Genomic DNA, 144,179 nt, shown 5'->3' with positions numbered 1-144,179 from the left:
ATGGACAAGGAAGCCTGGAATACTGCAGTCCATGGGGTCGCAAAGAGTCAGACACGACTGAGTGACTGAACTGAACTGAGAGCATTCCCTCAGTAAATCACCACCAAACAAATCCTTGTCTCAGGCTCCGCATCTCAAGAACTGGTGCCGAGACTGAAAGGGGAATTATTTGTTACATCTGATGTGCCAGGCACCACTTTTGAGATATTATATCCATTTTGAAATTTAATTTAATCCTACCTTCACAACCAATTTTCAAGACTGTTATTATCATCCCTAAATTACTGATATAAGCTGAATAATTTACTTAATCATTCTATGTGGTCCAAGTAGGATTTGAAGCCTGACCTACCTAACTCCAGAATCTCTGTGCCTCATACTATACAACATTTTGGTTGGTTGGCACTAAGTCGTGTCTGACTCTTTGCAACCCCATGGACTGTGGCCCTCCAGACTCCTCTGTCCATGGGATTTCCCAGGCAAGAATACTGGAGTGGGTTGCCATTTCCTTCTCCAGGGATCTTCCCAACACAGGGATTGAACTGGTGTCTCCTGCATTGGCAGGCAGATTCTTTACCACTGAGGAATCCTAACGTTAGGCAGGAATTTATTAATATGCTTTGAGGACCTTTTCAATGACAAAAAGAGAACTACATGGGATTTTTGTGGCTGATCCTCAGTTAACCAGAATATACAGTTAATCACAACAGCCTTTAAATTCAAGGTAATCAAATAGTCTCTCTCAGACAGGCTATCCCTTCGCATTCTGATGAGAGTCTGACTTAGGAATTGACATATTAGGGAATCTTTCAGTACTCTTCACTGCATCAGATCTTTAAGTAAATTCTTGGCCCTATGGGAAAGTAGATATCTGTTGACCTATTCTGTTGACTGATGAAGACATTCAGACATTGAGTGATGTTCCCCAAGGCTTTATAACACATCTTCATCAGAACCAAACATTTCAAATTCCTTACCCATGCCTCAAACGTTCAAATTGTTAGCTTGCACAAACCCTCAGCTTTCACCATTACTGAGAGCGATGTGTCCTTGATAAAAATCTGTCTTGACTCAAGTCTGATTCTAGTTGTCAAGAATGGGGCAAAAATATTTACACTTGAAGAATTATCATCTTTCCAAGGCAGAGCCTCCATGGACCATATTAAATGGAATTGGGGGAGGATATTATGTAGAATTAAATGCTTCAAAATATTTAAAACTAAGAGAAATAGACAATTCAAACATTTCCTTTCTACTTGAGATCCTTGGGCTACTTTGTTTCCAGAGCCGACTCGTTTGGAAGTGTATTATATTTTTATAATGGAGATTTTGAACTTCTAAATACTTGAGAAATAAATTTTGCAGGTCTGAAAAAGAAGAGATAAATAATAGGCAGATGTATTATAGGCCAAATGTGGGCTAGAATGATAAAACACAAACACAATACCCATAGAATGGGAAATTGTATTGAAACTGTGGCTCATGGATATTTCTGATGCTTTCAGGGGAATTACTATAAAAGGGATATAAGTTATATTATGGAGTTCTGTGTTCTTCTATCAATGGTATTTTTTTGTTTGAGTAAAAGCAATGCTCTAGATTTTCAGACCCTATCTAGATTTGATTTGCATTTGGCAACAATGGATTTTGTATCAAAGAAGAAAATACAAAAAGGAGATTTCATATAGGTCTTTGGTTTAAAAAAAGAGAATTGCAATGTAATACCCAGTATAAAAAACAAAATTTGTAACTTCATTTTGTTAATGAGTGTGCTTTTTTACCTGTTTTTAGACAACTCCTTTCTCTAAAGCTGAATCTCCCCAAACAAAGATTGGCAAACATACATTTTCATTGTAATAATAAGCACTTGGATATCAACATTTCAAATAATGATTCTAATATGAAATTCAAAAATAGTGTCATTGACTGGAAGGCCTAATGTCCTGAGCCTGAGAGATCTGGATTCCAGCCCAACACAAACTAATTATGTGATATTGAGCATTCACTTGCTCTTTCTTGATTTCCTTTTCCTCATTTGCATATTGAGAAGATTGAACTAGACAATTTCTAAGATTCCTTCCAGCTCTATATGTGAATTCACATTTGTAAAATTAGTTTAAGTACTTTGGAGAAAGACCTCAAAACCACTGTAATCATTTTCCCATATTAAGTGAATTATATTTTTCAGAGTATTTCTTTCAAGGCTATGATGAAATGATGAAACATAGCTTTCTCCCCAGAAACATATGTCATGTTGACCTGCTCCTTTGAAATATATCAGTATTGTTACTGAAAGCATGTTGAGGTCAGATATGTGAACAAGGAAAATGTGATGGACATAGTGAAAGGAAATTACACAACAGCAAAGATCTAGGTAGCTACTCCAGAGAAATACTCAAGACTAAAATGGTTGGACAGACAACATAAATCTAGATAAGTCAGAAGTCAAATGCATTCAAATCAGCCAACACAAAAAGAACAGAGCAAATGTGGTAGGTCAGAGTCTGGGATCAGAGAGTGGATATTAATAGCATTGAAGAACAGAAAACATCAAAGAGAGATCAGATTTTAGGGCATAGCTTATTTCCTCTCTATGCTGTTTATATTTTGGGTAGCTGTGCCCTTGTGTGCTCACTGTAGTCAGAATAATGTGAAAAGTAATACTGTTGAAGTAAGATACTGGTTCAAGTAGGATGTTGACAAAGATTTAGAAGATTGCTTTTCATTAGAAAGTATCAGAAGATTCAGATGATTTAGGGATACTGGACACAGGAGAGGAGAGGAGATAAGAAAGGAGAAAACCGCATGTCTTTCTTAGACACTTGCTTTGTCCTGGCTCCGTGTGAGGAGAAAACAAGCCACTCCCTACTTCCCTTTCACTCTCATACCAAGCTAAACCAGTACAGCTAGCACCAGGGAACATGATCTGGGTAATGGAGGCAGGGACATAATCTCCACTCTTATGGAAGACTCCTCACAATAACTGGCATAACCCTCACGTCTTTCACAGCAACCCCTTTGGGTTATCCACAAGAGAACAATGTAGAAAGCCACACTGTGTAAAGACTCTCTCATATCCATTTCTATCTGGCTTTGTATGAAAACACTCTGACTCATGCCTCATTCAAATAGAAAGATTCAAGAGAGCAGTTGTTACAGAAATGCAGCACAGAAGGTTCTGTGGACCCCATAGAAGTTCCTTTTCCCAGAGAGAATTCTTCTTCTGTGTCCGTTAACTAGTTGAAAGGGGGTGTCCTGATTTAAAGAAATCTTCTAGCTGCTCTATGAAGAGTATACTACAGGGCAGCAAGAATGTAAGCAGAGAAACTAGCTAGGAGACATTTTAGGGGTCCAAACAAGAGATGGTAGTGACTTAGAATTCCAGCATTCATCTGTATATGGTTTTCTCACCATCCAGGCATGTGGAAGAATTATGTTTCCTTTTCTCCTTGCAGTTGAGTGGTACTCTGTGACTAGTTCTTGTCAATGGATTGGTCGGGGAGCAGAAATGGTATGTGTTGCTTCCAGGGTGGAGCACTTGATTTCTGGGTAAGAATTTCCTGTGCTCTCTTATCCCCTGCAACTGTGACTAGTAAAATTCCAGATTCTGGGGACATTTCAACGAGGGCCCTGGAATGAGGAAGAAGTCGAACAGAGCTCCCTGATGATATGCAATGGACTGAGTGAGAAATTGGTTTGTTGTTTAAACCACAGAGATTTGAGGGATTATTTGTTACTGCAGCAAACCTTAACCACAATTGATACTAATAGTAGAAACAGTGAACAGTAAGTAGATTTGGAATAAAGTCCAGAGGTTTTATTGACAAGACTTTCTGACAGATTGGAGACAAATGGCCAAACAAAGAAGAACCAGGGCTTCCCTGGTGGCTCAGTGGTAAAGAACCTACCTGCCAATGCAAGAGACTCGGATTTGATTCCTTGTCTGGGAAGATCCTACATACCACAAAGTGGCTTGGCCTGTGTTCCACAACTATTAAGCCTGGGTTCTAGCACCCAGGAATCACAACTACTGAGCCCATGTGCTGCAACTACTGAAGTTCTCTCACCTTACAGCCATGCTCTGCAACAAGAGAAGCCACCACAATGAAGGGCCTGCAGACCCAGTACAGCCAATAAATAAGTAAAATTATTTTTTAAAAAAGAAGAACCAAGGATGCCTGCAGCACTACAATGAGCCTATAGCTGGCATTGCTAATGGTTACAGCTCTTTTTGCAATGAGCTCAACTAGCTCATTGCAAAGCAATGAGGCTCAATTGCAAGCCTTATTAACACAAGCTCTAGAAAGGTACTAGAGTAAGATGGAAAAATGAATGGTATGACTTGCCATACCTGGGAGAATATGGTGTCTTGCATCGTCTACTTCTTGTAGTCTTTGACTCTATGAGGGACTTAGAGACAGATGGTTAGAACTTTTATCATTGGGTTGGGAAGAAGTAGACACTACCAAATTCATTTCAATCTTCCCCAACATTAATACTGAGGACATTTCTATACCATAACTAACTTCAGGAGAAGTCAGGAAATAACTGAAGCATTAGAAAGCACCTACCTCAAAAAACACCCTTGTGGCAGAAAGTGAAGAGGAACTAAAGAGCCTCTTGATGAAAGTGAAAGAGGAGAGTGAAAAAGTTGGCTTAAAACTCAACATTCAAAAAACTAAGATTATGGCATCCAGTCCCATCACTCCATGGCAAATAGATGGAGAAACAATGGAAACAGTGACAGATTTTATTTTCTTGGGCTCCAGAGTCACTGCAGATGGTGATTGCAGCCATGAAATTAAAAGATGCTTGTTCCTTGGAAGAAAAGCTATGACCAACCTAGACAGCATTTTAAAAAAGCAGAGACATTACTTTGCCAACAAAGGTCTGTCTTGTCAAAGCTGTGGTTTTTCCAGTAGTCATGTATGGATGTGAGAGTTGGGCTATAAAGAAAGCTGAGTGCTGAAGAATTGATGCTTTTGAACTGTGGTGTTGGAGGTGACTCTTGAGAGTCCCTTGGACTGCAAGGAGATCCAACCAGTCCATCCTAAAGGAAATCAGTCCTGAATATTTGTTGAAAGGGCTGATGCTGAAGCTCTAATACTTTGGCCACGTGATGTGAAGAATTGACTCACTGGAAAAAAACCCTGATGCTGGGAAAGATTGAAGGCAGGAGGAGAAGGGGACGACAGAGGATGAGATGGTTGGATGGCATCATGGACTTGATGGACATGAGTTTAGCAAGCTCCGGGAGTTGGTGATGGACAGGGAAGCCTGGCATGCTGCAGTCCATGGGGTTGCAGAATCGGACATGACTGAGTGACTGAACTGAACTGAACTTCAAAAAATATTTTATGAAAATCAGAAAGAAAGAAATAACTTCTTGAGTAATAGCTATTGGTATATTTAAGTGTTCAAAAAATGGACCCTAAAATACTTTACCCTAAAACTGTATTTGATTGGACTAGATTTAAAAGGGAATTTTATACCAAAAAAAAAGTGAATATAACCTAAAAGAAACAGACTCTCAGATATAGAGAACAAACTTGTGGTTACAGGTGGGGGGCAGCAGGGAGGGAAAATAGGAGTGGGAGAGTGGAAGGTACAAACTATTGGGTATAAGATAGACTGAAGGATGCATTGTACAATGTGGAGAATGTAGCCAGTATTTTGTAATGACTGTAAATGGAAAGTAAACTTTTTAAATTATGTAAAATTAAACAATGTTTTAAAAAGGGAACTTCAAACACTGTTGAAAAATCTTGTCTTCATATAGTGGCTGTTACACTAATTGTGTGATTCTGGACAAGTCACTCTAACCTCTCTGAATTTTATGTTAATCATTTATAAATTGGGAGTGACTGTGAAGGTTTTTTAAGAATTAAATAATGTGTATAAATCTAATTGTCAACTACATGGTACTATGTAGTTGATATGCAGGATAATAATATGCGGAATTATTATCATTTTTAAAGAATGAACTACAGGGGTTCTTTTTCCCTTATTTTCGAGGCCACATGTAACCCTGGTAGTTCTACAAAGGAGATATGAGAAGTTTAAGTCACCATACATTTGAATCATGACACAGTGGCATTTGCAATATATCACTTGCCCTCCTACATATCAACTCACATGGGAGAAATTAAGTCACTATTTACTGTTAGCATTATTAGAACTAATGAACTCAGTAGTGCATGCTCTCACTTAAATTAAGTATTTGTTAAGCAGCTTCTGGTAATAATCACATAGACTAATCTTAGCTGCATTCTCCCCACCCTCAACAAAAATCCTATTTCTAAGAGGCTGATAGAAGAAACATATGTGAACGTAGTTCCCAAATCAGTCCAACACCAAGTGGTCAATTCCTCAGATTTTAGCAATGGAATTAAAACATAACAGCTGAACACCAAAGATACAAAAATGTTGAAGGAAGAAGGGGAACCCACCAAGAAGAATCTTTGAGTGAACTTTTAGTTTGTTGGGTGTATGTGACAGTAACAATTTAGTCACAAGGTTAGAGGACACCCAGTAGCTCTGTTACAAGGCTGACATGAAAACTAGAATAAACTAGTCTTGGTAACAATCTAGAAATGTGATTAAATCCAGTCATGAGTGTGGTACAATGTAAGAGTTTCTCTAATTAGATTCTGAACAAATTCAACCACATCTTGAGTTCTTTCCCTTTGGGATATTCAATAACTTAGATAAGATGTGTAATGTCTATTCCCTAAGTCATTAGTTTTACTTAACAGCTAATTGAGTTGTAGTTTTTGATATCAAATTTCCTCTTTGCATCTATCTCTGGGTCTATACAGAATAAAGCAATTTAAAAGTGGAACAATTATATAGTAAATCTAGGAACGTTAACTATTAAGATACATCAAACTCTGGGTCTACCTCGAGTGTTTCATTCAAAATTACCTGAGGACTTTCTCTAGTAGGAAGTCACATAATACTTTCTGATTCTCCACCGTGACAATAGTTTTAAGAAATATCTATTGAAAACTTAGCCAGACACTTGTGTTAGGTGTACAAAATGATTCAAATGTGTTAGGTGTGCAAAAACTAGGAGTGCAAAAATGATTTAAACTTTCCTGCCTTCTAAGTAGGCTTTCCAGGTGGCTCAGTGGTAAAGAATCTGCCTTCCAATGCAGGAGATGTGGGTTGAGAAGATCCCCTAGAGTAGGAAATGGCAACCCACTCCAATATTCTTGCCTGGAAAATTCCACGGACAGAGGAGCCTGGCAGACTATAGTCCATGGGGTTGCAAAGAGTCAGACACGACAGGGCACACACCCACACACACACGCTCTCAAGGTACTTAGAGTCTAATAAGAAAGACACACAAACCACCCTGACATGTGATAAATGCTTAGGGAGATGCAGAACTTCCAGCACACCTTCGCTTCCTCAAAGAGATGATACCTGAGCTGAATATTAAAGACACACGAGAGTTATTCACACAGATGAATAAAGCAGGCAATTCAGACACAGGAAACAGCTTGATCAAAAGATATGTAGGAGCCAAATGTTTGGAGACAATGATCTGGAACTCAGCTTGTTGTGGGAGAATGAGGTAAACTAGCAGGCATCTTGATAGAGGAAAAAAAAAAAAAAAACAAAGCTGAGCAGAGAGGACTGGGAATGGAAATTTAGAAGTCATCAAATGGGGCAGGAGAGTAAAACAGGGAAACAGGGAGGGAAAAAGTTCATAACTCAGGCTTGATTCCTTGAAGTGTATGCCGGCTTAAGGCGTAGGAAAAAAAGGAAGAATCCATGAAGGTGCAGCAGAGAAATAATCAGAATGGTAGAAGTAGAACCAGAAAAGAAACATAGAATGTTGAAATTTCCGAGGAGGTGGCCAACAATGACAAATAAACACAAAATTGCAACTAATACCAGACTAAAATAATATGCATTCCATTTAGCCATGGGAAAAACATATGCAATCTCTTAAAAAGCCATTTCAATGATGTGGGGGTTGGAGGAATGTGAAGGGGAGCTAGAGTTTAGATTGTGCTTCTTGACTCAGAAGAGGAGTGAGTTGAAGGAAGGTTCAAGTAAAGTGAAAGTCACTCAGTCGTGTCCCACACTTTGTGACCACATGGACTATAATATACAGTCCATGGAATTCTCCAGGCCAGAATACTGGAGTAGGTAGCCTTTCCCTTCTGCAGGGGATCTTCCTCACCCAGGGATCAAGCCCAGGTCTCCCACATTACAGGTAGATTCTTTACCAGCTCAGCCACAAGGGAAGCCCAAGAACACTGGAGTAGGTAGTCTATCCCTTCTCCAGCGGATCTTCCCACCCAGAAATCGAACTGGGATTGCAATGCACTGCATTGCAGGTGGATTCTTTACCAACTGAGCTATGAGGGAAGCCTAAGTTAACGTAAGAGAGCATTGATAAGCTAAAGGGAAAGAATCATTAGTAAGAAACTGACTATGTAGGGAAGACAGAAGATAGTGGAAGGGGTAAGGATGCTGTGGAAATGTGAAGGGGATGGAGAATGGCTTTCAACAGGCTGACACTCTTAATATTTTTTACTTTTGCCCACAATAAGAAATATATTTCTCACAAAACCCAGTACATCCACAAAGATACACATACAATCAGAGATAGAAAGCAAAGTTTATAAGACAATATTTATCCTTACTACATTTTATGTACCCTGATATTTTCTTTTCATTTCATTTTATTCTATTTTCATTCCATTAACCCAATGCAGGTAAATTTCTGCTAGCTTGCATGCCTTCCTGATTGGATCAGGGCCCAGAGTTTTAAGAACACTAGAATGAAAGAGTCTTCAACCTGAAACATCAGTCTCTAAATCTCTAAACCTTCCAAACTTAGAAGAATATAATGTAGGATAGAGATGAGAATAAATATATAGTTATACAGAGGAATCTGAGGCACTTCGGTACTCGTGGCCTCACTTTTCTTGAAGTAAGAGCTGAGGGCAACAACTGAGTCCAGGGAGAATAGAGCATGGTGAAGGCTGTAATGAGAATGATGTTGAATAAAAGTGGTGAGAGTGGATATCCTTGTCTTGTTCCTGATCTTAGAGGAAATGCTTTCAGCTTTTCACCACTGAGTATGACGTTAGCTGTAGGTTTGTCATATATGGCCTTTGTTATGTTGAGGTATGTTCCTGCTATAGACATTTCTCCAAAGAAGACCTATAGATGGCCAAGAGATGTGTGAAAAGATGTTCAACATCACTAATTATTTAAAGAAATGCAAGTCAAAACTACAATGAGATTCCATTTCACACCAATCAGAATCAGTTCAGTTCAGTCGCTCAGTCGTGATGACTCTTTGCGACCCCATGGACTGCAGCACGCCAGGCTTCCCTGTCCATCACCAACTCCCAGAGCTTGCTCAAACTCAGGTCCATCAAGTCCGTGATGCCATCCAACCATCTCATCCTCTGTTGTCCCCTTCTCCTCCTAACTTCAATCTTTCCCAGCATCAGGGTTTTTTCCAATGAGTCACTTTTTCACATCAAGTGGTCAAAGTACTGGAGCTGCAGCTTCAGCATCAGTCCTTCCAAAGAACACCCAGGACTGAACTCCTTTAGGATGGGCTGGTTGGATCTCCTTGCAGTCCAAGGGACTCTCAAGAGTCTTCTCCAACATCACAGTTCAAAAGTATCAATTCTTCGGTGCTCAGCTTTCTTCACAGTCCAACTCTCACATCCATACATGATTACTGGAAAAACCATAGCATTCACCAGACAGACCTTTGTTGGCAAAGTAGTGTCTCTGCTTTTTCACATGCTGTCTAGGTTGGTCATTGCTTTTCTCCCAAAGAATAAGCGTCTTTTAATTTCATGGCCGCAATCGCCATCTGCAGTGATTTTGGAGCCCCCAAAAATAAAGTTTGTCACTGTTTCCATTGTTTCCCCATCTATTTGCCATGAAGTGACAGGACCGGATGCCATGATCTTAGTTTTTTGAATGTTGAGTTTTAAGCCAACTTTTTCACTCTCCTCTTTCACTTTCATTAAGAGGCTCTTAGTTCATCTTCACTTTCTGCCATAAGGGTGGTGTCATCTTCATATTTGAGGTTATCGATATTTCTCCCAGCAATCTTGATTCCGGCTTGTACTTCATCCAGCCTGGCATTTCGCAAGATGTACTCTGCATATAAGTTAAATAAGCAGGGTGACAATATACAGCCTTGACGTACTCCTTTCCCAATTTGGAACCAGTCTGTTTTTCCATGTGCCATTCTAACTGTTGCTTCTTAACCTGCATACAAGTTTCTCAAGAGACAGGTCAGGTGGTCCGGTGTTCCCATCTCTTTAAGAATTTTCCACAGTTTGTTTTGATCCACACAGTCAAAGGCCTTGGCATAGTCAATAAAGCAGAAGTAGATGTTTTCCTGGAACTGTCTTGCTTTTTCGATGATCCAGTGGATGTTGGCAATTTGATCTCTGATTCCTCTGCCATTTCTAAATCCAGCTTGAATATCTGGAAGTTCACTATGCATGTACTGTTGAAGCCTGGCTTGGAGAATTTTGAGAATTACTTTGCTAGCGTGTGAGATGAGTGCAATTATGCAGTAGTTTGAACATTCTTTGGCATTGCTTTTCTTTGGGGTTGGAATCAAAACTGACCTTTTCCAGTCCTATGGCCACTGCTAAGTTTTTCAAATTTGCTGGCATATTGAGTATAGCACTTTCACAGCATCATCTTTTAGGATTTGAAATAGCTCAACTGGAATTCCATTACCTCCACTGACTTTGTTCATAATGATGCTTCCTGCTGCTGCTGCTGCTAAGTCACTTCAGTCGTGTCCGACTCTGTGCGACCCCAGAGACGGCAGCCCACCAGGCTCCCCCGTCCCTGGGATTCTCCAGGCAAGAACACTGGAGTGGGTTGCCTTTTCCTTCTCCAATGCATGAAAGTGAAAAGTGAAAGTGAAGTTGCTCAGTCGTGTCTGACTCTTAGCAACCCCATGGACTGCAGCCTACCAGGCTCCTCCATCCATGGGATTCTCCAGGCAAGAGTACTGGAGTGGGTTGCCATTGCCTTCTCCGATGATGCTTCCTAAGGCCCACTTAATTTCAAATTCCAGGATGTCTGGCTCTAGGTGAGTGATCACACCATTATGGTTATCTGGGTCATAGAGATCTTTTTTGTATAGTTCTTCTGTGTATTCTTGCCACCTCTTCTTAATATCTTCTGCTTCAGTTAGGTCCATACCATTTCTATCCTTTATTGTGCCCATCTTTGCATGAAATGTTCCCTTGGTATCTTTAATTTTCTTGAAGAGATGTCTAGTCTTTCCCATTCTATTGTTTTCCCCTATTTCTTTGCACTGATCACTGAGGAAGGCTTTATCTCTCCTTGCTATTCTTTGAACTCTTTATTCAAATGGGTATACCTTTCCTTTTCTCCTTTGCTGTTAACTTCTTGTCTTCTCTCAGCTATTTGTAAGGCCTTCTCAGACAACCATTTTGCCTTTTTGCATTTCTTTTTCTTGGGAATGGTCTTGATTACTGCCTTCTGTACAATGTCGTGAACCCCTGTCCATAGTTCTTCAGGTACTCTGAATGAATGGCACTCCAGTCAGAATGACTATAATCAAAAATTCACAAACAGTGAGTGCTGAAGAGGGTGTGGAAAGAAGGGAACCCTCCTACACTGTTGATGGGATTGTATATTGGTACAGCCATTATGGAGAACACTATGGAAGTTCCTGTAAAAACTAAAAATAGAGCTACTGTATGACCCTTCAATCCCACTCCTGGGCATATATTCAGAGAAAAACATGATCTGAAAGGATATATGCACCCCAATGTTCATTGCAGCACTATTTACAACAGGCAAAACATGGAAGCAACCTAAATGTCCATCAACAGATAAATGAATAGAGAAGATGTAATAGATAGATAGATACAAAGAATTTAGTCATAAAAAAAGAATGAAATCTTGTTATTTGCATCAACACAGATAGACCTAGAGATTGTCACACTAAATGAAGTCAAGTCAGAGAAAGACATGTCTTATATGATATCATTTATATGTGGAATCTAAAAAAAATGAACTTATTTACAAAACAGAAACAGACCTACAGACATAGAAAACAAATATATGGTTACCAAAGGGGAAAGAGGTAGGATGGGATAAATTAGGAGCTTGGAATTAACAGATGCACACTGCTATATATAAAATAAATAATAAAGACCTACTGTATAGCCCAGGGAACTATACTCAGTATCTTGTAATAACCTATAACACAAAAGAGTCTGAAAAAGAATATATCTCTGAGTCACTTGGCTGTATATCAGAAACTATTAATAATACAATATTGTAAATCAATTACAATTTGATTTTTAAAATAATGAATAAATAAACATGTGGGGATAAAAAGTACTCTACCTAGATGAACTAATTTACTGCCTGAGTTGAGAGTGCAACACTGGTCATTTCAATTCCTGCCTGTCTCTTGTGCAGAAAAGATACAAGGCACTCTCCTTATATTCTCTGCCTCCTACCACACCCACCAAGGCTTCCCTGGAGAGCTTCTGCATTCAGAGAATTGTTGAACTGTCCAGTTGACAGCCCTGAGCATGGCACTTGGCACCCTGTAGGCGCAATTTGTTTCTTGGTTGGCATCGAGCTTGTGATATGTTGTAGAAGTATGCTATCTAGCTGAGGTTCCCTGGTGAATCAGTGGTAAAGAATCTGCCTGCAATGTAGGGGACCCGGGTTCAATCCCTGGGTTGGGAAGATCCCCTGGAGAAGGGAATGGCTACCCACTCCAGTATTCTTGCCTGGAGAATTCCATGGACAGAGGAGCCTGGCAGGCAATGGCCCATGATGTCACCGAGTCAAACACAAGTGAGTGACTTACACTTCACTTCATGCTGTATAGCCAGCTTTTTGTTTACACTGTTTGTGCAACAGGACAACTCTATGCAATGAAACTATGAAACAGGTCTCTATGTTTGAAGCAATCTAAATCCATTCATTCATTCAGCAAATATTTATTGAGCCTCAACTATGTGCCAGGCACTAGCTGAGGCATGGGGATTGAGCATGAACAGGAATGATAGGGTCCCTGCATTCAAGGGGATACCATACCATCCTCTTTGGAGGAAAAAGAGAGATGATTTTATTTGTTTGGTCTGATTTTTGAGTGATGTGGGATGGGCTGGGAATAGGCATTCAGGAAGACAGAGAAGACATGTACAAGCTGAAGACCCTGGATGACATGGAGCATGGTACTCACGTGTCACAGAAAGGGAGATGAAGCCAGTGTGACCACAGCCCAGTGAGGAAGAGGACAGGCCCAGACTGGGGGCCTTGTAGACAGGTTAAAGATATTCATCTCTCTCCCAAGAACAAAGGGAAGCCATTTTGGATAGGAGACTGATGAGCAGATTGCCAGTGCTGGATGTACCTCAGCGTCTGACTACTTATCCAATTGTTTATCCTGGTGAGGCATCTCTCAGCTGGCAGATTAGTCACAGATCTGGTTTTTGTTTTGCTCTTCTAAGTATTGTTGAGCAAGGCCTGCATTTTTACTTCCCTTCCGCCCTCACAATTCACTTTGGGAGAGTCTTCTACTTCTCCCCCTTCCAATTTTCAGACCAACTGGTGACAGTAGTCCTTAGAGGAAACTGACATTATTAAGAGCATGGGGTTTGCAGAGCTGGATTGCCTGGGCACTCAGGAAGTTTTAGAGGAGAGCTTAAATTTCAATATCACACCAGAAGACGGTACGAAAACATTTCTCTTTGTCAGTGTGGAGGGGTTTGCCTCTGCTCCATCCAAACGGGACTTCCTTCCAAAGGGGAAATCTGGGAATTGCTAACTCCAGATTGCCTGTTGTCCTGGATGCCATGAAATTCGGAAGAGCAGCTCCCTTCCCTGGACTCCAGTAGTGACTGCAGCTCTGGGCTGTTGTGCAGAAGTACCCCAGGGGAAGTACCCCAGGCTGGGTGTGGCCAGGGAAACTCAGCTCCCAGGTCATGTCTGGTGTATGCAAAACCCCAGGCCGAATGACTCATTGGAATGACAATGAAGCCCGGCTCAAGGTGAGTGCCCAAGCTTCAAACACAAGTGTACCTCAGGGAGGCCTGGCAGCCTTGCTCCTGTGGCCACAGACATGGGGCTGATGCTCTATGTGTATGTTATTCAAAACACCTGCTCCCTGACAAGGAGACCGTGACGCCAGTCTTAAGACACCAGCTTCTTTCACTGTGGGGGGAGGAAGCTATTGTCACCTTAGGAGAAAAAGCAGGAGCTGTTAGTTTTGTAATTTTCTCCACTCCATTTGCTGACCTGTGACTTCTGCCTCTTAGGCATTCTGAAACTCGCCCTCCCACCCCTACTAAATCAACCCAATTCTGGGAAGCTTCTCATTTTCCCTCAGCTCTTTGTACCCATCAAAGGAAATGTTCTTTACCTTAGAGAAAAGTGGTCTATAGTTGCCATGAAATGCAATGAACTCAACAAACAGACCTGCCTTTGAGGCTGAGCTGTGCTTTACCACTTTAGCAATTGAACCTCATAGAACTTTAGTGTCTCAGCTGTATAATACTGGTAATAATAAAAGTCACCTCATTGGGTTGTTGGGGAGATTAAATTCAAAGAGATGATGTTGTGTCTGGGACATAACACATGCTCAATAAAGCATACCCTACATCCTCCACTAATCCAGGCAGGAGGGAATCATCTGGGGGTTGATCTCATAGAGAGATCTTGGACATAAAGAAAATCTGAAGTTTGTCCTCTGTGTCCCGGTTCTGTGTCTTCTTTGGTGGTGCAGAATTAAGACAGAATTTCCAGCAGCTCTAACTGCCAAGGTGAAGTGGTACAGATGGGGCTGCACCACTTGCTAGACACAGATGTGCTTCAGGTCTGTGTTGTGCCCTGCCAAACAAATAGACTCATGTAATGGAAGTCCCATTATTCTTTATTTAGAATCTGAATACAAAGACAAGCTACTTCCAAGCCAATAAACCCAGGGTTCCAAAGTCTTAATTTCCTAGAATTTGGTGAAATCGTCCCAGAAACTGCTGGTGGGTGGGTTTGGAAACAACAGGCTAATCAATCCCATGCTTAATCCCTTGTCTGTAGCTAATTCCACAGCGTGGAACCTTCTCACTGGGCTTTGGGGATGCTCCCTTTCACAGCCCTCCATGGAGGTGACTCATAGCTTGTTTACTGAACCTTGGATGGGCTTCTGGGCTCTGTGGAAAGTGTTCCAGAAACAGCCCCTGTCCTTAAGTTCCCTTCCAGTCTTGTCTGTGAGCAAAATTGTACTTCTCCTTGTCCCCAAACATACCTGGTTCTTTCCTACCTCCAGACCTTGACTGGTGCTGTTTCACTTCTGGAAATATAGTCTCCATTCCCTCCCTAACCCTGGTATCTCGATTTGTCAACGTTCTTCCCACTTGATTTAAGTTCAATCCAAATACCACTCAACCTTCCTCCTCTAAATTCTCAGCTTAAAATCCTCATCTTATTCAAAGAGTTACTTGGAGTATCATTTCGCCATGTATACATTTCTTTCTCCTAGTTCAGTGTAATACACTGGGAGAGAAATCTTTGTTACTTATCTTTGTGTCTCTCATGACATTTATGGAACTTAACTGTGGACACTGAAGGTTGAATGATTGAGTGAATTCATTCATTCCACAAATACTTATTGACTGCCCACTATTGGCCAGGCACTATTCAAGGTGGGATACAGGGGTGATTAGATAGGCAAAGCCCTTATTCTTGGGAGCTCACGTTCTGCATGAGTAAATTCCAGAACTGTCTCACATTCTGCATGAATAAATTCCAGAACTGTCTAAAGGTAAAGGTAATGGGACTTTCCTGGTGGCCCAGTGGCTGAGACTCTGCACTCCCAATGCAGGCGGCCTGGATTCAATCCCTGATCAGGGAACTAGATCACACATGCTACAACTAAGACCTGGCACCATCAAATAAATAAATAGATTTTTTTTTTTAAGTAAAGGCAAGAGATCCTTTAAAAAATACCAACCTTGCTGTTATCACAAGATAAGAAAATATTGCAAAATTTAAAAAAGAAACTATTGCAAATATATACCCTCTTTGTTATTCCTGATTTTCCCATTGACTAATATTTGACTTAAATTACTACCATTTATGGTTTGGTATTAACTGGGAACTCTGCTAAGTGCTTCACAGAAAACATTTCATTTTATTCTCACTGCAAGGCTAAGAAACAGAATTTATTATTACATTTGAGGAAACCATAATTCATGAAGGCTAAATAGCCCACCTGAGCACAAGAGCATAAGGGAATGAAAACATGGAGGTTTGAACCCCACACTCCACACACACCACCTCTCAGCCATTGTGTTGTTCCATCATAAAGTCTAGCACATGAGTCTCGGTGCCATAAACCACATGACCCACAGTTTGCATTTGTTCGTCTTCTACTAGGCAAAGTTTGCCTGAAACCAGCCCTCATTGCCAAAACTTTACACACCCCCTTCTGACATACATGAACAACTGGAGACATTTTCTCCCTAAATATCAACCAGCTCGATTGCTACATTTAGAACATGATTCCAGCAGTTCCTTTCTCCAAAGATTGCATGTTGGGCCATTAGCCATCTTTAACCTGGAGTTCACCATGTCACATGCAGCAACAGTTTAACTCCTTGGGCAAGATTGCCACACCTCATACCCCTTACATGGCAAGCTACTCACAACATGTTTATTCTCCATATATGCAGTCAATGATTAACTTGTAAATCACCTAAGACTCTCACAATTTTCAACATAAGATGCCCTGCCTGAAATTTCTTGATCTTATCCAATACCATCCCTGTGGGAACCAGATCCAACAGAATCAGTTAAACTTACAGACTCATGTAGTCCTTAATGTAAAGCATTTTAGACCCAGCCCCTAGTAGAGAATGACTGTCTTTCAAATTTATCACCTCCCCTGTCCACTCTATGTCTAGAACACAGTCTTCATTCAACACTCCTCATAAATATTTGTTGAATAAATGAATCAGTAAATGATTTTTTAAATCTCTCTGAAAGTAATTTAAGATAAGGTGTATAGTGTGACCAAAAGAACATGGATCTTGCAGGTTTAAAAAAACAAACAAACAAAAAAAAAAGAGTTTAATTCCTGGCTCCACTACTTAAGACCTGTGTTGTGTGTAGCATCGTGCAAGTAAATAAGCAGCCTTACAGTTGCTATAAAGTGAGGATAATATTATTTGGCTCAATTGTTGAAAAGAATAAAATGGAATAACTTGGTATACCACATATCAGTGTTGGTACATTGTAGGTCCTCAATAATGCTTTTTTTCCAAAAAATAAATGAAAATTCACTTGTTTGGGTTTCACTTTTCTGTAAAACATAGATGGAAAAGAGTTAGATTAGATCTGGGGTGCACCCTTGTCTTCTCTTGAAATTTCTTGTTATTTGGAGGCAAGCCAGTATCTATAATTTTAAAAAGCCATTGATAGACCAGTGACAAATGCTGAGTTACTGTACTTGCTGGGAAATTAGCCATGGCACATTATCTCATGATGGCCAAGTTGTTGTGCTACTTGAAACAGCTGTGGGATTCCCAGGAACGCTGTAAGTTACTTGGCACTTCAGTTCTAAGAGTTTCATAATGGAGGGAATTTCAAGTAACCAGAAATTCCAATTATTCCACATAAGTGAATGTTACTTTCATTTCCCAGAGGTTTTCAGTACCTGATTTATCTCCAGACATCCCAGAGTCCAAATAAGAGGGACTAAAGTGAATACAATCTTGAGAAAATGCTCAAGAATGCTTGAAATGTGATAATGTAATATCAGCTCATTTGACTTTTTCACCCATTCCCATAGGCTTTGCCATAGAGTTGCTTCAAGAACTACAGGTATAGATCAGGGTGCAGGTCCCCAGTACAGAGCAGACTCTCAAGAAATGTTACTGCCTCTCCTTACTCCTCTCCTATAAGAGATTCTCATATCAGAGCCATGGTATTTGGGCAAAGCCTAAATGTTGGTCAAAGACAGAGAAGTAAGAGAGTACAAGGCAGTAGCTTTAGCAGCTACCAAACTGGGTGGCCTTGAGTATGGTTTTCACCTGTGTAACTGAGTGACAACCACTTGGAAGATAATTGACTCTTTCTACCTCTAATCGGTTCTTTTAGATAGGTATTGTTATCCTCCTGGTTACAGATAAGGATGATGGCTATTAGAAAGTTAGAAACTTCCCCAAGATCACATACCTTGTGTTTTAATCACAGCCTGATTAAAACTTGAGGTCTTTTTGCAGTTTATGGTTCCTAGCACCATACCTCCAGATCTTCAGCTCTAAAATGGAATCTTCAAATCTTTTCCTCCAAATATCTAGTGATTTATTATCTAATTCCTTCAAAAAAACTTGAGATTCTACTATGCTAGATACGGCTTCCCTAGTGGCTCAGACAGTAAAGAATCTGCCTGCAATGCATGAGACTGGGGTTCAATTCCTAGGTTGGGAAGATCCCCTCAAGCAACCCACTCCAGTACTCTTGCCAGCAGAATTCTATGGACAGAGGAGCCTGGAGGGCTACAGTCCATGGGGTCACAAAGAGTCCAACACCACTGAGAGACTAATACATTGTGCTAGGTAGAGTTGGGTGATGTCAGGAAGAATAAAATGTGGAATTTAAGATCTATGTGGACACACAGAATAATAACACAAGATAGAAGCAGGGACGGTCCACAAGGGGCTCTAGAAAAAGGCCTCAGGGATTTTAGAAGAGAAAAGAATTGGTCTTGCTAAGCAGGTGAAAAGAGACTTCCTGGTGAAGGAAGAGCCTGATCTAGACCTCAACTGTCTATTGAGTGTCCAAAGCAGGAGACTCTCCTTCTCAGGGGATGAAACTCCCAAGCTAATTCTGCTTCTCCATTCAGGTTGAGAGAACCCTTCTGTGAATTGAGAGACTTGCTATTATTTTGGACAATTTGATAACAAGAGAGCTCCAAGTGCCCATAATAAAGTATACTTCAAAATGCTTGCTTTAAAAGGCCATGACATTTAAGGTTCAGTTCATCTAAATTCAATTCATCATCTTTGTCATTTCTTCCATAAATCATGGACATATGGACATCCAAATAATACAGAAACCACACCATCAAGCTTCTCCTCTTGACTTGTGGAGGGCACAGGCTTTGGATTTCAAACCCTTGACATGAAACAGAGCTCTGCTTGGGTAGAAGTCATACTATGGCAACAACAAACACAAAGATACTCAGTATTTTCCAGGCATGGTGTTAAGTGCTTTACACATATTATTTTCATTTAATAAGCTCAATCACTCTATGAGGCAGATACTATTAATATTTCCATTTTGCAGATGAAACTCCAAGACATTAAATAATTTGCCAAAGGTCATCCAAGCTAGTAAGAGTCAGAGCCCAGGAATAAACTGACAAAGCCAGGTTTGGGCTCATCACCACTATTCCACATAGCCTCATTTTATGCTGACCCAGATTGATTTACCTTGTTTAAAACCAATGAAAGAAGAAAAACTTGCTTAATTCTAATATTTGGGGAAACTCAAAGTGTGTTTTTTGTCTGTTCATTTGTTTTACTGTAAACTTTTGGTTCAATGCATAGTCATAGTTTAGTGGCCTCAATTGTGTAGGCTTAGAAAAATTACTCTAAAAATATTTACATTGCTATTTTCCTGACTAAAAATGTAAATAAAGGTCTTGAAGTAATATTTTTAAACACAGAAGAGACAAAAAAAGAAAAATCACTTATGAAATAACCCCTGTTTACACTTTGGAGTATTTTGTGCTTAATTATTTTTTCTCATGTAACGCTCCAGCTTTGCCTTCTAGATATGCATGTTAAAGATAATGCTATACCCAGTTTAGAATCTTGATCTTTGTCCATGTTGTACCTTGTTACTACAAATTCTTCAGAAGCCTTATTTTGAGGACAGGAAAATATTCCACCAAATGTATATTATTTGATTCATTTAATCAAACTTCAGTTTTAAGCATTTAGACTGCTTCCATTTTCCTAATTAAAATAAATGCTTCAATAAACATCTACGAGCATTTTTACAACTGATAAAAATGTATGTATTGTGTATCAGTGGCTCAGTGGCAAAGACTCCACCTACAGTGTGGAGACATGGAGATGTGGGTTCAATCCCTGGGTCGGGAAGATCCCCTGGAGAAGGGAATGGTAACCCATTCCAGTATTCTTGCCTGGAGAATCCTATGGACAGAGGAGCCTGGTGGGCTACAGTCCATAGGGTCTCAAAAGAGTCGGACACGACTGAGAGACTAAACAACAACAACAAAACCTCTAGATACAATTTTATAGCTGATATTACTTTGTTAAGCTTCATTAAGATTATATCAGATTTGATTAACTAATTAATTAAGTCCACAAATACTAAAATATCTATAATGTGCCAGCTGCAGTTTAGGAGCTGAATATACTATGGTGTTACTGGGTCATAGGGGAGGACTATAGTTAAGAATCTTGATGCGTGGGCCCAGTGCTTCACTCAAAAGGTTGTTCTAGTCATTGATCCTACATGAGCTGTTTGAACAGCTTGCATTTCACTGAATCCTATATGGATTAAGAATCATATCCTCCAATTTGAAAGAGGATAATTATATTTCATTGTTGCCTCTGTATTTCTTTGATGTTGAATGAGGTTATAACTTCTGGCATATTTATTGTTCACAGATGTTTAATTTTTAAATTCTTGTTCAGGCCTAACCTAATTGAAGAAACTTCTCATTTCATATTTCTGTATAGCATGAGAAAATGCTAAAATGCTCCCTGAAAGCCTTAATGTTGCCTTTTAGTACTCATAATAGTCAAGGTCAGGCTTTTAATGCAACTAGCTCTCAGCAATCTGGATTATTGGACAACATCAAAAATGGGCCTCTTGTATGAAGTGAACACTTAGGATTGCCTGGACCAGGGACATTAAACAAATTTGGACAGAAGCATAAAATCTGTTGGTCTCATGGCTGAAGGAAGTTAACTGTCTTAATAGGTGATGTTCTTCTTTCTACAAAATATTTTTTAAATCTTGGTTTTGTCTCTAAGGTTAATCAATACACTAGCATAAAAATTAGAATAGTAACATCAGTTAATGGAACATGCATTTCACTGAATCTTACATCCATAAAGTATCTCAAAATATTTTAAAAGGAGTTTCACAGTCTCTTCTCAGAAATGAATGGCATCCCTTTTTCTTTGCCATATTCTACTAGCTAGAAGCAAGTAGGTCCAGCTCACACCCAAGTGATCACACAAGAACATGATTATTGAAAGGAGGAGACTGTTGGGGACTATCTCAGAGGCCGCCAATAACACTCTATCCTTTCTTTACAGCTTTTTAAAAATAATTTTATTTATTTGTTTATTTTTCGGCTATGCTGGGTCTTCGTTTCTACATGGCCTTGTCTCTAGTTGCAGAGAGCAGGGGCTACTCTCGAGAGGTGGTGCATGGCTTCTCATTGCAGTGGCCTCCCTTGCTGAGCAGAGGCTCTAGGGCATGTGGGCTTCAGTAGTTGCAGCCCATGGGTTCTGGAGCACAGTCTCAGTAGTTGTGGTGCATGGGCTTAGTTGCTCCATGGCTTGTGGGATCTTCCTAGATCAGGGATCAAACCTGTGTCTCCTGCATTGGCAGATGGATTGTCTACCACTGAGCCACCAGGGAAACCCTATACTTTACAGTTTCATTTTCTTCAATGCACTTATTGTCAGCTAGAATTATTTGCTTATGTTTTTTATTGTCTATCTCCTATCTCTAAACCGTAAGCTCCATAAAGTCAGGGAGTTTGCCAGAGTATCTTCAGAACCTCAACTGTAATGATATATGCTGCTGCTGCTGCTGCTGCTGTTAAGTTGCTTCAGTCGTGCCCGACTCTGTGCGACCCCATAGACGGCAGCCCACCAGGCTCCTCCGTCCCTGGGATTCTCCAGGCAAGAACACTGGAGTGGGTTGCCATTTCCTTCTCCAATGCATGAAAGTGAAAAACAAAAGTGCAGTCGCCCAGTCGTGTCCGACTCTTTGCAACCCCATGGACTGCAGCCTACCAGGTTCCTCCGTCCATGGGATTTTCTAGGCAAGAGTACTGGAGTTGGGTGCCATCACCTTCTCCGTTAATGATATATAGTAGGTTTTAAACAAATATTTTGGGCTAATTAATTAATCTGATAAACTACACTCGACTGAGAAAGCAGTCATTCAGTTGTCAAAAGCAAAGTCTGTTAAACCAAATGGTGGTGGTGATTTAGTCGCTAAGTCATGTCTGACTCTTTTGCGACCCCATACACTATAGCCTGCCTGGCTTCTCTGTCCATGGGATTTCCCAGACAAGAATACAGGAGTGGGTTGCCATTTCCTTCTCCAGGGGATCTTCCCAACCCAGGGATCGAACCGGGATCCCCTGCATTCCAGACAGATTCTTTACCAACTGAGCCACTAAGGAAGCCCCTAAATTCCTGTCTTTGCCACTCACTAACTGTAAACTTGTGTTCATTGCCTCAATGTCCATATCTGGAAAATGGGAATAATAATATCTACCCGACAGAGTTATCAGAATTTACTTTAATCATATATAGAGATATGTAAGATCATATATACCCACTTTATATCACATTGTATGTATTTTATTGTATTGTGTGCATATATATATGGCATATATATTTAATAGCACATATATTGTATACTATATATTTTATACAGTATGTATTTATATATTTTTTATGTTTATTTTGTATGTTGTATCTAAATATATATAAAGACAGAGAGAGAGTTCTTGGTACATAGTAAAAGTCCAGTATATGGTCATTATCACTACAGGTATTACAATTCAAAAGATGAATCTCCTGACCTCTGGGAAACTCAGCCCAGTATCTGATGCTCTGCCCTGAGCCTCTTTGTTATGAAGAATTGCCTGGAGGGGAGGGTGTGTGTCCTTCCCTTCACTCACTCAGGGTCTTGTTTGGCCAAACTTAGCCATAGAGAAGGAGAAAGGGGAGCCTCCCAAAGGAGAGACCCACATTGCATGGAGCTCATTTCTAGTTTTGCCCCAGTTCCTGGCCATCACCTTCAGGCTAGGCTACTGACCCTCATCGTGAATTTGTGCCAACCCCTCTGCCCTCCTTCACTCTGGGACTCTAGTGACCGAGGAGAGGCCCTGCCCTGCAGCTCCCCAGTGTTGCCCGGGGTGTGGGAGTTAGCTGTGTGTGACCCCAAGCAAGGGCACAAGCACACGTTTTGACCAACTGAACTAAACTGCCAAGATCACAATCTGATGAAACAAGGAAAATCAATCAAATTAGGGTTAACCTTTTCTACTTACTGCAAATGATTCAGAGTTTCACACTAAGCAAGGGAAATTCACCCACACATATATGGTAATAAGGTGTCCATTATGTATCTGTCCATTTACTTTACAACAATTTGTTTGGTACCATGTGTAAAGCAGATTCATAGATGGGAGAAAGGATATTATAAAATCTTGATAGAGCAACATGGTAGCTGGGAGGGAACTCCTAATTTAGATAGTTATACAGGGGGGAAAAAAAAACACATTGAAATGGGTCTTGAGGAATAACAGATTCCTTTCTTCAATTCATACTTATTAAGCTTTTACTCCATGCTAAGTAAAGTACAAGGTAATGGAGAGAAACGGTGAATAAGACACAGTTCCTGCCTTCAAATTGCTCATGGTCTTGTGGAGAATCAAAAGGTGGGTGGAAAGTCTCTGGGGAGCAGATGGGTGCAGGATTTTAGGAAAGGGAAGTCCATGGCTTGTTTAGTACTTTAGGCTGGTTAGAATATACGAAATGTGGGGTGTGTGGAACTTGGTGGGAGTTGATGGGAGAGGTTTGGTCTGGTCGTCAAGAACCTCATGCCAACCTAAGGACTTCTAACAGTATTCTCTAGGCAAAGTCAGGCTGTATAAAGCATGTATAGAGGAATGATGTTATTGGATCTGTGTCTACAAAGAACCCTCAGCCACTTGTATTAATGTATAGGTTGCAGGGGACAATAGTTTTCCAATTTTCCAAGCAAGCAGTGACGGCCTGATCTCAGACACAGGCACATGTAGAGAGAGATAGGGAAGGACTCAAGAACTAGATCAGGAGAAGAAAAGCTATCACCTGTTGGGGAAAACTACCTAGTCTCAAAGGACTTTAGAGTTCTTTTAAACCACGTGTGTGCATGCTAAGCCACTACATCATATCATACTCTTTGCAACCCCGTGGGCAATAGCCCACTGTTCATGGGCTATAGGCTCCTCTGTCCATGGGATTTCCCAGGCAAGAATACTGGAGTAGGTTGCCATTTCCTTCTCCAGGAGATCTTCCTGAACCAAAGATCGAACCCATGACTCTTGCATTGGTAGATGGATTCTTTACTACTGAGGCAGCAGGGAAGCCCTTTGAATCATCTACTCCATCTCTATTTCATGGATTAGAAAACCTTCTTCCATAAAGGTTGATAACTTGCCCAAGCACGCAGCTGCCAGTTTTATCCAGTCTAAAGTGACATCAGTAATTTTGGTTAATGCCATACACCTTAGTTTCTTAGGGCTGCTGCAACAAAGTACCTCAAGCTAGGTGCCTTAAAACAACAAATTTATCACCTCACATTTCTGGAAGCTAGAGTGTGACTGAAATCAAGGTGTCAGCAGAGCTGTACTCCCTCCAAAACTTGTAGAAGAATGCGATTCCTGGCAATCTTTAGTGTTTCTTGGCTTGTGGATGAAGCACTCCAATTCTCTGTCTTCGAATTGCATTTTCCCTGTACATGTCTGTCTTTACACTGTTGTCTTATAAGGACACCACATATATTTGATAAGGGACTAGCTTTGCTCCAGGATGACTTCACTTAATTTAACTAATTATGTCTGTTGCTGTTTAGTCGCTAAGTTGTGTCTGACTCTTTTGTGACCCTATGGATTATAGCCTGCTAGGCTCCCCTCCCCTCCATGGGATTCTCCAGGCAAGAATACTGGAGTGGGTTTCCATTTCCTTCTCTAGGGGCTCTTCCCAACCCAGGGATAGAACCCATGTCTCTTGTGTCTCCTGCATTGGCAGGAGGATTCTTTACCACTGAGCCACCTGGGAATCAAGTTACATCTGTAATTAACCTATTCCCAAATAAGATTGCATTCTGAAGTACTAGGGGTTAGGATTTCAACATATTTTCAACATATTTGGAGGGGAAAGACAGGATTCAACCTATAACCCCATATCAAATTGTTCTGACACAAACTGGCACTCAGAATAAACTGGCTTCCCCGCACTGAAATACAGGTAAAGATTTGCTTTCCCTGTGTGCATGTGTACAGAGGTTCAGTCAATCAAAAACAGGCAAGTCTGGACTCTTGGTTAAAGCATAGCTGCAATTTTACCCATTTCTAACTTCTCTTGCTTGGATTTGAAATGACTGTAATAGCAGAGAAAGGTCAGGAGAGCTCACATTTCTGTTTCACTGGTTCCCGATTCAGTATCTCCACTCTACTGTTCAGAGATGGACTGATCTTTCCCAAATCTCTGAGCTTCACCCACCAGCTATCAGTTTCCCTCTCTGTAAAGTGGGAAGAAGGTGTCTTCTCATTACCTTCTCTGTGGTGCAATAAACCTCAAGGGAACAGAAAATCTACAGCATTTTATCTTAGACAGCAAATGCATTTTTCAAGAGAAAGGCCCTGTGGAAATAATAGAATGTTACCATTTCTGTAGTCTTCTTGACTGCTGACTAAAGAGGAACCAAAGAGTCTAAAATAGCTGATTTAGTCTCACCCAGGAAATACATCCCCCACCCGGACTTCCTCCTGCCTTCTCCTCTAGGCATCACAGCTGCTCTGACCTCTAACCTGCCCTGGGGTTTTCATACCCCCTGAGACTCCCAGTCTGTCCCAGTCCGCAGAAATCTTTTCTAAACTCCTTTTGGCACCAGGAGCATGTACCCTTCAGGGATACCAGATGAAGAAGGGAATGAACAGGATGGGGTCAGTTACTTGACAGTGTTATCTTTCTTGCCAAGAGTGTCAGGCCTTACTAGAAGTATTAGAAAGCCCACTGAATTCATCTCAAGGCTTCCGAAAAGTGAAACTTAGATCACACTAAAGCTACCTTCATTTGGAGTTTGGGGTCATTCAAACAGAGCCTGGACTGAAATTTAATTTCACCCTAGCCATAAGGATTTGCTGAGCAAATTAATGCTAGAGTGTAAACAAGGCTTCCCAAGTAAGCCGGAGCCTGTAAAGAAGGACCTGCTTTCAAGGCTTGGAAACAATCCTTTTTCATGCTAATTACAAACCCTCGGGTATTTGTGAAAGCCAGTCCCTCTGGGATTTCTATTTGCCAACAAGTTGTTTATTTCCAGTGTAAAGGGGGCGGTGGGTCTATGAATTATTGAGTAGCTACAATGTGCTTGCCTGCGCTCAGTGCGAGATTGTTTCTCTTCACTGCCATCCTTGGAACTACGCCTTGCCCCAGTCTGCACCTGTGGAAGGGAGCTTTGGCCCTCGGGGGCAGAGCTGCTAAGTCTTGGAACTGGGATTCAACCTTGCGTGAGCCTGATCCCCAGAACCCATGTGCCTTCCTCCAGCAGCACCACCCTTTGGACATGTTAGGTCTGCCTTTCTCTAAAATATATTTCCCAAGTCAGTCTTCTCAATATTTCAGAATGGCTTGCCCCTAATTAGCCCTAATTAGCTAGCTTTTGTAAACTCTTTCTTCATCTCAGTAATGAGGGAAAAAAGAAGAGGCATTCATCCAAGAAGCAGCTGTGGAAGGCAAGAGGTTGCGGCAGGTCTGGGCTTATAAATCCTAGTCCATTCTCCTTCCTGAGACCGATGACTCTGAAAGGAGACAAGGTGGAAAATCACTCCTTCTTGGTTACATATATTTTGCTTTAGGGAAGATGTTTCCTCCACTCACAGGAGAGAGTCCTCTGGCCTTAGGACAGAGTTAGTGTAGACCGTCCTCGCACAGGGCATGCTGGGTAGGTGAGGAGCCTGCTTGGGAAGTGTAAGAAAGAGACTGTGATGCTGGGTGGGGAGGTTTAACCTTCTGAGCCCTTTTCCAGGACTGCTGTCACTGTCTACTAAGGTCAGAAAAACTAACAAAATGCCAGGAGATAACCGCATGTTCTCAGCAGTACCACAAAGCTCAACCCTCCCCAGGGTGAGTGCATTTCTGCAAATCACCTCATCACCTTCCCACTTATGCTTATTTTTAAAGCATACACAAAACACATTTCAGTGCAATTAGAGAACTGGAGCTTTTGACCCAGAAATGAAACAGCTGTTGACTTCCAGACTGCTTGTCATTGGAGAGGAGACTTGAAACCTAAGAAGCAAGCTCAAGCTCTGTAAGGTACAGTATTTACCTGTATATATAGCTCAAGGGCCAAGAGCCGCCCCGTAGCACATAATGCATGAAATGAAGCAGGTTTCAAACAATTATAAGGCATGCCATAGAAATCAAGCCTTTAAAATATTAATTCTGTATTTTTAATTGCCGAAAATACTCGCAGGAAAACATAGCTATGACTCTTATATGACCCAGAGGACTGGCCGTTTGGATGTGAATAATCTTAACGGCCTGCACCCCCACTGGTACCCTTTCAGCTGAGGGGCCATTCCGTCTCAGCTTCAAGTGCACAGGAAGTGCAAACAGCCTCTGCGCTTCAGACCTGAGGTTGCTTTGCTAGGAGACCGTTGAGCAGAGCCCCAGCGCGCTCTGATTCATGCAGCCTCCTGATTGGCAGGCCTCCGGCCGCTGACGTCATCCTGTTGCTGGGTGGAAAACTTCTGCCGCACCGCCCTCAACGCTGACTTGGAGGGGACGGTGTACCCAGCGTGAAATCAGATTACAGCTCAAACGGAATTAGAAGACCTCCTTTTTGTGCGATCGTTCCAGCTCCCTTAGGCCTCTTAGACGATAGCGTGCTTCCCCATGCCCCGCCATCTCGCTACCTCTTTTGTGTGGCGCTGTCTCCTCCAGGCCACCCAACCCCCAGCACCCTCTAGAAAACCGTTTTCCTTTGAGTGTAGGTGGAAGGTGTCTTAAACATCTCCCAGTTGAAGCTGGCTTTCTGACTGGTTTCCCTTTACCAATAGATTTGAAGTATGTCCTTACTCGCTATAATGATTGTGAAGTAGTGCTTTGGACTTTCTATAATAAACCCTTTCTAGTTTTCATTTTTTCTCCTAGTATTCTGTGAGGCACAGATAACCTTGGGAAATGAAGGCTCACTTGTCTCTTGCCCTTTACAGTTTGCAAAGCCCCTTTTATGTACATCGTCTACTTGTCCATCACGGCAACATGAATGATGTACTGTTGTGCCTGTATGCGTGCTCAATTGTGTCTGATTCTTTGCGACCCTTTGGATTGTAGCCCATCAGACTCCTCTGTCCAAGTAATTTTTTAGGCAAGAATACTGGAGTGGATTGCCATATCCTCCTCCAGGGGATCTTCCCCACCTAGAGATGGAATTAGTGTCTCCTGTACCTCCTGCATTGCAGGCGGCTTATTTACCCACTCAGCCATTGGGTTCTATTACTTCCTCTATTTGAAAGATTAGGAAACAAGCCTCCAAATATTAAATTCTTTGTCAGCTACATGGCCCATCTATGACAAGGTGGACACTCAAACCCAGACTTTCGGATCCTTGTTTCTAGTTCTTCCCACTCAGACATAGCCTCTTTTGGTGCTGGGAATTTAAGCAGTTTGCAAAAGCCAGTGCAGAGTAAGGGGCTAAAACCAGTGCCAGGACCCAGCAATCCCCTCTCTTCATACAAGGCCTTTTCTCCTAGACCTCTTGCTAGCTCTCAAGAGTTTTCCTTAAAGATGTTCTTAGATACACTTTATTTTAGAAATCTCTAAGCTTTCACAGGCTTTTACTTATTAAGTGCAGCTTTGAAGGGGAAAAAAATAGAAGACTAATAATTTAGATGCACATTTGCATACATTACATAAGGCTTCTATAAGGGGTAAGATTCTCTAGTTGCAGTCTTATTTTAACTTTTAATAGAATGACTTTGACAGAGCAGAAATAGCAGGCTTAGTACCCAGCTCAGGCACTTAGATGTCAGAGATGCTTTTGCCCTGACAAGTGGGGCTCTTCCTCATCTCTAAAGAGACACTGGACTTCTCTTGTCCCTCTCCAGCTGGGATAATTAATTGCCCTTTGCTTGGCTTTCAGTTTGCCTGGCACAGATTTCTCTTTCATCTCATTCATTGCTCCAAAACCTTCTTTCTTCAACTTTTCATACACGTTTGAAATAGTTCATCTTCCCCCAGTTACTTTTACATAAGCAGACCAGTAAAACATGGAGTCCTGCCATGGAGCCAAACCACATCTGATTTGCTCAGGTGAAAATTCTGCCTCACCCATCCTTATTTTTCAGTGAGAGTGAATCCTTCAACAAAAGACAGATGAAAATGTTGGAGGAGGGAATTGTAGGGGTGAGGGGCACAGATGACTCAGACATGAAAGTGTAGGTTTTTAATCTTCTCTCTTGATCTTTGTGGCTGCAGCCTCCAAATACATGGCATGAGGACTTATATTTCACAATTGACACAGCTGATTTCATGGACTTTGCGTGCTTCCATCATTTTCCCAAGAGTTGCCTTCTTTGCCTTTGGGGACATTGTGGGGCTGCGTGTCCTCCTCCATCTTCCTGTCTCTTGCTTGCTGTGTATGACTGATACACACACGTCACTCTCGATTTCAGCAAAATGCTCTCTCAGAAACTATTCGTTTCACACTGCTCACATGTTCACGCTTTCACTGACAGTGGAGGTACAAAACTATTGATTTTTGTCTTGGTGTGTTGTTTTAAGGTAACGAATAATTTTTCATATTGAAAAAATAGCATTTCACTCTTACGGACTCTCCAGAGTGAACCAAGACAGTTCTTAGATCCAGATCCCCCCTCTCTGTTCCATGAACACATCACTCCTTCACTACTGCTATCCTTTTGCCCCAAATGTATGTCTTTAAAAATGCACAGTTAAGACTCAGCAAATGTTGGGGCGGCGGGGGTGGGGAATGCTATGGCTACAAAGCTAGTTATATGGTAAAGCTAAAATGTGATTCCAACCTCACTTAATTATTCAACGAAAATTTTCTTGATGAAGTAATACATTGTTGTTGTTGTTCAGTAGCCCAGTCGTGTCTGACTCTTTGCAACGCCATGGACTGCAGCATACTAGGGTTCCCTGCTTCCTCACCATGTCCTGCAGTTTTCCCAAGTTCGTGTTCATTGCATTGGTGATGTCTTCCAGCCATCTCATCCTCTGACACCCTCTTCTTCTGCGCTCAATCTTTCCCAGCATCAGGGACTTTTCCAATGAGTCGGCTGTGCACATCAGGTGACCAGAATATTGGAGCTTCAGCTTCAGCATCAGTCCTTCCAGTGAATATTCAGGGTTGATCTCCCTCAAGATTGACTGCTTTGATCTCCTTGCTCTCCAAGGGACTTTCAGAAGTCTTCTCCAGCACCACAATTTAAGGCATCATTTCTTTGGCGTTCTGCCTTGTTTACAGTCCAGCTCTCACAGCCATACCTGACCGCTGGGAAGATCATAGCCTTGACTATACAGACCTTTGTCGGCAAAGTAATGTCTCTGCTTTTCAACAAACTGTCTAGGTTTGTCGTCACTTTACTGCCAAGAAGCAATCGTCTTCTGATTTCACGGCTGCAGTCACTGTGCGCAGTGATTTTGAAGCCCAAGAAGAGGAAATCTCTCACTACTTCTGCCTTTTCCCCCTCTATCTGCCGTGCAGTAATGGGGCCAGATGCCATGATCTTAGCTTTTTTAATATTTAGTCTTAAGCCAGCTCTTTCACTCTCCTCCTTCACTCTCGTCAGGAGGCTCTTAGTTCCTCTAAATACTATGGCCACATAGCTAGTTATATGGTGGTTAATGCTAAAATGTGATTCCAAACTCACTTAATTATTCAATGAATATTTTCTTGATGAAGTGTAATACATTAATGTAAGTTAAAGATTTATATTATATCCATTCAGTTCCAGAGCTTTGAACATGAAAGTCCTCTCTTGGGATCCTAGGAGTTAGAGTCATCCCCTCCCCCTTCTCCCACTCCTCCCATCCCCACTCAGCCATTCAGTCTCTGTTGGGAGAATCATTTTGCACAGAAAGTGACAGAATCAGGTCCACAAGTATAATGCTCCAAGCTAGACATTCTCAAAGGGCACTTCTGGCACAGTATTCTAAGCTCTCTGGACCCTTTGCAGAATTGTGTGTGCTAGGTTAAGAGTCTGGGCCCTGAATTAAGCCTCATTCAGACCTCAGCGCTCCACACACCAGGAGCCTGGGAGGAGGGACAGAAATCAATATAAATGAGTATAGGCAATTTCAGTTCAGTTCACTCAGTCGTGTCCAACTCTTTGCAACCTCATGAACTGCAGCAAGCCAGGCCTCCCTGTCCACCACCAATTCCCAGAGTCCACCCAAACCCATGTCCATTGAGTCAGTGATGCCATCCAACCATTTCATCCTCTGTGATCCCCTTCTCCTCTTGCCCTCAATCGTTCTCAGCATCAGGATTTTTTAGTCAGCTCTTCACATCAGGTGGCCAAAGTATTGGAGTTTCAGCTTCAACATCAGTCCTTCCAACGAACCCCAGGACTGATCTCTTTTAGGATGGACTGGTTGGATCTCCTTGCAGTCCAAGGGACTCTCAAGAGTCTCCTCCAACACCACAGTTCAAAAGCATCAATTCTTAGGCACTCAGCTTTCTTTATAATACAACTTGCACATCCATACATGACTACTGGAAAAACCATAGCCTTGACTAGATGGACCTTTGTTGACAAAGTGATATCTTTGCTTTTCAATATGCTGTCTAGGTTGGTCATAACTTTCCTTCCAAGGAGTAAGCGTCTTTTAATTTCATGGCTGCAATCACCATCTGCAGTGATTTTGGAGCCCCCCAAAATAAAGTCTGACACTGTTTCCACTGTTTCCCCATCTATTTGCCATGAAGTGATGGGACTGGATGCCATGATCTTAGTTTTCTGAATGTTGAGCTTTAAGCCAGCTTTTTCACTCTCCTCTTTCACTTTCATCAAGAGGCTCTTTAGGTCGTCTTCACTTTCTGCCATAAGGGTGGTACAGCTGCATATCTGAGGTTATTGATATTTCTCTCAGCAATCTTGATTCCAGCTTGTGTTTCTTCCAGCCCAGCATTTCTCATGATGTACTCTGCATATAAGTTAAATAAGCCGGGTGACAATATACAGCCTTGATGTACTCCTTTTCCTATTTGGAACCAGTCTGTTGTTCCATGTCTAGTTCTAACTGTTGCTTCCTGACCTGCATACAGGTTTCTCAAGAGGCAGGTCAGGTGGTCTGGTATTCCCATCTCTTTCAGAATTTTCCACAGTTTATTGTGATCCACACAGTCAAAGGCTTTGGCATAGTCAATGAAGCAGAAGTAGATGTTTTGCTGGAACTCTCTTGCTTTTTCAATGATCCAGCAGATGTTGGCAATTTGATCTCTGGTTCCTCTGCCTTTTCTAAAACCAGCTTGAACATTAGGAAGTTCACGGTTCACATATTGCTGAAGCCTGGCTTGGAGAATTTTGAGCATTACTTTACTAGCGTGTGAGATGAGTGCAATTATGCAGTAGTTTGAGCATTCTTTGGCATTGCCTTTCTTTGGGATTGGAATGAAAACTGACCTTTTCCAGCCCTGTGGCCACTGCTGAGTTTTCCAAATTTGCTAACATATTGTGTGCAGCACTTTCACAGCATCATCTTTTAGGATTTGAAATAGCTCAACTGGAATTCCATCACGTCCCCTAGCTTTGTTTGTAGTGATGCCTCCTAAGGCCCACTTGACTTCACAGTCCAGAATGGCTCTAGGTGAGTGATCACACCATTGTGATTATCTTGGTCGTGAAGATCTTTGTTGTACAGTTCTTCTGTGTATTCTTGCCACCTCTTCTTAATATCTTCTGCTTCTGTTAGGTCCCTACCATTTCTTGGAGTACAGAATGAAGCAGGGCAAAGGCTAATAGAGTTTTGCCAAGAGAACGCACTGGTCATAGCAAACACCCTCTTCCAGCAACACAAGAGAAGACCCTACACATGGACATCACAAGATGGTCAACTCCAAAATCAGATTGATTATATTCTTTGCAGCCAAAGATGGAGAAGCTCTATACAGTCAGCAAAAACAAGACTGGGAGGTGATTGTGGCTCAGATCATGAACTCCTTATTGCCAAATTCAGACTGAAATTGAAGACAGTGGGGAAAACCACTAAAACATTCAGGTATGACCTAAATCAAATCCCTTATGACTATACAGTGGAAGTGAGAAATAGATTTAAGGGACTAGATCTGATAGACAGAGTGCCTGATGAACTATGGATGGAGGTTTGTGACATTATACAGGAGACAGGAATCAAGACCGTCCGCAAGAAAAAGAAATGCAAAAAAGCAAAATGGCTGTCTGAGCAGGCCTTACTAATAGCTGTGAAAAGAAGAGATGCGAAAAACAAAGGAGAAAAGGAAAGATAAACCCATTTGGATGCAGAGTTCCAAAGAATAGCAAGGAGAGATAAGAAGGTCTTCCTCAGTGATCAATACAAAGAAATAGAGGAAAACAATAGAATGGGAAAGACTAGAGTTAGGCAATTTAATCTCCCCCATTTGCGTCATTTTTTTTAATAATAAATCAAGGATAGTCATATACATACCTCTTATAAATAAGGATTAAATATATTGCAGAAGTGGGGTGTGGAATATAGAAAATTCCCAATAAAAGTTACCAAGTATTTATTTTTAATTTTTATACCATTTTTAAAGATTATACCCTGTTTACAGTTATTACAAAATATTGCCTATATTCTCCATACATCTTTGTAGCTTATCTTAGACCTAATGGTTTGTACCCCCTTCTGCCCACTGGTAACCACTAGTTTGTTCTCTATATCTGTGAGTCTGCTTCTTTTTTGTGAGTGTGTTTTATTTTTCAGGTTCCATGTGTAAGTGATATCATACAGTATTTTGTCTTTTTCTGTCTGACTTATCTCACTTAGCATAATGCCCTCTAAGTCCATCCATGTTGCTGCAAATGGCAAAATTTCATTCTTTTTTATGTCTGAGTAATATTCCATTCAGTGTGTACATGTGTGTGTATATATATATATACACATATATATACATATCTCCATTCTTTATCCATTCATCTGTTGATTGACATTAGGTTACTTCCATATCTTGGCTATTGTAAACAGTGCTGTTATGAACACTGGTGTGCATGTATCTTATTAAATTAGTTTTTTGGATTTTATTTTGGGGTGGGGGGAGAGTATCTACCCAGGAGATGAACTGCTGGATCATATGGTAGTTCTATTTTTAGTTTTCTGAGAAAACTCCATACTTCTTTCCACAGTGGCTGTACCAATATACATTCCCAACAATAGGTTGCCAGGTATTTTTGTCAAACTGACAGAAATTCAGACACAAGAAGAAAACAATCAAGGTATTAATGAAAACAAATTTCAAAAATGAGTTATCTGTAGTACCCCATGGTTAAAAAACACAAATGGAAATTCCCTAGTGGTCCAGTGGTTAGGATTCAGTGTTCTTGCTGCCAGGCCCTGGGTTTGATCTGTAGTTGGGAAACTAAGATCTCTCAAGTTGTGCAGCATGGCCATGTAGGGATAATATGAAAAACTAGAAATATGTCGACATGATTAACATCAAAAAGAAGGATTTTTTTGATTGTTGTTATTAATGACTTTTGCCAAATTAAACCATGGCTGTTATTATATTTGGTATATCCATTAAGCAGAGTTCTATTGGCAAAATCCAGCCAATATATTGGGCACCATACGGTACTTTTTTCCTAGAGTCTTCCTGTCTTGTGGCTAGAGGTAAGTGTATTCTTTATAATAATGCCTAGTACTTGTGAATACTCATATCATGATATGTGTGACATTGCATTTTCATTTTGTTACCCATCTGACTCTCAGGATGGGACTGACATACCCTGGCCATGAAACTGGGAGATCAATTATGTGTAGAAGTGGTTACACATCTCTTCTCTCCAGATTTCACTGCATCACTTGCAGAATCTCTAGAATAAGCTGAAGACACTAAAAACTTTTATGAAATATCAAGAAATGTTACAGAAAGCAAAGGGTATGATACTGTGGTGCCAACTCTGGGGAATCAATGTGAGGCCTTGTTACTGACCCAAGTAGAGCTAAGCTGGCCACAGACCTGGGAAAGGTCTGGAGGGCTAAACTCTATATTTCAATCCTTGAAATGTATCAAATAGCCTAGCTGTTTCTGCAAATTCATAAAATATTTTATGCAGGCTAAGTCACTGAATAAAGTGTATATTGAGTGCCCTCCATATGCAATAATACACTGTGCTCAGTGTTGGGAATAGGGTGATGAGTAAAATAGCCCCATAGTGATGGTCAGAGAGGTAACAAAATTAAAATTCAATGTTACAAATACTGTAACACTGGTATTCACCAATGCTGTGGGTTCCCATAAAGAGTGCATTTATCTCTAGCTACAAGACAGAGAGACTCTTCCCAGGGGGAAAAAAAAATACTATATGGAGCCCAAGATGTACTGATCAACTAATCAATAATCACTCAGAAACGAAACTCTATTATGACCATGCTAAGAAGCTTAAGGGCCCTCTGACATCTGTCACCAATTTTTAGCATAGGATCTTAAGTTTGTTTGTTTTTTTAAGGATATGTTCATCAGATCTGCATGTGGCGTAAAGTTGGGAGAGAGAGCTGAAAAATTGATGACTGAAGCAGGATTTAAAAGGGTATCACAGTTTGGGAGGATGGCCTGAAATCAAGAAAAATGTAAAATTTTGTCTAAAAAGTACATAAGAACAGAGAGAGGGAAAGCTGTCTCAGAAGCAGCCGATGTGGAAAGACCTGGGGAATGATTAACCAGAAGTTCTTCTTGGTTTGACTTTAAGCTTCTTTAATAAAGCAGAATATCATTAGTTACTAAACTGTGGTATCCTTGAGGGCAGGAATCATATCTCAAATATTGAATAGCCCTCCCTTGCCTCACATAGGGCTAACATAGAGTGTGTGCTCCATAAAGCTTTCTTAAGTGGGGTCAAAACTGAAGAAGCCCAAAGTAATAGGCTTCGTTAACCAAGGGGCTTTGGTCAGACCATTAGGGTAAGCTATCAACTCTCCTCATACATACCACCTCTTGATACTGCTCTGGGCTTTCTCCTCCAGATTTCTTCTGGCAGTGAAAATCAGACTCATCTGCGTGATTGAGCAGCTAACCTGATCCCCCCTGACTTCCAGCCCCACCTCCTAGGACCCTCCTTCTTCCTCATGTGCTGCCCCAGCTCCTTCCTCCAAGGCCCTGGCATCCCTTCCAGCCTAAATACATGCTGGCCTCTGATGGGAGACTTCTCCCCAACCCCTCACACTAACCTACATTCCACTTGCTCCTCCTGGTTCGCCATGACTTGTCACTGAAACCTACACGGGGAAACCTTCCCTGAGCCCTGAGCCCAGGGTGTGTCTCAGTTCCTGATATGTCTCCTTGCTGGTACTTACCATCACCATGAAGTGTTAACCAGGGCAAGGATCTCAGCTGCTTTGTGTCTTCACCACTGAATCCCCAGTACCCGGACCAGTGTGTTTCAAGCTTGAGTGTGTCTGTGAGTGAATGTCCTGAGGGATCTTGCTAAGCTGCGAATCATTATCCAGTAGGTCTAGGGTGGGGCCTGAGAACCTGCTTTTCTTCCAAGGGATGCTGATGCTATGGGTCCTCTGACCTACTTTGAGTAGCCAAGTCCTGCCACACTGCTTGCCCGTGTGTCCTCCCTGCTTGTAGTACACCCCCTTCTTTCCATCCTCACAGCTGTTGCCTTATTGGAATCCTTTCTCATCTCTTATCCAGATGATCTGATCTCCCAGCTGCTCTTCCTGCCTCAGTTTCCTGGAGGTCCAACACCTGGGTCATATAGCTTCAAAGCGTCTTTCTATGCATGATTTATAAACCCAATCATGTTGTCTCTCTTCAGATTTCTTGTCACCTTGTAGGGAAAAAAAATCCAAGCTCCTAAGTATGGCTTACGAGGCTCTACCCTGCCTAGTTTTCTGGCCCTAACCCTTTTGCAGCATGCTCTCACACCCCACACTCCTGTCCTATCAAAGCCTTTGCAGTTCCTGGAGCTCACTAGGCTGTTTCACTCTTCCCTACCTTTGCTCAGGCTGCTGACTCTCCCTACAAGACCATCCCCCAACTCCATCTGCCTATCACATGTCTACATGCACACTCTGACTTACTTCCCCCAGGTGGGAAGTATTCCCAAGGAGTCCCCTCTCCAAGGAGGACTGGCAGCTCCCTCATTTTGTTACCAAGTCCAAGCTCATACTGCTCACCGCACAACAGGCCAACAAATCGAGAGACAAGTTGTTGGGACAAGAAATCAGGACTTCATTCAGAAAGTCGGCAGGCCAAGGAGATGGTGGACTAGCGTCCCAAAGAACCATCTTTCCTGAGTTAAATTCAGGATTCCTTAATACTAGAATGGATGGGGTAAAGTCCTGGGTCTGGATGTGTTCATTTCTTCCTTCCTGTGGCCATTTGCAGGTGGGCCTGGTCAGGAAGCTTCCTGTGGGCTAAACAAAGGTATTTTCGCTTAGTGCTCATGACACAGGAGGCAGGGGTCCTACATGTGGGTCATTATATATGCTTTAAACTATAGGCAACATCCCTTTACTGACTGTGTGCACGCAGGCTAGGTTGCTTCAGTTGTGTCTGACTCTGGGCGGCCCTGTGCACTGTAGCCCACCAGGCTCCTCTATCTGTAGGACTCTCCAGTCAAGAATACTGGAGTGTGTTTCCATGCCCCCTCCTCCAGGAGATCTTCCTGACCCAGGGATCGAACACAAGTCTCTTACGTCTCCTGTATTGGCAGGCGGGTTCTTTATCACTAGTACCACCTGGGAAGCCCTTCTTTAGTGAGTAACTTGGAGCAAAAGCAATAGAGTACAAAGGTTAAAATAATTTACTCTTCCCTATTACAATTTGGGTTTCACTTAGCTCCCTATCTTATTTACAAGGCAACCTCCTCTTTCTAGGGGCTTCCCAGGTGAAGTTAGTGGTAAAGAATCTGCCTGCCAATGAAGGAGACATAAGATACTTGGGTTTGATCCCTGGGTCAAGAGAATCCCAGACAGAGGAACCTGGTGGGCTACAGTCCCTAGGGTTGCAAAGAGTCAGACAATATTGAAGCGACTTAGCACGCATGCATGCACTCCTCTTTCTAGGCGGTGAGTCCTTTGAGCACACTACTGTCCCTCATTCACTGTTACCCTCACACCTGGCACACAGTTGACACTTAAGTCATGTGTAAAATATGTGAATGGGTGGTGTCATGCTTTGCTCCAGATGCTATATTTTAAGGGGGAGTCTTTGACACACTGGAGTCCTTCTAAGAAAGGGACTCCAGCGTTGGTCCAGAGTCCCTGTGACATGAGAAACAATTCAAAGGAAAATCTAAACATAAATCCTAAAGATGTGGCCGCACATAGTAGGTGCTCAACAACTATTTACTGCATGAGTGAACAAATGAGTCATAATAGCTCTCTTCATATGGAGCTTTCAGGTAGAAGAGAGTATACATGCATCTTGAGTCACCTGTAGGTCCAGAGGCTCCAACATTATATCTAAGGCAGAGGTTTCCATCCAAGAAAATAATGAATTTCCTAACAAGACCAAGATGTAGCAAGTTGCACTTCCTTTGTGAGCCATCTAAAGGATTATCTTTCTTTTACAAAGATAAAAACAAATAACAAAACAGAGTCTCTGGACCAAGTTAGAGTTATTTTTGTGGCAAATGACAGGAAAAAAGTTAAGTTGTGGATGTGTGTGTTAGTCATTCAGTCGTGTCCGACTCTGTGATCCCATGGACTGTGGCCTGCCAGGCTCCTCTGTCCATGGGATTGTGTAGGCAAGAACACTGGAGTGGGTTGCCATTCCTGTTTCCAGGGGATCTTCCCCACCCAGGGATTGAACCCAGGTCTCCCACATTGTGGGCAGATTCTTTACCATCTGAGCCACCAGGGAAGCTAAGTTGTGGGTAGTTTATTGTCTCCAGTAATGTCATCAGGACTCTCTATCCCCCGTGATCTCCCTTTCCCTTGCTCTCCCCACCCCGCCAGTTTCTCCTGTGTCGGCTTCAGTGTAGAGGACCTCAGAACTCCACTCACTTCTCACCAGAGCAAAGACAGGACACGCTCTGCTGACGGGACCAGCTGGGATCGTGAGTGAACAAAGCCCAGTGGCCCCGGGAAGGCGGCTCTCTGCTGCACAGAGGAGCACCTACCAGTGTAGGACCCCGCGTGCCTGAGGGGGAGAACAGGACAGGACTGAGCATGAAGGAGGGGCGATTTCCAAGGCTAACACCGGCTAAAAGTCACCTGAAGGCAAAATAAGAGCCGAAGGACAAAAATAGCACTTAGCCACCACAGCCTGAGCTTACTGTGCATTCTAGAACTTGTAACTGCATTCACTATTACATTCACCCCTAATGTAAACTCAGCTGACAACCACCGGTTGAGAATTTCAACCCATATTTTACTAACCTGAAAAGATGTCACTATTCACATAACATAGACTAGAAGATTTTCTTTATTCGTTTCTCAAAAAAAAAAAAAAAAAAAAGTTGTTGTTGTATTGAAGATAGGTTGAGGGGGAAAACCGTCCTCATAAAACCTGTAATCTCGCGGAGAAAGCAGCCAAGTAAAACAACAATCAAAAAGCAGGTGACAAGCACTTTAAGAAAACAACCCATCTCCATCTTGTTATATGGAGAGAGAAAAAGATACAGGGAAAGTTTCATCACACTCCTTCATGACCAAACATCAGTTTCCTTCGGTAACACAACCGGCTGCTTCTCTGGATTAGGATATAAATTGGCAGAAAGGTTATTTTGGCCAAAGTCATCTCAGTGTTTCCCTGGCATGGCAGCCGAAGAAAAGGAATCCAAGTGCTTGGAGCGCTCAGTTTCAAAGCTGGAAAAACTCAGGGATGTAACATCACAGACACTGGAAATCAGCACCTTCAGGGCACAGAAAACAACAGATCATTTCATGTGTAATAAGCCACTCCTATCAGTGGCTGGGTCTATAAAAAAATTTTTTTTTAAAGGAGAAAGTAAGGAGATAGCCAATGTCCTGATTCCCACACCATTTAATCCCTTGTGCCACCCATACTTCACACTTGGTTGTCAGTTTCACTTACCTTTCTCAGGCTGATGTTTTGAACTTCTATCATGATCCCACAAAGTATATGACCTCTCAGATGTCACCTTGGCTGTGGACATCCTTTTCGCTATCCGTAGTGACGTGGCATACAAATCGTCCTTCAGAATCTGCTGTAGCTGAAAGGTTTGGGCGGTAACTCTTTTCTCAGGCAAAGAATAACAACGCTTTCTTTTACTTGCTGCTGAGGCCTTGAGGACACATTTCAGGTAATTTAGGTCTTGAGGGATGACAGTGGTCACTGAATTACAAAGCTCATTAGAAGGCTGATCTCTGCTTCTCCCCTTGCTTTTAAAAATTTTCCTGTGGTTTATTAAAACCTTAGTTGCCATTGTTAAGTAGTGCACTCTACTTACACTGAGTTAAGGGATATCTTTAAAAAAAAAAAAAAAAACTGTTCTGAATTACTCTGTTATCCTTTTTTGCAGGAGGCACAGATGTGCTCCACTCAGGTGATCAAAGAGGCAAAGGGTTCCACTGTAATTACTGGCCTACAATGTGGGCCCAGCTGGGCTGACATTTTAATTTCTGTCTCTTTTGTGGCTTCCATTATCCTGGGGGCCAAGGTATGAACGTGTCTGGAATCACAATTTGTGGAAAGTTTGTAAAATTCTGAAACGGGGCCAGGACCATTCAGGGCTTGGGATGGATTTCTTGGAGTCTCTCCAAATGTATGGGTTGTCCATTAGTGCCACGTGGCCAGACTTGAGTCTAGAATAGATAGTTAAGGCAAAATTATGCTTACTGCCCTGGTTGTACAATGGAAGAAAACTGAGGTGAGAGGTCTGGAGAGGGTTGCTTCAGTGCTTTAGAAGGCTGGTTCCACAGAGAAATGCTTCCTGGGTGTAGAAAGGCTTTAGGGTGTTCAGAAAGCAGTTATTGTATAAATATAAAAGATGAATAACAGGGAAAATAATGGCTAAGAATGAAAAGGCTCTGGTTTCCAGAAGATGTTCTGTCTCCCAAAAAGAAAGTAGTTCTGTATAATGAATAAAAGCCTGGCACCCTGGTTCAGCCTGGTTAGGTGTCCCAGCTTCACCAGTTATCGGCTTAGAGAAAGTTATCAGTCTTTGAGAAAGTTAACTTCTCAGAAAAGCAGCAGGCTTGTGAAGTTAGGGTTAAATGAGAAAATACATATAAAATGTATAGCATAATGCCTGACATACAGAAAGGATTACTTCAAGCCTTAGAAGGAAACAATCTAAAATGTTAGAATCCAGTAGCTTACAAGGTTTTGGGGGGGTGGTCTCAAACTGCCTTGGGAATTGGATGAAAACTATGGATCCTTGTTCCTCAAGGGAAAAAATATATAAAATTTTTGTACACAGTTTAAGGAATTCAAATACACAAAAGACTACAACCATAGACTTCAGGTTATTGCAGGTTTTTTTTCTTCTAGGGCTAGACTTATTCCCCTGAGAGAGAATAAAGACATAAGTTTTACTTATTTTTTTATGATTTTTGATCATTTATAATTATAGTCTCTCAACTTTTTAGAACTGGAGGGAATTTTACCTAGTATAAACACCGCTCCCCCTCCTTTTTTAGGAAATAGCAATACTAAGGTCCTAGGAAAATTTGGTGTTTCAAATAAGTAGGGAAATCTATCAATTTCATATTTTTATAATTAAAAAGCTTACCTTTCTTTTTATCAACTCTTTCATGTTCAAGACGCTGCTTAAAATTTATTATATTTCTCCACCATTTTCAGTCGTGTCCTCTGAAAGATATTTACAGACCTCAGAAGTTCATGTTCATTCAAAGTCCATGATACATACAAAGATCTTTTTCTCCTTTGTGTATATTAGTTAGCATATTAAAATCTGCCCTGCCATACTCATTAGATATTGCATTATTTAATGCAGCAGAGCCTTGCTGCAAAGCCGTACTAGAGTACTACAGTAATAATTTCATCAGGCAGGAATTTAAATTAACAAAGACTTAGCGGGACAGGCTTAGGGACAGGCTCCATTCTGTGTGCCTGGAATGAGGAGAACCCAGACAGAAATGTGTGCTCTCAGGGTGCTTACAGTCTATGACAAATGCCCTTTGCTTTTGGGAGTATTTGGCTGGAGTTGAGATTCTGTTCTTGGACAGGACCAGAGACAACCTGAAAGATTACAGTTATGTGAATTCCAACCATGCCTCCAACACTGTTCCTCAAGGAAAAATAATAGCCGACTCAGCACAGGCAGCATGAAACACAGGATGGCCAAGATGTGCCTGGGCAAAATCCCACCGTACCTTCCCCCTGGCCAGAGCATGAACCACTTCAGTTGGCAAAGAGGCCATGCTTAGACAAGTCATCGCAAGGCTTCCCACTACAAAAATAGTATAAGCTCTTCTACTTTGCTTCCAGGATACCTTGGGTGACTTTTGAGGGGAATGTGAAAAGGAGGGCAAAAGCCCTGGGGTTGGCAGTTTGCTCTAGCAAAATGGGGCCAGGAAGCAGGGCTGATGATGGAGAAAAGAGCCAGATGAAATTAAAGGGATGGGACACAGGCACAGGAAAAGTCAGAAGTAAGTCAGATAAGTGACACGCCAAAGGCGTTGTTGTTAAAAGGCTCTGAAAAATGATAATTGTCTTGTTGCATGTGTTTCTGGAGAAGCAGAGGTGACTCGAGGTTGGTAAAGCTGACATGTCATTGGGATCCTTGGGCTCTGAGAAATCAACCTGATCTCACTCAGAAATAGGGTCGAATGATGTCAGTGAAGCCCTGAAGACAAAGACCAAATAGAACAATGCTGAGACTGTGCCGAGCTGGCTCAGGAACCCACAGGTGGGGCTGGAGCCGCTCTTCACACCAGGTCCTTGTCCAGCCTTGGGGGTCACATGGCTGGACTTCACGATGAAGCTCTTTAGGGCAGCCCCAGGGCTATAAGCCCCTGCACACACCCAAGCGTCTGCCTTCCCTTTTTTTCCATCTAGAAAAATCTTACTGTTCTTCGTAATCTTCCACATCTGGAACCTTATGTTTGCCTGGCTAAATATACTCCTCTGTCCTTTGAAAAAAAAAGGGAAGTAAACTCTTCTTGATGTTCTCAGGAGGATCCAGCTCAGACTCGGCTTCAGGCCCTTTCCACCTGAGATGTCCCTGTCCAAGCAACAAAGAGCTATAGTGAAAAAGCAAAAATTATGTTCATGATATCCGAGGAAGGTGAAATCAACCTAAATGAGCTACATCATCCAAGAGAACACGCTCATTTTGTCACGACATGGTACTGTGGTGACTTCTTTCATAGGTGCTCCTATTTTGCAAGCCACAATATTTTTGGCAGATGAATTGCTTATCTCTTCTCCCAGTGAATGCTTTGATAGACAACAGTATAAATATCCTGTAGTCTGGGTCCTTGGTTTTGTAAACAGCCAGGAAATAAATAAGGCATTTTGCCTGATGACCAAGGCAGACTCATAAATAGACTTCTATAAACAGAGGGCAATTGTAAAAGGCAAAGATGAAAGAATCCATGGCTTGGCCCATGCTTTATATATCCTCCCCATTTACACTTCCCAGAAGACCCTCTCAGCCCAGACCTATATTTAAAAAAAACCCAGACCTATTTAAAGTATGGTTAGCTTCTTACTAGAGTCATCCAAAATACATCAGGCATGTTATCTTTTGTGATATTGTCTATATTCCTAAAGGTAGTTAGTTGCCTCTTGTAGAGCAAAACTGAGATCATCAGCTATTGGCTAGCAGGCAAAAATCTTGATGGCAAGAGCCAGGGCACTCTATCTCAGGATTCCAGCTCTTAAATGGGAATAATACTTCCTTTTCATTAGCTGACAAGCTGCAGCTCTTCAGTCAAAAGCTTAAGGAATGATTATGACTCACTAGCTCTAGCTTTTTGCCTTTCCATACTCTAGGAAAAAGAATTTTTGGGGAATTACCCGGCAGGCCAGGAGTTGGAACTCCTCAGTTCCACTACAGAGGGCTTGGGTTCAATTCTTGGTTGGGGAAATGAGATCCCACAAGCTGCACAGCATGGCCAAAAAAGAAAAAAAAGAGAATTTGTTGAGTAGGACACATAAAGGCATATATTCACGTGTGTGGATGCACTGCTCTTGTTGTCTAATCACTCAGTCATGTCTGATTCTTTGCAACCACCATGGACTGTAGCCCACCAGGCTCCACTGTCCATGGGATTTCCCAGGCAAGAACACTGGAGTGGGTTGCCACTTCCTACTCCAGTGTGGATGCATATACCTCACGTATGAGCCCAAGTCCCAGAGAAGATGGTCCTTCTTCATCTAGAGAGAGGTTAGAATGTTGTCATTTAATTGTTGTCATTTCATTTCTCCTGACACTTAGATTCTTCATTTTTCAATAGGATCTCTGACACAGAATTCTCTTTCTTATAGTGGGACCGAACAGACTAAGAGAAGACCAGAATGTACTTTGCAAACACAATTGCAGTAAAGATGCTTGATGATCCACCTTGCATATTACCAAGTACTTGAGCCCTTTTAAATCAAATACAGTGGTAAATGACACCAGGGAGCCCAAAACATTAAAATTCAAATAAATTTCAATTGCAGTTGAACAAATATATTATTGCTGCATGAAAAGTTTTAAAAGTAATAATAATAGGTAATATTTATTGAGTGCTCATAACAGAAGGGACACTGTTCTATGCACTTTACATAAATTTTTTCATTTAATCCTCAAAAAACTCTACAAAGTAATTACTAAAAAAAATGAAATTTGAAGGGTTTTTCAACAGTGACTAGATTATATAATATTAAGATAGAAAAAAAAAAGTTTTCAATTTCTCCCTTACAGAGCTCTTAGGTAACACATTTCAGGTCATAGCTGAAGTTCCACTGGTATAATGTATTTCCATTTGTTTCCATTCCTACGCGTTCCAGTCCCCCCAGACATGTGAGTCTCTTGATGTTTGGGTCTTCTTGGAGAAAGAAAATGCAAAGTGACAGGTCTCGAATAGACAGAAAGAACAGTAGAGTTGTTGCATGAACAGCACGTCCAGCACAACCACAATCCTTCTGGGATGGCCCCTGGTGGTGGAACACCACTTCCTTTAATTCCCTATCCACAACATTTCCAAAGGTGTGGCAGAGAGCATCCTCACTGGTCGGGTGAAGCATCTCCTTTATTTTCCAAGATCTTAGCAAATCCTAAGAACTATTGTACCTGCAGGAGAGAGAATGGGTTCAAGGGTGGCTGAGTTTAGAATAAACCCAATATAAGTGAGAGAGAAAGAGAGAGGGAGAAGAGGAAAGAGAGAATGGAGGAAAAAGGGAAGGAGAGGAAGGAGGAGGGGGAAGGAGGAGGGGGAAGGAGGAGGGGGAAGGAGGGGAAGAAGTGGTGGAAAAGGGGAGGGAAGAAAAGAGGAGGGAGAAGGGAGAAGGAGGAGGAGGAAGGGAGTGGGAAGGGGGAGGAGGGAGAAGGATGTGGAGGGAGGAGGAAGAGAGGGAGAGAGAGACACTTAGAAAAGGAAGAAAAAGTAGTGGCTTCCGCAGACACAAAGCATGTGAGGAACAGTAATGGAAATCAAGACTATTCCAGATTTATCACGGCTACCTGAGTTAAGCTTGAGCTCCCGAAGCTAGCAATTGGCCCTACAGAAACAGATTGCTTGTTCAGACATATTTCTCATCTGGCAAGTTGAGTCAAATGAAAATATTTATACCTGTTCATAGTTACATACCTGGTCCTCTTCTTTATTTCATAAAGACCACCATAGTGATCTTTAACTTTGCAAATTGACCCAAAGCTGCCCTCATTTACTTTATCTTTTTCTTCACCACTTAATTCTTTGGAAATGTTCAGAGACATTTAACTTCCATTTCTGTTTGTTTTTACTTTTTTAAAAAAATCCTTTTTGATTCAAGAACTCTAAAAAAAATCATTAAACTGGGCCAGCAGGCATGAGGTCTGAATGAAGGATAAGAGTAAAAAGAGAGAAAGCCTTTATCTCTCAAAGTTTTCTTCATGGGCGGTTGCTCAAGTAGACACTTTGGAATCACACTGATGTTAAACTTGGAGAGAAGCAGTTTAGGTACTAGATTACTGATCTTCATTCTTCAACTGGAGGCACAAAAGGTCCTAAAAATTTGAGAGCAGACTTTCTTAATGAAACGTTACACTGGAAGATTTTTTTCTATGTGAAAAAAAAGCAAAATGGGGTTTTCTGGCTCAGTGTATTCTAGTTCTTTCTTTTGAATGTCAGACTTTCACATCCATTTGCTAATGAGAACTAAGAGTAATACTTCATATTTGTTAAGTGCTTGACATGCAAGGGAAGGAAGATGGTTTCAATCAATCTCTTTTGATTGAAAGAAACAGGCACACTCAAGTTACTTCACAAAATCAGTGGTGGAAGGAGATTTAGATGGGGGAAGGGGTGGAGTGGAGTGGGGGTGGATCATCGGATACAAGGATACATGGCAGGGACCAGAACTGGAAATAGCCAAGATTGAAGGCACCTCCAAGTGTCTTAGTGTCTTTGCTTTCTTTCTGTGCATTGCCTCCATCCTTCTTGTCCAACCTGCTTCCTCAACCTTTACTATCTGTTCTGCCCTTCATAGTTTTCGGTTCCTTTTGGTTCATGGCATCCTCTCACAATCTGACTTTGCTGCCAGCTGGCTTGGTGTTTTAGTTTCCAATTGCCGAATTTCCCAGAAAGGGAACTGATTGGCCCAGATCATCATTTTAAGCTAGTCCATCCAGATGGTTGGCCAGGTCACAGAATGGCTATTTTCCACCAAGTGCCTACTCCTTGGTCTACTCATGTAAGACAGGGAGCAAACACATAATACAGAGCATCACTGTTTAGAATGAGCCCACAGAAAGGAAGATTTCCTTAGAGGAGGATCTGGATGGGCCAGGCTGAGATAAAAACCTCTAGTTCACCAGCAGATTACATGGAAACCAGTTCATTCATCTTCTTTGTTAGATGAGCTAGTTTCAACCAATCACAAAGGGGCTGGACCATCCTTGACACAGCATATAAGAGGAACAAGGGTAACTTCTTTCGTCTCCCCTCTCCTTCAACTTCAGTATATACACCATTTTAACTCCCTTACTAACCACTTGCCTAGGGATCGTCAAAAATATCAAAAACATTTGGAATTTCAGCATTTGGAGTGTCAACAAAAGGATTTTTCGAATCCCAGGATCATTCAGTTGTTTTCTTTTAGAGTAATATGCCAATGGGCAATAAAATATTAGAAGAGAGAATAATACGTATTGCTTTTTCTACTCCCATAGCATTGATTTCAATAGTAATCCAGCTACCAGAAATGCCCGCACTGTATTTGGTGGACATTGGGAGACCTAAGTCAGCAGACCTCATAGTTTGATAACCTATCACAGAGAATTATTTCAAAGAATAATTACAATATTCTGACTGTACAATGCAAAGACAGGATTGCATAATACTATCTATAAATATGGGCTATAATACTGCCATTAAGAAAATCTGAGTTCAAATCTCAAATGTCTAGTAATAACTCTGACCAAACTTTTAATCCCTATAAATTGTTTGTAAAAATGAAGATAACAATAGCCATTCATGGGCATTTTGTAAATATTAGGTAAGATAATATATAAAGGATATTGTGAAATGGCTGGTACACAGTAAGCACCCAGTAAATGGTAGTGGTTGCTTCTATTACTATATCTATTATGATTATAGTATCATTACAATGGGTGTTGTGGGGATTAGAAAATACAGATTAGAGATAGGAGGATTGCTTTCAAATACTTCAGAGTCTTAAGAGAGATAAAATAGATGTACCTCTTAGAAATGGTGCCTACATTTAACTTGCACATACAGGGATGGAACTCAGCATGGGGGTGCGCTAAATGAGAAATATCAAGCGTGAAATGATGTTAAATGATATTCTTTAATTAGGAAAAAGAAGTTAAATAAGGATAGTCCCTCATAAAAGAGAAAGGAGGCTTGCTCTCAGTATTAAAGTTTATTTGAAAGTCAGTGTTAGTCGCTCAGTCATGTCCAACTCTTTGCGACCCCATGGACTATAGCCCACTAGGCTCCTCTGTCCATGGGATTCTCCAGGCAAGAATACTGGAGTGGGTTGCCATTCCCTTCTCCAGGGGATCTTCCTGACCCAGGGATCAAACCTGGGTCTCCTACCAGGTCTCAGCATGCAGGCAGATTCTTTACCATCTGAGCCACCAGGGAAGCCCAAGGTTTGTTTACTGTAATGTAAAAACTCAGGATTAATAGGAGTTTTATAATTGTAACGGGAACTATATTAAAAGAGGAACTGAAACATCAAGATGTGAGTTGCAGATGGAAAGGACCCACTGGCTGGCATACAGGGTAGTCACTGTCATAAACTGTGGACAGTCCACTACTTGGGTTTGCATTTTACTTCCTCAGGGAAGCCCAGATTATATTAGATTCCCATGCTGTATGTTTCCTTCCTGTGTTTCCCCTACTATAATAATCATTACAGGGACTTCCCAGGCGGTCCAGTGGTTAAGAACCCAAGCTTCCACTTCAGAGGGCACCTGATTGATCCCTGGTTGGGGAATTAAGGTCCAACATGCCACACAGTGTTGCCAAAAATAAAAATACTTATTACATATTGGTGTTACTTGTTTGAAGTCCCTCTTCTCTGGAAGATTATCTGTTATGTAAGACCCCGACTCTCATGTTCCCTAACTAGCCAGGAGCCTGGTACTTGTACTCCACAGACGCACGTTGAGCAAATGAACACATGAACACAGGAGTGAATTTCCATCGCTACCACTAAGAGGCGTACAGTTACTCAAAGGAGCTTTCTAAATTCTTTGCTAATAATTCTCTTACCCTCTGTTCTCCATTATCTATTTATCTTCTACATCAGTGCAGAGATTATACCTTAGTCTCTCTATTAAATTGTAAACTTATCTTTTGTTATTTGTTTAATCACCAGGACTTACTACTTGCTGAATATCCAATAAATAAATGAGTGAATAAAAGACTATCTGGACAACGTGTATTTCGAAGCATAGTCTTCCAAAATGCTTCTAGCTTTCCAAAATCTTATGAGACACTGTTGTGATTCCAAGCTGGCAGCTCATGTAGGAATGCCAACACTTTATCTTTGAAATTGCTGTTTGTTGTTACCATTTATATAATTATTGAAAGTTGCTTCTTGCTACCAAGGCAAATTTTACCTTTGCATGAAAATCATTTTACAATTTTAAGACAACTTGGGAACTTTTGTTGGTAAAAATGTATCTACTTTCTAGTTAACAAACTCTAATACATCCAATTATTTCCTCCAACAAGCTTTTTCAAGCACTTCCTCTTAGGTTCCAAGTACTTGACATATTCAGATGAATAAAGGCTCATCCTTGAAGACGCTCAAAATCTGTATGTAACTGTCACTTTCAGAAGAGATGAAAATTGAAGTGTAGGCTGTTCCCTTCTAAGGGTCCCTTCAACTATATGTTGATTTCCTGCAAATTCTTCACAATAGAATAAATACTGTTATATGTTATCTAAGACACTTGAGTCTAAAAATTATAACTCCTCTATACTCTGATTAACAGGATCCTATATCCAAACTCCCTTACTCTAATGTGGATTTTTGTTTTATTCACCCACTTTCCTTTTCAACACCCAACTAGCATATTCCACAATGATCTTTCTTTAAAATACATAAAATTATTTCTCTGTCTTAGTTTCCTCACATCTATAAGAAAGATATTAAGAACTAGGGTGAGTACAAATAGATTAATAAAAAAAAAAAGGAATAGACTCACAGGAAGAAATAAGGGAACAAAGGAAAACCCGGGCAACTTTGGGGATTTTTTGAGACTAGAGCTGCTTTTACTTTCTCCCTGCCTACTTGCAGATATTCTCCTGCTTCTCCCGTCTTAGTAATCCTGCTTGCACTAGATTCTCATGGAAATTGTAAGACAAAACAAATTCACAGAATTTTAGAGCTTGAATAGGTCTTTGTGATTCTCAGATATGAATTAACCACAAATTTAATGACATTTAAACCTTAGTGTCCATCACTAGCACTGGCCCCTTCCAAGGCCCTTTGGAGAGGCCAGAGAAATGTGTCCACATAGTCATTAATTAAATTTTAAAAACAAGCTATTAACCACTATTGGTAAGGACCTCACAAACTCTTTGTACTCAAGTTACCTCTTTCAAACTCTCGCTCATGCTAGAGAAATTGGGAAGCCATGGGTCTTTTTGTTATTCAAGGTAAGGGGAAGTTGAGATGGAGATACCTTTAGCTTGTGTTTAGTGGGTTATATATATATAGAAAGAGATAATAGTCATTTCATGTGTGGTTGTTGGTTTTGAGTTGTCCCAATGTAAGAATGGATTCTAGGAATATTTCTACTGCCACCAGGCCAATTCACATGCATCATGTCACAAAGATGTAGGTTGGAAAATGTTTATGATGCATAAGTGTCCTAGGGCACTAGACTAGAGAAAAAAATGAATCATCCTTCTATTTTCTCCATAGAAGATAATATTGCAAAAATCATTCTCATATGAAAAGGAAAAATCAAAATATACAGCCAAAAATATGGAGGGGAAAAAAGTAATATAGGGTTGTGTCAGGTAGTTGATTGATAAAGTTTTGTTATTTATTTGGATTTTATGATGTTTATAGTATTTTCAGCTTTTTAAAGTTTATTGATTCCATTTATTAATTTTAAATAAGTATTCACTTTCATAAATAATTTTGCATCCATAGTTTCATATTTTTTTCTTAAGGAAAATCTCCATATTTCATAAGTTTCAGTTTTCCTATAATCTGGATTGGCCCTGACCCCACTTAATGACCCTTCCACATTTAACAGATAAGGAAGCTGAGGCCCCAAATCACTTAGTTAACAGCACTACTAAACTAAACCTTAGGTCTTCTGACTTTCTGTCCATTGCTACTTCTACAACACCACGTTACCTTACTTTTGAGAAGTACCTTGAAAATCAAAGATCTTCACAGAAAAACAAAGAGGAGAATAAAAAAGATCTCCTGACCACAGTATACAATAAGAGTAAATATTCATATAGCTCTTCTTATATGCAAGACATTGTCCTACAGTGCTTTACATATAACTCACTTAATCCTCAAAACAGCTGTCTATAACTAAGCCAATATTAATATCTTCTTTTTAGGTGACAAAGATTGAGACATAGAAAAGTTAGGTAACTAGACCAATGTCAGAGCATAACATCCTTTATATTGTGGCAGCTAGCAGCAAACACTTTTTGAGGGCTTGCAAGGTTCTAGTCGCTTCCTGAACACTACAGTGCATTGTCTCATTCAATCTTCACAATCACCCTTTGAGAAAGTACCATTATTACTCAATCTCACAGATGAGGAAACTGAAGCCTAGAGACAGTAAGTGACTTGCCCAAGGTCATGTATCTAGTAAGGGGCTAAGTCAGCGCTCAAATCTGTATCTTACTCCAAAGCCCAGGCTCTTAGTCCCCACATGATAATGCTTATCAAAGAAAACACTCTCGTGGACCTCCTACTATTGCCATGTTCCCTTTGGTCCCTTTCTCCTAAAGCTACAATTTGAATGGGAATTTAGACAGAGTTAGAATAAGGAGTAAGGTTACCAGTGTAAAGGACATAATAGTCCCTTCTTAGACAATTGTCCTTCCCCTTGTGTATATACACACACACACACACACACATGTATGTGTCAGAGTACCAGAGTACTCTTTTTTAAATTTATTTTTAATTAATGTATAATTGATATACATATCATGATATCCTTTTTGTGAATTTGCATATTTGATATTATTTATTTTCACTAAAAGTATTCCCACAAATATCCAATTATAGAATTTTGACTGAACAGATTGTTATACATACAGATGTTAAAATATTATACAACCATTATTCTGTTTTTGTTTAAAATCCACTATATTGAGACATAACTTACACACAATTAACTGCATAATAAAACTGTACAGTTTATTGCATTTTGACAGTTATGTACACCCGTGAAAGTATTAGCACAATCAAGAGACATATCATTTCCACAACCAGCAAAAGATTTCTCAGGCCACTTTGCAATCCATCCCTTATTTACTATCACCCAGGCAACTGCATATCATGATATTCTTTACATTGGATCCTTTTCCTCAACTTCTGCTATAGCCAAGAGATGACATGCTTCTTTTTAACTCATATTCTATGATAAAGTTAAGAGGATCAGTCAGTAGATCAGTAATTTGAGTGCCGGAGAAAGTTCTGAGATGGCAAATCCTTACAAAGGTCAAGAAGATAATGTATATAAAGTGGCAAAATGGAACCCCAGAAGAGTGACAGAGACGTTGGTAAACCTGAAAATGCATGTCCAAATGCGGATAACAGGTGCTGGGTTCCAGCAGATGGTGGCCATATACCAGTGTACAGCCAGTGTAACCAGATCTAACTGTTTTCAACAGACACCAGAAATCTAGACTTGTTGGTGGGTGGCGGTGCGGGTGGCGGCAAAAATCTCCTACAACAAGTGTTTTTAAGTAATTCAATGTTAAAAAGAACTGTGCTGGCTAACATTTGCAGGCCAAACAATGATAAACCCAGATCTGTGGGCCTCTCCTTTGCAATCTGCTTTCTACAGGGTTTAATGCAGGAAACTCTGGAAGGGGAAGTTAGAAGAGAAAGCTGGCAGAAATCTGGATCTTGATGGAATATTTGTTCTTTGGAAAATGAGCTTCGATAAGAATAATTTTCCTGGTGGAGGTGGGTGATGGAGAGGGTGGAAGGGGAAGGGGCACTCAAGCAGAGCCACTTTTGGATCACATCTTCTTAATTCCTCCTTTGGAGTAGTACTGACTGGTTTTAGGCCCTAGGAAAAATTAGCAGGAATCTAATTAACAGCTCAAAGGGAGCAATCAATTTACAATTGTGTGAAGTGCAAATTCCTTTGTGCACAAAACAAATTACAGTATTTGCAAATTTGTAAATAATGCAGTACTTGCCCTGCAATCCAAGGCTTTGGGTACCCCCAGGGGAAAGACGAAGAAGTCTGAGAAGGCAAAATATTAGAAAATGACCTATTGTCTCCAGAACTGGAATTTTTAAAATATCTTCAGTAATTTATTTTTTCAATTGAATCCTTATTTAGGAACTATAAAGGGGCCCAGTTCTTAGGTCAGTAGAATGAGAATATCTAGAGAAGTAAACAATTTCAAGTCCAAAAGTCACAGCATGTTATTAACACAGTATCTTCTTTCAAAAGTGCTGAACATAAAAATGTGCCCAACCCTCTCTCCCTATACCCTTGGTTTGTGGTAAGAACTTTCATTTTATAAGAGAGATAGCAAGCCTCAGTTATGATCATGATGTTCAGTGTCAAGAAGGACTTGGTGACAGGTAAGGACATGAATCCAATCTCTGCTTTGCAGCAATAGTCATTCTGAACCATTCAATTCACAGATATGTGTTGGGATCTTTTTGTAAGATCCTGTAGCTATAATTAGAGATTAAAAAGAGATGCCCTAGACTTACAGTATATTGAGGAAAATCAGAGTGAAAACTCCATATTTTCTCCAAGATTTTTAAAGCATTTCTCTTAAAATGGGTTGAGCTAGGAGCTGGGAGTGAATAAGTGAATGCAGTCCATTCCCTGCCCTACAGGCATTCACAGTCTAATGAGAAAATAGAATCTGAACCAATCATATCAGTATTAAGTTTGATGCTAAGGAAAAAGTATAGGAAAGGATGCTTTGACAAATGCTTAATCTACCAAGAGATCTCTCCCCTCTGTGCTTATTTGTTGAGTGTGTGAGTGCGCACGTGCGCGCTCAAATTGTGTCCAACTCTTCAGGACCCATGGACTGTAGACCATCAGGCTCCTCTACCTATGGGATTTCCCAGGCAAGGATACTGGAGTGGGTTGCCATTTGCTGCTCCAGGGGATCTTCCTGACCCAGAGATTGAACCTGGGTCTCCCCCATTGGCAGGCAGGTTCTTTACCACTGAGCCACCTGGGAAGCCCTCTTATGGTGAGTTGAGTGCAAATTGGTTAAATCTTTTCACAAAACCTTTTAGTACATTATATCAAGAGTCTTAAAACATATTCACATCCTTCTGGTTAGAAATTTCATATCTAGGAGTCAAAGATGCTGCCAGAAACTTACATATAAGGAAGTTTATCAGATTATTATTTATAATCATGAGAAACCGGAAATAATCTACATGTTCCATGATGGAGTAATGGTTAAATAATTTATGGTACATCCAAGCCACGTGATTTTATGTACGACTAGGGGGAAAAAAGGTCACACTTGAAAAAATAGTTCAAAACAAGCAAAAATTATTTTTAAATGGTGTAAAATGTTTAACGAAGTATCATTCTCTATTTGTAATTAAAACCTTAAAAAAGGAATGCTCAATATTGGTTGTTAATTTTCACCGCTGTCTTACTTTCCTAAAGTTCTTTCTTGTTTTAGACAACCAGACAATGAAAGGGGTGGGGTTTTTCCTTGCTCTGAACAAAGTTCAAAGAATGGGCTTTTGTTTCCTTCTCTCTAACTAACAGGAGGTCCAGGATTTGCAAGTCACTTATTTTCTAAGTCACAGTCTCCTAGTATCCAGGCTGGCTGGGAAAGAAAAAGAGGCCAGGTGAGGGATGGAAAAGAAAGGAAGAGTCCAGAAGCTGAACATTACCAGGAGAGGGGAGAAGAAGGATGATGGAATTGAGGGTGTGAGAAACCGGAGGAAAGGACGGTCATTGTGTATTGAGAATGAGTTACTGGATTGGAAAGTTCAGAGGTGGGACACAAACACATATATTGTGGCTCAACAGAAGAAATATTACACATACATGGTGATTCAATAAGAGAAATGTTACATGGTTGACTGCCAAATAAATGACAGTGTAGACAATTAATTTTATAAAATTTTGGAGGAGAGGGGCATCATTTGGTCACATACATGTACATGACCATGGATCAATGAAGAGATTCTTCTAAAACCTCCTTTTAGCAACCTCTGTTAGAAGGTATAATTGTATGAGGCTGGCCTCTCTTTTCCTGCCTCTCTGGGTTATTGAAGAACTTAAGGGACTTCACTGTGAAAGAATTTTAGCTATTAAATGAAAGGATATAGAAAGTATATGATAGAAAATAATTTGAAGCTAAAATATTGTTTGAGAAAATTCAATCTCTGCACAAAAATTCATTTCATCCTTTAATTTCAACTTGCCTTTAAAATGTATTCACATAAAATCTGCTTTCCAAGCCAGGAATATAACTCAAGAAATGTACCACTAAATGGGGACACATATGTGTTTCAGTTCTTAGGACAACTGTGCCTTCCTAACTTTCTCCCTGGATTTCTTGGTTCTCTGCATTGAAGTGTATGTAAGTCATTTCTCCCTCTGCGGAATCTTCTTTTTTAGTTTCTTCTAACAGAATGTTATACACCTTCCCCACGCCATTGCTCTCCTAGGCTGTATAAATCCACACAACACCAAGAGAACTTTAGCTATCACTAAACTTTAGCTATCATTTAACTTTAGTTAAATGGATCAACACATTTACCCCACCACATCATTTAGACCCTTTGGGGATTTTCCAGTCTATTTTAATCTATTTAAACCTGACACTGACAGATTTCCATTTCCTTTGTTCCTTGTGTAGACTTGGTTTATGCTCTTTGGTCTCTAAAAGGGACAGAGAGGGGGCAGCTGTCGAAAAATGAGGAGAGTGGCAGTTTTAACCACATAATTTGGTCTGATAGCTTTGATATGCTAAACTTGCTAGCTCCTCCAAGTGTACCTTTCTGATTTTGCATCACAACACCACACTGAATCCCTAAGGCAATAGGGTAGTTTTTTAAATTAAAAAAGAAAGGAAAGAAAAGAAAGAAATGCAAACCAGTGAAATCATTCGTGTAAATCATCTCCACAGACACATTCTGCCAACTGCAGGCCTTCACAGATCCTCGTACGCTAGCGACCTTTAAGAAAAGCAGAAGCCGAGAATACTGATCGCGTTCTCCAGCCCGAAAACAGGTGATGTCATAACGCACAGTCTTGTGTGGTTTCAGCCAGGGCCGGGTGGGGAGCTGGGGTTCCACTGTGCACGGAACTCGGCTCCAGTGGGCACGGAACTCGGCTCCAGTGGGCAGAGCAAGAAATCTCCGGGGCCCGGAGGACGCCGGGGAGCGTCCGGCACCAACCAGGCTCTCGCTCGGCACCTGCCTTTGTTCTCACAGGGGAGCAGGTTTTGGGGTGTCTCACGTCGGAACCCGCCTTCGACCAGCATGAGCGCTGCTAGCCCCTCCGGAGACCTTACTCTCCCACTTGTCCGTCCCCCCCACACCCTGCCAGCCTGAGTTTACCCCAGTTACATCTGCTTTCTCTCCCCAGAACGTGAACACCAAAATCCTGAATTCATTTGTAGCTTTGCAAGAGGCAAGTCTAGCCCAACAGCTTTAAATGGCAATTTGTTCTCTGAAGCTTCTTTCCCAGGCAGGGCTCCGAGCTCTGCGTTTATCTAACCAGCCGCCCCACAAGGACTTTGGGGTGGAAGACAAACCTGTCTCTTTGGCCTTGTCGAGCTGGACAAATAAAAGAATTTTCGTTGCTGAGAGACTACGACGAGAAGGGGCTTTAGATGGAGGAGGAAACCGCTAACCCACAGGTTTTGAGTCTTTTGTTTCCCTCTAACCGACTAATGGTGTAAATGTTCTTAAACATCTATCCCCCACCCGCTGCCGAAGCTTTAGGTAACTGGTCTTTTGCAAAACAAGGATAAGCGATGCATAAAGTTCTTTGCGATCCTTGGCTGTCAACTGCTACAGGACTGCAGTCTTCTTTCCAGCTGAGATTCTGGGTAAGAATGAGAAAGCCTAACCACTGCCCTGGTGGATCGGTATGAACGTTTTAGCTCCCCCCACCCCCACCGTCTTTCTCAAGAAATCGGGAAACATTTAGTCGAGTCTTAGACCCTCTAGCGAACTCTAGCTCCCAGCTATTTATCTCATTCCCTCCCCATTTCTGCAGGGACCTAGCGCAGGGCTGTGTCTGGCCTTAGGGGAGGGGCTGGGTTTCACGGGGTTATTTGCATGTGACACACCCCCTTCCCCCTATTGGCGGAGCGGCACAAACTCGGTTCCCTCCCACCCGGCTACCGAACTAACCCGCCGTCTCCCTGCAGTTCAGAGCCTCGGAGACAAACTTAACTTGCCCGGAGATTCGAGGCGTCCTCGGCGCCTGTGATTGGCCGGCGCCGAGCCCAGCCGACTACAGCCGCTCATTGGCTGCGGGCTGGCGCCGGGGGGCGTCGCCGGGGCGGCCCGATTGGCGGGAGGGGGCGGTGCCGGGGCGCGGAGGTGGTGAAGGCGCTGAGGCGGCGGGGGCGGGGCCGCGCGGAGGCGCTGGGGCGCTGCGGCGGCGGCGGTGGCGGCGGCGGCGGCGGCGGCGGCGGCGGCGGCGGCGGCGGCGGCGGCTGGTCCTGGCCGGGCGGGGGAGGGGGTCTGCGGGATGGGGGCGGGCGGGACGACGCGCCGCTGAGGAGCCGCCGCCGCCGTCTCCGCCGTCGCTCCGGCAGCCGCCGCGGGGGTCGCTGCGGGCAGCCGCCCGCTCTCCGGCCGTCGCCCCCCCGTCCCATCCTCCCGCCCCGAGGAGGCTGAGGCTAGAAGCGCGGCCTGCGGGGCGTGTGAGGGGGACAGTCTGGGCCCCGCAGCGGCGCGGGCGGCCGCAGTGACAGCCCGGCCCCGGCCCGCCGCCCGCCCGCGGTGCCCGCGCGCCCGCAGCCGCGATGAACCGCGGCGGCAGCAGTCCGTCGGCCGCCGCCAGCTACCTGCTCTGTACCAACTGCCGGAAAGTGCTGCGGAAGGTACGGGCTCGGCCCGGGGCCAGCCCCGAGGGGCGCTTCCTGCCCGCGGCGGCCGAGGGACCCCGGGGCCTCTCCGCCGGACCCCTAGAAGGGGGCCTGAGCCGCGAACGGAGGCTCTAGCCTGCTGGGCTTTTGATTCCTGCCGGGGCAGCGCTTGGCCCCCGGGGCTGGGGGCTTGGGGGACGGCGGTTTGGGGGTGCTTACAGTCCGTCCCTCCGTTCACCTAGCTACCTTGCCTCCGCCCCCCCCCCCCGACCCCCATTCCAGCTCCTCGGGCGGAGGGTTGACGGACCTGTTCGGTCCTCCTCCCGGTGTTCTGGGTGCAAGTCGGTGTGAAATCAGAACTGGTCTGGTCCAGAGGAACCTGGCTCTCTCTCGGCTGCGCCTAACTCCTGCGGGTGTTGTTTTTATTTATTTCGGTTTTACTTCTGCACGCTCTACCCGAATACTCTTCTCTTTTTTTAACCTTCTTTTTGATGGTCGTCTTGTGGCTCCGGGTCGATCCCGAAAGAAACTGGTAAAGCAGTTTGAACTTTATGCCCATGGGAACCGCTGTTCGACGTTAAGGTTCCTCAAGCTGGGACTGGGGGAGGTGGAGACGAGGGTGGGCGTGAATTGTCCCTTTTTAGCGCTTACCCCCCCATCCCCCGTTCTCCCCCAACCTCCGCACCCCGGTGTTGCTCTAGAAAAATCAGACGCGCAGTTTATTGCTTCCCAGAGTGATTGAGAGAAAGTTTACTCCAGTTTTGTTTAGCTCACTTGGTTTAATCGCTCCGTTAAGGGTTGGGGCGGGGGCGGGGGCGGGGGGTGCAGTATGAAAAGATGTCGCTTTAGACCGAGAAAAGCTTTTAATCAGACTTTAACAGCCGCCATTGGGTTATATTATAATTAGCTTATTCTTCTCGAGACTATTTTTACATTTCATTAAGTGGAAACAGTAGTTGAGGTGCTTCTGTTTGTCCAGTACAAATGAATTAAAATTGCTGAGCTGTGCAAATGCGTCGGGACTGAAAGCCTAAGATGAATACGACACCGTTTTTAGTCAATTTCTTTAACTACAGTTCAATTGAGATTGTTCTTTCTATATTAAAAAAGAGAAAGAAACATGTAAGTAAGCAAGCTCAAATATTTGCGCTCTTTGTCCAAAAACTGTTTTTCTTCCTCTGTGGGTCAGGCCAAGTGCCAATCAAAGTTGTTTTTCAAGCCTCTTTTCCCTGCAGTAGAGCCGCTGCTTTTTTCCCCCCCAGTTTTATTTGAGAGCACGAAGAAAGCAAAGGGATTGCATATTTAAAGTTAATCAAACAGTTAAATGTGCCTTAAATTGTATTTATCGGGTATGTTTTTCTTGAAACAGATTTTTATTAAATGTGCATGTTGAGTATGTGCAGTTATTTTTTTCCATAAACTCCGGGATCAAATTACAGTTGATACTTGCTCAGCTCATTGTAGGGCAGCTTGTGAGAAATGTAAAGGATCAGAAGTGCAGAGCAGCTTAGTTGAATGTTAACTCTTTCATTTCTGGGCCAGATGTCATCTGAACTTAGCTTTTTTAAAAATGATGATGATTTTCCAGCTTTAAAAGTGATGTTATGTCTTTAATATGAAAAAGTGTTTTTTGAGACACATTTGATTAAAGCCTGGTTTTAAAAAAAAACAGCTTTTTCTTTTTTAACTGAATAAGGTGGGGGGGAAGGGAAGACCTGTATTAACTTGGATTTTTTTTTTTTTTAATGATTCTGGCAATTTGGTAGACTAATAAAATGTTTGGAGGTAGTATTAAGTTTCAAAATCTGTTTTTCTTTTGAGAGAAACAAGGCTATGATCCATGACATTTTGCTACCTTTCAAGACGTCTTTTTATCTTTCTCTTGTGAACATCGTTCAGTCGCGTCTGACTCTTTGCAACTCTTTGTGAACTATACAGTCTATTGAATTCTCTAGGCCAGAATATTGGAGTGGGTAGCCTTTTGCCTTCTCCAGGGGATCTTCCCAACCCAGGGATCGAACCGGGGTCTCTTGCATTGCAGAGGGATTCTTTAGCTTTTAAGAAATTATTTCTTTTTACCTAGAAGGAAAACATCCTTCTATTATTAAAAGAAAGAATATATGGAAAATGAATATTCACCATTTTCATATCTTATAATTGCTGTGCACATCTATGCCAATTTCCAGTTTTTAGTAACTCCAAGGTATTTAATATTGATTCATGCAGTAGCATGAAATAACTTTAAATGGGAATGGGATTGTTTGAGCCAGTTATGACATGACTTGGCAACATTTGTAGCTTTTTAAGAGTGCCTTAAGTGCTCTTAAAAGATATCAAGTGTTTAGCATTTTAAATTCTTTATCATTCTAAAAATAGCATGTAAGACTTTTCTAATAAAGAAATGGGCTTTTTTTTTTTTGATAGAAAGTATATAACTCTAAGAAAAATTCATCTGTAACTCTCAAAATGGGATTCTCTGGATTTATCTTGTGTTTTCCACTTAATATTAAGTGTCCAGTAATAACCATGTGAGTCACAGCATTTTGAATTTTAGTTCAGTGTAGTTCATGATGGAAGAATGAAACTCATGCATACCCAGTGTGAATTACTCTTTACTGTATAATCCTCACTAATGATGGGGAAAGAGTCACCTTTATTTATGTAGCATGAGGCCTTTTTGTCTAAGTGGCTTAATTTGTTGCCATGTATTGATTTTGAGGGGGAACTTACAAAAGAACTGGATTCTCCATCAAAGTAAATGATTTGGTTCAACCCACTATCTGAAAATTGAATTCTATGTTTTATGAAAATCACATTTATTCTTATAAGTACCTTTATAATTTTGATTCAGTATCTTCCAAAAAAAGAGAGACTTCTTCAAGTATTGAATATACCTAATTTGGTAACCTTAGGTCAGTGGGAAGAATGGAGAGGTAGGTATAGAAATGAAGAAACAAAATTCTCTTCAAATCTATAACTCCTAATTATTCTGACTTGCTCTGTTATCAATGAAATAATTCAATAAAGTTTTTGATAAAAAAGGAAATGCTTCTATTTACTTTGAAAAAGTTGACGAGTTCTGAAGTGTGTATGTTTTGCTTGAAGAAATTGCACTGACAAGTAGATACATTTCAAAGTGGAGTGCCAATCTACATTAAGAAAGGTAGGTAACTATCAACCCACACATCCTCCAGTAAATAAAAGGGGGTATATGACAATGTATTTTGAGTGTTGAGCAGTTAGTGCTACTCAAGTGAATAAAACTCTGCACATTATGTTAAAAGGGTTTAACATTTTAAAATGCTTAATATGTTTAGGTAGCTCCAGTGATTGTTGTTGTTGTTGGATATTGTACTTTTTCCACTTTGCTTATATATCCATTTATTTTTGACAATTTTTTGATAGTTTTATGAGTGAAGAGACTGGGAAAATAAAATGAGAAATATTAGTTTAAGCCATATGAACCTTATTTTTATAGTCAAAATTGTCAGTTAATGGCAGTTTTATATGGTTCAACCAAAAGAGTGGTATTGCTTTGACTGTGAAATAGTAATCATACTTATTAATCAGGTTTCTTATATACATTTTTTGGATTGTCAAAGTAGGTTTTAGTTTTATCTCAAAATGAGCCAAGTGGAGAGCAAGCAAGTGAATTTATGACAGCAAGTCATTATGCAGTGGTTTTCAGACTGCTTTTTATGGAGCCCTGTGATGCTTCAGTGGGAGAAGGCAATGACACCCCACTCCAGTACTCTTGCCTGGAAAGTCCCATGGACGGAGAAGCCTGGTGGGCTGCAGTCCATGGCGTTGCGAAGAGTCAGACAGGACTCAGCGACTTCCCTTTCACTTTTCACTTTCATGCATTGGAGAAGGAAATGGCAACCCACTCCAGTGTTCTTGCCTGGAGAATCCCAGGGACGGGGGAGCCTGGTGGGCTGCCGTCAATGGGCTCGCACAGAGTTGGACATGACTGAAGCGACTTAGCAGCAGCAGCAGCATGATGCTTCAGTATTCGAAAATGTTTGAGTTGGATTAAATTTTAAGTACAAAATTACAGCTACCCCAAAATCATTCATTACAAGACTATTCTTGTGCAGGCCTTGACAAATTTGTTCTGTTCACTTTGTACATGTATTTGAACACTTTTGCTAATAAGACATTGATGAGAAAGACTCTCATTGATTATGAAGGCACAGGCCTTTAGAAAAACCTTCCTTTACATATCTGCTCATGATCAATTTTCATTTGTGAGAACACAAACTTATTATCGGTAGTTGTTAGTTTATAATTAAACACCTATAAAAGCCCTTTAGTATATTTATGTGTCTCACAGTTCAGGTTCAATATAAGATTTCATTTATAAAAGGGATGGTACTGCTTCCACAGCCTCTCCACCACCAGATAAATTGTTATTTAGTCATTAAGTCGTGTCCTGCTCTTTGCAACCCTTTGTAGCCCACCAGGCTCCTCTGTCAATGGGATTTCCCAGGCAAGAATACTGGAGTGTGTTGATTGACATTTTCTTCTCCAGGGGATCTTCTCGACCCAGGGATCGAACCCAGGTCTTCTGCTTGGCAGGTGGACTCTTTACTACGGAGCCACCAGGGAAGCCCCCTGGTGGGGGCTTTTTTTGCTAAAATGTAACTGCAAATATAGTAACACTGGAAGTCACAAGATATGCTCATCCTTAGGTCTCTGACAGGTCTGTGAGTATTGGGCAACTTAGTTAACTTCTTGGAGTCTAGTTTTCTCTGGAAAATGTAGATCCTTTCTACTTGTCTTGCTGGTTGCTGCATAGCTAGAGAGAGGTAATGTGTGTTAAAGTACTTTGTAAACCATAAAGTACAACTACGAATATAAGAAGGACAAGCCTATGTGTTTTCCCTATTCCTAGAGTAGGACCTTTGTATGTTGTGGCAATATATATCAATACATACTGAGTAATTTGGTTAGTCTTCACTTTTCTGTCTTATCTAATTATTGTCTGCAAATGAGAGGTAATGACATTATGCTTTTAATTAGGGTGATCAACTACTAATTTTTATTTGCATATTTATATTTGTATTCTACCCCTCCCTTTCCTTAAATAATTAATGTGTTTCTGGCATTTCAAATTAAAAAATTGCCTTTTGGACACTTCAGCAGATGAGGGAAATTGGTATTTGATTTGAAAAGACTTAAGAGTTGAGGAAGATTGTGCTTACTAGAATTTGGGGCAAATCTAGGATAAAGCAAAGAATGGTTAACTTTTAATTTAGGAGAAGAGCTAGGGAAATAAAATGCATTAACCTTTTTCTCCCCATGTCTTATCCTCTTTTTCCCCTTTGAACGGACTGGATTATAACTTATGATTGTGTAGACCTTGGCTTCCCTAGTAGCTCAGTTGGAAAAGAATCCACCTGCAATGCAGGAGACCCCAGTTCAATTCCTGGGTCAGGAAGATCCCCTGGAGAAGGGATAAGCTACCCACTCCAGTATTCTTGCACTTCCCTTGTGGCTCAGCTGCTAAAGAATCTGCCTGCAATGCAGGAGACCTGGGTTCGATCCCTGGGCTGGAAAGATCCCCTGGAGAAGGGAAAGGCTACCCACTCCAGTATTCTGCCCTGGATAATTCCATGGACACGACTGAGAGACTTTCACTTTTCACAATTTTTACAGTGCTTTCACATTATCAGTTGGTTCTCACAAACTGAGAAAATTTAAGAGGAATGGACTCTGTCATGCAACTAGTATAAAGTCCATTTAATTTTTAATATGCCTCTAATAAAACTACGTTCGAATTGTCCCCTGCAGTATTGATGCTATCGGGGAACGTCCATCCCCGCTCTGCCAGCTTTAGCATCTGTGGGATGCTTAAAGTCCTGAAACTCTCCAGGTAATAATAGTCAGAAATTTGACTTTTAGCCACTCTTTGACGCATGACTGCAGATCAACTGGAAGGGAAGGAGAAGAGTTAGTTGGCTATTTTTATTATCTCTTTAACTGTTGTTTGGTTAATTCTTGAATGATATAAAGCAGCAAATCTCAAATACAGTCTTCAGACCTTGGGAGTATCCAAAACCATTTCAGAGGGTCTGAGAAGTCAAAACTATTTTTATGATCGTGTGTGTGTGTGTGTGTGCGCGCGCGCGTGCGTGTGCGTGCACACGTGCATGCATGTGTATGCTCAGTTGATCAGTCATTTCTGACTCTGTGGCCCCATGGACTGTAGCCCATCAGACTCCTCTGTCCATGGGATTTTCCAGGCAAGAATACTGGAGCAGGTTGCCATTTACTACTCCAGCAGATCTTCCCAACCCAGGGATTGAACATGTCTGTTGCATCTTTTGCATTGGCAGGTGGATTATTTACCACTAGTACCACCTGGGAGGCCCTTTTATGATCATACAAGACTTTATAGCTTTTTTCACTGTGTAAAAGCAATGGATGTAAAACTGTACTGGCCCCTTAGAATAAGTAAAGGTAGTGGCACCCAACAGTAATCACTGTTAAATTTTGTTAAATCCTGATCTTTGAGTGATGAGAAGTATACTAGGTGTTTTTACTGCACAGCAGTCTAGGATTTGTGTAGTTGTTTCAGTTGCAGGCTAAACTAGCCACTTTTAAAATGAACCCCATTTTTACTTAACACCTGTCAGGCTGACTTTAATTTTTCAAAATCGTGCATGAGTAAAAGATCCATTCAAAGTACAAGATAGACAAATGAATTTTAAGATAGGAAGTTAAGTTTACTGGTTAGGGTTAAGAGTCCACATTGCAGCTAACCTTTCAGAAATTCCGCTTGTCGAGTTTTGGTGTAGTATCAAAGCAGAACATTCACAATTATCTTTTGCATCATCCAACTACATATCCGTGTGAGACAAGATTTTCCTTTCATACCTTCAATCAAAACCTATCACAACAGATTGAATGCAGAAGAGATATGAAATCTAGCTGTCTTATTTTAAATAGACATTGAAGAGATTTGCAAAAATGTTTTTTAAGGTGTTTTTAAAGTGTGGAGGAGTTCCAAGACCAAAACTTTTGAGAACTGCTGAGTCAGTTCCTGGCAGCAACATATGATGCATATGCATGTAATTCTCTGGAGTGACTATGGGAGAAATAAAAGGCTAATACCACTGGCAGAAAGCATAGATAAACCCAGCCCAGCCATCTCTGTTCTATGTGGGACTCACTTCCAGATGCTGCCTAGCACTTGTCAGTGATACACTAGAAGCTTCTCTAGTACCACAGTACAGATGGTCCTTGATTGAGGACGGTTCAATACAGTTTTTGTGGTGCAAAGGTGATTGGAAAAAACTGGGAAAGATTGAATGCAGAAGGAGAATGGGTGGCAGAGGATGAGAAGGTTAGATAGCATACTGACTCAATGGACATGAATCTGAGCGAACTCCTTGTGATAGTGGAGGACAGAGGAGTCTGGAGTGCTGCAGTCCATGGGGTCACAAAGAGTTGGATAGGACTTAGCGACTGAACAGCAACAAAATGTGATAGACTTTCAGTAGAAACTGTATCTTTGAATTTTGAGCTTTGATCTTTTCTTGAGATAGCCATATGTTTTATGATGCACTGAGTGGAGTTCCAGGTCTGCCATGCGATCATAAATTAACCAACTCACTTACTGTGCAATGTTTTCAGACCCATACAGCCATTCTGTTTTTCACCTGCAGTACAGTGTCTGATAAATTATGTGAGATATTTAACACTTTATTATAAAACAGGCTTTGTGTTAGCTGATTTTGCCCAACTGTAGACTCAGATGATTGTTCTAAGCACATTGAAGATAGGCTGGGTATATTAAATGCATTTTTGACTTATAATATTTTTCAACTTGCAGTGAGTTTATTGGGATGTATCCCAATAAGTGGAGTAAAAGCTTAGACTAGCTAGAGATGATCTTTAAGTTTTGTGAGCATCCTTTTACCTGGTAGAAACCAAAGATGAACAAAAACAAAGTTCTTTGGCTCTAAAGGAATGTTCTCCTTAGTACTTACTATGCAACAAGCAAAGAATGGTCAGATCCAAAGATAATGGCCATTGTGCTCTAATTGGTTGGTTTTTGGCTGAAGAGGAAATAAAGGCCCTGAGTAGCAAGGTTAGCCTACTTTTCTTGAAAGCTGAGAAGTGTGGGAGAAGCATTACAGAAGAAGGGAAAAGAATCAGAAGAAAGAGGTGTATCAGTGTAGACAACTGATAACTAGATTGCTTCAATAAAGAAAAAGAAAACCACTACGGTAAATAGGAGATCGGACAGCTCTAAATGTGGAAGTCCCTAAATATTGCAGCCTGCTAAGGTATAGTGCATTTTCTGTTTAGGGTGTGGGTGTGGGGGTGTGGTTGGGGGGTTGGTTTACACTGCACACAAAGCTATGGTAGCTGTAATTCAGTGTGGTCTTGAAGGCATGGGCATAAGGATCTACCTGATTAGATCTGGTAAGACCTACAAATGATTACCAGTAGCTGACCTGTCCCTTTTAGGCATCACTGTGGTGGGAGTAGGGATAGAAGGAGGAGGTGGAATTCATAATATATAATACATGCATTGCCAAACCAAGACATTTAGTCCTGTGTTGCATAACAGTTACCTTAAATCTATAAGTAGCTGCATTATAAACTATTTGAAAATATCTGTCCTGTCCCATCTAAGGGCTTCCGAGGTGGCACAGTGGTAAAGAATCTGCCTGCCAGTGCAGGAGACATGAGTTCAATCCCTGGGTTGGGAAAATGCCCAGGAGTAGGAAATGGCAACCCACCCCAGTCTTCTTGCCTGGAGAATTCCATAGACAGAGGAGCCTGGTGGGCTATAGTCCATAGGTTACAAAGAATTGAACACAGCTGAGCAACTGGGCACACACACACACATACCATCTAAACCTACAATTAACATGTAGAATTTCTATTTGTTGCTCAAAAGTTTTCTTCAAAACTCTTGTGACATCTCCAAAAAGTCTTTCCTAATCTTCAAACTTTTTTTCTTCTGTGGTCTGGACTGCCATGCTGCTCAAGTATACTGCATTTGTTGTATTATATATATATATATATATATATATATATATAATCTTCCCTCTACTGGGTTGCCTCTTATTTGTGATATAGTTATTGGAAAGCTTGTTTTTAGCAAATATTGGCAGTACATTTATATTGGATACAGTATAATCCAAGAAAATGACAATTATTTTTCTCACTTTCCAGGATATGTCTATTCTTTATAGCCATACTTTGCCGTCTTTATGAATAAGGTTATCTGAACACTTTGAGAATTTTAATAACAGAAGTTGAGATTCTCTATTTGTTGCTCAAAAGTTTTCTTCAAAACTCTTGTGACATCTCCACTTTGAGAAGTTGTGACCATGGTCATTTTTGTGACCATGAGAATGTTTCTATTAAATATCATACCCCTTTTTGGAGGGAGTCAGGATGTTAATTCACTAAGAGTATCAGGACACAGCCCTTAGGGACTGGTCCTTCTCAGAAATGTGAAATGGAGATTGCTTTGATGGGGACACATCCTGCACCTCCTGGAGTCAGCTGGAGCTCTCTCAGAGAAGGCTATTTTAGAGGTATGATCTTAAAACCTCAAGCTTCACAGCAAGTCTCCTCCTGGGGTTTGTTTCACTGGATAATTCTGGCTAAGCCTTTCCCTCTCCTACCACCCTCCCCACCAGGAGTCTTTTACTTTGGGATATTCCAGAGTTGACTGTGATCTCTTCAGCCAGCAGGCACTCCCTTGGCAACTGTGAACCAGAGACTTGTTCTTGGCCTGGACTACCCTTTAGCTAGCCTTTGCTTTTTAGATCCTCCCAGAAGTCATTTGTTGGTCTATGGACCAAAATATTGACTGCCACTTAAGGAGCACATGAATATTACAGGTTATTCAACAGTGGGTTGAAACACCTTGAATTTTGCTGCTCAAAGTTAGTTAGGAATGACAGGCATTTTGCCTATGTTTCACAAAGAGTGTATCGAACATACCTGTGTATAACAAGTATGGCCATAAAACTGGCTGACTAGGGCCATATTATTTCTTGTAACAGGGATTTCTTAAAGTATAGCTTTGAACTACTTGTACTAGAGGTATATGTTTTCATTTCTAGATTTATATTTTATTTTTGCATCTTCCTATGTTGCAAAGATGGAACTTGTCACTTAAATGAAATATCTGTTTCTTTATATGCAGAATTTAAAAGGTCAAATTTACCTCACTGGGAACTAAAACCAGATTTTGTGGAAGATTATGATAATTACCTGAGACTGTAACTCTTAGTTTTGAAATATATTTTATAATATCAACAACAATAATAGCTTCTATTGAATATCACGTATGTGCAGTGGACTGTGCTACGTGTGTATTACAGTTAATTGTCACAACAAACCCATAAAGAATTATTACTCATACTTTATGGATGAAGAAACTGGAACTCAGAGAACCTTGGTTACTTGCTTAAGATCATAGTACCAATAAGTGGCAGGCTCAGGATTTGAAACCAGTCTGACTCCAAAACCTGTTTTATACACCTATAAACCCTGTATTCCCTTATCCTCCACATGTTTTCCTTATCTACAAGACTCAGAAAATGTAAAAATTAACTAAACTTAATAGGACTTGGTTACTAAGAGATTACTAGGAGTGAGTTCAAGTTCGGATATTTTCTGCTACTTTAATTTTACATGAAAAATGTAAATTTTTCTCTCTATAAGGTTAAATTGAGGTCAAACAGTTTTGACCTATCTAGTTTGCTATTTTATCTATGTAAATCTGTTGTTAATCGTGTGACCATTCTTTCCTAATCCCAGGATATATTTTTCCTAATTTCCTAGCGAACTTTGACCCACTCCTTTTGCCAACCAGCCATTCATTAGTTCACTAATACTGATTCATTCAATACTGCTATGATGTCTGTGACAAAAGATGCTGTCTAGGAACATTTTGAGCTTAAGTATTGTATCTCTTAAAGAGGACCTCTAAGAAACTGTCTCACTTTTTGGTAAACTTTTTGCAGTAAAGAGTTAATCTACAGAGATAAGAAGTAGCATGAACGTTTATTCCTGCTATTCATTTTGGCTTTTTGTGTTAAGGAAAAAATGATGATTATAAAAAAAGCAAAGAAACCCTAGGACTTTATCCTTCCCCTACCATTATCCCTACAATGCTGTGTCTCCAGAAGAATTTTTTAGTCTTACAAAGGGTTTATGTTAGGGAGAGGGGTATGTGGGAAGATGTGGTTTTGCTATTTCTTAGTTGAAACTCTGAGAATTTTCCATAGAAACACAGTAAGATATCTAATTTAGTTCCAGAGGACTATTAATATAACTAGGATATTCAATAGGCTTTTACTGTTTAGGCAAGAAACCTAACCACTAGAGGTAACATCGTTTCCAGGGGAAAAAATACATTGTGAAATCTAAGTAACTGCTTCACAGGAGCTATCTTTCCTAATTTGTGTGCTTAACACCAAGAAGGTTAATGATTTAGTATGTTGACTCTGAGGATATTTTTGGCTATTGGCTGTTGTGTCTCATAAGAAAGCTGTGTTAATGCAGTTTTATCCAACATTCAAGTAAGAGTTGATGGGAGGGATAAAAATTGGATGATAATCAGGGTGTTGAGATAACCAAGGGCCACCATCAAGCTAGCCCATCTTTGCTCACTTTGTACTCAGACTGGACCAGAATGGTTCATTACAAGCTGGGTGGCATATGCTGGCATATGGTATGGCGTATCACTACCTGCTGCTGCTGCTAAGTTGCTTCCGACCCTGTGCGACCCCATAGATGGCAGCCCACCAGACTCCCCCGTCCCTGGGATTCTCCAGGCAAGAACACTGGAGTGGGTTGCCATTTCCTTCTCCAATACGTGAAAGTGAAAAGTGAAAGTGAAGTCGCTCAGTCGTCCGACCCTCAGCGACCCCATGGACTGCAGCCTTCCAGGCTCCTCCGTCCATGGGATTTTCCAGGCAAGAGTACTGGAGTGGGGTGCCATTGCATTCTCCTATCACTACCTACTGATGTCTTTAAAGTAATATAAATGAAACAAATAATTTTAACTCCCAAGAAAGTTTCCTTTTTATTTGTGATTAGGAATTTAACATGTGTATCTTAATTCTTTTGGTGTAAACAAAGAAAACAAATTACGCCAGCAAATTTACTCCACTCAGAAAGAATTAAAAAATCAGTAAGGTATAGGTATCTTAGCACTAAACTCCAAGTAGTGTTCAAATTCTTTTATCAAAGCTTTTCTGTTTAATATATTACTTGAAATTAATGAATTCTCAGCTGAAGTGTGGAATCCTATTTATAGGATTGTTATAGTTTTTTTTTTAATATGACAATATAGTTAATAATCTTGTGATATATTATTTATTATATATTGTATAGCTATTAAAATGACTACAAGGTCCTGGTTCTAATATTCTTTATGCAAATATTGAGTACTCAAAGTTAACATGAACTTACAAACATTTTTTTGACTATGCAAGAGAACTATTTAGTATTCAGTGCCCTTAAAATGAGGGAAAATATTTATTTTGGCAAATAACAATGTAGAAACAATTGTCCTTTTTTGGTAAAAATGTATGGATTGCCATTTTACACTTATTCTAGGTCTCACTGATATTAGTCTTTAATGGCTTCCATATTCTTAAGCAGGCAAGATATGTAAAAGCTGTAAACATTTAGAAACCATTCACATACTTGGTGAATATCTTTCATGTATTTGTTCATTCAAAAGACATTAAGTTTGCTTACCTGTTAGACACAGAAAAAGCACAAAGGGTGGACATGAGGGTTCTTGCCTAAGCAGTGTGATCATTTGCGTCATACCTCTGGATCTCACAAAGACATCCTCAAGATTATGCCCCTTACTTGGCAGATAGTATAGATCAGGGTTTGGCAACTCTTTCTACAAAGAAGTGGGTAGTAAGCATTGGAGGCTTGCTGGTCTAGAGTAAGGCCTACATAGCTCTCTTTGTGACAGCTACTCAGATCTGCCTCTGCACTGTGAAACCAGCCATAGACCTGACTGAGAATGAATGGATGTGACTTTATTCCAATACAGCTTTATTTAGGGGTCTTGAAATTTTAATTTTATACAATTTCGACATTGTAAACATTCTTTTGACTTTTTTCCCAATTATTTACAAATATAAACCCCATGCTTAGCACTCAAGCAGTAGAGGGGGAGAGGGGGCTTCTCTGATAGCTCAGTTGGTAAAGAATCCCCCTGCAATGCAGGAGACCCCAGTTTGATTCCTGGGTCAGAAGATCCACTGGAGAAGGAATAGGCTACCCACTCCAGTATTCTTGGGCTTCCCTTTTGGCTCAGCTGATAGAGAATCCACCTGCAATGCAGGAGACCTGGGTTCAATCTCTGGGTTGGGAATAACCCCTGGAAAGTCTACCCACTCCAGTATTCTGGCCTGGAGAATTCCATGGACTGTACAATCCATGGGGTCACAAAGAGTCGGACATGACTAAGTGACTTTCACTTCACACGTAGTAGCAAAACAGATGGCAGACCAGATTTAGGCAGCAGTTAGGAGTTTGCTGACCTCTTGGTATAGAATTAGTACACGGAATTTTTGCATCACTTCAGTTAGGTGATCTTTCTGAATTGTGCTTTGCTTACTATTAAAATATCAATAGTAGTAGGACCTATTAAAGTATTTTCTATGTAATTCTATCTACTTTCACAGGTGTACAAAATTAATCAGAAGCCAACTATGTTATAAGCACTACCATTTGTAAAATCATGTAACTGGGATGACCTGCCTATTTAGTACCTAGAAAGATAGCGTGTAATTTGGATGGATCCACATCTGTAGATATTGAATATACTTGAAAGCATATTTGTCAGGTCAGTTGGCATCTGTTAGCAGTGCTGTGTACCGCTTTTAAAGTTGTCATGCCTTGTTTGAATTCAGTGCAAGTGTTATTATATATTACAGAGGCTTACATCTTAATTTTAGGTACATTTCAAGAGTTTTCCAAAATCTAATATGAGTGGTTTGCATTGATATGTCTTAATGCATAACTAATTAAGAATCTCTTTGTGCTGGTCAGAAAACCCGTGTTAGGATCTCAGAGCTCCGTTACTCTTACTATCTTTGAGGTCTCACGTGAAGAGCGTGTATGGTAACTCCATAGACGTTCCTTATGACTACAACTGGCAGTACGACTAGCACTGTCGTTTTTATAGTAAATAATTTTCAAGTGTTGACCTCATTATCTTATTCCATTAAAGTCCTAATTCCCTACCTACCTTCCACAAACATGCACAGAGTGACACTCGAGAAAAATAAACACATGGTCCATAGCTGACAAGGGTGGTATCTGAGTGCAGTGATACCTGAATGTTGGTGTTGGAGGCTGTGTGAGGGGAGGATGATACCGTCAGAACAGAACCCTTCTATGGTGAGTGGAAGTGATGACTGTCAATAATTTAAGCATGGAAAATCATTAGCTATTCAGAATACTTATTATGGAGATGAACTTAAACTTTTCACACTGAGCATTTGATCAGTGAATATACTATGACACCATTTATCCAAATCACACATTTTAGAAGCATCAGTATATGATGTTTTCCGTGGTTGAGATCTATTGATACCCACGGCAATGACCCAGCCAGTGTCGTGGGCAAGATTCAAACCCTGGTCAGTCAATCAGAGTTTTCATTGAAATGATGATTGGTAGCTATGCATTTTAGTAATGTGTCCTTCAAACTAGATCTGATAGAGAGTTCTCTTGACCAGCCCTTGTTACGATTGCTTGGTTATGATTATATACAGGAGAATTAAATTATATAACCCATGTATTGATATGAAATGATCATTCTTATTCTTTTATCTTATGAAGTAATCCTGAATCTTATGTACTTGATTAAAAAAAAACAAATTTCCATAATGTCTAAGCAGCCATTAATGGAAAAATATTTTACTTTTAATTGATGTTAAACTTCTAATGGTAAGTACATGACGTCTATATGTTTTTCTGTTTCTTCCTTTATTAATGGTCTGTACTAAAGATTCTGCAGGGAATGTTTTTGCCACAACGGCGAATGGAAAAAACTGAAAATTAATGACTACCTGGATGATAGCTTCATTTAACTTCAGATATTTATAGAAGCCGTTTCTTACTGAGAAACTGAGGATCCTGCCACCAGTGTGCTATAGGGTGTTGCGTCTTTTAGAGTGCCAGTAAAATTTGAATCTTATGTGGCAGTGTGCATTTAGTAACTTTAGCTTTTAACAAACCACTGTGTTACCTTTCCTGAAAGGTACTCTGATGTCATAAAAATGAAGTAATTTGTCCTCTAGAACTCCTGACTTGTCCATCACTTTTTTTGTTCAGTGACAGGTATGCTTTTCATGACCATAAAAAAAGGAGAGGAGCACATTGTTACTATAAAAAGGTCTTTTCTTTTTATTCTATATTTATAGTCATTTTAATGCATTTTAGTGTTTATGGGTAATTAACTGTCTGACAGAGCTGTAGAGCATGTGAAAACTAAAATATAAAGTGCTGTCCAAGGCATTATTAGAGATGGGTGAAGCGTGTGGTACATTGAAGGATAACCAAAGTAGCAACAAACGCAAACCTAGATTATCTCCTAAGTGCTGCTGCTGCTACTAAGTCCCTGCGGTTGTGTCTGACTCTGTGTCCGACATAGACTGTGTCTGTGTCTGTCGTCTGTGTCCGACCCCACAGACGGCAGCCCGCCAGGCTCCCCCATCCCTGGGATTCTCCAGGCAAGAACACTGGAGTGGGTTGCCAACTAGATAAACCCAAATGCCAACAGTAACAGTGTCACAGAAGGAACAAGTCCATTTTCATATTAATTGTGCCTGCCTCAGTGTCTCTGTCTATATCCATGATGTCTTTCATTACATTAAAATGAGACACAAAGAAGAAAAAAATATATATATATAATGTGTTGTCAGTTGTGGATCAATCAATCCAAGATCAAAGATTTCTAAAATGAAGATGTAAATCAATGGAAAAGCTACACTGGACTCACAGAATTACATTTTTCTGGAACCTAGGTAATTGGCATAATTGGCTTGCAGTTATATCTAAGAAAAATTTACATTAAAGTACTAAGTTCCTCTGCATGATTTAATAGTAGATACTTGTTTTTCAAGGATTCATAGGGAACACAAGCTATTTATTGCTGGTCAGGGGTTTATTTTCCTGAATGTCACTGTAACCTCACAGCAGTTATCCAGCCGCTAGATAGCAATTTTTAGGAATTAACATAGTCTTGATTGAATGAATAGCCTCTCCAAATTGCTGTGATTAACTGTTTTTCCCCAGGGACTAAAGATGTTGTTCTATTTAAAATAGTTCATTTGGGGAAAGATGGAAGTATTTTATTAATAAGGAATAACAGCTCTCTAGTCTGAGAAGTTTGTTTAAGGTCTCTGACAGTGGTTCTTAAAGGGTGATCTTGCAACCAGCAATATCAGCATCACCTGGGACTTTTGTTAGAAATACAGATTCTTGGACCCCATCCCAGACCTGCTGAATTAGAAATTCTGGAGGAGGGACCCATCAATCTGGATTTGAATAAGACCCTCAGGTGATCATGAAGCACTCTTGGACTGAAAATTGCTAATCTAGGATTAATAACTAAATACATCTGCAAATTAAAATTTATACATCCATTTTATGTTCAGTATGTGTTATCAATTATTTGAGAAATATCATAAAAGGAAGAAATTGTTTCCAATTAAGTCAATACTAAATCTCTACTCTTTAGAGATAATAATGATAAGTACCAGCTCGAGAATCAGTAAGATTTCTTTTGCCTTTTTAAAAAATATAGATTTCAGACTTTTAGGTACAATATGCTCTCACCTTGAGAAAAATATATCATTATATTGTTGCCAGATACTGAACGCTAAGAAAAAAAAAAGATGGATTTTGTAAACTTGTTTATGACTGAAATCAAGTGAAAATATCTCTTGGAATCCCTCCTCTACATAAAAACAAGTGTTTTAGTGCTAACATTGGTAGACTCTGATGGGTTTTACCATCTTCGGTTACTTTTATTTCAAGGAAGATTGATGTTTTATTTTCATGGAAAATAAAATTATCTTGAATGTCTTTTCTCAAATAGAAGGAGAAATGACTATATTTGTCTCCAAGACAGATTTAGAATAGGCATATTTTTTTTAATAGTTTTGAGTCTCTTAGACAAGATTAAATATGTATATGAATTACGACTATATATATATTTTTTTACTTGTAAACTGGTAGCTTACTCTTCAATTACAAATGGGATGTCTGGAAGCCTGAAAATTAAAGCAAACTTAAGGAATTATACATGGGCCCTAGCTAGATGAAAAGAATAAAAAAGATTACCCTTTGAAAAGGAAAGATCATTTCAGTTAGTTGCAGTTCTATCTAGGATAGTGAATATAAGAAATTTTATTTTGCTATCTGGTTGCATCTATTTTTGAGGAAATGGAGTTTTCCTCATACTTTCTCTGCTTTTAGTACTAAAATTTAACCTGTGTTGATCTTACTCAGGAAGAGTAATGGACCATATTAAATTGTCCCTTCCTACCCCACTCCCAAATTTCTCTATGCTGCCTGCCCAAGAAGCATTTTTACTGACTTAATTCTCAACCATGGAGAGTGATGCTTTTTTATTGACCACTTTTTTATCCTCCTCCTGTGAGGAAAGGACTAATATAGTACCTTAAATAGAACTGTCTCCATGGCAATGGCCAGTCAGCTTTTGACTCTGAGACTTATATAAAAGGAAATTTTAAAAGGCATTTTCATGGTCTAAAATAGCAATACAGCAAAAGTAAGGTATGAGAATATTTCCTGTCAGTTCTTGCATGACTGATTAAGCTGACATATCTTTTTTTCACATAGCACTTTTTGTCTGAATATTTCAAATGCTATAGAATGATTCCTTCACTTAATTAATGAATGATAATCATTATCTTCAGATTAATAGAAAATTTGAGGAGCTCAGGTCCAAGATTAGAATTGGGACCCTGAGAGAAAAAACTTGCCTAGGACTGGCTGTAATTTTATTCTCATAAGGAATAAAAATACTGACTAAATTATGAGCCGTTCTTGATTATATTTAAACCAAATTATCTCTGGAACACTGGAAGCAATGACAAGATTAAAAACAAAAGTTTAACAAATTATGTGATTTTTTTTAACCAGTTCCTACAATTTGGGGTTTTTGGGTTACTTCTCTTGTTAAAGACACCCTTGGCAACTTGCTGCCCTTGTTACCTCTTGTGTCCACACCCACTGAAGAGGAAAAACCCTATAGTTCTCACTGCTAGGCCACCTAGCCTTCAGGAAATGTCGGTCAGTGTGCTGTGTATTAGAGGCTAAGGAAAAAGACCACATTATCCTTTGTAATCTTTTGTCCTTTACTATATTCATTTCCTCCTTGACTAAGCCTTATCTAACTATGGGATTAATTTCCAGCTGAATCATCTCTCAAAAGTTCAGTTCAGTCGCTCAGTCATGTCAGACTCTGTGACCCCATGGACTGCAGCATGCCAGGCTTCCTGATCCATCACCAACTCCCAGAACGTGCTCAAACTCATGTCCATCGAGTCGCTGATGCCATCCAACCATCTCATCCTCTGTTGTCCCCTTCTCCTCCTGCCTTCAATCTTTCCAAGCATCAGAGTATCTTCCATTGAGTTGGTTCTTTGCATCAGGTGGCCAAAGTATTCGAACCTCAGCATCAGTCCTTCCAAAGAATATTCAGGACTGATTTTCTTTAGGATTGCCTGGTTTGATCTCCTTGCAGTCCAAGGGACTCTCAAGAGTCTCCTCCAACACCACAGTTCAAAAGTATCAATTCTTTGGCACTCACTCTTCTTTATGGTCCAACTCTCACATCCATATATAACTGCTGGAAAAACCATACCTTTGATTGTATGGATCTTTGTTGGCAAAGTAATGTTTCTGCTTTTTAATACATTGTTTAGGTTGGTTATAGCTTTTCTTCCAAGGAGCAAGCATCTTTTAATTTCAGTCACCATCTGCAGTGATTTTGGAGCCCAAGAAAATAAAGTCTGTCACATTTCCATGGTTTCCCCATTTCTTTGTCATGAAGTGATGGGACTGGATGCCATGACCTTTGTTTTTTGAATGTTGAGTTTTAAGCCAGCTTTTTCACTCTCCTCTTTGACTTTCATCAAGAAGCTCTTTATTTCCTCTTCACTTTCTGCCATAAGGGTGGTATCATCTGCATATCTGAGCTTGTTGACATTTCTCCCAGCAATCTTGATTCCAGCTTGTGCTTCATCCAGTCTGGCATTTGACATGGTGTACTCTGCACATAAGTTAAATAAGCAGGGTGACAATATACAGCCTTGACTACTCCTTTCCCAATTTGGAATCAGTCTGTTGTTACATGTCCAGTTCTAACTGTTGCTACTTGACCTGCATACAGATGTCTCAGGAGGCAAGTCAGGTGGTCTGGTATTCCCATTTCAATGAAGCAGAAGTAGGTTTTTTTTGGAACTCTTGCTTTTTCAATGGTCCAGTGGTTGTTGGCAGTTGCTCTCTGATTCCTCTGCCTTTTCTAAATCCAGCTTGAAATCTGGAAGTTCTCTGTTCTCATATTGTTGAAGCCTGGCTTGGAGAATTTTGAGCATTGCTTTGCTAGCATGTGAGATGAGTGCAGTTGTGTGGTAGTTGGAACATTCTTTGGCTTTGCCTTTCTTTGGGATTGAAATGAAAACTGACCTTTTCCAGTCCTGTGACCACAGCTGTGTTTTCTAAATTTTCTGGCATATTGAGTGCAGAACTTTCACAGCATCATCATTTTGGAGTTGAAATAGCTTAGCTGGAATTCCATCACCTCTACTAGCTTGTTCGTAGTGATGCATCCTAAGGCCTACTTGACTTTGCACTCCCGGATGTCTGACTTTAGGTGAGTGATCACACCATTGTGGTTATCTGGTCATAAGATCTTTTTTTGCATACAGGTTTCTTTTTTGTAGAATATCATCAGTAAATACTTAATACTCTGATGTTATTATTAAGAAGGGAGTTGATTAAAATCGGTGGCATAAGTACCATGGAATACTGGACAACTCTTAGGATGTGTTGACATGAACTGATGTCCATAATAGATTACTGAGTGGAAAAGACCTTTTTAAATGATATTAAGTTGTTGTTTTTTTAATTTTTTAAAAATGTAAAAAGATAATACAGAAGGATTGACTCCAAAATAAATAGAATTTATTTCTGGGTAGTGAGGTTACTGAAGCTTATTTTACCATATCTTTCTCTTCATTACCTTTTGTTCCCTTTAACAATATGTATTTCATAAAAATATTAAGAGCTCTTAGCATTTTGAAATAATAGACTAGAACAAATTAAGGGAAGGATAGTACAGAGAGCAAGTTCAAGTGAGATGGAAAATTGAAGATGCTTTGAGTGAAAACAGAAGTTCATGGATTTAAGAGAGATCCACAGAAGCTAACCAAACTGATCACATGGACCACAACCTTGTCTAACTCAATGAAACTATGAGCCATGCCATGTAGGGCCACCCAAGATGGACGAGTCATGGTGGAGAGTTCTGACAAAATGTGGTCCACTGGAGAAGGAAATGGCAAACCACTTCAGTATTCTTGCCTTGAGAACTCCATGAACAGTATAAAGAGGCAAAAAGATAGGACACTGAAAGATGAACTCCCCAGGTGGGTAGGTGCCCAATATGCTATTGGAGATCAGTGGAGAAATAACTCCAGAAAGAATGAAGAGATGGAGCCAAAGTAAAAACAACACCCAGTTGTGGATGTGACTGGTGATGGAAGTAAAGTCCAGTGCTATAAAGAGCAATATTGCATAGGAACCTGAAATGTTAGGTCCATGAATCAAGGCAAGTTGGACGTGATCAAGCAGGAGATGGCAAGAGTGAACGTCGACATTTTAGGAATCAGTGAACTAAAATGGAGTTGGAATCAGTGAACTAAAATGAACTAAAATGGACTGGGATGGGTGAATTTAACTCAGATGACCATTATATCTACTACTGTGGGCAAGAATCCCTTAGAAGAAATGGAGTAGCCATCATAGTAAACAAGAGTCCAAAATACAGTACTTGATGCAATCTCAGAAATGACAGAATGATCTCTGTTCATTTCTAAGGCAAACCATTCAGTATCAAAAGTAATCCAAGTCTATGTCCCAACCAGTAATGCTGAAGAAGCTGAAATTGAATGGTTCTATGAAGACCTACAAGACCTTCTAGAACTAACACCCAAAAAAAGATGTCCTTTTCATTATAGGGGACTGGAATGCAAAGTAGGAAGTCAAGAGATACCTGGAGTAACAGGCAAATTAGGCCTTGGAGTACAAAACTAAGCAGGTTGAAGGCCAGAGATCACACTCTTCATAACAAACACCCTTTTCGAACAACCTCAGTGAAGTCTCTACACATGGACATCACCAGATGGTCAATACTGAAATCAGATTGATCATATTCTTTGCAGCCAAAGATGGAGAAGCTCTATATAGTCAGCAAAAACAAGGCTGGGAGCTGACTGTAGCTCAGATCATGAACTCCTTATTGCCAAATTTAGACTTAAATCATAGAAAGTAGGGAAAACCACTAGACCATTCAGGAATGACCTAAATCAAATACCTTGGAGAAGGCAATGGCACCCCACTCCAGTACTCTTGCCTGGAAAATCCCATGGTTGGAGGAGCCTGGTAGGCTGCAGTCCATGGGGTCACTAAGAGTCGGACACAACTGAGCAACTTCACTTTCTCTTTTCACTTTCATGCATTGGAGAAGGAAATGGCAACCCACTCCAGTGTTTTTGCTTGGAGAATCCCAGGGAGGGGGCAGCCTGGTGGGCTGCCGTCTACGGGGTCGCACAAAGTCGGACACAACTGAAAAGACTTGGCAGCAGCAGCAGCAAATACCTTACGATTATACAGTGAAAGTGACAAATAGAGTCAAGGGATTAGATCTGATAGACAGTGCCTGAAAAACTATGGACGGAGGTTAATGACATTGTACAAGAGGCAGTGATCAAGACCATCCCCAAGAAAAAGAAATGCAAAAAGGCAAAATGGTTGTCTGAGGAGGCCTTACAAATAGCTGAAAAAAGAAGAGAAGCTGAAGGCAAGGAAAAGGAAAGATATACGCATTTGAATGCAGAGTTCCAAAGAATAGCAAGAAAAGGTAAGACAGCCTTCCTCAGCGATCAATGCAAAGATATAGAGGAATATAATAGAATGGGAAAGACTAGGGATCTCTTCAAGAAAATTAGAGATACTAAGGGAACTTTTCATGCAAAGATGGGCACAATAAAGGACAGAAATGGTATGGACCTAACAGAAGCAAAAGATATTAAGAAGAGGTGGCAAGAACACACAGAAGAACTATACAAAAAAGATCTCCATGACCCAGATAACCATGATGGTGTGATCACTCACCTAGAGCCGGACATCCTGGAATGCAAATTCAAGTGGGCTTTAGGAAGCATCACTATTAACAAAGCTAGTGGAGGTGATGGAATTCCAGGTGAGCTATTTCAAATCCTAGAAGATGATGCTGTGAAAGTGCTGCCCTCAATATGCCAGCAAATTTGGAAAAATTTGTGGCCACAGGACTGGCAAAGGTCAGTTTTCATTTCAATCCCAAAGAAAGGCAATGCCAAAGAATGTGCAAACTACTGCACAATTGCACTCATCTCACAAACTAGCACAGTGATGCTCAAAATTCTCCAAGCCAGGCTTCAACAGTACGTGAACCGTGAACTTCCAGATGTTCAAGCTGGTTTTAGAAAAGGCAGAGGAACCAGAGATCAAATTGCCAACATCCGTTGGATCATCGGAAAAGCAAGAGAGTTCCAGAAAAACATCTTCTGCTTTATTGACTACCCCACAGACTTGGACTGTTTGGATCCAACAAACTGTGAAATATTCTTAAAGAGAGGGGAAGACCAGACCACCGGACGTGCCTTCTGAGAAATCTGTATGTAGGTCAAGAAGCAACAGTTAGAGTTATTCCAGTTATTCCATTCCAAATGGAATAACAGACTGGCTCCAAATCAGGAAAGGAGTACGTCAAGGCTGTATATTGTCATCTTGCTTATTTAACTTATGTGCAGAGTACATCATGTGAAATGCCAGACCGGATGAAGCACAAGCTGGAATCAAGATTGCTGGGAGAAATATCAATAACGTCAGATATGCAGATGACACCACCCTTAATGGCAGAAAGTGGAGAAGAACTAAAGAGCCTTTTGATGAAAGTGAAAGAGGAGAGTGAATAAGTTGGCTTAAAACTCAACATTCAGAAAACTAAGATCATGACATCCAGTCCCATCACTTCATGGAAAACAGATGGGGAAACAATGGAAACCATGAGAGACTTTCTTTTTCTTAGGCTCCAAAGTCACTGCAGATGATGATTGAAATTAAAAGATGCTTGATCCTTGGAAGAAAAGCTATGACCAATGTAGACAGCATATTAAAAAGCAGAGATATTACTTTGCCAACAAAAGTCCATCTAGCTAAGGCTATGGTTTTTCCAGTAGTCATGTATGGATGTGCAAGTTGGACTATAAAGAAAGCTGAGCACCAAAGAATTGATGCTTTTGAACTGTGGTGTTGGAGGAGACTCTTGAGAGCCCCTTGGACTGCAGGGAGATCCAATGAGTCAATCCTAAAGGAAATCAGTCCTGAATGTTCATTGGAAGGTTCTTCATTGAAGTTGAAACTCCAGTGCTTTGGCCACCTGATGCAAAGAACTGACTCATTTGAAAAGACCCTGACGCTGGAAAATATTGAAGGTGGGAGGAGAAGCGGACAACAGAGGATGAGATGGTTGGATGGCATCACTGACTCAATGAACATGAATTTGTGTACACTCTAGGAGTTGCTGATGGACAGGGAAGCCTGGTGTGCTGCAGTCCATGGCATCCCAGAGTCAGACACAAATGAGTTACTGAACTAATAGAAGCTATGGATAGATTGCTGAGGGAAAAATAACGTGTGTAGGTGGCTCATGTTGACTAAAAGAGATGTACCACTTGAGAGTTGTGAGTTAAGTTTTTTTTGCTGCAAAATGAGGACTGCAGCCTGGGAGGCAGAGTCTCAGATAGCTCTGAGAGACTGCTCCAAAGTGGCAGTGGGGAAAGTCTGTATATAAGGTTTTGGTGAAAGGGGAGTTCAATACCATGAAGCACTTATTTTACAAAAGGTTTTTTGTTAGGCATGAGGATCTGATGTCACCATGAAGAGTTTTAGTGCTTCTCTAGATCTGAGGAGATGCAAGGATTGAGATCATAAAATGTGTTCCTAAAAACATCCAACTATCTAAAGACCTGTCCCACCAGATTCCCTGGGACACAGAATGCCTCACTCCACCCTGATCTCCCTCAGGGGTTGTTGAAGGTCAACAGCTATAGCAGCATGGGGTTCAATCTCCATGGCAGATGGCAAATGCCTTTACAGTTCAGTCATTGGCAACACTCTTGGTAAGTGCCAATTTGAAGTTGACACTAACGAGTGCTCAGATAAGTAGACACAGATATATACAATCTGGAAATGAATGACAGTATTGTAGCTATTTCTATACAGTATTCCTTTATGTTATAGTAGTCATTTCAGAATTTTCTTTTTTATGTAGTTACTAATATTTAATCAGAAAACTACTTGTTCTCTTTAATTTAGAATTCAAAAGATAGCTACAACTGTATTCTGCTTTTGTATACTGTATGATAGATGAGACTTGTATAATTTTCAGAAATGTGTGAAATCTGTAATTTGAACATTATATATTCATCTAGAGGTGTTTTCAGTTAGGACCTGAAGATAAGAAAAGTTAATTAATTTGTGAAGTAATTTAATTTATAGCTTAATGAGTATTTATATATTAATTTAATAGTATTTAATTAGTATTTATGTTTTAGGGCATTTGAAGAATACAAAAGTATACAGAATATGAACTAGATTTTGGAGAACTTACTGTGTGGTTGGAAAGAAGACCTTTACTAAATTATTATGAAGGCAGGTAAAATAGAAAATGTGTATGCTTTTGGTTTTTTATAAATTTTCATAGGTTATTATTTATCTTATTATTTATGAAGGCATGAATAAAACTTCAGTTACCCAAATATGCTAGTGTATGGCCAAGAAGGTTAGTCAAGTATTAAATATCAAATACTTGTTCTTACTTTTAAGGTGGAGTGATGTGATCTTGATGACTTTCTACATTTTTAATTAATTCTTGAAAGTGATCATCTTATTATAGAGTATAATCAATTATTTTGTAAATGAGTATTTCTCATTTAAGTAGCTTTATTTTATTTTCCATTTTTAATTTGGTTATTTGTTGAGCAAAATACTGAACTAAGGGACTACTGTGAGTCAATTGATAGCTTTCTAAATCCAGTCTATTCTATAAATCTTTTCTTTAACTTAATGTTTAAACTCTGGCTAGTTACACTGAACTTTGTGAACTCAGTGTTGCATAATTATAATAGCAAGCACATATATAATAGATAATATGACTCTGTTTTAAGAGCTCGACAGGTATTAGCTCATATTGTATTTTTACTACCTGTTTCAATAGCCTCCTATTCATCCCATTAGTGAGGAAGGGATTCTTAGCTTTAGGTCATGGGGATCGCCAAAGAAACAACACTCAAAACTAGACAGATGAGATCAACAGCTTATTAGTTACATATACCACAGCCCAGGGAAAGAAAACATTGCATGTCTTACAGGCCATATGGAGGTTGTATTCAGGAGTGAGCAATCAGGGGCCGTGGGAGGGAGAGTTTGTAGTACCAAGAGAGTGAGGTACCTCTTGGTTCCTGTGGGAATCTGTGCATGTCTTGCTTGAGTAATTCCATGGGCTGGTAGGGAACTGAAACCTGCTACTCTGGGATCAGCAGGAATTGCACCTGATCCATTTGATAAGAAGGGTTATTTGGCTAAGAGACCTTATCTTCATGAGCAAAGTGAGGAGAAGAACTTGCAAATTGGGCCATTTAAGGTCTTCCTGAAGACTCTTGAGTGTCCCTTCGACTACAAGGAGATCCAACCGGTCCATCCTAAAGGAAATCAGTCCTGAATATTCATTGGAAGCTCTGATGCTGAAGCTGAAACTCCAGTACTTTGGCCACCTGATGCAAAGAACTGACTCATTGGAAAAGACCCTAGTGCTGGGGAAGATTGATGGCAGGAGGAGAAGGGGATGACAGAGGATGAGATGGTTGGATGGCATCACCAACTTGATGGACAGGAGTTTGAGTAAGCTCTGGAAGTTGGTGATGGACAGGGAAGCCTAGCATGCTGCAGTCCATGAGGTCTCAAAGAGTTGGACATGAATGAGTGACAGAACTGAACTGATTTCATCGTATGCCTAAGGAGCACATAATATTGAGCCTTAATTTTAGGCTTTACACCATACGACCCTATGAGATAGGTAGAATTATTTACCCCATTTCATAGATGATAATAGCAGGTACACAAGTTAACCTGCTTAACACTATGATGACCACACTTCCAACTATTCCTTATATATTCGCTTTCCCTCAATGTAGGTAGAAATTCTCAATATCCAGAAATAAAAGGAAGGCATATAGAAATTCAGTGGGTCACCCCCATGTCTAGCTCGTAAACAGAAACGAACTGCTTTCACATTTGTTTGTTTACTAGTTGTCAAGGAGTTTTCATCTCTGTGTCAAGATTTTTGTTTTTCTTTATAAATGTATAAAGTCTGAAATTAAGTAAATATGTTTTCATTTCTTGACTGAGAGTTGCTGGACACAGTCATTATCAAGAGAGGTAATAGATTTGATTTTCTATTTCTAGGGCCTTTAAAGGAGAAGGCAATGGCACCCCACTCCAGTACTCTTGCCTGGAAAATCCCATGGACGGAGGAGCCTGGTGGGCTGCAGTCCATGGGGTCACTAAGAGGCGGACACGACTGAGCGACTTCATTTTCACTTTTCACTTTCATGCCCTGGAGAAGGAAATGGCAACCCACTCCAGTGGTCTAGCCTGGAGAATCCCAGGGACGGTGGAGCCTGGTGGGCTGCCGTCTATAGGGTCGCACAGATTCAGAAAGGACTGAAGTGACTTAGCAGCAGCAGCAGGGTCTTTAAAAGCAGAAGAAATACTGAGATTATTTGGATTTTTTTCTGTCTAGCATGAGAGGGAACAGTCACTGATCTAGTGTTTGTATGAGTAACCTAGCTATACTTCTTAAAAATAACTTTTGATCAATAGAAATTTTACTGGGTTACAACTTTGGAATTTGAAAATCCTATTTGTCATTTTTTTTTAACTTTTTATTTTATATTGGAGTATAGCTGATTAACCACCCCACTCCAGTACTCTTGCTTGGAAAATCCCATGGACAGAGGAGCCTGGAAGGCTGTAGTCCATGGGGTCACTGAGGGTGGGATATGCCTGAGCGACTTCACTTTCACTTTTCACTTTCATGCACTGGAGAAGGAAATGGCAACCCACTCTAGTGTTCTTGCCTGGAGAATCCCAGGGACGGGGGAGCCTGGTGGGCCGCCGTCTATGGGGTCGCACAGAGTCGGACACAACTGAAGCGACTTAGCAGCAGCAGCAGCAGCATAGCCAATTAACAATGTTGTGACAGTTTCAGGTAGACAGCAGAGGGACTCAGCCATACACGTACATGTATCCATTCTCCCCCAAACACGATTTGTCATTATTTTTTAACAAACATACTTTAACTATGCAACGGGATGTAGTTGATGGTTATCTGAATTTATATCCTATTTTATCACTCTAATATCAGAATATTTCATTTTTCTGGATAAAATTGGATATATTTTTCTAGATTTGGTCTTCAAGTAATGCAAATCAAATTATAAACTGCCTGAATTGAATCTAGTTTTGTTTTTACTTTTTTTTGGTACGACCAAATCTTTGATATAAGGAAGATGCTGCTGCTGCTGCTAAGTCACTTCAGTCATGTCCAACTCTGTGCGACCCCATAGATGGCAGCCCCCCAGGCTCCCCCATCCCTGGGATTCTCCAGGCAAGAACATTGGAGTGGGTTGCCATTTCCTTCTCCAAGGCATGAAAGTGAAAGTGAAGTCACTCAGTCATGTCTGACTCTTAGCAACCCCATGGACTGCAGCCCACCAGGGTCCTCCGTCCATGGGATTTTCCAGGCAAGAGTACTGGAGTGGGGTGCCATTGCCTTCTCCAATAAGGAAGATAAGTATATATTTATAGAGTATTATTTATCGGGAACTGTCTGACAATCAAAAACAGAATTTGCACATTTCAGTTTTTTCATTGCCTTCCCCTTGTCTGTGAACATTGTCAAATGGAGGAGGGTTCAGGATGGGGAACACATGTATACCTGTGGCGGATTCATTTTGATATTTGGCAAATCTAATACAGTTATGTAAAGTTTAAAAATAAAATAAAATTAAAAAAAAAAAATAAAAAACAAAAACAATTTCACATCTACTTATTAAATAGTATTGAGTCATCTGGTCCATAGGGATAATAAACTTTTTTAGTCTTCCTTTCTGTCTTAATGAGAGCTGTGCCTCATTGGTGTAGTGTCAGAGTGCAACGTGCTGTTAGTTCTACTGTAACACATCAATTTGTTCCAATTGATGTATCAGGGAATAATTTGAGCATGATAGTGAATTTTGCATTTGCTTATTGGCAATTCCATCAGAAATGTTCAGTGAATTCAGAAAACCACACTCAGCTGACCTGAGCTGCCTGGGAATACCCTAAGCACATGTTGCTCAAACCTTCACCCTCCAGGTCTGGTGTCACAGCTTTCCATCCAATTTCAGATCTTCCTCCTCCTTACTGCTTGTAATTCCCAACCACTTCCACAAACAACCTTCAGATCTTTTTCAAGGTAATGTGCCATAATTATTTTAATCCTTATGTCATTTTTAGCAATTTAACATGTATGAAACTTTTTATACCATTTTTTATTAGGTTCCTTTTTTAAAATGTAAAACTGATGCAGTTTTTAAAGTATTGTGCCCTTAACTTCATTTTCCCTGTAAGCCGATAGTTTTATTGCATGATTTTGCACTGCTGCTGCTAAGTCGCTTCAGTCGTGTCCGACTCTGTGTGACCCCATAGACGGCAGCCCACTAGTCTCCTCTGTCCCTGGGATTCTCCAGGCAAGAACACTGGAGTGGGTTGCCATTTCCTTCTCCAGTGCATGAAAGTGAAAAGTGAAAGTAAAGTCGCTCAGTCGTGCCCGACTCTTAGTGACCCCATGGACTGGAGCCTACCAGGCTCCTCCGTCCATGGGATTTTCCAGGCAAGAGTACTGGAGTGGGTTGCCATTGCCTTCTCCAATGATTTTGCACAGTTCAGTGAAATTTTTAGGGGCACATATATTGTGATGCAGCAGAATGACTATAATTGAAAAGGTTATCCTCCTTTTTTTTTTTTTTCTTTCCAAATTACCCTTGGCTTTTCATTAATTCATTGTGATAGTGTGATTAATTTAGTAAATTTACTAATTATAGATGTGATAAATTGCATATAGGAATTCAGTAGACTTTTTAAAATAATTGGACCATTGGAGATCACAGATGCCTTTAAAATATGTCACCTGTGAGGGGCCCAGAGAGAACTGTCATGAACCCATCAACCAAATTAAAGGCTAAAAGCATACTTTATTATTATAACATTATGAAAATATATGTTTGGGGTAAAAAGAAAATTAAAAATTATAAAAAATCATGATCTCTAGCACATTTGTTTTTGTCCATCTGCATATATAATAAGCCTAGAAAACCATATTGGAAGGATAGAAATCACTATGTTAGCAGAAGTAGTAGTTTTGGTATGATAAAATTATGAGGAACTTTTGTTTGCTCTCTGTATTTTTTTTCCCATCATGAGTAAAAGTGTTAATAAAAAGTTAAAGAAAGAAAAACTACAGAGGTGGGGAGAGCACACAAATATGGGGGGGTATTGTACTAACAATAGTGTAATGTGTTTCTTCATGAGGCTCTTAAGGAGGACACGGTCCATAATGGGGGAAATTAGTAACCCTTGCCAGGAATTCTATCCAAAACTTAAATATAGGGCTACTTTTCATTTTGTGCCCACTATATTCTTGACACATTACTAGATTTTTTCCTTTGTACCTTATCTCATTTAATCCTCATAACATATCTTATAAAGTTGAGATTCCATCCCCACTTGACCAAAGAATAAATCAAGGCTTAAAGAGATTATTTACCTGCTGCCTTGGGTGCTGCACTATTACCATTATAATGCATTACTTTTTCCTCTGAGGACAAGTGTATTTTTGAAACACTTGTTTGAAACTCATTGCCTTAAAATGTTGTAAAACATTGCCACTCAAGACTCATGAATCCATATTTCATGTTTTGCCACAATAAGAATAAATACCGCCTCAGTGTTTATCTGTGAAATTGAACTGGGGCCTCTGTTCCATATAGCATTCTTATTTGATATTTTCATATTTTTCTCTGAGAAATCAAGTAATAACATTAACAAAATATAAAAGAAATTGTTGGCTATCGGAAATGCAGCGGTCCTTTGGTACCTTGAAATTGTTTAAAAATATTTGCCAACTACATTCTACTGATTAGATAATCATGTTTGTCTATTCAAATGTTATTGAAAATAATTGTATTTGCATGGGTAAATGTCTTAGCTTTGCTAAGTTCACTTCCACTCAAGCATAACATAAAATCACCATTTGATTCTTCTTTAAATCCTCTAAAAGCTATCTTTGTGACTAGTTTATTGATTTAGACGTATACTTTGTCATATGGACTTAATCCTTAGATCTTGTAATCACTTATATAATTGTCCTGAAGAAACTTAAGTGTTGTTCCCACTTCTTGTACACTCCTCTTAGACAAAAGATAGTTTGAAGCATGACTAGGAAAACTAAAATTCTTTGCTTTACAAAGTAAAATTACACTTCAAAGGGCTAACACTAAAAACTCATGAGGAAGACCTGCAGCTTCAACCTTTACATTCATAGGCTTCTTTTTGGAACCTTGCTGCCATACTTGGAGGAAGCAAATGCTGCCCAAGTGGAGAGGAAGCAAGACACCCATTAGACAACCAGCACAGATGCCAGCATTTGAGTGAGACATCTACCTGTCAGCCAACGTGCTGATAGTTGTATACATGTTTGGCATAGCAATGGTTGTATGACTCTTCCTATAGAAGAGAGAGGGGCTTTCCAGGTGGCTCAGTGGTAAAGAATCTGCCTGCCAAGCAGGAGACGTGGGTTTGACCCCTGGGTCAGGAAGATCCCCTGGAGAAGGAAATGGCAACCCACTCTAGTATTCTTGCCTGGGAAATCCCATGGACAGAGGAAACGGATGGGCTACAGTCCATGGGGTTGCAAAGAGTTGGACATGACTTAGCAAATAAACAGCAGCAAAAACATAGAAGAGAAAAATCCTGTATCTTTTGGTGACTGTGTTCTAGGGAAGAAACAGCTGAAGACCTCTTAAGATTGTGTAAATTCCCTAAAAATACATTAGGGAAAATTAAAATTCATGAATATACACAGGCCTGTGCTGTGCTGTGCTGAATCACTCGGTCGTGTCTGACTCTCTGCAACCCCATAGACTGTAGTCCACCATGTTTCTCTGTCCATGGGGATTCTCCAGGCAAGAAGACTGGAGTGGGTTGTCATGTGCTTCGCCAGAGGATCTTTCCAACCCAGGGATCAAACCCAGGTCTCCCGCATTGCAGGCTGATTCTTTACTGTCTGAGCCACCAGGGAAGCCCAAGAATACTGGAGTGGGTAGCTTATCCCTTATCCCTTCTTCCAGGGGACCCTTAATCCCCCATGCCCAGAATCAAACCAGGGTCTCCTGCATTGCAGGTGGATTCTTTACCAGCTCAGCTACCAGGGATGCCCCATAGACAGGCCTAGTGACTCTTAATGCCAAAGCCAAAACTCTGTAATACGTTGATAAGTAGAATTATATGAGAACAACAAGTCAACAAATCCATGTATTATTTTGTGATGAATTTGAAAAATTATTTATGATATATAAAAGAGTATAAATCTTATGAGGACTACTTACAAGACTACTTTCATCATTCACACAAAGGAGTTTATCATGATCCCTTGATTTATTTGGCCAGAAAAAAAAAAAAAATGAGAGAAAGAAGAAAACCTTTAAGCAACATGGATCCTGACAAGAAATGGATCTTTTTCTCTTTAGCTTTTTTAGAGTATGGTATGTTTTCTTAACTGGATCATTGAAAAGAATCTTAGATATACTTAAAGTCATTCTGTTATAAAGATGTATACATTATATAGTATATATTTATAGGTTATCTTGGCTTATAACATTTTACCAAAAACTATTTCTCAGTTGATTAATAGACTATAAGAAAAATGGTTACTTTTAAAACAGTATTTGTTTTAAACTAGTGAAAGCAATGAGAAAGCAATTTTAAAGCAAATTGGTTGTTTTTCTTCTGAAAACTTTCTACCAGCTTTTAGAACCTGTCACCACATTGTGATTAACCAGAAAATGTTAATGCAAAAAGGCCCTTGGAGATCATCTTTCTCATTTTTTGTTTTTCAAATGAGAAAATTGATGCCCCAGAAACTGGTCAAGGTCTCTCAGTGCTTGAGAAGGGAAAAGAACTCAGGGTTTTTGTACTGTTTTCATTGTATCACCTAGCCTATACCATTCACTTACGTATCTGTTTATTATTGTTAGAAGTATATATGCCTAATTTCACCAGCTAGTTTGTAAGTTTCTTTGGGGCAGCTTTTATACTTTGTATATTCCTAAAAGAGCTATTGCATAAACTGTTTAACAATGAACAGTTCAGTTAGTGCATATTGATTGGGTGGGTGGTTGATTTGAATATCTGTTTTTAACTTAGAATGCTTAGTGCAGTGTTCTGGTTCCCATTAAATATCATTTCAGTGCTTAAAAATTGGTAATACTTAAATTATATGAATGATTGTTATTTATTTTGAGGTAACTAGAAGACTGAACCCAGTCTGCTAATACTGACACCTTAAGTACAGGCCATCCTTAGTTAAAATAAGTGAAGTTAGTTCAGATAGAATAAGAAAGGACAAAAAGTTGCATGGATAACATCAGTATATAAGCCAGCTTGTAAAATGGGAGGAGCTAACAGGAGAATGACAAATTAAGGAAAGTCTTTTGATTATTAGAAAATGATTATTTTCACAGGTCTCAACTGTAGCATAATTATAGCTCTTTGAAATGGCAGCCCACTCCAGTATTCTTGTCTGGAAAATCCCATGGAGGGAGGAGCCTGGTAGGCTACAGTCAGTCCATGGGGTTGCAAAGAGTTGGACACAACTAAGTGACTTCACTTTCTTTTCCATCAGAAACTACGTTATGAGAATTTTGTTGCCAAAACAAATTCAAAACCTTGGATGTTGTAAAATAATCCTATTCGTTTATAATATGTCTGTGTGTGTGGTGTGTTTTTTAGGACAAGAATGAGTCCAGCATGCCAAGAAACAGTTTTTAAGGAGGTGGTTGTCCAAAAATTATTGCTTGGTATAATTAAATGTGTAATAGACTCAGTAATATAGAAAAATTGTGATCAACCAACATTTATTGAGCACCTGATTTGAATTAATTATTCAAGTTAATTAAGATGAAACACTTCTTTCATAATCAAATTGGTGACAAAGATAAAGATATGTAAGGATATGACGAGGTATCTGTATAAGTGAGAACCTGAAGAGAGACAATTTACAGGATTTGAATGACTCAGTATGGTGAATGTCGGAATTCATTTGGGCCTTATGAGATGAATGAGCTGTAACATTGTAATAAATATGAAGAAGGGATGTGGTAATTCCACTTGGGGGTTCCAAGGATGAAGGAGCAGAAGTCCAGGAGTTGTGGGGAGTCAGCAGATCAGTGTAGGTGAAGTGAAGTGCTCATGTCAGAAATACTTGGAAAACAAATGTGGGAAAGCTCAGTATGAGCCAGAATGTTGAAAACCTTCCTTTCTTGCTTTTACTGTACTTATGCCCTCCCATCCCCCATCATAGCTGGGGATAAATCATAGCCCAGAATGGACTAGTGATGATGGAAATGGAAAGCATATTAGAGTCGTGGAGAGAAACTTTATGAACAGGAAGTAAAGAACCTGATGTGAAGTTGTTGTTCAATATTAGGATGTTATTCATGATAGGAAATTTGGGACTTTAGATGCAGATTAAAAGAATGAAACTCTTGACTCTTGGCAGCTGTTTCATCTCCCTGAACCCCATATCCTTCCATACATCTACCTCATAAACATATATCCCTGGATTATTAGAATCAACCTAAATCCAAGCTGCCTCAGTCTCTTGATTTCTTTAATACCAGCTGGTGTCACCATTGTGCATCATCCATTCATCCAGTGCCGAATTCTGTGATGCATCTTAGATGTCTCTCACTACCCTCATGGTCAGTCAATTCCATTTATTCTATCTCCTAAGTAACTCTCAACCTAATTCCTTTTTTTAAATTTATACTGCTTAGCTACGTCGAATCTTTTTCCTAGAACATATAGTAGCCTTCTAAGAGACTTGATTTCCTTCAGCCTCCCCCATCCCAGTCCATTTTCTAACTGATGTCAGAAATGCGTTCTCAAAAGATAAATATCCTTTTGATGTTGTCTATCATTTCTGTGAAGTCAAAACTCTTTAGTATGACATTCATGATATGACTCTTGCCTATGTATCAATCTTAGTCCCTAAAACAGTTTCAGGGATTATGTAGAACCAGCATATAGTTCCCCAAATGTGTCATGTCTTTGTATTTTCTATTCCTTTTGCCTGGGATGTTGTACTCTTCCAGACCTAGCCATTTTCTAAGTAACCTGGCAGATTTTTTTTTCTTCCTAAAGAATTATACTATCTGGAGGGCAATTTTGCTTCATCCCCTTGCAGACTTAGGCTTTCCTATCCTGTTCAACTCCATTAAAGGTCCTCACAGGTTTTTTAACTGCGCATCCAAATTTATTTACCTCATGTTTTCTTGAGGTCAGTGCCTATGCTTTATTTATCTTTACGCTTCCAATTTTTAGCCCAAGAACTTCCAGATAACAAATTTTTTAAAAAGGAAAAAAAAATCTGTTGAATGCATTAATAGTTCTTCTTTATAAAAGTTGCAATGTTTAATCTTAGTAAGGTTTAAAATATACTAACACATTTTTTTCTTCAAACTCATAAAGTACTAAAATTTTATTGTAATAGATGCCATTTATTAAATGCCTATTTCATATCAGGGACTTTGCTATGCACCTTTAAAAAAAACTATAGTGAAAAATGTCCAACTACACAAAATCAAAAAGAACAGTGTAATGAGCCTCCAAAACCCATCATCAAATTCAGTATTGACAAGATCTTGCCACTCTTTATCAATCTTGTGAATCGAATATGGCTGAAGTGACCGAGCACGCACGTTGTTGTCATTGTTGCTGAAGTAATTTAAAATTCTTTTCCTCTACCCCTACATATGTCAGTATGCATCTCTAAAATATACAGACACATTCTTGTATAGCTACAATGCCAGTGTCACACCTAACAAACTTAGCGATTATTGCTTGAAATCATCTAATTCCTCATCTTATTCAATTTCCTCCCAACTGTTTAGTGTCTTTTTAGAGGTAACTTTTTCTGAATTCAGTTCACCATTCCATTTGGTAGTTAGGTCTTTTAAGTCTCTCTTAGGAGTTGGTCCTCCAGTTGCTTTTTGCTTTTCAGGCCCTTAACTGGTTGTTGTCAGCTGTCCTCTAGAATATTTCATAACCTGGATCATTTTCTATGCTTGTTGTCCTCATGTTGTCATTTAATTTGCTCCTCTAACCTTCTGTTTTCTATCAATTTGAAGTTGGGGCTAAATGCTTGATTAAATGGGCTTCCCTTGTGGCCCAGCTGGTAAAGAATCCACCTGCAATGCAGGAGACCTGGGTTTGATCCCTGGGTTGAGAAGATCCCCTGGACAAGGGAAAGGCTACCCACTCCTGTATTCTGACCTGGACACTTCCATGGACTGTATAGTCCATGGGGTTGCAAAGAGTCTGACAGGACTGATCATGTTCAAATTATTTTTGTATATAGACATTTTCTTCATCCTATTTTATGGTTGTATTGATGGATTAGAGCCCTAGTAGTGCGACTGAGTGACTTCACTTTCACTTTTCACTTTCATGCATTGGAGAGTCAGACATGACTGAAGCGACTTAGCAGCAGCAGTAGCAGTGAGACTTATGGGTCAAAGGGCAGATGTGTATGTGATTTTTCTAGACATTGTCAAATCCCTATCCAGGAGGGTTGTTTAATTTTGCATTCCCACAGGTTTTGAGAGTACCTGTTTCCTTGTAGTATTGTCAAAAAATATGTTGCCTACCTTGGATTTTTGCCAATTTGGTGTGTGAAACATAACATTTGCTTTTCTTTTTATGAGTTGTTTCTTCTGTTAATTGCCCACTCCTTGTTCATTTTTTGATTTGGTTGTTGGTTTTTCCCTTTTAATTTTCAGGAGCTCCTAATATATTAGCCATTGTGTGTTAAATTGCAACATTTGCATTCTGATTTTTATCATATTTTTGTACCATACAGAAAATTTTTTTAAAGTGTGTGTATGTATATGTGTAGTTGAATTATCAATTGTTTGTTGTTTCCGGATTTTGAGTCGTAATTAGGGAAGTTCCACTTGTTGTCTATTTATGTGCTAATCCCATGGACAGAGGAGCCTGGTGGGCTGCAGTCCATGGGGTCGCTAGAGTCGGACACGACTGAGCGACTTCACTTTCACTTTTCACTTTCATGCATTGGAGAAGGAAATGGCAACCCACTCCAGTGTTCTTGCCTGGAGAATCCCAGGGACGGGGGAGCCTGGTGGGCTGCTGTCTCTGGGGTCGCACAGAGTCAGACACAACTGAAGCGATTTAGCAGCAGCAGCAGCAACAGCTCCTTTAAATACAGAACTATTATGTTTTACTATATGGTAAGGCTAGCACCCCTCCTACGTTGCTTTTACAGGGTCTTCTTGATCATTCATGCTTAATTGTTTTATAATTAAGTTTATTTTACAAATAAAGAAATGAACACTTCCATAGACGTTCTATGGCCATGGCAGTATGGAGAAAAGTAAAAAAAATAATAATTGTTCATAATGATTCCTTCATACCTTGTCTTCATATGAAAGTTAATTGTAGCAATCTTTTTGCAACTGAAACTGTTTCAGAAGGTTACATAATTAGAAGGAAGAGAGGCAGAGTATATTGGAAACATTCATTTCAATCAGTGCTTCCCAAAGTGGGGCTGTGGAACTCAGGCTAAATGTTTAGCACAAAACAAAGCAGTGGCCTTCTACTGACATAGTAATCATTATTTTCCTCACTGCTCTGTATTCACAGTAAAAAAAAAACAAGTTGGTTTCACTGAAGAATATCCTTGTTAAAACAGTAAAAATTAGGCATTTTATTAAATCTAGACCATGAAATGCTTAATCATTTTCAAAATGGGGAGTATATACATAAAGCTCTTCTCTATGCCAAAGTATGGTGGTTGTCTTGAGAAACGCAGCTGTGTGACTGAGTTGTGAGCCAAACTAGTCTCTTTTTATTGAACACTATTTTATATGAAAAAATGACTGACTGATAGTTATGGTTATTCAGATGGGTATTTGGCAGACATTTCCACAAAAATAAACAAAGTGAATCCATCACTTCCAGGAAAACAACCAATAGGATTTACTGCCAAAATAAAATTTGGACTTTGAGGAGAAAACAATTTTGGAAAACTGATATCCTCTACCATGAGCTTGTCCATTTCTCAAAGCTTAAAGATTTTTCTGATATGAACAGTGGTGACATTAACATATTTAATATTTGGAAAGCCTGCCAAACTCAGTGATCCAATCTTTTCTTTTTTTTTTGATATAAATTTATTTAATTGGAGGCTAATTACTTTATTGTAGTGGTTTTTCCATACATTGACATGAATCCGCCACGGTGTACATGTGTTCCCCATCCTGAACCCCCCTCCCACATCCCTGATCCAATATTTTCTAAATGGCTAATAATATAAAATCACATATGAGTAATCAATCTCTTCAAAGTATAAGATAAACCAATGGATTTTAATGTAACAAAGTAAGATGATTATTGATGTGGTTTCAGATTCCACATTCCAACAAACTTAAAAGCTACTATTTGTCAAGTCTTAATGTAGTATCATAGAATATCCAAAATTATCTTAAAAGGTTATTAAAATACTTTTGTGAAGCTGAGTCTTCTTCATGCTATAAAACATATAGAAACAGATTGAATATAGAATTAGATGTAAGAATCCAGTTGTCTTTAATTAAGCCAGATATTTGCACAAATGTTTAATTATGTTACTCAGTAAAATTTTTGTTTTGATTTGGAAATTATAGTTTCAAAAAATTCATTTCTGTTAATATATAATGGATTTATTCTATTTTTATTCTTAAATGAATTATTTACATTTTTCTTTGATTTAATTTCTAGTATAATAATTACTGATAGATATCACTCACATTGGGCTTCCCTGGTGGCTCAGTGGTAAAGAATATACCTGCCAATGCAGGAAACACAGGTTTGATCCCTGGGTCAGGAAGATCCCCTGGAGAAAGAAGTGGCAACCCACCTCCAGTACTCTTGCCTGGGAAATCCCATGGACAGAGGAGCCTGGCAGGCTACAATTGATGGGGTTGCAAAAACAGTCAGACGAAAGTTAGCAACTAAAACAAAACAAGAAAAAAAATCACATTAATAAAAGCTTTGGGGATCAATAATTTTTGGAATATAAAGAGTTTCTAATATCAAAAATTTTGTGAACCATCTATTTACATGAGCATAATAAGTCATGTTTTAATTTTGATTACAATGGGTTTTAAGTTTACCTGTATACATTAAAGCACAGCTTTAATGTTTTTTTACAATTTCTCTAAGCTGAACAAGTGACCTTTATTTTGTTAATCATTGTGTTTTGAAAAAACTGGAGACTATCATGTCTTTCTGGTTCATTAGAATAACTTAGAAGACCTTTTGATTTTGTTACAACTTGGGTAGTAGATGCTAAGTACAAAGGTTTGACTTAAAGCCCTACTTTTCTTTCATACACCAGGTAGCTACATCCACAGCATATTTTTTTATTTCTCTAAAAGGCTATCAGCCATATACTGAGTAATACTAGAATGTTCTGTAACTGTTGTTCAGTCGTATTGGACTCTTTCCACGGCCCCAGGGACTGCAGCATGCCAGGCTTCCCTGTCCTTCTCCATCTCACAGAGTTTGCTCAAATTCATGTCCATTGAGTCAGTGATGGCATCCAACCATCTCATTCTCTGTTGCCCCCTTCTCCTCTTGCCCTCAATCTTTCCCAGCATCAGGGTCTTTTCTAATGAGTTGGCTCTTTGCATCAAGTAGTCAAAGTATTGGAGCTTCAGCATCAGTCCTTCCAATGAACATTCAGGGTTGATTTCCTTTAGGATGGACTGGTTTGATCTCTTTACTGTCCAAGGGACTCTGTAACTGTAATTGTTTCTAATAGGAGTCTTAATTTCAAAAGTTCCCATTTTTTATTTCTTTTAATCTAATTGGGACATAATTTTAATAGGTAAAACTTTCTAAAATTAAAGCCAAGTTTTTACTACCACACAATAAACCTCAGTGAAATCGCTCAGTTGTGTCCGACTCTTTGCGGCCCCATGAACTGTAGCCTACCAGGCTCCTCCATCCATGGGATTTTCCAGGCAAGAGTACTGGAGTGGGTTGCCATTTCCTTCTCCAGGGGATCTTCGCAACCCAGGGATCAAACCCTGGTCTCCCGCATCACAGGCAGACGCTTCAACCTCTGAGCTACCAGGAAAACCTACACAATAGACAACATTAAAAACTGTATAAAAGTAAAGCAGTTCTTAATACTTCATGGGGAGCTGGGGAGCAATTTTATAATCAGTGGTAGAAAAGTATATTATCTATATGTTATTAGGGAAGCATTGAGTTAAGTAGTTATTATGGACTTTGTCTCAGGTGCAGAGTTTTCTGTACCTGAGAGAAATCTCATTTTCGGGGTACTTAGCCCAAAATTTTAATATATTCAACAAGTATATTTTGTCATTCTGCATCTCTAAAGAAAGTGTTTAACACTTAAAAGGTTGTATAGGAGCCTTTGTCGCTCAAGATCAGTGTCAAGGCATGAAGTATCATTATTGATTTTTAAGAAGGTAGCACAAAGTACAGGAAATTGCATGTACTGCTTGTTTTAATAACACTAGAAAATAAACAAATAGAGAAAAGGGAATATTTGTCACATAGGGAACCCAGATGATACAAGGAAGGTCGTAGATTGATACACAGTCTAGGACTGTGGTTATTAATTTAATTTATTGGTATGTCTCAATAAGAGTACAGAGAACTGCCTTAAGTCCACAGGATACTCTTGCCCATTGAAGGAAGGAAAAGGGATGGAAGAGCCTGTACCAGACTTCTGTCTCCTCAGTTCAACTCATCATATGCATGGGATCTACTATTTTCATGTTGCTGTGCTATAAAGGTACAGATACTGTGTTAGAAATTGATCCTGCTGTTTAAGGTATTTATGGTCTGAAGAGAGTGATAAGATAATATTCTTCAATAGCTCTAACAGAGAGAAAAACTAAATAGAATTGTGAACCTTAAGAAGAATCATTTTAATTTCCTAGAAGAACTTGGGAGTTGGTGTGAGTGGAGGAAGACCAAAGGAGTTGGTGTCTGAGCTGGGTCTTAAAGGAAGAATAGGTAGTATTTCAGTAGACATCAAAAAGGGAGGACAGAGCCTCAGGAAATACTGGTTCAAATGTCTAAATTCTGCACAACACAGAAAAGATCTGCCACATTAGAACTCCCAAGTTTTCATTGACAAGTGAATCTAGCTTGATTTATGCTACTCTGTGGTGTATTACATGGAAAGTGGGAAAGTAGGTGTGCTCTTTGCTGCTTACCTCTGGATGGCACTGGACTTGATTTTAGATTTACTGTTTAAAGGAGTAGCTAATGTGGCCTTATGTAAATCTTTAAAAAATGGAACTGAAGTTTACCTGACACCATACTCCATACTAAAGTTGATGTACTCCAAAATGAACAAGGTACTGTCCCAGTCCACTCGCACCTGACAGTTTACTAGGGGGAAGAAGGAGGTAGAGAAGCTGACAAGTGCACTCCTTTTAGTGGGAATGTTTTGAGATTGGAAGTTAGAAATCTTAATTAGTATGTGTTGTTGAAGAAAGCTGAAATTCATGCTCTTAGTTATAAGATCTTTTTTGCAGTGTTCCTCAAATGATCGTACCCAGCGGTAGAGCTCTTGCAGAAGGGGCTTGGTTGCTTTGGTTTTAAGAGCTCAGTTAAAAAGGGGAACCGAAGTCTCAGACCTTTAGAAGGCAACAGGATTCCCCACTTATGAAGGGGAATTTTCAGTGCTCTTTGTATCCTCAACGAATATTTGCCACACCCTGTGTTTGGGGCTGGGCTCCTGATGTTCCTGGGGTCCCTATTACACTCAGGCTCCAAGGACTAGAAGAGATGTTGTGTAATTTGCAAGATTCTTGCCTCTGATGGTATTACAATTTTCTGCTTCCCAATCTTTTATCACTAAATGACCTTAGGTCTCAGTTACTTATTACAATACATATTTTAATTGTATTGATGGTCAATTCATATTTTAATCTAGAGTAAGAGAAGTAATAATTTTATAATCTTTTAGGCCATTTTGGAATAATGGGAAATAATGTATATTCAGGTAATGGCAGACATTTAAATATGAGTTTACTATAAAATTACACATCTATAACAATCTAACTTAAAACCCATGCTTTTCTCATTTAGGGATAGAGAGTTTTTAGAACATCTCTGTGTTCCTTTCCATTTGTCCGTTCCTTCTGAAATGTGTAATGTCATCAATTTCTATAAACCCAGTCTTTATTTCTGTAAGTGTCTGCCAAGAAATAAGATGACATCAGTATTATTTCAAAGCGTTGAGCCACCTTCCCATCTCTGTCCTTTTTGCAATGGTTTCTGCCAAAATGGAACATCTAAAAAGGAGAGGAGAGTCAACAACTGTAATTTACTGTTTGTATTGATAATTTCAGTTACTTTTCTTACAGTCACACTTAAAATGTTTGTTTGAGCATGCTTTTTATACTTAAGATATTTTGTCATTGCAGTGTGTTAAATTTTTTTTGAAGCTATTAAACTATCTTCTAAGGATGCCCTTAAAAATCTTCAAAAATTGAGGGATTAGTATGTTCGGTGGAATCAAAAATTTCTGCTTTGCCAGAATTGTTTATATGTTAAACACATTTTTTTAACCTCTTCAACTGTCTATATGTAAAGTTAATTACACACATTATTCTCAGTATTATTCTCTCCTATAGATATAAATTCAAGAATAGATAGAATTTGTATGTTTTTCTTTTACATTTTAATGGATAGAATTTGTGGTTTGGTTTTCTTTCTTTTTTTTTTTTTTTTTTTTGCTTTTCCATTTTTTAATGAAATACACTCAAGAAGAAAAATGTAAAAATTAAATTGAATAATTTATTTTAAAGATACTTAGTAGCTTAAAATGCAGCAATTAGTTCTCTTTAACAGTTAGCCTCTTAGGGGCAAGTAATTTGCTGATTACCTCTGCTGCTGCTGCTACTGCTGCTAAGTCGCTTCAGTTGTGTCCGACTCTGTGCAACCCCATAGACAGCAGCCACCAGGCTCCCCCATCCCTGGAATTTTCCAGGCATGAACACTGGAGTGGGTAGCCATTTCCTTCTCCAATGCATGAAAGTGAAAAGTGAAAGTGAAGTCACTCAGTCATGTCCGACTCTTAGCGACCCCATGGACTGCAGCCTACCAGGCTCCTCCATTCATGGGATTTTCCAGGCAAGAGTACTGGAGTGGGGTGCCATTGCCTTCTCTGGTTGATTACTTCTAAAGACTCATAATTTTAAGAATTTGTAACTTTCACATATCTTAATTTTCTAGTGGGATTAATTTACATAAAGTGATCTAGTAAATTACCTAACAGAAAAGTTCAGAATAAGCATTTTTTTAAATATAATTCATCTTTATGCTTTTGGTCTTTTGTTTTCCAGTAGATAATTACTTAATAGGCATAATTTCAGCTGATGAATTTCAAGCATAACTTCTTTCAGTTATAACATATCTGAAAAAAGATAAAGTTTTGTACCACTCTTGAGATCATAACCTTTGTAAAATAATCTCTTAGGACACATGACACTGATATATAAAAAGTATGAGTTCTTATTTTTTTAACTAGTTTTTCTCTTGATTGAAATTGTAGGATTTTATGGAAAAAATTTTAAGCAAATTCTGTGAATGTTGTCTTAAGATATTTGAAGGAAAATCAATTAAATTTACTACTGTCTAAAGTTTCTTACATATTTCATACCTCCTTTTATTTTAATAAGTCAACATACTGGAGAATTTCCTTTCTTCTTTTTAAATTAGTGATTTGAAAATTGTCATCAAATTGAGACTCTGAAGAATGGTATCTGCAAACTTTTCTGCCATTGTGATTAATTTGTTGGTGTTTTGGTTTTCCAGTCTTACTATCCAAATCAAATTTTTATTTCTATGAAGTTACCTTGCTGCTACTGCTAAGTCACTTCAGTCATGTCCGACTCTGTGTGACCCCATGGATGGCAGCCCACCAGGCTCCCCCATCCCTGGGATTCTCCAGGCAAGAACACTGGAGTGGGTTGCCATTTCCTTCTCCAATGCATGAAAGTGAAAAGTGAAAGTGAAGTCGCTCAGTCATGTCTGACTCTTAGCGACCCCATGGACTGCAGCCTACCAGACTCCTCCATCCATGGGATTTTCCAGGCAGGAGTACTGGAGTGGGGTGCCATTGCCTTCTCCAATGAAGTTACCTTAATACTCGTTTATTCTGCTTGTGTTCATTCCTGAATTTTTAACCATTTTGTATCTTTATATTATCTGAGTAGCTGAAGCCAAGACTAATCAATGCTATGGAGCCATGCTGTGCCATAGAACCTTTGGCAATGATAGAAGAATTCAGCTTGGTACCCACATGTGGCTGTTATATACTTTACATGTGGCTAGTGCAATCAAGACACTTTGTTTTTATCTCCTATTTAATGTTAATCAAGTTAAATTTGGGTTTCTCTGGTGGTTCAGATGGTAAACAATCTGCCTGCAATGCAGGAGACCAGAGTTCAGTCCGTGGGTTGGGAAGATCTCCTGGAGAAGAGAATGGCAACCTACTCCAATGTTCTTGCCTGGAGAACTCCATGGACAGAAGAGCCTGGTGGGCTATAGTCCATGGGGTCACAAAGAGTCGGGCACAACTGAGCAATTAACACAACAACAAACTTAAATAGCCACATGTGGCTAAGGGATACTATAATAGACAGTACAGTTAACAAACAAACCCGGACTTGATTTTTGGTTTTATTTTTACACAGTTATTAAACAAGATTTATGACTTAAAGGTCATTGTGTAAGATTCACTACTATGATCAAAGTCATTTATTCCCTAGGACAGGATATTAGCTTTATATTTAAGAAAGGAAAACTTGGCAATATTATTACTCAAAATTAGTGCAACTGCAAGTTATTTTCACTTCTAATATAGACCAACCCTGGAATTCTTCTGTTAGAGTAGTGTATGTTGAGAAAGTATATCACAGCTGTTCTAGTTTGGGGTGTTTTATTTTGTTTTAGGGAAAATTGATAGAGTAAAAGTGGAATCTTCTTTTGTATCGCACTTTGTGTTTTTGGTTTTTGGGTGTTTTTTTTTTTAAGTGTTATCTCCTCAAAAGCTAGGGCCTAGAATTGACATGACTCTCAGTTGTGAGGGGGAAATAATTCTTAGCATGAGAGACACTCTTACAATTGAGACGGAGCTGGGGAAAGGAGAGCTGAAAGATACTGTTGGGAAAAGGCAATTATCAGATTTAGCAACTAACTAAATGCAGATTCCTAAGATAAAGGGTCGAGGATAACTCTGTAAATCAGAGCCAGGGTTACTGGTATTGTGTGGTGATTTTATAACTTAAAGAGGAAAGTAAGGACCAGCTGGTTTATGGTAGGAGACTGGTTTTAAACACGTTAATTTTAGGGTTCCAGCATGTCACAGGCAGTTCAAAATGGCCCAGGTCCGATGGAAGGGCAGAGCAGTGCTAACTCGAGCTCTTTAGCAAAGGTGCAGGAGTCTGTTACAGGGCCTGCTTGCTCTTCATATCACATACCCTTCTCTCTCCTTTACCCACTCCACCCTTCTCTCACCAGTATGGTGAGGCTCACACAGTCCAGCAGAGTTTTGTTTGTATCAGGAAAATGGAAGCCATGGGTCAGAACACTCACTTGAGAGAATGAATGCTGATGAAGGAGATGCAGGGAATGTCTAGGAAGAGGGTACAGGTGGTGAAAGAAATTGGAGGATTTCCTGGCTTCAGAGCCAGGAAAGCCAAACTAGGGGAGAGTTGCCTAGCAAAAGGCAGATCTGAGTTTTGCACAGAGGCAAGAAGGCTGGAGATCACAGAGGTAGCATCTCAGCTGGGATCTGAAGAGTGTGAAGAGCTGCCCTTCAGTGGGTGTGCAGTTTCAGTTATGCTAGATGGCAAAGTCCTAGACATCTGTTACACAACGTTGTGCTTATAGTTAACAGTAATGTACTGTACAGTAATTACTAAAATTTGTTAGGTGGGTAGAGCTCATGTTATATATTTTTTACCGTAAGTTTTAAAAGGGGAAAAGACAAAGTCCTTGATACTTTTTTTGCAGACTATGTGCAGACATTGAGACAAAAGATTCTTAGAACTGGCTGATTTTTTTTTTTTTCTTTTCCCAAATTGCTTCTGTCTGAATTCACTCTCAATATGGTTGAGAGCATTTCTGCAATTAGATTAAAATGCTTGGTTATGGGATTGAGTAGGTGTGACCATCAAACCAGTAACTCTGCAGAGGAGTCATTTAACATTTCAAAAGGCATTAAGATGCCTGAAGATGTGATTTCACAAAAATTAGATGTAGTCTTGAGTAGCATGTCTGTGATGGTGGAGCCTTGTCCAATGGCGATTATTTCCACAGACTGTGCAGTCAGAGTCAGAGCCACAGGTGTTTGTTGGGCACTTGAAATGTGACCAGTGTGATTGAGCAACTGGACTTTGAATTATATTTAATTTTAAGAATTTAAATATAGTCACATGTGGCTGATGGCTACTGTATAAGGCAACCCAGGTCTAGAGACTTCAGGAAAGTTAATCAGAGCATAAGTAAAGTAGGAACCCAGTTCTTGGGTATTTTGGATTTGAAATGAAAGATGAGGAAAGGTTTTACAAAGTATTACTGGAGACGAGAACTCCAGCTTATGTAAATGGAATCTTTTGGATATGGTATTGAGAAAATGGAGTATTTCCTGCCATATCAGTAAAAAAGGATGTCAGGGTCATCAGTGATTTCATCTCTCCAAATGTGAATTTCTGAGCCCTGAGGGCACCCAGGAAGCTGAAGTGATCTGGCAGCCATGGCTGCAGCCACTCCCTGTGGTGAGCACAGAAGCTCAGGATGTAAAAAAATGCAGCATACTGGCCCAGAGAGCTGAGATGCATATGAAAGGAATGATGTCAGTGAGCCCAGGCTCTTGCATCTTCCCATACGTAGAAAAACGCTAAATTCCTTGACTTGAGGTATCTGGTTTTCTTTAATTCACAAAAATACTTTCGATGTTCAGACCTGCCCTTTGTTGCAAACTTCTATATAACCTGACTCCTCCCCCTGCCTCCTTGGAGAAGTTCTCAGGGTTACTTGAGATGCTGCCTCCTGGGCTTAAGTCCTAAAAATTTCCATCAAATAAAACATAACTCTCAACTTTTTACCAACTGAGCTACAAAGTGAAATCACTCAGTAGCGTCCGACTCTTTGGACCCCTTGGACTGTAGGCCACCAGGCTCCTCCATCCATGGGATTTTCCAGGCAACAATACTGGAGTGGATTGCCATACCCTCCTCCAAGGGATCTTCCCCACCCAGGGATTGAACCCAGGTCAGGAAGATCCTCTGAAGAAGGAAATGGCAACCCACTCCAGTACTCTTGCCTGGAAAATCCCATGGACAGAGGAGCATGGTAGGCTCCTACAGTCCATGGGGTCACAAAGAGTCGGACATGACTGAGAGACTTCACTCACTCACTCAACTTTTAGGTTGTGACTGTTTTTTAAGTCAACAGTACTATCCTACTTCTTTTGTGTTTATTTTATCAACTTTAAAAACATATAGAGATAGAAAGTAGGTGGGGAATAAATGTTCAGTAAAAGAATTTTAAGGAGAATTTATAAACTGCCTTGATGATTGAAAGAACTTTTCCAACTTCGTATAAATATACAAAGCAGTTAACTGAGAGGATAGTAGTATCCTCACCAGAAAAGATGCTTCTTTTACAGAAGCAGGAAGTAGGCTGATTCTTTCAATTGTGACACCATTTTAAAACTATAACTGAAGAAGTCTACACGTTGGTATAATTTTAAAATGTTAGTTTTCCCTTCTCTTCAGTGGGCTTCCCTGGTGATTCAAGACAATTAAGGATCTTCCTGCAATGCGGGTGACCTGGGTTCAATCCCTGAGTTGGGACCATCCCCTGGAGAAGGGAACAGCTACCCACTCCAGTATTCTGGCCTGGAGAATTCCATGGACTGTAGTCCACAGGGTCACAAAGAGTCAGACACAACTGAGCAACTCTCACTTTTCAGTGTATAAATAGCTCTCTTAGGTGAGGCCACATCATCTCTCCCCTTGGCTATTGCAGTAGCTTCCTAGCTGGGGGTTTGTTTGTTTGTTTCTTTGGGGGTATTTTTGTTTGTTTGGGTTTGTTTTTCCCCCCCCTCTGGAGTGACTGTATCACACCAAGAATTGTATTATTAAAAACAGAGATCTGACCCACAACTCTGCTTAGGGAATTTTTATCTGAACTATGTATACAGTTGCTTCCCTGGTGGCTCAGTGGTAAAGAATCCACCTGCCAATGCAGGAGACGAGGGTTCATCCCTGGATTGGGAAGATCCCCTAGAGGAGGGCATGGCAACTCACGCCAGTATTCTTGCCTGTGGAATCCCATAGGGAGAGGGGCCTGGCGGGCCACAGTCCATGGGTTGCAAGAGTCAGACATAGCTTAGTGACTAAGTCACCACCAGTACCGTGTATACAATTAAAAGTTTCAAAAACATTTTTTAAAGGCTGTTTTTCACTTTTGAAGTTAGTGAGTTAAGAACATTTTCTCAACTTATGGAAATAAAATTGGTAAAACATATTGGTAGTATGCAACAAGAACTTTATAGCATATTGGTAGTATGCAACAAGAACTTTATAGCATATTGGTAGTATGCAACAAGAACTTTATAAAGATTTATAACCTAAACCCCAGTAAATCCACATCTGGGAATCTTTCTAAAGAAACCATCTTAAATACCACAAAATATGCCCCCAAGTCTCTTTATACAAAGATATTCACCATAGCACTATTTACAATAATGAAACCGTACATACACCGATATAAACTATACACCAACATAAGCCATGGTGGTTTGGTGGCTAAGTTGTGTCTAACTCTTGTGACCCCATGGACTAGAACCCACCAGGTTCCTCTGTTCATGGGATTTTCCAGGCAAGAATACTAGAATGGGTTGCCATTCCCTTCTCCAGGGGATCTTCCTGACCCAGGTATTGAACCCACATTTCCTGTGTCTCCAGCATCACAGGCAGATTCTTTATTTGCTGAGCCATTGGGGAAGCAAATGACTAAGTAAATGATAATTCATAAAATGATGTGCTCCCATACCGCTTTTTATATGCATATACAAACTATGATATAGTTAATGCATTTCTGCCAGTCTACTACTTTTTCATGTCCCCACTGTACTTCAGTTCAGTCACTCAGTTGTGTCCAACTCTTTGTGACCCCATGGACTGCAGCACTCCAGGCTTCCCTGTCCATCACCAACTCCCAGAGCTTACTCAAACTCATGTCCATCAAATCGGTAATGCCATCCAACCATCTCATCCTCTGTCATCCCCTTCTCCTCCCACCTTCAGTCTTTCCCAGCATCAGGATCTTTTCCAGTGAGTCAGTTCTTTGCATCAGGTTGCCAAAGTATTGGAGTTTCAGCTTCAGCATCAGTCCTTCCAATGAATATTCAGGACTGATTTCCTTTAGGATGGACTGGTTGTATCTCCTTGCAGTCCAAGGGAATCTCAAGAGTCTTCTCCAACGCCCCAGTTCAAAAGCATCAGTTCTTTGGCTGTACTTAGCACATTGTGAATGCTCAGTAATATCTGCTGGATAAATGAACAAATGAGCATTGACACAAATGAAATCATTATCAGTTGCTTCTTATCAACTGGTTAAAATTAACATGTTATATTCTTTTAAGTATAGTAGTATGCAGTTCCACTTGTGATGAAAATGTATCTCACATTTAAACCTTGGCCAATCCAGAAAATATTTTTGTAGGCAAAATAACTATTTCAGACCTTTAAAGATAAATCAGTTGATAAATATATCAAATAATGATTTATAAAAATAAATCATATTAGTAATAAATCATTCTCTATCTCCAAAGTCCCTTTGTACACTTTTAGTTTATTTTTCTCTCCCCATATTTTCTTTGAATTTGATGTATTTTTTGAAATAAATATATATAAAAGACTCCACTTATCTCCCTATTGACGTTTTTCCCCTCAAACCTGTGATCTGTCTTCACAATCAGTTCCTCTAACTGCTTTGTTTATTTGAAGTGATCAGTTGTCAAGGAAATTGCCTTTCACATACTGGTGCCTTAGGCTGTGTTATATAGAGAGTATTCAAATTTTCATTTCCTATAATTTACTAAGACTAGCAAGGAGAAGAAGTCTGTCATTTTCTTCTAAATTATTTTTCTAGGTAAACCCAGATGATGGTTGATGCAGGCAAGAAATACTAATATTAGAAATTCTAAACTGTTTCTTTTGACATGGAATCTTCTAATGTACTTCACCAGCAGATTGAGATCTCTTTGTCATCCCTTCACAAATATAACCTAGATGATTAGTTCTTCCTAAAGCACTAGCAGTTTAAGATGATCATTATTTAATATATTTATCTCAGTAGCACCCTGAAAATTGTTGGAGATTGTGTGCCAAACTTCTGAGGGGCAGGGCCCATGTCCATCTTGCTCACCCTGTATCTTGAGGCTACCACAGTATCTGGTTCGGTTCTCAAAAGATTGTTAAATACTTGACTGCTTCCTAATGAAGTAAGGGATTCAAATACTTTTTTGTGTTTGGTAGGCTCTTGGATTGTAAGGAACAAAAAAGATTCAGGCTACCTTGCAGAGAAAGAAATAGGGAAAAAGGGAGTGGAGAGAAGGGCAAGCTCAATGTTAACACTCCTTTCCAGGAGACGTCTGTTCCCCTGTTCTTCAGTTTCTCACTCAGTCTTTATAATATTCATAAACCAAAGCAGAGTTGCTGTTTTTATGTTACGACTTTGGAGGGCTTCTATTTCATAAACTTATTACTTTTATTATAGAAAGTCAAGTGGCTGTTCCTCCTGTCTCTTCTCCTGGTAAGAAGCATTTCAAAACCAGAGAGCCTGCCTCTGACTCTTCTTGCTCTTCCTTATGCCTACAGAGGAGGAAGTTTGTTCCTGATGGGAATTTTTCTGACTTATAGATGAATGTACTTAAATGGGGACACAAAAACAATATTTTTAAAAAGTTGAAATGAACACAGACATGCCATTGGTGATCTGGCAGTTATTACTACTAAGTAGAATAGTGATAGAACAATAAACATTATTATAGTCTCCATTTCTCAGGTGAAATTAACCTCTACTTCTCCATGTTTTACATTTTTCTTACCCAAAGCTTCAGAGGTTTATATTAGATATGCTTATTCCTATTTTATTCAGAAAGAAAAACAGAAATCAGACCATTGCTTTAGGAGGTTGTGTGTAATACTCTTAGAATCCAACTTTTCCTTTAGCTTCAAATTGAGGTTCAACAGTGTGCTAGTATACTGTTAGATATGATTTTATTACGGAAGCTGATGGTTTCCAGTCATGTCACATATGGGCTAAAAAAATCTCTGGTGCTATAGAGTACGACTGAGGGAAATAACATTTGAGGAGCCTGCCTGTGTGCCCAGCACCATGGTAGGAGCTTGTCTGTCGCGTTATCTTGTTCATGCAATGACCCCATAGGTTGTTTGCTGTTGTTGTTGTTATTGTTGTTGTTTGTTATGGAGCTGGAGGGGGCGGAATCCAAGACCTAACACTTTGAGTTTACATAATTCTATTTACTTATTCCATTTATTTTATACTTTAGCAATTTATACCAATTTAACTTTTCATAGAAAGTCATCATTAATACATAAAACTTTTCTTTTAAAAACAGGATAAAAGAATCAGAGTATCTCAACCCTTGACAAGAGGACCAAGTGCCTTTATTCCAGAGAAGGAAGTAAGTCAATCTGTCTTAATATATATAAAGTGATTTTTAAAATAACTCAATTGTGTCAAAGAATATCTGCATTTTTTAATATGGAAGTAAACATGTGTTTTGCTCTTATTCTTATTTGTCAGAAAACCACAGAAGTATTTTCTTTTCAACTTCACTTGAAAGATTGTATGTGTAATAATCATCTTATTTGGAGTTAGACAGTACTGCAAGTTTAGAAAAATATAAATTTTACCGTATTTGATTTCAAATATAGCATTTCTGAACAAAGCTGCTAACAGTAATAAAACTTAATATTATCATATAGGTTTAAGGTTTTAAAATGGCCAGTGTTTCATGGTGATTATAGGTTACATAAATGTTAAGAAAAGAGATTTTAAAGTGAAAAAGTAAGTTTCCCAACTAAATCTATTGAAGAAAACATGATATTCAGTTCAGTTCAGTCGCTCAGTCGTGTCCGAATCTTTGCTTCCCCATGAACCACAGCACACCAGGCCTCCCTGTCGACACATCACCAACTCCCGGAATTTACTCAAACTCATATCCATCGAGTTGGTGATGCCATCCAGCCATCTCATCCTCTGTCGTCCCCTTCTCCTCCTGCCCCCAGTCCCTCCCAGCATCAGGGTCTTTTCCAGTGAGTCAACTTCACATGAGGTGGCCAAAATATTGGAATTTCAGCTTTAGCATCAGTCCTTCCAATGAACATCTAGGACTGATCTCCTTTAGGATGGACTGGTTGGACCTCCTTGCAGTCCAAGGGTCTCTCAAGAGTCTTCTCCAACACCACAGTTCAAAAGCATCAATTCTTCAGCATTCAGCTTTCTTTATATTGCAACTCTCACATCCATACATGACCACTGGAAAAACCAGAGCCTTGACTAGACAGACCTTTGTTGGCAAAGTAATAATCACTAGTAATTAGTCTTTTCATTTGGTTCTAAGTCTCTGATGAGACAGAATGTCAGAGAATCTCCACTACAAGCTGCACTTTTGATGAAGCTGGGGGAGTCAAGATGGTAAATGCAGAAAGAATGTTTGTGAAATGACACAAAAAATATTATAAGAAAATTTGCATGCCTGTTTAGTGGGTATACATCTCTATGAAAGATCACAGCAATGTTTAGGACCTGGAGATTCCTAGCTGCCTTTAACTTATACTTGGGCTAAGAAAAATTTAAGGCCCACTAATTGAATTTTTCTCTGCTTAAAGGAGTTATTAACTCATATTAACCATGGTTATATATATTGGTTTACTATTGATTGCAAAAAGGTATCATTTATCTTAAAGCACTAGCATTATTCCTATATTGTTCAGAAATTAGTCAAGATATATTTGAATACCTATGATGTTTCAGGTATCCCTTAAAGAATGAGTAGAATTTGAATAATAATACATGTCAGGTCGCACTAGAGTCAGCAGTTCCATCATGTTCATTTTGACCTTTTAGTGACCTTGCCATTTCCATGAAACTCCAAAGTTACCTGTAATGTTTCAGGAGCTCAGGGACTGTAGGTGATCATGCATTAGAGAAACTGCTGGGCTTGTCCTGTTTCCCTCATAGAGCACACGGCTGCTCTTAGCAGAGTGATTGCCTAATACATATATAAAGGCTTCCTGAAATGCTGCCATTTACACAGAATGTATTTGGAGACAATCTGGTTTGCAGAAGCAACGGCTGTTTTCAGGCTCTGTTGCATCATAAGAACCTATTAATGTCTTTTAGGCATCAGTTAAGCAGAAGAATCTTCTGCTGGAAAACAAAACAAAACAACAAATATTCTGTCCCTAATTATATAGAGTTTATCATGATCCATTCCATTTTTAACTGTCATCTTGGTTCCCTGTAGTTGACAAAATGGGAGGACATGAACAAATGGAAATACATTTGGTTTTATAGTGAGCCAAAGTGGAATTGCCTTTTTTTTACACCATTGTAATTAACATTTCCTCACAATTAACACTTTTCAAACATTACATTTCCTTTGGGATTAAATTTTCCTCCATCAATAGTGCCTTTGTATAATTTGTACTTATCTTCAGAAGAGATTGTGAGGCCAGCCCTGAAAAGTAAACAGAGCTTCTTAAGAGCAGTGTGGATCTTTAGAAAGACCACGAGTCTAGATTTGAGGAGACCTAGATTCTAGACCCAGAGAAGGCAATGGCACCCCACTGCAGTACTCTTGCCTGGAAAATCCCACGGCCGGAGGAGCCTGGTGGGCTGCAGTCCATGGGGTCACAAAGAGTCTGACACGATTGAGCGACTTCACTTTCACTTTTCACTTTCATGCATTGGAGAAGGAAATGGCAACCCACTCCAGTGTTCTTGCCTGGAGAATCCCAGGGACGGGGGAGCCTGGTGGGCTGCAGTCCATGGGTTCACAAAGAGTCAGACACGATTGAGCGACTTCACTTTCACTTTTCACTTTCATGCATTGGAGAAGGAAATGGCAACCCACCCCAGTGTTCTTGCCTGGAGAATCCCAGGGACGGGGGAGCCTGGTGGGCTGCCGTCTGTGGGGTCGCACAGAGTTGGACACGACTGAAGTGACTTAGCAGCAGCAGATTCTAAACCAGGCTCTGCTATTAAATAGCTGTATGAGCTGAAATTTAATCTTGAGTCTGTTACCTTATCTAAAATAAGGGACAAATTCTTCTTAAGTCTAGAACTCTAATTCTAAAATGCCAATAAATAAGGAACCAAGCCGAGAAACACACATCTGATGTTCATTGATTCCCACTGAAACAAGTCCTTCCATGGGGTGCTAATAAGCTCTTAACACCTTCAGAAGCCAATTGTTGGTATGATGCCCAAGCTGTCATTGTTTATAAACCTGTATGTGAATAATCTATTTTTGAAAAAGTCCTTTTGATTTTCTCAGATGCTGCACGTCCATTTTAATAACTTACATTGTTTCTAGTAATTAATATGATAGGCTCAAAATGGGAATCTAGTATCCTATTAATTTTTCAATTAGCACTTTACTACAAATTATCCTATTTTTCTTTGTCACCAAAAAAGACTGCAGAAAGCTTTTTTAATGTTGAATAACGAAAACAAGCAAGGGATCAGACTGAAAAATGTCTGTCCTAAGATATAGTCATTAAGTGTGTTCATAGGCTATTTTTGAGAGAAAATTCTAAATGCTTTCCCTCCCCACGAATCAGTGTGACAATAGCCAGGCAAGCAGGCCCTGAAAATTTTTGCCTTATGTGCCTGGCAAAGCAGATGGAAGCTTCTTTTCTCCAACTTCATAGCTGTGTGTATAATGTTTGATAATTTGACATTTGTTGTTTAATAAATTGTGGTCCCAGAGCCAAAAATGAATGGTGCTTTCATTTTCATTTCTGTTTCTAGTATGAAAAACTGCGTTATTTCAGTGTCTGTTAATGTCAAAAGGACCTTCATCGGCTTCAGTCATGGAATAATGCATGTAAACCACTGGTGTGTTTACTTCTCAGCCTTGATTTTGTTTTGTGTTTCTTGGTTGAAAGGTTGTCCAGGCAAACACAGTGGATGAACGTACTAACTTTCTTGTGGAAGAATACTCTACATCCGGTCGCTTGGATAACATCACCCAGGTCATGAGCCTGCACACGCAGTACCTGGAGTCCTTCCTGAGGAGCCAGTTCTACATGCTGCGCATGGATGGCCCCCTTCCTCTACCGCACCGGCACTACATCGCCATCATGGTATGCTCACTTACAGTTCCTGTGTTCACGTGACTTGGTCCCCATTTAGTCCCTCTCCCTGCTGGTATTACTTGTGGTGCAGAGCTAAGTATAATCGCACGGAAACAACAACTCAAGAAGCTTGTGACCTTTTGGATTTCAAATCCACTGGTTACATTTTGAATGTTGTAACTCACATAATATACTGAATGTTTCTGATTTAATTATTAGTAAAGTTTTCCATGTTTAATCTCATGATTAAAGATGTTTATAGGGTCGAAAGTACTGTTCCTGCTGCTGCTGCTAAGTCGCTTCAGTCGTGTCCGACTCTGTGCAACCCCATAGACGGCAGCCCATCAGGCTCCCTCGTCCCTAGGATTCTCCAGGCAAGAACACTGGAGTGGGTTGCCATTTCCTTCTCCAATGCATGAAAGTGAAAAGTGAAAGTGAAGTCGCTCAGTCGTATCCGACTCCCAGCGACCCCATAGACTGCAGCCCACCAGGCTCCTCCGTCCATGGGATTTTCCAGGCAAGAGTACTGGAGTGGGGTGCCATTGCCTTCTCCGAAGTAATGTTCCTAGTGTCCCTCAAATTTTCCTTTTACTCCTGATAGTTTTCTTTCAGTATTAATATAAAACAGGTTGGTTGTGACTTTTTTATTTAGTCATTCTGTACATGAAGAATATCACTAATTTGGCTAAATAAGAGCAAAGTATTAGCCCTAGGCGACTCTGTCAGAGAAGAATTCCTAAATAAGTTATACTACTACTAAGTTTAGTACTTGGTGCAAGCTAGTTAACTAGTTAATTAGAAATTGGGATGATGGACAGCAGGAGTAAGAAGGTAGAAACAGTGCTACAGTTGGACTGTTGCTGGAGAAAAGAACAAGATGCAAGTGCAATATATTTGGAGAAGTTAGGGGAACATCTGGGCTGGCAGAGTGATCAAAGCCAGCCAGGAGTTAGTTTTTATCAAGTTTAATTTGTTTATGCTCTCACTGAAGTTTTAAACAACAAAAAAAGGGCTGCATCCTGTGTTTTATTAAATGATGAACTTGACTAAGATTACTCAGCTTAAGGTTTTGACGACACTAAGTCTGAAAGCCAACTTAGAATGGTCACCAACAAAGAAATAGGATGTGGAAAACAGAGTAAAACAGTACTATTTAACTGAGAAGCAGCCCTGAGGAAACGAGCGGTGAAAAGTCTGTTTTTCTTGGATTTACCAGTTTATCAAGGCTGATTCTGGCTTGCCTAGGAAAGAAAGGGTCAGTGAGCTTCAGTTTCATCTCAATAGGAGGATGGGCACAGATAAGGCTGATTCACAGTTATCTCAAAGGGAATAAGAAAAATACTCAAACTAGTATATATTCTGAATTGGTACAAGTTAATCAGATTTTATTGTGTTTTAAATAGAATATAGTTGATCTTACTTACCATAATGAAATGAACATATACTTCCTTCACATAAATAGAAAATGGGTTCTAGATTGACCCCTACCACTTCTGGATGAGGAAGTAATTGGCTTCATGTGACATTTACTTATATGTCAGCTTTATGTATCAATTCAAGAATCTATGACAACATTGTGATGAAAGTTTTAGGAAGAGCATTCTCTAAGAAAAGAATTATTAGCTATAAAAATGAACTTTTTTTGTTTGTTTGTTTTTAATTTTTTTATTTTATTTTATTTTTAAACTTTACAATATTGAATTAGTTTTGCCAAATATCGAAATGAATCCGACACAGGTATACCTGTGTTCCCCATCCTGAACCCTCCTCTCTCCTCCCTCCCCATACCCTCCCTCTGGGTCATCCCAGTGCACCAGCCCCAAGCATCCAGTGTCGTGCCTCGAACCTGGACTGGCGACTCGTTTCATACATGATATTATACATGTTTCAATGCCATTCTCCCAAATTTCCCCATTCTCTCCCTCTCCTACGGAGTCCATAATGACTGTCCTAGTAATTGTAGAATAAAACCGTACCATGACTGTTTTATCCACCAAATCTTTTCTTTGTGTTGTAGGCTGCAGCTAGACATCAGTGTTCTTACTTAATAAACATGCATGTGGATGAATTTTTAAAGACAGGAGGTATTGCTGAATGGTTGAATGGTTTGCAATATGTACCACAAAGACTGAAAAATCTTAATGAAATAAACAAGCTGTTAGCACACCGACCCTGGCTGATCACAAAAGAGCACATTCAGGTACTGAGTATTTCTTTAGGGGAGAAAGAAATTTTACTAATGATTCTTAGAGTTATTTTCAGTTAAGTATTTTGCCTAAGACTTACTTTGAAATACTTGCATGTTAGGAATTTGAAAAAAAAAAAAAATAGTGTATTGAAATGTGTAGAAAATGTAAGTCATTGGGTTTAAGTTAAATATAAGTGAATACTTCTCTGTAAGTGAAAGTCACTCAGTCATGTCCAACTCTTTGTGACCCCATGGACTATACAGTCTGTGGGATTCTCTGGGCCAGAATCCTGGAGTGGGTAGCCTATCCCTTCTCCAGTGTATCTTCCCCACCCAGGAATTGAACAGGGGTCTCCTGCACTGCAGGTGGATTCTTAACCAGTTGAACTACCAGGAAAGCCCACTTCTCTTTAAGTAATCAGTAATTAGCAAATAGCTATAAGAAAAGTTGATTTCTATTTTCAAGCAGTAGGCAGAACAAAGAAAATGCATTAGGAGGATAACATACATAGGTTCTAGTCTTTAACTCTTAACTACAAAGTATGTGACCTTTAGTAAGTTAACTTTTGTGGGCCTTGGTAGTTCACCCTTCTATAAATGAGATGCCTAATGAGTTCTAAACTCTTTGCAGTTCTAACATTTCATAATTTTAAGATTTTGAAAAAATGATTTTTCAGATAAAAGTGATTTGCCAACTGATGTGTATATACTTACATGCTTCTAGACACTAGAACTTAGATAAGAAAGAGAACTGTGATTGGCTGGAGCACTTGCCCTTCAAAAGCAGCATCTGTTAAAAGCCTCCAGGATGAGGTTGTTGAATTAATGCTTCGCACCATGCTTGGCACTATTCAGTTAGTAGGAGTCATCAGCTAAATGATTATCAGCAGAAGCCTTAGGTACTTAAAATCCCTTCTTCCAATGCATTAGAAATGTTCTTGGTTTAGTTTTTCCCCTCATTTTGTTAGTTATTTGCCCAGTTAAACCAAACTTAGCTTTTGTCAGTCTGTGTACTCTCAGATTTGTATTATCTATTAGGGTCTGTTTATAAAATATGAACAAAGCTATAGCAAAAATGTGCTATTTATAATAGCAAATAAGAAATTTAGAAGCAATTTACATGTGTAAGGAAATGTAACTGTAGTTCTGGGCTACAATATGCCCATGCTTAATAATTAATTGAAGACAGTGGAGCCTCATGAAAATCAAATTTTTCAAAAAGTTTGAAAAGCAGAGAAAAATGGATGTATACTCTGATTATTTAATTATACTTTGAAAAAAGAAGATATGTAAAAGTTACATAAAAGTGGTAGAATATGATTGATTTTTCCTTTTTTTCCCCCTGAGCTTTTGGTAATGTATTAAATTTGTATGTAGTTAAATAATGGAGAGTAAAGCAAAAGCAGTTTTTTGATTTTAGTTTTTAGATGTGAAGTGAGCCAAGTGAAAGTTTTAGATTTGAGAACAGATCCCCATACACACACTGAAAGATTAATTAGATAAAGATTGATGGGGAAAACCTTGAATGGATTAATAGCTGGAATTGTAATGATTACTGTGTTTAATGGCTTCACTTATGATTCCAACATTCATCTGGAAAAAGTGAAAGTGAAAGTCATTCAGTCATGGCCAACTTTGTGACCCCATGGACTATACAGTCTGTGGAATTCTCCAGGCCAGAATACTGGAGTGGGTAGCCTTCCCCTTCTCCAGCGGATCTTCCCAACCCAGGAATCCAACCTGGGGCCTCCTGCATTGCAGATGGATTCTTTTCAGATGAGCTATCAGGGAAGCCCATTCATCTGGAGGATCCAGTAAAATAGCATGTAAAAAAAGTGCTCTGATATTTTTATTTTTTTTTAACTTTTTATTTTGTATTGGATTATAGCCAGTTAACATTGTTGTAATAGTTTCAGGTGGATAGCAAAGGGACTCAGCCATACATATACACATATGCGTTCTCCTTTAAACTCCCCTAGCATCCAGGCTGCTGCATAACATTGAGCAGAGTTACCTGTGCTGTACAGTAGGACCTTGTTGGTTATCCATTTTAAATAGAGCAGATTTTTTTTAAATGTCCCTTCAAATGTGAGGTAGTTTTCTACAGTGTCTATCATCTGCTGTAGGTTCTTCCTCTGTCAGAGACGATATCCAAGACAATTAAAAGTTGACCTACTGAATTAAATATTTATGTTATTTTTAAGGTAGAGTCTGTACCTTTAAAACCTTCAAATAAGTGGTCTTGCTAGAGAAACTTTAAAGTCCCTTCTAGCATCAGTGTTCTTGGATTCTCTAAAATACCTTATTAAAATAGCATAATATAGAAAAATGCTTTGGAAACAGAAACTCCAGTATATGTATAAGGAATTTCAGAGAAGCTACAATGTAATTCTATTGTTAGTTTTGATAAGTTTAATGTAATATTGTTTGACCAAAGCTGTATCTTTAATATATGAAACAGTTTAAATGGAATTTTTAGTATTATTACTATAAATGGAAATATGCAATTTTATACATTTTTCCATACTTTTTGAAATTGCTTTGTAATATTCTATGATTTTCACTTTTATTCTTGATTGGCTTTCTCATTTCAGAAACTTGTCAAAACTGGAGAAAATAATTGGTCTCTGCCTGAACTGGTACATGCTGTGGTCCTACTGGCTCATTATCACGCTTTGGCAAGCTTTGTTTTTGGTAGTGGCATCAATCCAGAAAGAGATCCAGAAATCTCCAATGGATTCAGGCTAATACCAGTCAACAACTTCTGTGTGTGTGATCTCGCTAATGACAACAACATAGAGAATGCATCCCTTACAGGCAGCAACTTCGGGGTTCGTTTTCTTAACTGTTTGTCTTTACTACTTTGCCTTTAAACTTGCTACATTAACAACATCTAGAGAAATTATCTGCTTAAACGGGATATTATGTGCTTGAAATATTTTGTATAATCTTTTATTACCCTAAAAATTTAACCTGTTGCTGAAGTTCTGAATTGTCTTAAGGAGGCTTTTAAAGCAATTACAAATCATAAGACTTGTAAGGCTGCCCCAGTTTTAGAAACAAGTAATAATATAATCTAATATATATCAAATTTTGTTGTATTGGGTTGGCCAAAAAGTTTGTTTGCATTTTTCTGAAAGCTGTTATGGGAAAACCTGAATGAACTTTTTGGCCAACCCAGTAGAATTCTAGATGAAATAAATCCATTCATATAAACTTTCTGTGTTTATAGCTGAAGCAGAAACACTGTACCTCTGAAAATGTTCGATTTTGCCATATGATTTTCTTTGGAGTTAATGGAAAGCCCACTTAGGAAATTAATGGCTATGCTAGTGCCGCTGTACATAAGGTGATATTGGGAGATGGAGACATTTACCCTAACAACTTTTAATGTTAATAACACCCAATATTATCTTCTCTGGCTCCAGATTGTCGATTCTCTAAGTGAGCTAGAGGCCTTAATGGAAAGAATGAAAAGGCTTCAAGAAGAAAGGGAAGATGAAGAGGCGTCTCAGGAAGAAATGACCACTCGCTTTGAGAAGGAGAAGAAAGAAAGTCTTTTTGTGGTCTCTGGAGATACTTTTCATTCATTTCCTCATTCAGGTGCTTTTTCTATTTCACTATCTTTGCCTTTTCTCTTTGCCTTTGACTTCCCTGGTAGCTCAGACGATAAAGAATCTGCCTGCAATGCAGAAGACCCAGTTCCATCCCTGGGTTGGGAAGGTCCCTATTGTTCTTAGAACCCTGACTGACCACCTCAGACCACCTTCAGTATTTTCCATATGGATAATGGAATGATTCCACTATCGTGTTCCTTTCATTTAGTTCTCTTCTACCTGATGCTGATGCTATTGCTTCCCCTCTTGTGTTGCTGCATCTTTGAATATATTTCAAATCCAATTGAGAGGTACTTCAGCTGTGTATGTAGTTCATGCTCTTATCCTGGATAAAATGTTATTCAGAGCAGACCAACTGCTTATAAAGTTAGATAAGAGTATTTAATCCATCCTACTTGTGTGATTTTTCTTTAATGATAAGTAAAATCCTGTTTCAATAGATGTAATTTGTAAGAAATATCTCTTCCTTTTTCGTGGGTGTGGAGTATGTGGGAGGATTGTTCTCACAATGCTGCTTTTTTCCAGATTATTTCTAAAGTTACACCAAAGTTACATTGCACTTGTATTTGCATTTCTTTGCAGAAACCTTTGGAATTATATAAAAATGTATTATTTAGGTCATTTTCTTAGGTTGAATTTGGAGGAATTCATCCTGTATTAAAAAAATGTATTAAAAAAATTCATCCTGTATAAAAAAAGCCTTTTGATTAGGCTTTTCCGTATCAAAAGGCTTCTTTGCTTTAGTCTTTAAAATATATTTCTTTTCCTAATACTCTGAGAGACTTTTAAATAGGAGGGAAACTTTTCAATTACAACTTAAAAAGATACTAAATACCACATAGTACATGTTATTAAAATAGCATGGAGTCAGTAGACTTTGAAAGCTTAAACCCTTCCAACTCATCAATCTACATAACATTTATTTTTAAAGTAGAGCTCTGTAGGTTTAAAAGAGGGCTTCAAAATGACTAGTCGTAAGGTTAGTCAGTCTCATAAATCCTGAGAGTAATTGATTTGGCCGTGACTGGTTTGTTAATATTAAATATGACATTGACCAATAGCTTTCAGAAATTTTACCAGGAAGAGCAAGATCCCTCTTTTATCATTTCCCCAGCGATTTCTTTTATGAAAGATTTTATCTACCAAATTGAGTATATTTAATAATGATTTCTCAGAACTTCTGACCAGCAGGAAATCCCAAATATAAAGAAGCGTTTCAGTTATTGGTTTGCTATTCAGACATTTATTGTACTCTACGTAGTCTCAGCAGGGTGGTAGGCAGTAATGCTTCCAAGCTAAGTGAGACGTGATTGCTGCCCTCTGCAGGCTCTCATTGCTAGTGGGAGAGAAAGAAATGCAATATGAAGCAGAATGTGAGGAGTAAATGGAGCAGTGTTGGAGAGTTAGGAATGTGCACAGAAGGGGTCCTAGGGAGAGACCTCCTCTAGCCGCTTGGCTCTGAGCTAAACCTTAGAGACTTGAGTGCAAGGGAGTCAGGCAGTGGCTGGGGGGGAGAGGGGGGAGTTGGTAAATAGCACACCTGCCTGAGCCAGCACACAGTGGTGAGGAAACAGGATGGTGGGTGCAGGAGCAATTGGTTCTGCATTGTTAGGATGTGACACATGAGGTTGGTATTGTGAACAGGAAGCTGATTAGGTAGATAGAGACCTTATCATGATGACCTTTCCAGCCTTAAAGATCATGTAACCAGCCATATTTGCGACATGTTGACTTGTGATGTCTACAAAACCACCAGTCTGGAAACAGCTACAGGTGCCTCTCAGACTTTAATATGCATGTGAATCACTGAGGAATCTTGTTGAAATGCAGATTTTTGTGTTCAGTCTGTCTGTGCCAGGACCTGAGGAGCTACGTTTCAATCATGGCTTCATGTAATGCCCATGCTCCTGGTCTGCACACTTGGAAAGCCAGGGTTGAACAGGAGAGGGTTTTAAGCCCGAAATAAAGTTTTGGAAGTTATCAGTATATATTTGGGTGTTAAAATCAAAAGAGTTGTTTATAAAAAATCATCTAGAGAAAACAAGTGGGACAAAGGAAAGTAATGAGCGTAGGGTAAACCTTCCAGGGAAGCCAATATTTTAAAATGCAAACATTGTATTAAAGTTAGTATAGTATGCATTTACTTTTAGACATTAATTTTTGTAAGTGTGAAAAACTTGAGTTTGCCTGGTGGCTCAGTGGTAAAGAACCCACCTGCAATGCAAGAGATGGAGGTTCTTTTCCTGGATTAGGAAGATCCCCTGGAGAAGGAAATGGCAACCCACTCCAATATTCTTGCCTGGGAAATCCCATGGACAGAGGAGCCTGGCAGCTACAGTCCATGGGGTCACATGGGGTGAAAAATTCTAATATACATCTCTTTATAACTATAAGTGGACACAAAATCCAGAAAAAGAGAGTAAACTTATTTAGCATACTTTACCTGACATAAATAAAACACTATATCCCAAACTGCAACCTGTACCATTATTTTCAAGTGCACATAGAAAATTTACCAATATCAACCATATATTGTTAATGAAGCAAATATCAGCAAATTTTAAGAGATTTAAACTTTACAGGGTATAACTTTTGACTATAACAGAAGTAAGCTAGAAATCAGTAAGGAATAACTAGAAGTTTCTCAGATGTTTAGAAATGAAACAGTATACTTCTAAATAGTTCATAGGGAAATAAAAAGTTGCAGTGGAAATTAGAAAATATTTGGAGCTGAATGGCAGTGAAAGATGGCACAGACAGTATTTATTTATTTATCTTTTTTTGGCCATGCTGGGCAGCTTGTAAGCCCTTAGTTCCCTGACCAGGGATTGAACTCAGGTGCCCTGCAGTGGAAGCTCAGAGTCCTAACCAATGGACCACCAGGAAATTCCCTAGACATTGATTTTTTAAAGCTTGTCTAAGACAACTAGAGAGAAGGCAATGGCACCCCACTCCAGTACTCTTGCCTGGAAAATCCCATGGACAGAGGAGCCTGGTGGGCTGCAATCCATGGGGTCGCTAAGAGTCGGACATGACTGAGCGACTTCCCTTTCACTTTTCACTTCCATGCATTGGAGAAGGAAATGGCAACCCACTCCAGTATTTTTGCCTGAAGAATCCCAGGATGGGGGAGCCTGGTGGGCTGCCATCTATGGGGTCGCACAGAGTCGGACACGACTGAAGCAACTTAGCAGCAGCAGCAGCAGCAAGACAACTAGAGCTTGAAGGACATAAATGTTTTATTTCTTTTAATTTTTTGTTTATTTATTTTTGACTGTACTGGGTCTTCATTGCTACACAGGCTTTTTCTCTAGTTGTGGTGAGTGGGGGCTACTCTCTTTTTAAAATGTTTTAAAGATTCATCCATCTTACTATCACTGTCTCAAATTTGTTCCTTTATGGCTGAGTAATATTCCATTGTATATATGTACTACAACTTCTTTGCCTAAGCGTCTGTTGATGGACATCTAAGTTGCTTCCATGTCCTGGCTATTGTAATAGTGCTACTCTCTAGTTGCCGTGTTCAGACTTTTCATTTCTGTGGCTTTTCTTGTTGTAGAACATGGGCTCTAGGCACACGGGCGTTAGTAATTGCAGCACTGTCTTTAGAGCACAGGCTCAGTAGTTGAGATACACAGGCTCAGTTGCTCCGTGTCATGTGGGATCCCCTTAGACTGGGGATCGAACCTGTACCTCCTTCATTGGCAGGCAGATTCTTCACCACTGAGCCACTGGGGAAGCCCTTTTCTTATTATTGAAAGTATATTTTAGAATGTCAGTCTTTCTCTTCTTGGATGCTTGAGCAAGAACTTTTGCCTTCTAAAGTGAATTTTGAATTTACTAAGCAAGTCTTAGACCTTGGTGGAAAGTTATATTCTGATTTTAACAAGAGGCTACATCATTTATAAATTAGGAAATAAATTGTTTCATTCTTTACTCTTCACCATTCCCAGTACTGAATTTGCTGGTCACACGAAGATAAGAGAAAAATGACTCAGTATGTGGCTGAGTTATTTTTGTAGACTTACCGTGTTTTAAAATGGAAATAGAAACTTATTTTTCCCTATAACAAGTATCTTGGTTTGATCAGTATGATAAAGCATTTCAGATTCCATTTAGAGATTCTAAGAATAGTTTTTCAAGTCTTTTGAAGAAAATGTTTGAAGTTTTCTACAAGGGTACTATTCTATAGCTTGGTAACAGAGTTGACTAACATTTATTAGTTTTTTGCTTTTCAAATTAGAATGATGTTCCATTACTGTAACATAGTATTTTCTGTATTTTATTTGTATCCATCTCCTAGGAGCAGAAGAATGTGGATAATATGCAAAGTACCATTTCCTTTGAGTCCAGAGTTTGAAATATTTGTTTAAATAGAATTAAAATTAAAGTTTTAGATTTGTCAGAATATTAATTTTAACTCCTTTTTAAAAAAATTTTAACTTCTTAAGGTAAATTTAGGAAAAAAATGTTTGTATTGGGTAGGCCAAAAAGTTCATTTACATTTTTCTGTAACATCTTACAGAAAATTCCAAGTGAACTTTTTGACTAAACTAATATTTAGATATTTTAATTTAGTCAATTTTTTGCCTGAATAGCTACAGCTAAATGTTACAGTTGCCAGCATTTAGTAATGAAATTGTATTCAAAACTTGAGCAAAAGGTATTTTATGTGAATGTAAGGCATGTAGTCAATATTGTCACTATGGAAATCCTTGGAAAAGCTATAGTAAAAAATTGGAAGAAAGTACAATTAATTAATTGTTCTAACTCTGTACAGTTTCCTTAACACCAAATTGTTCATTATTGTCCTTAGATTTTGAGGATGACATGATTATAACATCTGATGTCTCCCGATATATTGAAGACCCTGGTTTTGGATATGAAGACTTTGCCAGACGAGGGGAGGAACATTTGCCAACATTCCGAGCTCAGGTATGAGACGCCTTTAATTCAGAGAAATTGGAGAAGAGATACTGTTACTTTAACTGTGAAATTTTGAATAAGTTGACTCCCATAGAAACTAATAGATCATTTTGATAGAATCTATAAATATCTTTATTTAACCTACTTTTCAGCCTTGTCTAATTTGATGTCCCAGTTGATGGATTAGTATTTCAGCATCCCCTCTACCTCCAACCCCAAGAAGGCAAAGGCAACTGCTTTATGTGGTTACTTGCATTATTGCATGGTAGTAGTATCATGTTCATGTTTTGGAGAGAAGCAGGGAGGAAACTGAGTGACATGTTCACATTTATAATAACACATTTTTATAGAAAGGCCATATGTCTATAATTATGGGCTGAAGGGCCACCTGTTCCCCATCCCTAGATAAGAGCCACCGTAGTGATGTGGTTCATAAAGACAATGCAGGCGAGATCAAAGACAGACTCCTCTGTGCTTGTTTCAGATGATCTGCTAGCCACCCGTGTCACTGAGTAGGTTTAGTCATGTAGGACTATTCCAGGGCCTTCTAGGGTTCTTCCAGATGAGAGTGTAGTTTGCATAGTACATGACCGCGGGAAGTAGCCAGAGTTTATCACCAATGTCCCTCATCCTGGACCCAGTGAGGAAATAGCACGGCCCTCCCGTCTACAAACTGATGTGTTGGTGAAGCAATCTTGGTAAAGTGACAAACTTAGAATCCGTGAAAGGATTACAGACTTTGAAATATCTCCACTTGCTTCAGTGGTTATACTTCACAAAAACATAGACTTTAAATGGAGAGTGACCATTTTTGATACATTTTATTCTTTTAGGACTATACCTGGGAAAATCACGGGTTCTCCCTGGTGAACAGACTTTACTCTGATATTGGACATCTTCTTGACGAGAAGTTCCGCATGGTCTACAATCTCACCTATAACACTATGGCCACCCATGAGGATGTTGACACAACCATGCTGCGCAGAGCTTTATTTAACTACGTTCACTGTATGTTTGGAATCAGGTATGGTCGTCATAGAGACAGTTGTGTGTGTGTGCTAAGTTGTTTCAGTCGTGTCCAACTCTTTGAGACCCCAAGGACTGTAGCCCTCCAGGTTCTTCTGTCCATGGGATTCTTCTGGCAAGAATACTGGAGTGGGTTACCATTCCCTTTTCCTGGGGATCTTCCCAACCCAGGGATAAAACCCGTGTCTCTAATGTCTCCTGCATTGGCAGGCAGGTTCTTCACTACTAGCGCCACCTGGAAAGCCATATAGAGACAGTTGTACATGTTTCTAAATGAAAATTCTGACAGGAGTCTTACCTTTTTCCTGTTAAAGAGTATATACTTCTGGGGAGAAAATTACATGCAGACTCCTGACTATAAAAAATTAACTCTATTTTCTAGAAGAGCATTTGTCTTTGTTTAAAAGTCTTAATATGCACATATAATACAGTAGTAAAATCTTACTAAGGAGGGAAAAAACATCAGAAATCATTGGGGACAGTAGTAAAACTCTCCATTTGAGAATCCCTCCTGGAAGAACTGAACCTTTCAGAAGTATAGATGATATGCCATTGTGCAGGCGTACTCAGTCGCTCCAGTCGTTTTCTGACTCCGTGCGACCGCATGGACTACAGGCTGCCAGGCTCCTCTGTCCCTGGGATTCTCCAGGCAAGAATACTGGAGTGGGATGCCATGCCCTCGTCCAGGGAATCTTCCTGACCCAGGGATCAAACCCGTTTCTCCTGTATCTCCTGCATTGCAGGCAGATTCTTTACTGCTGAGCCACAGGAGAAGCCCATGATACCCTCTTAGATAACTATAGCAAGTGCTGGTTGGTTGGTTGGTTTTTGAAGGTATGGTATAATTTGGGTATAAATGAAACTAAGATAAGAGTCTGCCTTCATAAAACTTACATAAGCTCATGTAAGAATACTGAAATGAAACTGTAAGTCAGAATAAATTAGTGGCACCTAAATTTAGAAAGTTTGAATTGAGAGGACTGAGAGTGAAGCAGTGAATAAGACTGAATGGTGTAATCAGGAAAGCTCTTCTTGGAGAACATCCTTTTTGAGCTGGGTTTTGAAGACATCTATGGAGATAGATCTGCCAAAAGAGAAAATCCCCAGTTATGAATACATTCAATTGACTCTGTACTGTATCCTTTCTGATATAGTATCACAAAGCCCTTATGGAACGGAATTAGAATTCTATTTGTTAAGCAAAGTGGTTTCTGTAACTTTGACTTAAAAAAAAATCCCAAATTTCCTGGAAAAGTCAACTAATATGAAATATTCTACCTAAAAGATACTATTATGATGGTAAATAGTAGCTCCGCTATTGCCCATTTACTATTCTAGAAAGAATCATCACATTTTAAAATTTAATATACCAACCTAATTAAGAAAAATAAACAGTAATAGATTTTAATTCAATACATGTTATAAATTAATATTATATTCAAAATAATATTATATTTAAGGCAATGAATTGGTGATATTTCTCTGCTGGGTGCTACTAAATAAAGCTTATGTAAAATCCCAGAGTTTGTTTTTTTTTAACTAAGTATTATGTTTGGATTAAAAATAAACCAAAAATACAGAAGAAAAAGCCCACAAGCTCCCACCACTACATTTACTCTCATAGCTATTTCTGTGCCCGTTTACACTGTTATTCTCTCATCTTATGAATGAACTATCTACACTCCTATGCACTAGGGCACAGAATCCCATCTCCTCTCATCTAAAGATCCCTCTTCTGGCAATTCTCCCTTCTCTCTCCTGCATAATTAGCTTTACTCTCTTAATTGAATCTTTCCCATCAATATGTAAACATGCCTTTATTTCTCTCATCATCTCAAAAAAAAAATCCTTTCTTCATCCTTCATTTCCCTCTGACTGTTGCCTCACACTTCTGCTCCCATGCACAGCAGATCCCTTTGAAAACATTTTGTATATCTACTGTCACCATTTTCTTATCCCCTGTTCTCTTGTGAACTGACTGCAGTGTCAGGCTTTTACTCCTGCACAGCAGCAGAACTACAAAACTACTCTTTCTAAGGTTGCCCTTCACCTCTCCATAGCTCCTTGCCTCGACCAGTTCTCCGTGGTATCTTCTTTGCCTACTCAGTAACATCAGACATAATTGATTATTCCCTCTTCCTTGAGACACTAGGGGCTTCCCGGTGTCTCAGACAGTAAAGAATCTGCCTACCAAGCAGGAGACCTGGGTTTGATCCCTGGGTCGGGAAGATCCCCTGGAGAAAGGGAATGGCTACACACTCCAATATTCTTGCCTTGAGAATTCCAGGGACAGAGGAGCCTGGCAGGCTACAGTTCATGGGGCCACAAAGAGGTGGACATGACTGGGCGACTTTCACTTTCACTAAGACCCTAGACTCCTACCTTAGGGTTTCACACTTGCTCCTCCTCCTCCCAGTATTAGCTTAGATGTCAGTCTCAGAGAAGCCTTCCTGCCCACTCTACCTAAAATCACAACTCTCCTCCCAGCCCAGCTGTATTTTATCTCCATAGCAGTTGTCACCATCTGATACATTATATGGTGTTCTTTTTCATTTTTCTTTTTTCTCCAATAGAATTCAAATTCCATGAGACTAGGGCTTTGTGTCTATTTTGTTCATTTGTGCTTCATCAGTGCCTGAAGGAGTACATGGAAACTACATGGCTTATAGTAGGCACTCAAACATTTATTATTTAAAGGAGTTAATGAATGAGCTTTTGGTATTTAATTACTAGATAATTGTTGTGTCTTGGTATAACTTTAGAAATCAGAAATGTTGATTCTGCCATCCTAAAGCTTGTCATCATATTGCTTCTAGGTATGATGACTATGATTATGGAGAAGTTAATCAATTACTTGAACGAAGCCTGAAGGTTTACATTAAGACAGTGACCTGCTATCCTGAGAGGACTACCAAGCGCATGTATGATAGTTACTGGCGTCAGTTCAAACACTCAGAAAAGGTGTGTTTCATGACTTAACATAGACATATATTCCACATAAGGAGTAATGATTATGAAAAATTAAATGTGAAAATAGTAATAAATCAGCACCATCAGAGAAGTTGGAAGTAGCATCATTTGGCCATCAGTTTGTTTTTTTTTTTTTACAATGTTTTAAAATTCAAATTTATTGAATGGTGACTAAATTTTGGTTATGTGTTTTGCCCAGTGTGGTGTATAAAGTAAAAGCTTAGCATTGGCCTTTGAAAGACTGGATCTGAAAATTGGATCTTGGCTCAGAAGACATATCCATTTAGAGAATTTTTTCATTCTAGCCATTTTACAGTTAACCTATCAGAACAATAGTTCTCATTCCAATTTGGTAATTTAGTGATTTGACAATATAATGCAGACCTTTGAGCCAAGTATATTATTATATGAGGAATTTTTTGGATTGAAATATCAATATATAGGAAACATTATTTAAGACCTAATAAATGACCATTATAATGGTATAGTATAAGTATGGCCTTAAATCATGAGTCTATTGACCTTTAAATCCAAGAATCTTCCATTTATACCACAGTTCCTAAGCTTGAGAGTTAGAAAACCTTTTTAGAGTCCTAATATTCACTAATTAACTATATGACTTTGATAGAGAATGTTATGACCTCGATCCCTAGCAGTCTTTCTTGAAGTCTTAGAGCCAATCACACATCAGATAAACATCCATTTACCTCCAGCATCTCTCCTTGATAGATCTGTATGCTCTACTTACAAGTTTGTATTACAGTTTCTCCCTTTGCTCAGTGGTATCTAGAAATTCTCCTTACTCATCAAGAGAATAGATCCAATGATATATCTAACCTGTAGAAAGATATCAAAATAATTTAAATATATCATACTTCTTTGTAAAAGCTTTTGAAGATATGTGGGTGCTTATTTTTTTGGGGGGGTGCTTATTTTAACCTGTCAGGTGAGGTGAATCCCCCTCAAAAATTCCCCCAGGTGCTTGTTCACAGCTGTATATGAAAGACTGTAGGCAAGCTAAGCATATCTAAGTTGTTCAATCCCTTAATCGTGTCTGACTCTTTTTGACCCCATGGACTGCGGCACTCCAGGCTTCCCTGTCCTTCACTATTTCCTGGAGTTTGCTCACATTCATGTCCTTTGAGTCAGTGATACCATCTGACCATCTCATATTCTGGCGCCCCCTTCTCTTGCCCTCAATCTCCCGGCATCAGGGTCAGATCCAGTGCTTCAAAGCCCAATGCTAAACTTTTACTTTATACTCCACATTGGACAAAACACAGAACCAAAATTTAGCCACCACTCAGTAAATTACCAGATACTAATTTCAGATTGCTTTAAGCTTCAGATTTTCACCTTGGTTTCTCCCATGTACAGGCATACCTCAAAGATATTCTGGGTTTGGTTCTAGACCACTGCAGCAAAGTTAATATCACAATAAAGCAAGACACATGAACTTTTGGTTTCCCAGTGCATGTAAAAGTTGAGTTTATAATACATTGTAGCCTATTAAGTGTATAAAGCATCATGTCTTTAAAAACAAAACAGTATGTGTACCTTAATTAAAAAATAGTTTATTGATAAAAAAATGCTAACCACCATTTGATCCTTCAGTGTCATAATCTTTTTTGTGGTGGAGGGTTTGAAATGTTGTGAGGATTACCAGATGTGACAAAGGAGTGAGCAAATGCTGTTGGGAAAACGACGCCAATAGACTTGCTCAATGCAGGGTTGCCACAAACCTTCGTCAGTTTGTGAAAAAAGAAAGAAAAGCAGTGTCTATGTGGTGCGTTAAAGCAAAAGCTCAATAAAATGAGGTATGCCTGTAAATAGTAAAAAATGTTTTTAAGAACTTTCTAAGGAATAAGTACAGGCTGATTTTCAGCCATATAAAATTTTACATCTGGAAGAAAGTATTTTTTGTAGGAGAACTGTAATTTGCAAAAATTATTTTTGTTTTATAACCCAAAGGATTGTCTGGCTTTACAGCTCTCCTAAGAAAATTACTGGACTTTTTAAGATTCTAGGGGTCATTTTTACTGCTCACATTTTTTTAATGAACAGTTTTCTTATGAGTCTTACATCATGTGCACACATAAACACGCACAGGCATGTGTGTTTGTATGTGTGTCTATAAAACTGGTGAAAGTATAATATCTAATGTTAGAATACATTTGTGAATGTCTGATTATATGAAATAAATTAAAGTTTTTTCAGTTGTTTATAATGGGCACTAAATCGGTAACACTTTGATTTCTAGGTTCATGTCAATTTACTTCTAATGGAAGCACGGATGCAAGCTGAGCTTCTCTATGCTCTTCGTGCCATAACTCGGCATTTGACCTGAAGCATCACCCAGGGAAGATATCATATATGTGTAAAGACCTTTTCACATAGGATATACATCAGAAGCTGTTTGTGATGTAGCATCAAACATTATTCAATTCTCTAGTGTCAAAGTTTTAGCCGTTTTTTGGGGGCGGCTGTAATGTGCAATGATGTGTTTTCTTTTCCTTGATGCTTAACATGACTAACAATTGCAAAAATAATACTGAGGAGCACTACTTGGCATTGTTTGTAGTTGGGTTTTCGGATACTGATCATAAATCATGAACCTGGTTTGTTAATGCTTAACTTCAGTGCTTTGGGGTTTGTATGTGTATTTTTGTTCTTTCCTTTTTTTTTCTTTTAATAAGGAAAAGCGCTTACAATCTGCTCGAGCAATTGTTTTTCAGATATCGGAATTCAGCAATGAATGACCTCCTCTGGCCATTCTAGAACTTTAAGGTTGTGTCCTACACCTGGTGGAGGAAAAGCATGCGCTGTTGGACTAAGCTGCTCACAGGACACGCATCTGTGTCTCCAGGAGTTTATTTGTCAGGCACTGTTTATTTTTTTTTATTTGTTTGTTTTTTTACTGCTATTGGCGATAACATGAAATGTGATACAGCCATCGTCCATAATTTAATGTGAAATTGATCATGATGAATTCTATAGCATGCTACTGAAATGCCAAATTCAGCTAGTTTCTTTCTCTTCTGAAACAGAAGCTTCCATTTTCCATATCAGATGTATATATTCAAAGTGGAATTATGCACACTCCTTTCTATCACTGACAGTAATCCTCAGTCATCAGAGTAATCAGTGCTCACAGGACTGCTTACAGTTCATTTAGTTGGCACATATAAACATGTACCCACACAAGACTGACCAAAAATTTTCTTTGCACATTTTTATTTTCTCATAGTGTTTTCTATATTACAGTAAGCAGAGGAAGGTTAATATGCCTATATTTCTTTCCTGTTAGGCTTCTAGAACTTACTTTCCATGGTTTTTCTTATGATAGGTTAAACAGTTGATTATTCAAAGGTAAAAATTGTGTTTCTATGCATTAATGTGATTGAACAACAACAACCCAAGAGTGCAATATGTAAAAAAAAGAGAGAGAGAGAAAAAGACTCAACAAACTTTCCCCCTATTATGTATGTCACTGCAGAAGTGTCCTTTTACCACAGAGCTATAAAGAAATTTAGTTCAGATTTCTTTATCGCACCAGGCTTTTGCCTTCCTGGGGTTGAACAATGTTCCTTTTACAATGCCAAAGCATCCCCATTCCCAGAACAATCTCTTTGGACAACTGGTTTAAAAAAGATCTCAAGTCTTACGGGAGGAAAAAGCATCCCCAAAGTCACATTTTTGCATTGGTTTATGTTGCTTGATTAGACTATCTTCACAGAGCACAATGCTGTACATTTATAGCTTTAATTTGTATTATGTTAATGAACCAGTGAAGTGCCTAAAGAGATGCTCACAGCTATCCGGTAGGACACGACTGCACTGCTTAAACACTTTTTGGTTAACTAAGAGTGACTTGAATTTTACACAAACATGCTAATTTTTAAAAAAAAAAATCCATTTTTTTCACAGTAAAGAAGATAAATTTTTCCGTTAGCATTCCCACAAAGATCGCATTTTAGACTTGTAATCTAGGACTTAACTTTTTCTTTCCTCTCATGAAAGAATTGTGGGCTAGTGTTCTCATCAGTCATTTTCCCCTTCCATTTATCATTCTTTTCTGGTACAATCCATTAGGTTGCTTTCTGTTAGGCTTTGTTCTAGGTAAGAAAATAGAAAGATGACTGTACACCTATGAATATAAGGTAGTTCTGCATTTTTAGATTCCAGGATCTTGTTTGAAATCTTCCATGTGAGGAAAAAAACTGCTAATATTTTTAAAGACAGGGTGGTTTATTTAAAAAGATTATTCAAAGAACTCATGCCAGATCGAGTCTGTTTTGTTTATTGCATATACCATATGTTGATGTTATTCCATATCACATTATATAGATAGGTACTAACTACAAAGAAAGTATTTAGGGGAATGGCAAAATACGAATGACAACATGCATGTCCATTTGACTTCCCTAATTTTAAAACTTTCAAGTTGAGGATACCCTTTACTCTTGACATTTTGTTTTTTTTAACTAGAATTCTTTCAGCTAATATCCCTTTGTTTTTGTGCAGGTGACCTGTATTAGAGGTTGAAAAATAATTTATATATTGAAAAGGAGGAAAAATTCTCATAGAACATCATAAGAGCTTTAAACCAAAAGAGGAAACAAGGTTTAAGTAACTAAAATGGCCACTTAGTTTTTGTTTTTGCATTTCCCACCCCAGAAATGTAAGTAGTTGAAGTTTGGGTTATGGGAATATTATTAGTGCCTTTACTAGATCTCTTTCCTAGCAAAGTTTCTTTTTAGCTTAGCATAGATGTATCTTATCACTAATCAGGAAAATCAGTTGACTTGGAACTATAAACAAAAATAAGATATTTATGAACCTCACTGAATCAGCCTAGAAAAATTGACTTTGGAGGTGCCAAAGCACCTGCCAAGATGCAGCCTGCACAGCCTTCTAGGTTGTGAATACCGTTTGTACAGCGAGTTTGCTGTGAACTTCAGCTGCTGCAAACTTGAAATTCTGATGCGGTTTTCCAGGGTGGTATTTTTTCAGAGTATTGAATTTACTATGTAGTAATTTATAGTATAGCTTTTTATATTAAAATGTGATATTTTTTAAAAGAGCTCTCTGGTTCAATTGGTGTCATGATGTGACTATACGATCTGCTAACCTACCCCTTGGGCTCACATTGTGCCAAACTGAGATGTGCACATGTACGTGAAAAAAAACAAAAAGCACATGTGAAGTCTCTAACTCCGTTGCTTATTATTTTCAAATTAGTCTGATAATCCATTGATGTATATGCTTGAAATGGTTCTCTGTTTACTTTCGAATTTCGAGTTTTCCCACTAGAGTTAGAATGCTCAGTTTTCTCGGATCACCTTAAGAAAATCCAAATACTCTTCTCTCTGAAAGTAAATGGTGAACCCAGTCCCTTGACTATGGGAGTGGCTAGACAGGTACCTCCTTAAATCCTTCGGATTCGGCTTCCTCAGATGGACTCGTGATAATTAGAGGAAAGCAGGCTTTTGAGATGGGACAACTTGTAACTTTCTTCACCTTTTTGAGCTAAGGATATTGTCTCAGTCTCAGGAAGAACCTTTGTCCCATTTGGGGTACCTTTTAACTAAAAAATGGCTAATGTGGAACCTGGGGCATGGTCTTGGCTTGTAATTATAGCTTTAAACCCAAATAATAACAACACAAGACTGTCTTAGAATAGAACTCTCAATGTCAGCTCTATATCAAAATCATATTTGAACCAGAGCCCCTATTTTAATTGTGCTATAAAGTCCCTTAAAGATTTCAAATGCTTCTAAAACCTAGTTAACATTATTCCTAAGCAACTTTTTTCCCACCTTACAGAGTTTTTAAATCCAAAATATTAAATTTTTATGCTACAGCAAAATGAAATTATCAACCAGCAGTTAAAAATGTGTACTTAAAAATAGTTCACCATTTTTGTGCAGAGTACATGCCTATATGGTGGTAAGATTCTTTTAAACTCTAAGGGCAGTTCATCAGGGAAAAAAATAAATTTCAGTGCATGTTATGAAAATTATTTGCACTGTGCTAGTAAAATGAGGTTTTCATTTTTGTTTTATGTTGTATTTTAAAGACAATTCTAAATCATTCCTCTGGAAAGCAAGACCTTAAACTCTTTATCTAGGGGGACTTTTTCTTCTTTTATGCAAATAGATGGTCTTGCATGGAGTGAAAATTATGCAACTATAATGTTATATAAATAGTATATGAAATTTGCTAATAGTATAATTTAACAGGAAACTGAAAGATATGTGGCTCCTCTATTCAGACTGAGTTTTAAATTACCTAATTTCATAGTCAGAACCTATTCTAGGTGGCCATCATCATAAACTCTGTTTCCCGATTATATCCATCTGAAGACTGAGAATCAAATTAGTCTTTCCTTAAAACAGTACTGTAACATGAATGTATTCATCTCAGTCAACAGAACTTCAGTGCCCCCTCCATGTGGAACTTACTTCCATGCTAATTTGGCTTCATCAGTAGTGTCTGCTCAGGTGAGACCTAGAACAAAAACAGCTGGAATGAAATGGATCGCAGGGGTAGAGGTACCTGTCGAGGCAGAGCCCTGTGAGGAAGGAAGAGTTTTTCAAAGAACACATGGACCATAACTCTACTAGCGTGGCTGCCCTCAGCATCACACACCCGGTCTGAAGGAGCCCTTCCTGTTGCGGGAGCTCCTGCCTACATTCAGCCCACCCTTTCCTGCCTGCTTATTCTTCCTCCCAAGTGCCTCAGCCTCAACCATGCTCACTCTCCTCCCCTCCCCTCGGCCCATCTTGGTGTGAACGCCGTTTCACAAACCAGACATCACCAGCCACCTGCTGATCATCACCAGCATTTACTTTTCCCAGTTACTTTTTCTCCATTCATGAGGAATACAACTTGTCCCAACTCCCTTGAAATCCCTCAATCATCTAGGTATATTTTGGCTCACCTTTGCCCTCGATCCCCTACCGGAAATTATGTAGCACCACGTGTGATTGTGTCCATCCCATACTGTTCTGCCCTTTCCCAGCTGCCAGAATATCTTGCTCTCCTCTACCTCATCCCCAAAGAGCCTATAAACTCAGAGTATCCAACCATTTTCATGGATTCACTCTCTGTTGTTCAGAAGTACTACTTCCATATTTTAAATAAATCATAGAAGAGTTTTGCCTTCTATCAAAGTAGGAATCTTTATATTTATACATGATAAGAAATCGAACTATTTCTACCATGCAGAATTTAGCATTTAGCAGGATTTTAAAGTGATTGAAATGCCATCCTAACCTGGATCTATATTAGGTAGTAAATACCTGCATTAGTCCACGTTATTTGAATGTAAAGTGAAAATTCTCCAGCAGTCCAGACTAATCTGTAACCAATCAGTGGAACAGGAAATTTCTGGCATAGACATGGGTGTCATTTGGGCCTTGAAACGTATTTCCAATAGAAGGACATACGATAAACGGCGTTTAGGTAGTCCCATTGGATCACAGAAGCCCACTGGATTTATAATATAGATAAAATACCACAAAATTGGCTACCTAAGGATTTGATCAAGCTTCCCTCATTGGACTAAGCTTGGAGCCCCTGTTCCTACCCTGTTTGTCGCTGGGGAAAATGAGCTGTGAGATGAAAAGGGAATGCACTTCCTTCATAGTCCTTATTCCCCTGGCGTACTTCCAGGATATCCTGGCAGTATCATCCAGGAACAGGGAGCGCACAGAAGGGGAAGAAGCCACAGCACTTCTGGTCTGGCCAGTGCCTGCTTAGCGCGGTCCATAGACGAATGCTGTCAGGTTTCTAACGGGGGGTGTGTTCATCTGTAGACAGTTGTTTGACCTGAAGACAAACCCCACCCTGTTTGAAAGTACAGATTAAAATATTATGATCTGTGGTGGTATCGGGTGCCTTCCATGCCCATTTGTGAACACCCCAACTCGAAAACAGTCCAGTAAATACCTTTAAGGGCCCAGGAATGAATATATGCCTAGTTAAGAAATGAGACTTGAATAAGTAGAGCCTGAAGGAGTAGTTTTTCTTAAATCCTATGTTATAAAATGTTCCTTCTAGCTTTAAATTAATTATGAGTGCACCACCGTGAGGTCCAGAGTTGAAAAAGAAGGAATATGAGGGTGGTGGGGGGGGCGGGGGGGACAGGTTGGGGGATGAATACCTGATTCTTCTCAATGCTTGTGGAAATCTTTGAAGTAATGAAATTCATACTATAGAATGGCCATTAGAACAAACACCCTATTTTACAGCTCATAGTACAACATCAAATGTTAGTAAGTCTAACTATGATAAATGTAATTTTGGGTATATAAATTTGCTAAAGCAGTCTATTTTGCATTCCTCAGTTTAACTTCATAAAAAAATCAAAAGGAGAGAGGCTCTCTAGTCTTTAATGCTAAAGTATTGTTTATCAATCCTGATTAGCTTAAGTTTATGCATTATGACACCTACTGAATGAAACTGATTATACATCTCCTTCTTAAGTTAATCAGTCTTTACAAGTTGTCGACTGATTCCCAAATCTGATAAGGAAGGATCAAAAAGTAGGATCAAGGGAATTCATCAGTTGGTAGCCAAGAAATTTCCTTTGTAATGTTGAGACTTGTTTTCTCCTTCCTGAATTTTACTGATTCTCTAAAATAAAGGGAAAGAGTTAAATGCTACCCTTGTTCACCAAGGGAAGTCATCCCAACTCTATACCTAGTGCAGATATTCCCTTTACATCTATATATCTTCCCTGGAAAGAAAACACCATTTTTTCCCTTCCTCTTTTCTCTTTTCACGTCTACTCTTTTTAATCAGATAAGATAGACAAAGAAAGCAAACCACAAGCCAGTTTGGCATCTTCTCCATGCTGATAGAATACTCAACAGCCACATGCACAGTTGGGGCAAGGTTACACAGAACCCTGTCAGGCCAGCGTGGAACATGGCCTTGCTACTTGGATTAGCTCCTTCAACCCTGAAAATAACTTTCCTGGTCATGGAAGAACTGGATGTATCCTTTAGCTTATGAAATAGGATTTGAACTTGAAATCTCTCTTTTTTAAAAAGAACCTGATTTTGCAGGGCAGCTACATCATGAATGTATATATTAAGACTTTGTAGCTGAATTGCACATGAAATCAGATTGCCAACTTCTTATCTTTCAATTTTAGACATCATTTTATCCTTAAGTTGTGAGCGATATATGTAGCATGCTGTGAAATGTCTGTTATAGTTCTTTAATTCATCAGTATTAATACAGAATTATCTTTTTGCGTTTCTTGGTACTTTTTATTCCATGTAATCAGAAGCTGTGATGTTTTGCCTTTGTAGTCCTGTGCTTTGTTACTGTAATTTTTTTCTTTTTTACGAAGCACGTGACTTTGGACTAATGTGAGGCGGATGACGTGATCTTTAAGACTGCTATATATCTATCAGTCTCTTACTATATAAGGTTTTCAATTAGAATAAGCTTTTATCAAATAGATCATTGATGCAATTTAGGATTCACACAATTTTCAGTGTCAAATGGTGATCTTACATTTATAGCTTCAATTCTGAAGACAACAAACTTGATAAACAGCCACTTTAAACTTGTTCTGGCAAATCAGACCCTGCTGTAGATGTAGTCTAAGTTAGTTAACCATATAAGCCTTTTCAACTATTATGCCCTCCACATGAGTCAGCAGTTAAGACGAGTATAGAACCCATGAAAGCTTTTTGTATGTATAACTAGGTTTTATTTCTCTTATGTTGCTGATTTTACAATTCTGACTAAAGCTGACCTCAATGGATCAGTTTATATGTAATATTCTAGTGCTTTAATGCCTCTTTTTGTTTTTTGGAGGGATGGGTAATATTATTTGAACAGCTACAGAAGGAACTGTTGGTGAGTCAAGGCAAACACATTTGAAATAAAGCAACTGTGTATTAACATGTTAACAATTCATAACTGCACTTTTTATGACATTTTAAAAATCTATTTATAGGTACAGAACAATGGGTTTTGTTAAACTGTATCACATTTATACTTGCAGAAATTTATTTCATTGTTATTAGTAGGAATTTTATTGGTTCAATAAAATTGGCAAAACTGAACACTGACTATTTGCCTTTATATATATATATATTTAATTGAATATTCAAGAAGCATTCTAATGTAGGTTTTGTTTGTTAATTACTGGATATGCATTCTGAAAGATGTCAGCATTGTTTTAAGAGTCATTTTCCCTCATGTTTCTTCCTGACCCACAGTTTTCTTGTGACATTTATTACAACCACTTAATATTGCATTAATGGAATAGTGTAAATTGTGCAAAATATAGAGTTATTATTACTTTGAAATTGTCCGTTGTGATCTCAGCAATAGGAAAATTAATTTCACTATTATCTCTTACTAACCAAAAATAGTAAGGTAGAATAGGGAAAGGGGCATTGAACCTGGGGTCAGAGCTTGAATTCAAAGCTTATTCTTTTCCACTTAAGCTTTGTGACCTTAAGTAACTTGATTTCTAGGGTCCATGATTTCTGTACCACAATCTGAGGGAGATAATTGCCTTTTTGAGATAGTTGCTTGAGATTGGGTGATGTGTAAGAAGGGATTTGAAATACGCAGTACAGTGATGAGTCTGATTGGATGCCTGAGAAAACCCAGAGAATAGTGCTGTTGCTAATTGAAATAAAGAGTTAGGAAGGAGAGTTTCGGAGGCGGGGGTGTATATAGACGTGTAATGAGGTGATAGTAAGACTGTCAAGTAGAAATGTAAGGTAGTCTTTGGGAAAGCTAGAGAGGATGTGCAAAGTCTTTTGTGCAAGGTATTCCAAGGAGAGCCCTAACTTTCTATTTTTCTTAGCTCACTAATTACATGAAAACTCATAGCAAAGGCAGGAACTCTCCCTTTGTGCCATGTGCCCAGCCGTACTGCACGCATGCGTGCTAAGTTGTTTCAGCCATGTCCAACTCTTTGTGACCCCATAGGCTGTAGCCCACCAGGCTTCTCCGTCCACAGGGTTCTCTAGGCAAGAAGGCTGAGGTGGGTGGCTGTGCCCTCCTCTAGGGGATTTTCCTGACCCAGGATGGAACCCGCATCTTCAGCCGCTCCTGCACTGGCAGGTGGGTTCTTTACCACTAGTGCCACCTGGGAAGCCCCAGCTGTACTGGGAGATCAGCAAAAACCAGCTTCTTGCTGATTAGAGTCTGTCATTTTCAATAATATGTGACCTCTAGGGGAGATAATGGAGAAGGAAATTGCAACCCACTCCAGTACTCTTGACTGGGTAATCCCATGAACAGAGGAGACTGGCGGGCTACAGTCTATGGGGTCACAAAGAGTCAGACAAGACTTGGCAAGGAAACAGCAGCAGCAGTAGCAGGAGAGAGAAAGGACAGGGCATGTCAGACCACACTCAGCCAACAGCTAAATTTCCACTTCTTCCCCAATTCAAGATCCAGCTTTTTGACCCTAGTTCCCTAGGAACTGATTAATAACTTCAGCCATTTTTAAAAGTAAAATGAAACCCCTTACGTGTGTACTTGGTCTTTTCACATATACGGTCTCATTTAATCCTCATAATAACTTTGTAAAGAACTGATAATATTTTACACAAGAGGAAACAGTCTTGAGAGCTTTGCCCAAGAGTTGGTGCCTTAGAATCAGCACAGTGGGGATCTGAATTCCATCTTTCTGACGCCACTTTTACACTGAACTTCACTACCTTAATCCAGCCTAAGTTTCTTGGTTAATGATATAAATGACTATGCTTGCAACATGACATCTTGCTTGAAAAATTAAAGAATAGTTCAAACTCCCAAACAAAAGTTTAGATAACTTACTTTTCTGGCTAACTTGCAACTTTTTTTAAATTTTAAAAAATAGGTTTTTTTTTCCCCCCTCCAGTCCTGAATAAGCCTTTTGATTTAAAAGATGATATCTTAGGGGGGAGGTTCACCTGTCAGCTTAAAGGTTGGAAGTTTTTCCCAAGAGAACAATAAGCCTGATCCTGAAGAAGACTTGGGCTTCCCTGGGGGCTCAGATGGTAAAGAATCTGCCTGCAGTGCAGGAGACCCAGCTGCGATCCTTGGGTCAAGACGATCCCCCGGAGAAGGGAATGGCTACCGCTCCAGGATTCTTGCCTGGAGAATTCCATGGACGGAGAAGACTTGTGAGCTACAGTTCATGCGGTTGCAAAGAACGACTGACCCTTTTCTTAAAGAAGACCCAGAAAAACTTAAAACTGTGTTGTTGTTGTTGTTTATTTTTAGGACCTTTCTATGTGGTGGAAGTTACCAATACAAAGGCATAGTTTCTAACTCAGGTAATTTTCTAGCTGAATTGAAAAGAAAGTCTGTCTCAGAAAAATGTCTCTTCTCCCATAATCTCACATACTTGACATGTTTCAAAACACAGGTGAGTCCACACCTTTCCATAAAACTCTTATTTTAATTCACCCATAGAATTCTTTAAAGGGATCTGAGACAAGAATGCTTAATAATCCCTCTTGCACTAGCTTGCTTCTAAAATAAACATAAATGAACCCTTCATCCTCATATCAACGTGAAATTCAGGAAGACTCCTAGTTACACTTTTACCACCCATTGACTCTTTCCTTTATTTGCTGAGGCATTAGTGCCAACTGCTTCACACACACCAGCCACTTCACACACCAACCACTTTACCATATGCTGTGGCCACCAGCTTCACACAGGCTGGGGCCAGGTTTTCCCAGAGACAGTGGGAAAGCACCTCTTAGGTCTGGCTTCCTGCCCTGGGGCTGCTCTGAGCTCTTGTGGCAGGGTACTAGAAGGACCTTGTTGTCATTCAGATTCTCAGTCGTGTTCGACTCTTTGTGACCCCATGGACTACAGCACTCCAGGCTTCCCTGTCCTTCACTATCTCCCAGAGCTTGTCAAACTCATGTCCATTGAGTTGGTGATGCCATCCAACCATCTCATCCTCTGTCATCCCCTTCTTTTCCTGCCCTCAATCTTTCCCAGCATCAGGGTCTTTTCCAAGGAGACGAATCTTACCATCAGGTGGCCAAAGTGCTGGAGCTTCAGCTTCAGCATCAGTCCTTCCAGTGAAAATTCAGGGTTGATTTCCTTTGGGAGTGACTGGTTTGATCTCCTTGGTGTCCAAGGGACTCTCAAGAGTCGTCTCCAGCACCTCCATGCTGATCGCATACAACCACAAGGGTGAGGAGTTAGCAGTCAACCCCTGCACAGTGACTAACCAGAGACCAGGGGTGACTGTTTGCTTCTTTCCATCTGCTGGGTCTCTGTTTAGAGACTCAGAGGACCTGGTGGAACTGAGTACCAGTCCACTCTTTCCTCCTTTTCCTGCTTTACTCCCCCTGTCCTCCACTTCTGCCCCTCAAACTCAAATAAACTTTAATCTCAGGCTTTGCTTCCTGGAAGTCCACAGCAAGATAAGGCAGTGCAGTGCAGGGGTTTAGGTGGCAGGTCCTAGAATAAATTCAAATCTCAGCTCCACCACGGCAAACTATTTGGCCATGAACAAATCACCAGATCTTATGGTTCCTCCATTTTCTCATCTATACTTGCAGATAACAGGAATAAGAAGGAAGACATGGTCCTTGTCGTTAAAAGGTGGGGTGGGGGGCGGGGGAATGTGGGTAAGAGAGGTAACATGAGACAACATAGGAAAGAAGAAGATAATAACTTGTAACATGGTATAAAAAGAGCCATCATTTATTAAGTTATCATGTATCCTATCTAAACATTAAGAACTTTAAATACATTATTTTATCCTAATCCCCTTGAAAGCGGGTATCTTCCCCATTTTAGAGAGATAAAAATAGAGGTAGAGCAAAATGAAGCAACTTGTCTGAGGCTGAACAAGTGGATGGTAGAACTATCCTCAGATTTGTCTGGCTTTAACCACTCGTCTTTCCCCTCGATGCCAAATAAAGAGATATGTGTGTGTGAGTGAGTCACTAAGTCATGTCCAACTTTTTGTGACCCCGTGGACTGACCCACCAGGCTCCCCTGTCCCTGGGATTCTCCAGGCAAGAATACTGGAGTGGGTTGCCATTTACTTGGGAGAATCATGCATTTTTGTTAGCTGTTAATGGTGATGGTTTTTCAAGCAGCCAGTATTGAAACAGGTGCTGGTAGAATTGCTAAGATTTGGATTTGCAGTGATAGAGGAGCTACACCTTTAGAAGGGAGGACAGGGGCAAGCGCCCACTGCACTGTGCAGTGTGTATGTGCGGAATCTACAGTAGAAGATGGATTTGGAAGCTGTAATGTGGTCAGACTGTGCAGGGCCTGAAAGGTCAGGCTAAAGAACTTGTATTTATTCATTTGGAAAAGGAGATGGAAACCATTTTCCAGCACTGGCATGGAGTTGTCCCTTATTTTGAAACAATAGCATCTCCTTGGCAACCAGAGCCTGACTAGAATTTCAGGGCAGTGTAGAAACAGAAGGGCCTCCCTGGTGGCTTAGCGGTGAAGAATCCACCTGCAGAGCAGGAAATGCAGGTTCAATCCCTGGGTCAGGAAGATCCCCTGGAGGAGGGCATGGCGGCCCACCCCAGTATTCTTGCCTGGAGAGTTCAGGGACAGAGGAGCTGCCAGGCTGCAGTGCACAGGGATGCACAGACTCGGACATGACTAAAGTGCCTGAGCATGCATGCACACATAGAAACAGCATCTGCCAGGTGACTGTGATGCCTTCTTTGGGATGTTTTCTGAATGCCTTGAGTAATTTCTCAAATGCTTTTGCATATCCCCCTCAGTGATATACTCCAGGCCATGACTGGTAAAGCCTAAGACACTCGAAGCAAACTGTTGGCGTTCAGGTTGGCGTACCTTCCCACCTGTGTGCACACAGACACTCCTGATGTCTAGAACCAATGTAAGACCCTTCAGAGCTTGGTGCTTTCTAACCATGTGGTACCTAAGGAGAAAAAGATTCAGTGATCGATGTGTTTGCATAAATGGCACCAACGGATGTCCTCCCTATAGCCACATGCTTTGGAACATGACTTGACAACTTCACTTGTCAAAAGGGAGGGTCTGTTTCTCCTCCTCCTCGAACGTGGGCTCCTTCGGTGGCTGAGCCGACCAACAGTGTGGCAGAGGTGCAACGTACAAGTCACAGACACAGGTTCTAAGAGGCCTTGGCCATTTCCACTCTCTCAGAGGATGAGCCACTTGGAGCAAGCTGAATTGCCCCAGTGGTTCTAGCTGAGATGTGAGAAAGCTCACCCAAGATTCAGTCAGTTCAGTTCAGTCGCTAAGTTGTGTCCAACTCTTTGAGACCCCATGGACTGCAGCACTCCAGGCTTCCCTGTCCATCACTAACTCCTGGAATTTACTCAAACTCATGTCCACTGAGTTGGTGATGCTATCCAACCATCTCATTCTCTGTCATCCCCTTCTCCTCCTGCCCTCAATCTTTGCCAGCATCAGGGTCTTTTCACCCATGATCAGTTAAGTCTTATAGCCTGGATGCTAGCCTGACTACTGACTCCTGACTTGGGGGTGGTGCCTCACCCAGCCCAGTTAAGGTCAGCAAAATCACCCCACCAACCCACAGGCTCATGAGCAGAGCTCAGTATGCATTGTGAGCCGTTGAGGTTTTGCAGTTGTATGTCGCACAGCATGTCTGTGGCAATGGATAACTGATAGAACGCCAGTTGGAGGCAGTTAGCTCTTCACCCTCCGAGAAACCAGATCGGGAAATTTCTTCTTATATTACAGTTGATGAAGGGGAGCCTTGAAAACAGTCATAGGGGTTTCCACTTATAATCTCTAGAGTCAATGTCATTGGTAACTTAATAATCAGCCCTTTGTTCATCCTTGTCCTCAGAATGTCCATCTTCACAGGGTAAAATGTATGGCATTCCTGTTAAGCTTGTTCTTAAGACTTCATCCTCAATATTTTGGATCCAAAGTATGACTGTACTCATAACTGGGCTGGTGAGGTTAGGGCCAAAATACCCAAACTCTAGACTATAAAAATCACTGAAGAACTTGCTAAAAATCCAGGTTCATGGAACCATCCCCAGAAATTCTGATTTCATGAATATGGGGCAGATACCAGGAATCTCCACTTTTAAAAAGCATCCGTGGTAACTGGGAGGCCACATGCTCAGACTTTGAGGGGAAAATGGTTGGG

At 39.7% G+C, this 144,179-nt stretch overlaps 1 protein-coding gene and 1 long non-coding RNA gene across 2 annotated transcripts; one reads left to right on the top strand and one right to left on the bottom strand.

Moving 5' to 3' along the window:
- Positions 1 to 39,666: 39,666 nt before the first annotated feature.
- On the bottom strand, positions 39,667 to 45,584 carry LOC123329831. The gene is made up of 2 exons (XR_006545425.2): positions 40,297 to 45,584; positions 39,667 to 40,114 (listed from the first exon to the last, which is right to left on the bottom strand). It is a non-coding gene; the product is annotated as an uncharacterized LOC123329831 (long non-coding RNA).
- Positions 45,585 to 57,793: 12,209 nt separating this feature from the next.
- Positions 57,794 to 138,135, top strand: LOC102416545 (sestrin-3). The gene is made up of 10 exons (XM_025266976.3): positions 57,794 to 58,130; positions 109,573 to 109,638; positions 113,132 to 113,329; positions 115,338 to 115,520; positions 118,103 to 118,339; positions 118,937 to 119,111; positions 123,942 to 124,060; positions 124,885 to 125,075; positions 127,894 to 128,038; positions 130,308 to 138,135. Exons 1-10 carry the CDS (start codon positions 58,053 to 58,055, stop codon positions 130,392 to 130,394), a joined length of 1,479 nt encoding a protein of 492 aa, XP_025122761.1. The 5' UTR covers positions 57,794 to 58,052; the 3' UTR covers positions 130,395 to 138,135.
- Positions 138,136 to 144,179: the final 6,044 nt, after the last annotated feature.

The sequence above is a fragment of the Bubalus bubalis genome, chromosome 16 (assembly GCF_019923935.1).
Source record: "Bubalus bubalis isolate 160015118507 breed Murrah chromosome 16, NDDB_SH_1, whole genome shotgun sequence".
Classification (NCBI taxonomy): domain Eukaryota; kingdom Metazoa; phylum Chordata; class Mammalia; order Artiodactyla; family Bovidae; genus Bubalus; species Bubalus bubalis.
This window is presented reverse-complemented; position numbering and strand designations above follow the sequence as displayed.

Bases quoted from the DNA above. Each gene is read 5' to 3' on its own strand.
- LOC102416545 (XM_025266976.3), top strand. From the start codon at position 58,053: ATGAACCGCGGCGGCAGCAGTCCGTCGGCCGCCGCCAGCTACCTGCTC. The intron at 119,112-123,941 runs GTGCTTTTTCTA...TATTGTCCTTAG, and splicing joins TCATTCATTTCCTCATTCAG to ATTTTGAGGATGACATGATT. The intron at 128,039-130,307 runs GTGTGTTTCATG...TTTGATTTCTAG, and splicing joins AGTTCAAACACTCAGAAAAG to GTTCATGTCAATTTACTTCT.